The sequence below is a fragment of the Lynx canadensis genome, chromosome C1, assembly GCF_007474595.2.
Source record: "Lynx canadensis isolate LIC74 chromosome C1, mLynCan4.pri.v2, whole genome shotgun sequence".
Taxonomy (NCBI): Eukaryota; Metazoa; Chordata; class Mammalia; order Carnivora; family Felidae; genus Lynx; species Lynx canadensis.
Genome location: NC_044310.1, coordinates 14,794,562 through 14,932,421, shown reverse-complemented (window position 1 = coordinate 14,932,421; position 137,860 = coordinate 14,794,562). Strand labels below are relative to the sequence as shown.

Here is a 137,860-nt window from a genome sequence, read left to right as displayed (position 1 = left end):
AGAGGAACCTTAGTCATCTGGTCTCCCCTGCTATCCTTGTCTGCTTTGCCCCCAGTACCAACAGATACTCTTTCCTAAAACCCAGAGAGTTGCTCATCCATTTTACTGTGGAAGAACTTTTGCTCTGATGAAATTCTTCTCACATCAGACCTAAATCCCTTATGCTGCTTGTTTGCAACTTAAGTTTGCTGGGATGATACGGAAATTGCTGGAAATTTTCATCAATTCCAACCTAAGACAGCTTCCTGGTTAGAGTGCATCACTCAGGCCAGTGTCCTAACATCTGTACCTCTGGTCCTTGGAGGCTGCATTACTTGCTAGCTGTGGGACCTTGGCCAAGACTCTTCATCTCCCTGAGCTTTGGTTTGCTCATCTGTCAAATCAAGGTGTTCAAATCCACAGTTCTTGTTTATTTTTAGAATAACCACCCAAGGGTCATGTGAGATCATTGTCAGAGTACTGAACCATGTTCACTACACTGAAGTTACTAAGGCATTTTAGAATTTTAGGAAAGACCTTTTTTTTTTTTTTAAACAAATGAGCAAGAATTCTCTAATTTCACAAGAGTTCAGTTTGGTTGTTTAAATGACCATTCACTGTAGTTTCCTATTGCTAGGTGCTGTAAATCACACTATCTCAGATTCTCACAAATATGTTCTCAAAGATGTGTGAAATGAACCCCGATCTGCAGAAGCAAATAAATTTAGCTAATTTTCTCCAGTTTAAACATGTAGTAAGTGATGGAGTGAGACGTAAATCCAGGCTTGGTAGATGGATGACCAATCACCTTTCCTCCACACCCTCCTTAGCGGTTTTAGACACTGATGGCTCAGGTAGCAAAACCCCTGCCCACAACCCACAAGAGGATCTTGCCTTAAGATTAGCGGGCAATGGTTACCAGATTTTTTTGTTAGGAGATTTTGAAACTAGGTTTTAAACAGCTAGGAGCTTCCATGTTAAAGATGAGCAAGAAAAGGAAAGAGGAGACAGACATAAGTTTGAGTTTCAAACGCCGGGAAGGAGACAAGAGCAGCCAGGTGGTCAAGAGATACGAGTCTGCTCTCAGCTGAGGTCACCAGAGGCCTGCGCAGCCATTAGCTGCCACCTGGGCCAGCCCTCGGGCCATAGCCGGCTGTGGGTGAAGACAGGCTACAAAGAAAGCGGTGCCTGCTGCATGGGCTGCTTTTTTTTTTTTTTTTTTTTTTAAGTTTACTTAAGTAATCTCTACACCCAGCACGGGGCTTGAACTCATGACCCCGCGATCAAGCGTGGCACACGCCTGCTACTGAGCCAGCCAGGTGCCCCCAATTTTCTATTAAGTATCCTCTATTTTGTCTCCGGCAACAAAGTCTCTAACGAGTGTTTATGGAGAGGGGACCTCTTCCGACCTACACCTTTCAGTTGGAAAAGTACTAGGAACCATTCCTCGTTCCCCTGCTTCTCCAATGGGGTAACAGCTAGCAACAAGAGAAAATGCCTGTTTTGAGGGCACCCATTTTATTCCACTGTATTGATGGTGGTGGGGATCATTACGTTAATGGTAATATTGAAACAGAAGGGAGTGCAAAGCCTAGAACAGTAAGAGAGGACCAGATTCCTAGAAATAAAGCAGCAGCAGCACTATGCAGGCTGCTCGGGGTGATGCTTGGCGGGGGGGGGGGGGGGGGGGGGGGGGCGGCAGCGCCCATTCATCCTCCAAAAGCAGAAGCGCTGCCCTAACTGGGAGCCTCTGACAGGCGCCCACGGGCTGGAGATGACGATGCAACCTCAGACAAGTCACTTAACCTTCTGGTTCCCACCTAGAAAACCAGGTGACATGTCCCTGATCCTATAACCTCCACGCTTTGCCAAACCAGAAGACGTGGGAAGAGGAGTCTGGCCATGGAGGGTCGTGGTCCACTTTCTGAATTTAATCACCGTACGAAGTGCGCTTGGGCTGCTCTAACAAAGTAGCACAGACCAGACCAGGTTGCTTAGACAGCAGTTTGTCTCCCAGTTCTGTAGTCTAGAAAGAAGTCCAAGATCGAGGTGTCAACAGGGCTGGTTCTTTCTGAGAGCCAAGGGAAGATCGGTTCCAGTCCTCTCTCTCCTTGGCTTATGGATGGCTGTCTGATGTCTTCACCTTGTCCTTGCTCTGTGTCTGTCTAAATTTCCTCTTCTTTTTTTATGTAAAGTTTCTTTATTTTGAGACAGAAAGAACGCTTAAAAAGGGAGGGGGAAGGGGCACCTGGGTGGCTTAGTTGGTTGAGCATCCAACTTCAGCTCAGGTCAAGATCTCGCAGTTCATGGGTTCAAGCCCCGCACCAGGCTCTGTGCTGACAGGTCACACCCTGGAGCCTGTTTTGGACTGTGTCTCCCCCTCTCTCTCTGCCCCTCCCCCCTCTAAAAAATACATTTATTTATTTATTTTTTTTAAAAATTTTTTTAACATTTTCAATTATTTTTTTTTAACGTTTATTTATTTTTGAGACAGAGAGAGACAGAGCATGAACGGGGAGGGGCAGAGAGAGGGAGACACAGAATCCGAAACAGGCTCCAGGCCCCGAGCTGTCAGCACAGAGCCCGACGCGGGGCTCAAACTCACGGACCGCGAGATCATGACCTGAGCCGAAGTCGGCCGCTTAACCGACTGAGCCACCCAGGCGCCCCTCAAAAATACATTTAAAAGGTGAGATGGGGGGGAGAGGCAGAGAGAGAGGGAGAGAGAGAATCCCAAGCAGGCTCCGCACTGACAGTGCAGAGGCTCAAACTCATGAACAATGAGCTTATGACCTGAGCTGAAATCAAGAGTTGGACGTTTAAACTGACTGAGCCACCAGACACCCCTAAATTTCCTCTTCTTAAAAGGACCCTGCTGGGGCGCCTGGGTGGCGCAGTCGGTTAAGCGTCCGACTTCAGCCAGGTCACGATCTCGCAGTCCGTGAGTTCGAGCCCCGCGTCGGGCTCTGGGCTGATGGCTCAGAGCCTGGAGCCTGTTTCCGATTCTGTGTCTCCCTCTCTCTCTGCCCCTCCCCCGTTCATGCTCTGTCTCTCTCTGTCCCAAAAAAATAAATAAACGTTGAAAAAAAAAAAAAAAAAAAAAAGGACCCTGCTGATACGGGATGAGTGCTCACCCTAATGACCTCATTTTAATTTACCTCTTTACGGACCCTCTCAGTCACAGTCACATTCTGAGGCACTAGGGGTTAGGGCTTCAACAACGGGAGGTTAAGGGAGAAGAAACAGTTCAGCCCCATAACACATCTTTGTGTTTGGTTTTCGTTTGTGTTCTAGGCCAGTCACTTTGGGAGGGTGCAATCTTGGGGGTAGGTTGCAGGGACAGCCGTTAGGACATACCTTAGAGAATGCAATAATGGTGCTCAAGGTTGAAAGTAACCGTCAATGCGGAAGGTGTTAACTGAGGAAACGGATGGGAGCTTGCGCCGTGAAAACCAGATGTGGAGGGGGAGGTGTTCTGAGGGCTGCTGCGAGCCCACCGGCTTGGCGATCAGACTTGAAATGATGTGATGTTACTTCCCGCTCACCTTCATCAGCCGGCAACCCCAGTACCAGATTCTGAAAGTTTAGAGAAAAAAGGGAAGATTGTGATAGCAAGCTCACAGCTGTAGTTTAGTAATTATCATTGACTCATCAGGAAATAACCATGTGTGCCCTAACATGTTCAGGGATCATAAACTCAGCACCCTAGCTTGCCTCTTTTTTTTTTTTTTTTTTTGTCATTTCTTTCTCTGCTTCATAGAAATAGCTCCTTTCGGCTTCCTGCAGAAGTGAGTCACTAACCCAATGGCTGAAGTTCTACCCTGTTGGCTCCTGGGAGCTGTGTTGTGATCGGTGCAGGACGAGATACCTGGGGCGGATGATGATGCGGTGATGACCGTTGTATGCTGTCGTCCTGCACGGAACTAGGTTAGCCTACCCAGGAGATGGCTGACACCCAGAGAAATTTGTTTCCTTTGATGCAAACCGCAGCTTTTACATCTCACGGACCTTTAGTAAGGCGGCATGCATAGCAGAAGCTCAGAGTTTCTGTGCTTTTAGTGGAATTAGATCAACTGAACTTGGTAACGTGGGGGAATAGCTCAGGTGAGCAGTTACATTAACTTTGATACATAAATAGAAATGAAGGAATGAACTTCAAATGGACAAAGGCATTTGGTTTTGAAACATTGTATTCCTGGGGCTTTTGGGTAGCTCAGTGAGTTAAGCATCTGACTTCTGCTCAGGTCATGATCTTGTGCTTCACGGTGAGTGAGTTTGAGCCCCAACTCGGGCTCTGTGCTGACAGCTCAGAGCCTGGAGCCTGCTTGGGATTCTGTGTCTCCCTCTCTCTCTCTCTCTCTCTCTGCCCCTCTCCGGTTCACACACACACTCTGTCTCTCTCAAAAATAAAACATTAAAAATACATATATTAAAAAAGAAAGAAAGAAACGTTGTATTCTTGAGGGTGAAGACCAACAAAAAAGGGATCTTTGGTGGTCAGGAGCCAATGTCACATACATATTTCACACATTATCTTTCCAGATTGTGGTGTTTTGTTGTAAATCTCAGCATCTCTGGGACCTAGCACAGTGCCGGCCACTGAGACCTTGACCCTCTGTCCCCTTATCCCAATAAAGGTTTAGAAAGCAGAATTCTCTTTCTGATTTACTTTTTTCACCATCTGAATTTAATTCCTTGGTCTTTTTTCATTTTGACCTGAAACAAATTCCTGTCACTGTTTTAAAAAAGCGTATGCCCCAGAAGTAATTGTGTGCATCAGAAACTTGTGAGAGCCAGTAGTTAAGGCAACTGTGGCTTGTGTTGTTTTCTCTGAAGAGTCCAAGTAGGACTGCGAATCCAGTAATTGATTGGTAAGTCCTCTATTTAAAATTTACATGCCTTTTTTTTAATTATTATTTAAGAAAGCTAGTAAGAATTAACCCTTTAGCTTTTGTCTAACACCAGCTGGTATTAATTATCGAGCATTTCACTTACTGTGGGTCAGGTACTGTGCCAAGCACTTTGCCCAGGAAACTCACTGGAATCCTCACGTCACTATGCGTCAGGTGTTAGTAACGCTTGCAGATGAGGCACTCAGGATCACAGGGATTAAGGTGTTTGCCCAAGGTCCCACATCTGGTAAGACAACGTGCCCAAAGTTGGGGCCAAGCCTCTAACCAATACGCCCCAAAGCTGCCTCTGGAAGGGCACGCGGATGTTCTGGGGAGACCAAGGGAATGCCCAGAACAGAGGTGGGGCTCAAACCAGCCTCCTCCTGGAATTCACCTGAGGCTCTCAGCCCCAGACCTTGTTTCCCTGCCTCCTCCGCCTCTGTCCCTTCCTGGGGTGCAGCCTCTGCTCTCCCACTGGACCTGAGCCCCGGTGCCCTTTTTCTGAAGAGTAAGCACATAGGCAATGTCTGGTGTCTCCTCTCTGCGGTGAAACTCACGTCTCACTTACACCGAAGGCCGGGTTGCATTGGGTTTGCAATTTATTTTTTGGCACCTACAAGGTGCCTGGCCTGATGGGAACGAAAGTGCTTTCCAGTTCAGAGCTCTAGCTGACACTCTGGCTGGATTTGCTCACCTGAAGGACAGGGTCACGGCCCACGTACAGTGACCAAGGTTCACGCTGAACTGGGCCGACTCAACTGATCCTTCTAGGAAACCGGCCCGGCGGGAAAAGGATGAGGAAGAGGATACGCGATACCCCCTACCATCGGAGGGCGAGGGAGGAAGGGTGCGGCTAGCCGGGTTGCCTCGGCGGAGACCCGGTCCTCGGCGCGTTCACTCACTCACCGAGACGGCAATCACTGAACGGAACAGGCTCTGTCCTGCGCACTGGGGATGGAAGCCCCTTCTCATCAGTGCCGCTTGCACTCTAGTAAGAGGAGTGGGGTGACCAGCAAGAGTTGCGACGGCTCTCCAGGGGTTAGGGGAGTCCCTGGTGGTCTGGGAAGGCTTCCCGGAGGAGGAGCTGCTGGAGCCGCCGCTTGAAGAAGGAGGAGCTAGCTAGGGGGCAGAAAGGGGAGGTCTCTTCAAAGAGGGGACCGCCGGCGAGGCCCTGGGCACTGAGGGTCCCCAGCCGGAGTAGCGACGCCCTCGGTGGGCAGAGATGACCCCTCAGGCCCTTTAAGGCGGAGCGCCGAGGCGCCGGGGCGAGAGCTGGCGGGGGCGGTGCCAGGGCCCCTCGCGGCCGCTGATTGGGCGGCGCGCTCGACCGGAGTCGCTCGGCGGGCGCCGATTGGTGAGTTAGCGCCGGGCGCCGCCGCCAGGTGATTCGGGTGCTGGTTCCCGCGGCCACGTGGGGGGCGCGCGGGCGGGGGGCGCCGCGGGGCGGGAGGCGGAGACGCGCAGGACGCGCGGGGGGTGCGGCGCGGAGCAGCGGCGACGGGGCTCGAGACGCGGAGGCCGCGGTGAGTGAGCGCAGGGGGGCCGGGCAGGGGCTGGGGCTGGGGGGTCGGCGGGAGCGGGGTTCGGTCCCCGGCCGCAGAGGTGGGGAGGAGGTCTCGGCTGGGGAGGAGCATCCCGGCCGCTGCGCCGCATCACCGCCACCTCCGCCGTCACCGTCCGTCACCCCCGCCGTCACCCCCGCCGTTCCTCGGCCGGCGTCCTGCCTCGCTCGCCCCTCGGTCGGTCTGGGGAGTTTCTCTTCCCCGGGCCGGGTACCGTCAGCCCAAAGCCCTGGCCGCAGTCCCCAGGAATGACAATAAGAGCGGGAAGAATGACCCGCGCTGGGCAGCGCTCTGTGCCTCCCGGGCGCTGGCCCCCTGCGTGCCTTCGGCCCCACTTAATCCTGAAAACAGCACTTTCCGCTCAATGTCGTCTGCTTGGAGCGGCCGTCCCCAACCACCCTGTATGAAATAGCACCCCCCGAACACCCACACCACGTATCCTCCCCACCTTACTGTTTTTCTCCAGATCACGTAAGTCCTCTGAAATGTTGCTATCAGTACCTTCCCCCGCCCCCCGCCCCCCCAGGACAGGAACTGTTTTGTTCCTGGCAGGTAGTTGGCGCTTGAAATATTTTCAGGAGGAACAAACAACCCAGGAGACAGCTGCTATTGTTATCCCCACTTTGCAGTTGAGGAAATGGAGGCTGGGAGGTTAAGTGGCTCGCCCAAGGTCATACCAGCCTCCTGGACCTCACAATCTGTGATGTTGATCTTGACCTCTGGCTGCTTGGTCCAGTCCCCTCCCACCCGGAGGCCAAGGGTAGGTGAGGGTGGCACAAGGAGTGTGCTGGGGCAGGGGGGCTCTTTTGTGCGGCCGAGCCAAAGATAGTGGAGGTGAGGCAGGTGACCGGAGGGGCTCTGGCAGCCCCAGACCATCTGGGCAGAGAGGCAGCCAGACAGAGAACGCAGCTGCTTTGCTGATTAAGATCAGCCCCTAGCACCTGAGGTGCTCCGAGCAGCCGGATAGACTGGGACTCACCAAACTCAAATGGGAACACCTTGCTTACTGGGGAGGGGAGTCTGAGGACACTGCCGTGGCCTAGGGGAAGAGCCCTCAGAGACCCAGACTTGCTTCCCAACCCCCCCCCCTTATGCTGTGTGACCTCTGGCAAGTGGCTTCACCCCTCTGAACTACCCTTTGCTAAGCCCAGACTCCAGGCTGAGCGGTCTCCCAGATGCTGTAAAGGTGGGCCCCGCCATGACTCAACTGAGCTGTGATGCGGTGCAGTAGAGGGCTTCTGTCCTTGCCCCTCGACACAGATCAACCCATCCAGTGTCCTGTCTCTAAGCAGGGCCACCTGGAAAACCTCAGAGGAGCAAGAGAAGAGCCCCAGCCTCATTCCAAAGGTGTCCCCCTAGAAAGGTGCTGACCCAGCCAGTCTCCTGTGTAAAACCTTGGAAAAATAGTTGTGTTCCAAAGCGATGAGCGGGTGTTTGTGCCCAGATGAGTAAGCAGGTCTGTTTCCCGGGGTTGGGGTGAGCCTGGTGCCCTCACTGGTCCCTTGGGCAGCCCCCAACTCCAGGCTTGGGGCTGAAATGCACTGAGGGAGGTTTGGGAGGGAGGGAGAGGAAGAGACAAACTTCCAGTTTCCTGGGGAATGGGGGGGGGGCGGGGGAGGATCCAGAGATGGTAGGTGGTGGGGCGCCCCCACCTCCACCATCCGGACAGTGGAGTGTCCCCAAGCAAGCTGCTGCTCTGGATCTGGAGGGAGGAGGCAGCTTGCAGCCCTAGACACAGTTGTCTCGGCATGTGTGAGAGCGAATGTGAGTGTGCCTGCGGACCCATGTGGCTCTTTGCTGTCTTACACCAAAGACTGAGGGGCTGTGTCAGCACAGGAAGGGTGGGAAATGTGCTCCTTATCTCTCCCTGCTCCCATCCCTCTTTTATCTCTTATTTTGTCCTCTCATCTCCATTCGCACTTCCACTGGCTGCCCTTTATCTCCTCTTGTCTCCCTTTTGCCCCATTTGGTTTTTGGCCTTTGCCTCCTCTGTTTCCCACTGCCTACGGGTCCAGGGCATCCCAGGCCATGATGTGATAATGAGGGCAAAAGGCGAGGTCACTGGAAGCCCCAGCTTTATACCTGGCATGGCGGCCACATAGCTTTTGTGCCAGTTACACATCTAATTTTGTTGTATTTAAACATCAAATGGAGGATAGGTGATGGACATGATGTGAAGAACGGTCAGGATCACAAAGTGGGTGTGAGACCAGAAAAGCAGGAGGGGAGAGAGTACAGGAGGGAGGAACCAGGAAGGCATCAAGGGGAGCACGCAGCCTTTATTTCTGGCTCTTCTGGTGCTGGCGACTCACTGAAAGTAAAGTAGTAGGTTGCTCGCAGAATGTACTGGAAGGCTGCTGCTGCCCCCACCCTCGCTGAGCCTGGGGCTGAAGGTCTGGGCAGAGGTAGGGGCGGTTCCTGGGCTCTTGGCCTTGGGAGTGTCAGTTTCTAAGCACCTGCCTGAAGGTGGGTGGAGCCTAAGTGGGACACGCCCATTTCCTGCCGGGGCGGGGCCCTGATGCCACCTGCTTTCTCCTGGAGGAATCTTTGCTCCCAGGCAGGCCTCTCCTTCTGACTTGCTCTCCTAGACTGGGAGGTCTTCTAGTCCTTCAGTGTAAGGAGGGCACTGGAAGTGGTCAGACCTCTCTGTCCTCCCAAGCTCCCTCCCGAACAGCAGACTTTGGGGTCCCCCATCCTCTCTGTACCTGTTCAGTGTCACTCCCCGTCCAGATGGCATCATGCTGGGTGCCTGCTCCTCCATTCAGGTCTTGCCTCCTCACATTATCCCAGGTTTGGGGATGAGGAAATGGAGCCTCAGAGAGGTGGGGCAGCTTGCCCAGACTCACACAGCATCTGGACACAGGTCTCTCTGATCCTAAGTGCAGTGATTAGAAGTAGTCTGGGGAGACAGAGCCAGGCAGGATGGGGGAGGGAGGTGGGAGGGTCTGAGTTGGCCCCAGCAAAAACTAAGGGAGAGAGTCATTGGGGACCCAGGCAGAGGCAGTCAGCCATTCTTTCTCGAGAAGCCTTGACTCCTCATTCACTGTGTACCAGCAATGGTCATGAGCTCTCGGGGGAGTGAGCACTCTCCTGGTCCTTGAGGACAGTCTAAGTAAGGGAGGTTTCCTTCTCTCCGCTGGTGGCTCTGGGAGAGGGGCCCCAGGAAAGACCAAAACCTGGGCTGGATTGGGGGACAGGGCCCCCTGGGGGCTTCAGGCAGCGGCTGGAGTCTGGCTGGCCGAATGGGCCAGGGCCTGTGGAGCACATCCCCGCCTCTGCAGCTCCGGCCATCCAGCTCATGGGTCACTCCCATAGATCACAGAGCTCCTGCCTTGCAACTTGCTATAGCTCCCCACTGCCCGTGGGGCACAGCCTACATTCCTGTGGTGTGACATTCAAGGCTGATGCCCACCTGGCTCTGGCCCACTCTTCTGGTAAGGTCTGCCCATCCTGTGACTCTGCAGACTGTCCTGGCAGCTGTCATACCCCTCCTCTCAGGCGGTGTCTTCCCAGTGTGCCCCACCTGCTCCTGGCACTTTGTACAGGCTGGTTACAGGACCCTGGACAGGGCAGGCCCAGCCCAGAGCACAGAGATGTCTGTGTTTGACCCAGGGTGTGGCCTGCCACACCCCTACCTTTGGCTCTTTTCCCAAAGCTCACTCCTCAGTGAGGCCTTCCTGGCTGCAGCCAACCCCTAACTTGCATATCATAGCCTCCTCTCTGCTTTATCGTGGTCTAGCGTATGGCATATCTTTTTTTTCCTTAACTCTTCTAAAGTTTATTAGAGCGTGGGCACATGCATGAGTGGGTGAGGGGCAGAGAGAGAGGGACAGAGAGAGAGAATCCCATGCAGGCTCCATGAGTCAGTGCGGAGCTCGACTTGGGGCTTGAACCCACAAACTGTGAGATTATGACCTGGGCCGAAACCGAGAGTCAGACGGGCGAGCCACCGAGCCACCCAGGCACCCCTAGCAAATTCCTTCTCCTATTGATTAGTTCGCTTTCTTTCACACGAGAATGTGGGCTCCCCGAGGCAGGAGGGAGTCGGTCATTTTGTTCTGGGCTGTGTGTTCCCTGTGTCCCCAGTGCCCTGGATGCTGCCTGGCACACGGCAAGTGCTCCGGAAGGATTTGTGAGGTGCAGGAGATCCCTGGCCTCTGAGGGGAGCAGCGTGGCTCCGGTACGTGGGAACCGTCCCTTCTCCCCTGCCCTCTGCTGCCTCCTCCCCTGTGGAGCTCGAAGCTGGGCACCCTGGGGGCCATGCAGAAGGCCGGGGCAGGGGGCCGGAGAGCCTCTGACTGCGGCCCAGCCCCTCACCGGCCCAGGTGCATCACCAAGTTCGCCCAGGTGGGTGGGGCCGCCCCCACGGGGTGCGCTCTGGTGCGTGGTGACTGAGTGGCGGGTCATGGGGAGTGGGGAGGAGCCATTTCTGTGTCTTCCCTCCCTGACCCGGGCTCCAGAATGTGTGTGTGCACAGGTGAGGAGACGGGGCCTCAGAGGGGCAAAGCGGCTCGGGCAAAGCCACCTGCTGGGAAGCGGGAGAGCCTACTAGGCCGGAGCACAGTGCTCTGTCACTGTCCACAGCTTACCCCACAGAGCAGAGCGTGTGTTGGTGGGAGGGAGGGATTTGGAGGAGGGGATCAGGAGCCATGGATCTGCCTTGCCTCCCTCCCGCCCTCACCACACCCCCAAGCAGTATGTGGGTTCCTTCCCTGTGGACGACCTGGACCCCCAGGAGAGCGTGTGGCTGGTTCAACGACAGCTGTGGGCACTGAAGGTAGGGAGCTGGGGAGGGCACATCCCGGGCAGGGAATCACAGCCTTGGAATGTCAGGCTGGAATGGCCCCGAGACCATCTGATCCAACCCCCCAATCACAGATGGAGCAAATGAGGCCCTGGGAGGGGTGACACCAAAGCCATTCTGAGAAGCGGGCCCAGCGAGGGCCATCCCCAGGCTCCTATAGCCGCGTCCCTTATGCCCGGGGACCCCTTCCCTTGGGCAGTCGTGACCTGGGTCCCATGGGTGGAAGCCATAGATGGCACATGTGGGGGATGGTCATAACACGGCCAGCTATGGCCCTCCTGGGGGTGGTCTGCCACAAGCCATCCACGCTTCCCCAGCTCTTGAGGCATCCACCGCTCAGTCCCTTGGCAGCTGGGGAGGGGTTGGCTGACCAGCCTGTGGTGACCGATGCTGAGGCTGGGCGGGACAGGGCAGGGCCTGGGAGGTAATACCTGCGCCCATCCAACTCTCTCCTGCCTAGGATTGTCCCAGACGCCGGGCTGTCATCCTGAAATTCAGCCTTCAGGGCCTCAAGATCTACAGCGGGGAGGGTGAGGTAGGAGCCCGTGTGGGTGCAGGTGAGGACTGGACGGGACAAGTGTCCTACTCAGAATGCACCTGGCCCTGTGCCACCCCTGGAGCCTCCCCACCACCCCAGCCTGCTCTGGGCCTTTGAACATTCTCTCTCTGAGGGCCCTGCCCTCTGGCAAGCTCTCCAGAATGTCTGGGGATTAACTCCTGGCCTGAGCGTCAGGACGGTCAGCCCCAGCTTTTTGCAGGTCCCCGGGCCTCTGTGTAAGCCTGTCCAGAGTTGGCCAGTGGGCTGTGGCCAGACTCAGACTGGAGGCCAGTTGGGAGCCCCTGCTTGGTCGCTGACCCTCCTCCCAGTGCAAGGCCAGTGTGTGTTGAACGTTTACCTCGTGCCAGACTGTGTAGCCCACAACCCCCGGGCCACTCTCCTAAGACTGTGGTGCAGATCGTGTCCCAGACGTGTGCATCACAGAGGCCCTGGGGTCAGGTCCTGTGCCATGTGCGTGAGGTCTCACTGACCCCCACCCACAACCCCATCAGAGGGAGGTACTGTCTCCCCTTAACAATTGTCACAAGGGCTCAGAGGGCTGTGCTTACCTGCCCACGGCACACAGAGTGGGGCAGAGCCAGGATTCAAACCTTGGTCACCTGACTCCAGAGACCAGGGGTGCGACCCCAGGGCCTGCTGCCACTGCCTTTCTCCGTGACCCTGCAGACCGTGAATACTTCGGCCCTCAGTTCCACAGCATGGGGGTGACGATCCCAACCAGCAGGTTGGCAGTGGGGAGTAAGGGGCCAAGCCCAGTGGCCATGTGAAGGACGAGGGTTCCCCTTTGAAGCGGGGTTTGGGCAGGCCTGGGAGGAGAGAAGAGCTCCTCCCCCGGGAGCTGGTGGACCCGAAGCTGGAGAGCAGGCCCGGGAGGCCAGCCGGCAGGTGTGTGGGGCCCACGGGCGGTGGGACTGATGGAGGCTGTCCCGCCCCCTCCTTCGCAGGTGCTCCTGATGGCTCATGCTCTGAGGCGCGTGCTCTACTCTACCTGGTGCCCAGCTGACTGCCAGTTTGCCTTCGTGGCCCGAAACCCCCAGAGCCCAGCCAGCAAGCTCTTTTGCCACCTCTTTGTAGGCAACCAGCCCGGAGAGGTACCTGGGGCCTGGGGCAGGGGAACCATCACTGAGGGTGGGGTTGGGGGGTGTGCTGTGCGTCAGCAGGGCCTCCAGGGGACCGAGGCCTCGGAGGGCTTAGTCAAGCTGGCCCGAGCCCCCTCCAGGCAGGCACTCCTTGTCACACCTGCTCCTTCTGTGGCTCTGCCCCACCGGGGACGCCACAAAAGCAAGTTAGCGGCCTCAGCATTCCCGGGGCCTGGAAGTGGGTGTCAGGACATGTGCTTAGAAATTGGATGGTCACACTGCCAGGCCTTTGCTCATGCTGTTCTCTCTGCCTGGAATTCCCTTCCCCTTCTGGCAAATTCCAACTTGCCCTTCGAGGCCAGTCCCTGTATCTGTGAAGCCCACCTGGAGTCCTCTAGACCACTCTTCCCTTCTGAGGTCTTGTGACATGAGCCACGCTGTAGCATTGGTCTGTCCCTGATGACAGACAAGGGAATTCTGTGAGAGCAGAAACTGGGTCCAGGTCAGGAACCGCTCTAGTGCTTGGCCCCTCGGAGCTAGAGGGTGAGCGGACAGATCCTGGAAGTCAAAGCTAGTGTGACGGCCGTGAACCACAGAGCCTTGACAGCCAAGTGTTTGGCAAGCGGAGGTTGGCTTGGCTCCATCCAGCAGTGATTTGCCGTCACCCCTGTGTCTCCAGCTCTGTGCTGGCTGCTGGAATGACAGGTGGCTGAGACACTGCCCTTGATCTTCCGGAGCTCACGGTTCCAATATGTTGGAGCTAGATAATGTGTGTGGTGGGTAGAATGTACTGGCCCCAGAGCAGTGGGCCCATGCTGGGGGCTTTCTGTGCTCCATTTCACTAAAGGAGCACAGGGAAGTGGAGATAAGGAAACTGAGGCACGGAAGTGCCATGCTCTGCCTAGAGTCACAGAGCAGCCCCTACATGACAGAGCCAGGATTGGATCCCAGGTTGTGTGACTGGAGGTCCTGGGCTCTTAGCCACTGCTCTGAGAGGGTACTGACACAGGGTGTACCTAGGGGATAGGAGTGCATTTAGCCTGTGTATTCCCAGCTCCGGGCATGATGTCTGGAACAAAACAGATGCCCAGTATTTGTTAAATGAATAAAGGAGGGTGGTAGGGGGGACTGCATGGTGGTGAAGTTTTGGGGGATAAGTAGGAGTTTTCCCAGGAAGAATGCGGAAGAGGATCCTGAGTCAGGGGGCTACCTGCACTGATGCCTAAGGGGTTCCCCAGGAAACCTGCCCCAACTGAGTCAACCCCTTCCCCCTCCCTAGGTCCAGATCCTGCACCTGCTGCTCTGCCGTTCCTTCCAGCTTGCTTACCTCTTGCAGCACCCTGAGGAGCGGGCACAGCCTGAGCCCTGCCTGGCGTCTGCAGGAGACGTGCCCCTGAAGCCACTGTCCAGCCCGGGGGGCCCCCCTGGCCTTGTACGGGAACCCTTCAGCCGGGATCAGCTTTCACAGAACGTTCATGCATTGGTCTCCTTCCGGCGGCTTCCTGCAGAGGGGCCTGTGGGCAGTGGGGTATGCAGCACCCCAGCCAGGGAGCGGGCAGTGGACAGGGGACCTGGGCGAGGGTTAGGGGGTCATAGGAGGGGAGTGCTGGACTTGAGTGGGAGGGGGCTTTGCCTGACCTGACGTGGCTGGGCCTGAGTCTGCCTGCCCGTTGTGGGCCCCTCTTGGTGCCCTAGAAGGAGCTGCCAGAGTCAGAAGGCCGTGGGGGCACCCGCCATGCCCGCCTGGGGAATCCCTACTGCTCACCCACACTGGTGCGCAAGAAGGCCATTCGCAGCAAGGTGATCCGCTCCGGGGCTTACCGAGGCTGTACCTATGAGACTCAGCTGCAGCTGTCAGCTCGGGAGGCCTGTGAGTTGCAAAGAGCTCGCCTGCCCCAAGGTAGCAGGGGCACAGGCCTGAGTGCGCCCTTGTGAATCAGAGAGGCTGGGCCTGAGTGGCCCTTTCTGCAAGGCTGGGCCTGTGTGTGGTTATGTGCGTGTCCACGTGAGTTTGCATGTCGGTCTGCATGCTTGGGGGGCTTGCATAGGTGATGGTACAGCTGTGGGTGTGCTTCAGCTGGTGAGTGGGTGTGAGTGGGGTGTGCCTTATGCGGATGTGTCTTTGCTGGGGGAGTCTTGGTGAAGAGACCAGCGTGGGGGTGTGGGGTCTGTTGTGGTGGGGTGAGTGGGCTGGGCTCGGGCCTCTTCCTCTGACCCCGGCTGGTCTCCATAGTCCCTGCTGCGTGGGAAGTGTGGCCCCGGGGGCCTGGTGGTCCCTCGTGCCTGGTGGAGAGTGAGGGCAGTCTGACGGAGAACATCTGGGCCTTTGCTGGCATCTCCAGGTAGGAGGGGCCTGGCCTGGCCGGATGCCCAGCCCTGGGGTGGGCAGAGGAATGGATTGTGGGCTCCCTCAGGGCCCTGACATGTGCACATTTCTGTACAAGGGCAGAGCCATCCTGACCTTGGTGGCCTCAGGCCAAGGACTTCACCCTACTGGGCCTCAAGTGTGTCAAATGTAAAAGGGGAATAATAAGAGGACCTTCATCACAGGTCTATGGAGAGGATCAAATGGGATAACTCAGGTCAAGCTGTCAGCACCTGGCCTGTCACAGGGCAGCGGCTTCCTAACCATCAGCTCTTCAAAACTCTCCCGGTTGGGCCTTGAAGCGGTCAGCAGCTAGGGACCCCTCAGAAGCCTCTTAGGATGGGAGTCTAAAAGCTTCCTTCTGTGGAGGGCCCACTACTCTGGGTCAAGCATGGTTTCCAGTTACGCCATTGCCCCGGGGAGCGACCTGAGGCCAGGGCTCCCGTCTTCAGCCTCTCCCTCCTGCCCTCCCAGGCCCAGTGCCCTGGCCCTGCTGCGGAGAGACGTGCTTGGGGCCTTCCTGCTGTGGCCCGAGCCGGGCGCCAGTGGCCAGTGGTGCCTGTCAGTGCGGACACAGTGCGGCGTGGTGCCCCACCAGGTCTTCCGGAACCACCTGGGCCGCTACTGCGTGGAGGTGAGTGTGGGGCAGCCTGCTCGGCCCCGCCCCGGCCCTCAGGCCCCACCCTTTCTAGCCGCGAAGCCCCCTCGCCTCATCACGGTGCCCCATTGGCTCTCTCTGGCCACACCCCTTTTTTAACTCTCCATCTTGACTGCTGGCCCCGCCCTCAGGCCCCGCTTGGCCCCACCTCTCTCTACCGCCCCGCCCTCAGGCCCCTCTCTCCAGAGTGGCCTTTTGGAAGAGACCTCCAGTGTAGAGGCTTGGGCCCGGTCATGTCTCCCATTCCTATAGGGATGCTGGCTTTTAAAAGTGGCTTTCCCACACAACCTAGCCCATTTTTTTTTTTTTTAAGCAGAGCTGGAAACTGATTCAGAGAGGGCAAGGGCTGGTCTAAGCTCACCCAGCCCCTGGGCTTCTAGGTCTGGAGTCTTGACCTGACCACAGGTTTCCAGGGACTGGGTGTATGCCCTTATCACCAGCTGGATGGCTCAGTCCTGTCCAGGCTGGCAAGAAAGAGAGGAGACGGTGTCTGGCTCTGCCGTGAGAGGGACAGTGACCTCTCTGGGCTTGAATTTCCTCCCTTCTGGAGTGGGGCAGGATCCCCTGTGAAGGGGTGGTTGGTGTCCAGAGCGGAGCCATGGGGAGACAGGGAGCTGGAGCTTCGGCCTTTTCCTCCTTAGCACCTGCCTGCTGAGTTCGCCAGCCTGGAGGCCCTGGTGGAGCACCATGCCGGGACAGGGCGAAGCTTCTTCTGCTCCCTCAACATGGGCCGCCTGAACCCTGGCTATGAGGAGCAGGACCGGGGGTCCGAGGGCAGACCCCCCCGGACACTGCGGCCCCTTGGCCATGCCAAGTCCGAGGCGGAGCTGCAGGGCCTGGGCTAGGAGGCTGGGCCCCATGCTCACTGGCCCCGCCTCACCCTGGCTCCTGGGCCTCAGCGGGCCGCCCTGCCCTCTGCCACCCCGCTGGTCACCAGTTCCATCCAGTCACTCTGCCCCTTGGACCAGTCTTCCGTCACTTCACTGCCTGTGGTGGGGGTGGGGAGCCCTGGCACTGGGGATTGCCCATGGCTTCTCGTAGGACGTGACCGCTGAGACTGCAGGAGGGGCGGGTGGAGCTCCAGGCTTCTGTTAACTTGCTAGGTGACTTTGGATGCTTGTCTCTAGGCTTCACCTTACTCCTCGGAGGGGAGCCTTCTGAGGTGGGCAGGAAGGTGTGCTCACCAGGGACATGGCCTCCTAAGGCGGCCAGGCCTTGTGGCCCTGACTGGGAGTCTCCCAAGGGCACCTGACTGAGGTTGCCAGCCATGTAAGGGAGAGGTGTCTGGGGAGGCAGGAGCGAGTCCTCACTGTGGGCAAAGACCTGGGGGCAAGCCACCCTGTCCATGAGAGAAACAGGACTTGAGGAGCTAGTGGGCATGGCGTCTGGGCTGAGCTACACCCAAGCTGACAGAGAGAGCATGCCTGTTTCTCACATCATTTGAGATTAAGGCAGTCTCCCCTTGAGTGTTGAGAAGTGAGGGTTAAGGGGGCATAGGGTGGCAGAATGGACGAAGAGCCTTGCCCCCCAAGCCCAGGCGGACACCTGTGTGCAGAAGGGATGTGAACCAGCAGACAGGGCAAAGAATTTCTGTGTTGCTTAGAAAGGCTGGTTGGTCTCCACTCAAAACCACAGGGTTGTGATTCCTGCCTTCTGTGGAGGGATGCCCCGTCTCACCCCTCCCCAACAACCCCAAGAACCACCAAGACGCGCGCGTGCGCACACACACACACACACACACACACACACACACACACACCGCACACGCTGGCTCGTTTCCTTTGTCCATTTGACTGGCAGGGGCCAGCAGTGAGCCGCAGGAGTACTGGGGTGACCGGGGCTCTATTCAACTTATTCTGGGCCATTCTGGGTCTAGCGGCTGCCTGGGAAGCCACCTGGTTTTGGTCCACTTCCCATAACGTGGCGCTGGCTGGCTCTGGTTGTCAGGGGCTACCTCACCAGCCCAAGCCCCCTGGGGCTGGGTCACAGTACAGCCATCCAAAGGTAGAACTGATGTGGACCCTGCTGGGGGGGGGGGGGCGTTGGCCTCAGCAGGGAGTGGGAGTACAGAGAAATGATTCTGCTCTAAGGCAATAGCCCTGAAGTGACTGACAGATCCAGGCGCCCCCCCCCCGCCCCCCTTTAGAAGCAAGCTTGACGGACAGACATGAATACCAAATTATTTAGGGAGCAAGTTACTTCGTATGAACTTCTCTATTCCTGAGGCAGAGGCTTAGTCACGAACGTGGGGGCTGCCCTCCCCCACCTGGGAGTGGGATGTGACTGTTCAGTGCCTTGAAAATGACAGATTTCTGACTCCTGGAAGGGAGAGGGTGGCCCTGACGGAAGAGAAAAAAGGGAGGACCCTCGGAAAGTCGGGCCTGGTGTTCCCAGCTTACAATCTCCTGCCCAGGAAGTGGTCTTGGCAAAAGGGATAAAAGGGATGGGAGGAAGCTGTCCTTTGGGGGTTCTTTTCACTGGCACCACAGCACTGATTTTATACCGAATGTGAGTGGGACTCATTATACAGCCATTTCCACCAGGGACTGCCACCAGAACCCATGGTCCCCTGGTCTCTAGTGGGAGGCGTGGTCTCACATTTCACCGGCAAGAAAAGGGGTTTGCTGATAGGGTGTTCAGGCTTGCAGCACCAGAGGCACATGTTTAAGAAGACCTGGTGACTGGCCTAGGCTTAGGACCAAGCTTAGCTCTACAAGAGATGGGTTTTGTTGCACAAATCATCCATGTGGACAAGGTATCAGGAATGTTCTCAAAGCACTTTAACATTCCTTTGCACAGCATTCATCACGTGGTATAAACAGCAAGTTTCTTGACCCATGTGCGCAGACGCTTCAGTGTCTTAAATCCTAAGTCAGCTTTCTCTTTGTTCCAACCAGCACCACCTGGGTAGCCAGCTCTCCTTACTGTGTGGACTTGAAACAAATAAAATGCATTTCTTCGGATTGTCTAGTACAGACTTTTCCTTTGAAAGGCAAGGTCTTTGACCAGTTTGCCTGTCTTGGTTTGCCAACCATACCTTCAGCTGGTGCTGAATGGTGAACCAGACAGAGATCTTGCCCTTCCCAGCAGGGGTGGGGTGGGGCGGGGGGAGTCGCTCAGGGTGTCCTGAAGGGATAGGGTAGGTAGCTTTATTCAAACCATGTCTCCGGTTAAAACCTTCAGTGGGTATATCCCACAGAAAAATGACAGCCCGTTATTCTGGCTGGAGGGACTTGTACAGAGCCAGCGGATATGGTCCTGGCACCCTCTCCAGCCAAAAGATTTTGTCTCTCAAAAATGGTTTTGTTTTGTGTGTTTTTAAAAATATTTTTTTATGCTTATTTTTGAGAGAGTGCGAGTGGGTTAGGGGCAGAGAGAGAGGGAGACACAGAATGCGAAGCAGGCTCCAGGCTCTGAGCTGTCAGCACAGAGTCTGACGCGGGGCTGGAATTCACCAACCCTGAGATCATGACCAGAGCCGAAGTCCAGTGCTCAACGGACTGAGACACCCAGGCGCCCCTTTTTTTGTGTGTTTTTAAGCTGGGTCTTAGAAAAAACTAGGGCAGCATCAGAAGGAAGCTTTGCTCTGTCGGAGGCCGTCACAGGCTTTGGGCGGCCCTCTCCTGAGTCAGTAGAGGGATGTGGATAGAAGGCCGCAAGGTCCTTGTCCCCTTTCTCAGTAGGTCTCTAGCCCCCGCATAAGGCCCCGCCTCCTGTATCTCTCTCGAGGCGGAGTCAAGCCTGGCCTCCTTGCCCTAGCTGGGCAACCTCGGACAAGTTGCTTAACCTCTCTGAACTGGGCGGTGGGGATCAGAGGAGAGAGCGGACTTGAAGCCCTGGTAAGAAGCGGGCAGACGCTCCAGCAAAGCGGGCCGCCCGGACCCGCCTGCAGCTAGGAGACGCTCCTGCAACGAGGCGCCGCGAACGCGGGGATGTCTCGGGAGCCCGCGGCTGTGACGCCACGGGTGTTGCCCGGCAACCGCGAACGCCGCGGCAGAGCTCGTGCCAGCGGGCGGCCGGGGCGGCTCCGGGGCTCGGGTCCTGTGGCGGCGCCTGCAGCGCGGATCCCCCACTTCCCTCTCCCCGGGCCGGGCCTCAGGGACGGACGAACCCTGGCGCGGGAGGAGGCGGCGGCCCGGCTCCGGTCCTGCGACCCCCGCACCGCGCCCCTCCTTCTCTCAGGGTGCCCCCCAGGAGTCCCGGCCCCCCGCCGCGGCCCCGCCCCTGCCGCGAGGCCACGCCCCCCGCGACCGGCGCTGGCCCCGCCCCCCGGCCCGGGCCGTCGAGCGTCCCAGCCGTGCGGCTCACGTCGCGCCGCGCCGGGGGGCGCCCAGCCGCGGGGCCATGGCCTCGGAGTCGGTGAAGGTGGTGGTGCGCTGCCGCCCCATGAATCAGCGGGAGCGGGAGCTCAACTGCCAGCCCGTGGTGACGGTGGACTCCGCGCGCGGCCAGTGCTTCATCCAGAACCCGGGCGCTGCCGACGAGCCCCCTAAGCAGTTCACCTTCGACGGCGCCTACCACATGGACCACTTCACCGAGCAGATCTACAATGACATCGCCTACCCGCTGGTGGAGGTGAGGGCGCCCGGGAGGCCGCCTCCGAGGACCGGCCAGGCAGGGCTGGGGGCCGCCCCAGGGGTCCTGAGCGGATGGCACTGTACCCAGAGCTGGGCGGGAACTAGCTTCCGGAGGAGCGTGGGTGGGCACCAACAGGTTGGGCTGAAGTCTTTTGTCTAGGCAGGACATGGCTGGGACCCACCTCCGGCCCCCACGCCCGGGTCTCCACCGTCTGCAACGCCAAAGCTCGTCCTCACCTCCACCCCTTCCAGTCCCCTGCCCACAAGAGCTCCAGTCCCCAAGACCCTCCACCCCCCAACCCTCCACCGTCATCTGAGAACTTGAGGCCTTCTCTCAATGCTCTAGCCGCTGCCCTCAGCCGCCGCCACCTCCTCCTGCTCCCAGGCCATGGCCTCTGCTTCCTCCCCTCAGCATTCAGAATCCCCTGTCATCCTCCCTGAGTCAAGCCTGCGGGGGGGGGGGGGGGGGGCGAGGAGACCGCTGCTTCCCTCCTGCCTTAGTCTTGGAGGAATGGAACCCCATTACCTTTGGTCTAACCTACCATTTTCTCCAGCAACAGTTTGTGACCCTTAATAGGGCTTTTGCTTTCCAGAGCACTCACACTAGGTAGCTGGCACATTTGGGACATGGGGAGACTGAGGCCCAGAGGAGGGAAACTTGCCCCATGGTGGGTTTCTAGCAGAGGAGTGGCTGAAACTCTGCCTCATGCCTTCTGGCCAAGGGCTCTTCCTTTCTACCAACGCCTCCCCACCTGTTCACTGCTCAGCGGATCACTAGTTTAAGTGAGATGTCACAGATTGTCCCACGAAAAATGGAAGTTTGGGAAATGCTGTGTCCGGCCTCCCTGGTGTGAAGCTTCACAAGGCACATTATGACACCTGAGCTCTGGGGAGTCTTGCAGCAAAGGAACTGGTTTGACTTACTGAACCCAGCGTTTCCCAAATGCATTTTAGGACCCTTTTTGCTTTCACTGGCAGGCCAGTCACCATCCTCCAGAGCACCTCCTTTGGTGGCCCCATCTCTTCTGTGAAGGCTCAGGCAAAGCCCTTGGCAGGGTTGAAGAACTCCCCGGTGGTCAGGGCCTGATGGAGGTGATGCCCCGGGGGACGAGGGCAGCTCTCCCCAGGTTACGTTCCCAAACTCTGGGATGGCCAGGCTGTCCTGCTGTCCTGTACTCCCAGGCTAGAAGGGACCTGAGGGGTTGTCTGGTCCACCCCACCTCCCCACTGGGTCTCTGAATGACCAGCCAGTGGCAAGAGGTCACTCTTCCCCAAACAGCCCCTTTCCCCTTTGCCGCTTGGCTCCTAGGAGACCATTCTGCACGGTGAGCCAGAGTCAGCTTCCCTGAAGCTTTCAGCCACCTGCCCTGGCTCCGTTCCTGAGGCCCACGACCACCTCTGCTCCCTTGTCCAAGATTGGCCCCTTAGAGATCTGAGGAGTCCAAGATTGAGTCCTTGTTGGACTTGCTCTTGGGTCCCTGCCTCATCTTGGAAGTAATCCCCTGAGGAAGCCCCCCTTGTCAGGGTCTCCAGGAAGCCCCAGCCTGGAGTGAGGGATGCTAAGGACACAGTGGCTCTATCAGATTTCTCCTGTAGCTCTCCCTACTGTCCTGAGCTCCCCCACTACTTGGGATTCTCTGCCAGGACCTGCCTCTGGACATCACGCAGAGCTTCAGGCTCAACACGACATACATTCATTTTCATTCATCCATCCATTCAGCTGGCAAATAGCATCTCCATGCCAGGCTCATCCTTGGTTTGGGGAGCACAGCCCTAAAGAAGACCTGGGCTCTGCCCTCAGTGAGGCCACGGTCAGGGAAAGGAACAGCTAAGCTAATAGCTACGGTCCAAGGTGATGAGTGGGAGGAGAAGCCTGGGGGACTTTGGCAACATAGAGAACCTGGGCTTGGAGGGCATGGGAAAGGAGGGGGAAGGCTGGGAGGGCTTCCTGGAAGTGGTGAGATCTAAATTGAGACCTGAAGGATGAGAAGAGTAGGTCAGGCAAGAAGGTGGTGGAAAGGGCCTTCCAGGTGGAGCCCAGCATTTGATTCTCACAAGACTCTGGATGCGTGTAGAGCTGGTGTCCTCATTCCTGGTGGGGAAACTGAGGCTGGGAGTATCACAGAATGAGGTTTTTTTTTAAGTTTTTAAAATTTATTTTGAGAGAGAGAACGAGTACGGGGGGAGAGGCAGAGAGAGAGAGAGAGAGAGGGAGGGAGAGAATCCCAAGCAGGCTCCACTCTGTCAACTCGGAGCCTAACTCAGAGCTTGATCTCATGAACTGTGAGATCGTGACCTGAGCCAAGATCAAGAGTCAGATGCTTAACCTACTGGGCCACCCAGGCTCCCCAAGGGGCTGTTTTGATACCCACACAGTACCTGGTCCTCGTGCTGCATTTTGCTGCCTTCCATTAAATGAGCAGTGCGCACAGCAGAGGCAAAGCCCACCTCAGGGGGCTCTGAGCCGGGAGCACTGCACCATTAGGGACTGTGTGCTATGTGCCCCGCGGGGCTCTGACCCAGGTCCCCAGCTCTCCCAGGGCTTCTGTTTCCTCCACGGGGCCTCCTGCCCAGGCCCTGGCCTTTGGGTCCTATCGCACAGCCTTCCTGTTCTCTTCTTTCCTGCTTCTCCTGCACTTAAATCTAGTCCCTATTCCTGATCTTCTCTGTCACTGGGTGACCTCTTTGGCTCTCCTGGGTGCTGTCCACCCCAGACCCACCCCTTCTGCCCATTCACATTCTCGCCGGAGCTACTCCCCTCCACGTGTGTCTGGCCCGCTGCCTGGTCTGTGGGCTGTTTCCCAGCCGGTGGCTTTGCCATCTGCCCCTTCTTCCCACTTAACACCCGTGGCCTTTGAGTCACCTCTAATGAGCCGCCCCCAACCCACCCACAGGCCAGGTACCACGGCTTCTACCACGCCCAGACGTCAATACAGTAAAAGCCATAGCATTCGGTCCCTCGATGGGACATTCAGCAGTGTTTTGGGGAAGGGGTGGAAGGGGAACATGAGGCAACTTAGGACAGATGTTTTTTCTATTTCAATTGCAACAGTTCTGTGTTTAATGTGACGTAGGAAAAATGCTTAGCGCATCCAGCCTGTAATGCAGTTTCATAGGGATTCTTGTTGAGCATGTGAGCAAGTGAGAAGGAGTCAGTTAGCAGTTGGTTTCCTGAGAGTCAACTTGTAAGTAGCAGAACAGGGTGATGTGCAGAAGCCTGGGTGGAAGGACAGAGCGGCCGACATGCAGGACCCATTCTCAGTGCAAGCCCATCCCTTGTGGATCTGGAGGTAACCCTAGATGGGTGAAACCTTTTTGAAATCTTATGTTTTGCCTTAAAAATGTATGTAAAATTGTTTTCTTTTAATTCTTTTATTGTTTATTTTTGAGAGAGACAGAGCGCAAGCCAGGGAGGGGCAGAGAGAGAGGGAGACACGGAATCCGAAGCAGCCTCCAGGCTCTGAGCTGTCAGCATAGGGCCGACACGGGGCTCAAACCCACGAACCGCGAACCGTGAGATCATGACCTGAGCTGAAGTCGGACACTTAACTGACTGAGCCACCCAGGCGCCCCTGAAATTGTTTTCTACTTCGCTCCAGAACAGTGCTGTTCTGTAGACCTCCTGCAGTGGTGGAATTATTGTTTCCAGGCTGTCCAAGTAGGTACCGCTGGCTGTATGTGGCAAGTAAGCACTTGAAATGAGGCTACTGCTACTGAGGAAACTGAATTTTACTTTTGTTTAAAGTCCAGTTAAATTTAACTAACTCAGTGGCTAGTGGCCCCCACATTGGACAGCACTCTTGAGCAATGATTTCCAAAACACACATAATGTGGGCCACATACATCATTTGAGTTTTCCAGTAGCCACATTTTTTTTAACATTTATTTATTTTTGAGACAGAGAGAGACAGAGCATGAACGGGGGAGGGGCAGAGAGAGAGGGAGACACAGAGTCGGAAACAGGCTCCAGGCTCTGAGCCGTCAGCCCAGAGCCTGACGCGGGGCTCGAACTCACGGACTGCGAGATCGTGACTGCGCCACCCAGGCGCCCCTAGTAGCCACATTTTAAAAAGTAAAAGAAGATGCGCCCGGTGGCTCAGTAGGTTGAGGGTCCGACTCTTGATTTCGGCTCAAGTCATGATCCCAGGGTCGCGGGAACGAGCCCTGTGGCAGGCTCTGCGCTGAGTGTGGAGCCTGCTTGGGACTCTCTCTCCCTGTCTCTCTGCCCCTCCTCTGCTCAAGCTTGTGCACTCGCTCTCTCTCTCTCTCAAAATAAAAAAAATAAGTAAAAGTAAAAAAGTGAAAGGAAACAAACGAAGCTAGTTTTAATAAGAGATTTTTATTGAACCCAGTATATCCGGAACATTATTTCAAGAAAACATACTGGTAATGTGTGGTCATTCTTTGATATCAGTGAGAGATAGTTGACATTCTTCCGTCATGCCAAGTCTTTGAAATCAGATGTGTGTCTTACATCGTATCATGTTGCGGATGCCAAAGTGTCAACAGTTCAAACGAAATGGAACAAAAAATAAGGTTCTGTTTAATGGAAAAATATTTTATATTGCTTCTGTGAAATGTAAATTAACTAAAATCAAATCAAATAAATTCAGTTCCTCAGTCGCACTGGGCCCATTGCTAGTGCGGCTGGTGGCCACCCTACCGGACAGCGAAGCGATACATGTTTTTGTGTAGAATATCTTCCCCGGGCTTGGGTGACGCTGATACTCTGGGCCCCGCACCATGTGGACCCTGCATGTGTCCCCAGCTCTGAGGAGCCCAGCGGTGGCTCCTGGCCGGGCGGTGGGTCTGCCATTGTCTCTGCCCCACCACAGGGGGCTGGTCCCTGTGTGCAGCCCCCTGGAGCTCTGCGGAGGTGCAGGAACCCACACAGTGGTCAGGGTTTCCTTGGACAGACGAAAGGGGCTCATCCGGTTCCGCCCAGAAGAATGAGGCCTGGCCGTCAGAGAAGCTGTGAATCATGATTTCTGGTTCCTTCACCAGCAGTCCCTGGGGATCCCGAGCCCCGCGTTGGCCCACAGGATGGGTCTTTGCGGGTCACTGGGTGTGGATGCCAGGTGGGCCCTCGGGGCCTGGGAGCAGCTCTCTGGGCCCACGTTCTGACACAGAATTCCCCTGCCCCGTGCTGAGTTCTAGAATCGGTGACCTCATGAGCTCTGTGAGGGCAGGGACTGGGGTTCCACCTTGATCACCGCCGTGTCCCTAGCCGGAGCGCCGTGGAATGAACAGACGCGTCAGTGAGTGAAGACCGATTTCAGGGTTGCCGCCGCTTTGCTTCCTTTCTTCCGTCCCCCTCGCCCCGGCTCCACCTGCTCTCAGACTCTGACCTCTCCGCACCCCCTCAGCCTGGAATGCCTTCCTCTTCCTCCGCTTGCCTGGTGTGAGGGTCGCTTGTACAGGTCCGTCTCCGCCATGTTTCAGGCAGACATTCAGTGAGCACCCCTGTACGTGAGCCCTCCGTGTGCCAGTGCAGGAAATAGTTCGCGTGTAAACCTCACTACAGGCTTAGAAGGAGGTGCTGTTCTGATCCTGATGGGGGAACTGAGGCTCAGTGTGCCTGGGTAAGACCAGCTCCCCCGGCACAGTCAGGAAAAGGGTGAGGCCAGATTTGAACCCCTGAAAGAGAGGCCAGGCTCCACCGCACAAGCCCTTAACTCCACACACAGACAGTGTCCCCCACCAGGAGGTGGACCCCTAGAGGACAGAACTGTGACTTACTTATCTCTGTATCGCACGGCCAGCCCAGTGCCATCCTGGGAGGGGCCCTGAGTCTGTGAGTTAGGAGACGGCCGAGTCCAGCTGGGCTCGGCCGGCTGAGCACCGGGCTTTGGTTCTCCCACGCAGGGTGTCACTGAGGGCTACAATGGCACCATCTTCGCCTATGGCCAGACGGGCAGCGGGAAGTCCTTCACCATGCAGGGCCTGCCGGACCCGTCCTCGCAGAGAGGCATCATCCCCAGGGCCTTCGAGCACGTTTTTGAGAGCGTCCAGGTATGGGCCCCCTGGAGGGAAGGGGCAGGTCTGGGGGCTCTTGAGACATTACCGTGAATGGACCGGGAGGACTTCAGAGCCTGCCGGGACTCGACACAGGTAGGCGGAGGCAGGCTGTGGTTTCTGGAAAGGGGATGGGAGAAGAACTTCACGCTGAGAAAATTCTACGTGCCAGGGCCGTGGTTTCTTCCTGCCATTTCTGGATCGTAATGTATCATTTGATCCAGAGCATTCATCCGAGAAGCCGTTGTAACCATCAGAGCCTCCCTTTTTATTCGGCAGTTGCTACAGACCAAGCCTTGTGCAAAGCCCTTTGCATAATTATCTCAGGGAGCCCCCACCCTGGCCCAGGAGATCACTATCATCCCATCGTCGAGATAGGGAAGCCCAGACGTGTAGCCCCTATGTGCTGGGCCAAGACCGCTTATCCCAGTGTCCAGGCTGCAGGGGAGAATCGCCCTGGTGGCCTCTCATGGCTGTGAGCAGAGATTCCTGCATCTGGGAAATGGCAGAGCAGGGACTGCACCCCTTGTTGGCTGTAGAGGGATCAGACCGTGGCCAGTGCTTGGTCCTGACCTGTGGCCCTGCCAGGCAGGGTAGGGGGCTCCCCTCCCCTTGACATCGCCTCTCCTGCCACGAGGTGCTTTCGAGACGTCCTGGCTGCAGAGGGCTTAGGTTGCAGGGGCAGGGCTGGCAGCAAGTGCTCAGGCGTCTTTGCTGTCCCTGTCCACTCCCCGCAGTGTGCAGAGAATACCAAGTTCCTGGTCCGGGCCTCCTACCTGGAGATCTACAATGAAGATGTCCGTGACCTGCTGGGGGCCGAGAGCAAGCAGAAACTGGAGGTGGGTGCAGATGCGGCTTGGGCGGGGAGGGGCTGATGGAGGGGGAAGGCTGGCATCAGGCCGTGCTCCCTCAGAAATACAGGGGAGGTGTTCTGAGGGCACAGGTGCCGGTTCGGACTAGAGCAGGGACTTTTGAACTTGAATTTTGGAGGAATCTCTGAATCCATGTTGTAGGGGAGTGGCTAATGGGCCTACCCCCGACCACACATGGCGGGGGCTGCACCTCACCTGGGAGAATCCCACCTGTGTCTGGTGAAATAGATGAAGTCTTTGTGATAGATTTCATTTGGAAAACTGGATTCCACTTCTGAAAAAATTACTGTGAAAATCTGTAAGTGCCCTTCAAGCTAAAAAAAACCCAACATAATGATCATCATTTATTGAGCACTGTTCACTGACTGCTTTGGGCACGTGATCTTATGTAATAGTCACAGTCATCTTGTCAGGTAGCTGTTATTATCCCCAATCTGCCAGTGTGGGAAGGGACGCTTAGCTTAGTTAGCTTGCCCAAGTTTGTGGCCCAAGCCGGATCTGAACCCAGGTCTGTCTGACTTCAAGGTCCTGAATCTCAAACATCCCATTTCACGGCTGTTGGTGGCCTGAGATTCTGGGACTCTGTTCCCTTTCGAGAGGGTTCTGGTGTGGGGGCACCCCAGGACCCAAGACATGACCTTACAAAGTAGTTGTAGGGATTGAAGAGGGTGGTGAGGACAAGCTGCTCACAGGGCGCAGGAGCACGGAAGGCCGTCAACGGGTGAGCGCTTTCATGCCATCGGGATTCCAGGAAACGCGACCCGGGTCTCTGCAAAGGGGAGCCCTCTAAGGAGTCAAGGACCACCCGCAACAGAAGAACCCGGGGCTGGCTCAGTTGGTCACTGAGAATCACACACGTTTTGTGACTTTCCCCCTCTTCTAGAAGGCTGGAGTCAGAAGGAAAGAGCATCATTTCCCAGCAAGGTGCAGCAGCATTAGATGCTTTGAGAGGAGGTCTATAAAGAATGGCAGAACTTGGCTGACCCTTTGGGGAGCTCAGCGAGGTCAGGTGACCTACCAGGACTGAACAGCCAGTTGGTGACAAGGCTGGACCCAGGTCTAGGCCCAGGTCTAGGCCTTGGTCTGAGGCCTTGGTCGTGTGTCCTATCTGGGGCTCTTTAAATGCTGGGTAGGCAGGTCAGGTCCAAGGAGGAGAGGCCCACTGGGGGAGGCTGAGCCAGTTCTGTGGCCAGAATGCTCCTGGCTGCCCCTTATCTGACCAGGCAACCAGTGGACATCCCAGGGGGCCCACGACCTGCATTGGGAGTGAGCTCACCTCCTTCAGGGTCAGAATGCCCCGGCTGAGAGAGCCTAGGTTGCCGGGGAGATTCCATTTATGGGTAAAACCAGTCTGAGGGAGACAAGGTGATTTGCCTGAGGCTAGGAAGCCAGAGTCAGGGTTGGACCTTTTGGGTGACAAAGTGCTGAAGTCTTCCCAGGGCATGCGCCTGGACAGCTACGGGACGGGGGTGGGGGTGGGAGAGGCAGAACCAGGTGCTGCGATGTCTCCCACAGCCCTCCTGCCCCACGTGACCTCTAGATCGGACAGGACGTCAGAATCACCTGGTTCCCCCCACCCCTTCCCCATGTGGGGGCCGGGCTGTTTCCCCATTCAACTTCGGCCTCCTGCTTGCCCCCTGACCGCCCCCCACTTGCCCTGGGCTCATCTGGGGTGGGGGGAGGTCGTGAGTTCTCCTCTGACCAGCGACCACTCTGTGATCCAAGTGAACAAGTCAGACATCAGAGAGTAGCAGTCTTGAAAAATTTGTTTGTCCCAGCCGTATGGTGGAAAAATCCTTAAAAATTTGATCTGGGAAGACCCATAGAGAGCTTCTGGTCAGGCCTTTCCTGGTACAGATGAGGACAGTGCGTCCCAGGGAGGGGAAGGGACTTGACCAAGGCCACACAGCTAATCACTAGTAACGGCGTTGGTACCAGCACTTGTGAGGGGCTTTCCCCGAGTATTTTGAGGGGTCAGCAATCTGGAAAACCTCTAGGGCAGTAAGAAGCCAGTAGTGGAGTTCTAGTCAAGGGAGGCACATCCACCGAGTGATTCATTCATTCAGCGAAGACGGGAAAACCTCCTGGTGCCAGCTGCCAGGCCACATGCTACAGCGGGTCCACAGGGGTGTGACCTCCCTTCCTTCCAGTCCCCATCCTGACTGGGACCTGGCCTGGCCCCTCCTTCTCAGCTCCTGACCAACACAGCGGTGCTTGGCCTTTCTATGCCGGAACCTCCAGCCGCCCACCTGGAGTCTTTCTACTGTCTTCTCTATCCTGGAGCTGGAGCGCCTGAGTCACAGCTCAGCCCCCGACAGGGGAATGGGGAGAGGAGGGAGGCACAGGGCATCGCTCCCATGTGTCAGAGTCAAAAGGCCAACCTGGGGGATCAGGGTCCCCTGCCAACCTGCACTGGGACACCAGGGGGCCCTCCTCCCCTCCTCCAACACTGGAGACGCTACAATGGCCTCGGTTACCCAGTCCCTGAGGGCTGGCAGCCATGCTCTTGCCCCATCTGGGCCCCACGCCTCAGGCTTGGTGAGTCAGGCTGCCCGGGGTGGGGGGCAGGGGCCGCCAGTGACAGCTGCACTCTGAGACGCTCCCCACGGGGGCACTGGGGGGTGTGGAGTCGCCGCCTCCTGGAGAAGGTGCTGAAGGTGCTCCTGTCAACCTCAGAACAGCCTTAGGAGGAGAGCTGTGCTGTTCTGATCCTTTGTTGCAGAGGAGGAAACTGAGGCTCCGCGTACCTAGTAAGACCAGCCCCTGGGCACACAAGTCAGGAAAGGGTGAGACTGCTTTTGATTCCAGGAGGCCAGGCCCCACAGCACAAGCTCTGAGCCCCAGGGCCTGAGAGTTTTGGTAATTAGAGGTTAGATCAGCCAGGGCGAGGAGGGATTTGGGGGAGCAGTTTCGCTCCCTCCGCCCCGACCCCCACTGCCCATACTGGGCAGGGGAGTGAGGCCTCAGCGCCTCTCAGTGCACTGGGGAGCAGTGTCAGGAGCCCCTCCTCCGTGCTGGTGGCATCCCAGCCGTTGCCATGGTGACCAGGCTCAGGGCTGCGTGGCAGGGAGGAGTAGTTCCCCGGGCACTCAGAGCCTCCCTGGAAGAGCAGGGCTGAGGCCCAGGGGAGGCAAGACTGTGGGGGATCTCGAGGTGGGGGAGCAAGCTTTCCAGGGCCTGAAAATAGGGCCGCGGCACCTTGACACGAGGGCTTGCCCCACCCCCTGCACCCATCCCCCATCCCCCCACTCCTCTCACCTGCTCCTGAGAGACCGCCCCCACCCTCCTGGTGCTGTGCTGGCGGGCTCCCCTCCACGGACCCACCTCCATCCTTTTCCGAGTCCTCATAAAGGTCTTGCAGAAGTAGGATTCGGTATCATTTGGCAGATGAGGAAACGGAGGCAGAGAGAGGCAAATTGACTTCTCCAGCCAGCCACTAGCAGGGTCAGGTCTCTACCCCAGGTCTGCCCGACCAAGGAGCAGACTGCTTCTCCCGGGGGCCAGGAGCGGCCGCTCGGCCAGTGGGCCTGCCGTCTGCAGGCAGCTTCGGGGTCCTGGGAGCAGGTGGCCGTCCACGCCCGTGTGTCCTTGCGGTGGTACCGTGAGACGCTGGGGCGGCAGTTCTGGCCGGCTTCAAGCCACCCTCTGCAGGGTCTCCTGCTTCTGTCCTTGGTGCTCCGTCCTCACCCCCAGCCTCTAGGTCAAGGTCATCATTTCAAGCTTCAGTTACCGCAGGACGCTGCAGCCTCTCTCCATAGACTGCCTCTAGAACCTTCTTTTGCCTGTGACCCCACTGCTGCCCTGGTGCTAACAGCTGTGTGATCTTCAACAAATCACTTAACAATTCTGTGCCTCAGTTGTGTTTCCGATCTGTGAAGCCCAGTCCTTCATTCTGGGTCTGGCTGTTTGTCCACACGTAAGCAGATAGGGCAGGCCTGTGCGCCCTCCAAGCCCCCACGCGGCAGGGGCCTGACCGCCCACCCCGGGGACCGTGAAGCTGGAGCCCAGCACCTGAGCCTCCGTGGCTCAGACCAGCAGACAGATGACTCTGCTCTTTGCCAGACTAGTTTTATTTCCTCACACTTGACAAATGTTTCATCTCACAGCTCTGTGTCAGCAACAGAATAACTTGGCTGCCTGGAGAGGAAGCAGGGAGCAATCAGATAAATTAATTTCCTCGCTGCCATCACGCTGAGGGCTGGGGGCCCGCTTGAGCCATGGGCCAGTGGGAGTCCTTGGCAGCGAATGGCCCCTCCCCGGCCATGATCCAAGGTCTGGAAACGTTCCCGTGTCCTCGGAGCCACAGCAGAGAGGCGATCAGAAGACGTGTTGACAGGGCACAAGAGAAGATTTCAGAGCCCTTGGGTGATGACAGGGTCAGCCCCTGGGAGCTGAAGCTCCCAGTCTGGAAACCTCCTTCATAATAATAGCACTAAAGCAGCAGTGAGGCCGGCTGCTGGTATTTACGGAGCACTTGCCATGTGCCGGGCACTGTGCCAAACGTTGTTTGGGCCTTATTTGACTGAAACCTCACCACAACCCTGAAAGATGGGCCTCTCATATGCATTTTACAGATGTGGAAACTGAGGCCTAGAGAGGTTAAGTCACTGGCCCAAGGTCCCACAACAGGTAAGAGGTGGGGTGAGTCTGAGGCTGGTTCCACCTGGAGCAAAGCCCCTGCCCGTTGCAGGGAATTTGAGGCGCCAACCGGCACCGCAGGAGGGCAGAGGTGGCCCGAACTGGGCCCTTCCCTGGATTCCTTGGGGATCCCCGGTCTCGCCCGGCTCTGACCCGTCCCTTTGCCCCACAGCTGAAGGAGCACCCGGAGAAGGGGGTGTACGTGAAGGGGCTCTCCATGCACACGGTGCACAACATGGCCCAGTGTGAGCGCATCATGGAGGCGGGCTGGAAGAACCGCTCGGTGGGCTACACGCTGATGAACAAGGACTCCTCGCGCTCCCACTCCATTTTCACCATCAGCATCGAGATCTACGCTGTGGGTATGCGGGGCCAGGTGGGCACCCAGGGGGTGGGGCCCATCTGAAACTGGGAGAAGACTCTCGAACTGCCTCGAGGCAGACCCAAGTGGCCCCTCCCACGTTCGGGCCCATATTCCCAGGAAAAGACAGCATGGACAACAATAATAGTAATACTAGGAGCTCATTCACAGTGAGCACTTACCATGGGCCGCGGGGTTTATGTGCATTAGCTCATTTACTCCTTACAACCCCAGGAGGTGGATACCAACATCGTCCCCATCTTACAGATGAGGAAGCCGAGACCCCACAACTAGAAAGTGTCAGAGCTGGGCATCGATCCCAGGGCTCTGTCTCCAGAATGTACCACCCGGACCTTTCGGGTTGTCCTCCTTCTAGACAGTGCTCTCCACTCTTCAGTCATCTCCCTCTTCCTTCTTTCTGGAAGGGTCCCTGGGGAAGGGAAGGGGAAGGGAAGAAACTCCTCTTTGTTTCTGGCCTCCCGTAGCTGCTGTGCTAAGCACTTCACACACTTCCTTCTGTGTAAACCCCACAACAGTCCTAGACACGGGCAATTTAATTCCCATTGTACAGATGAGAAAACTGAGGCTCCGAGAGGTGCAGTGGGTTGCTTGTGCAGAGTTCTGCAACCAGTAAGCAGTACAGCTGCGATCTGAACCTCGTTCTCTCTGACATCTGGGTTTTTCCCATTGGCACTGCAGCTGCCTCCATGTCTGAGGTTCATCGTGAATAGAACTCTGGAGAGCACTGCAGCAGGTTGCAGCCTAGGCCCAACTGGGAACACAATTCTGGAGAGATCCCTGACCCAAGGTCAAAGCCAGGGTACCTCCTACCACATCACCCAGACTGTGTGGTGACCTGGCTCCAGGTCAACTTGCTTGTGTTTGCTGGGTCTGAGTCTCCCCGGGGTGCTGATATGGGGAGGGTGGGGTCAGTGAGGTCACAGCCTCATGTGATGAGGGGGACAAGTGGGACTAGGACAGGGGAGGACAGAGTGAGTGCCTCTTGGGCTTTGCAGGAGGTTTTGAAGGATGAGGCAGGCTGCCTGGAAGCAGGCTTTCTCTGCAAACAGGCTTTTGAACGAATTTAAAAGGTGCTTATCATTTCCATTATAAAATAAGTTCAATCAAGATAACTTAGAGATTAGAGAAAGGTGGGGAAAATTACCCAGAAACCCAACTGCCTATTAGATTTGAGCATATTGGGTTTTTTTGATCCTTTTTTCCCCCTATGAACAATATAAACACAATCGAAATCTTATACTGTAAATAGTTTCTCCTCTGCGTTTCATTCCCCGTGCCTCACTGAGCATCATTACCGCTATGTCTTTGTGACCATGGGTCCCTCCTGAGGGACAGTGCATCAGTAATGGTCCTGTCTAACCAAATCCTTACAGGGTGATAAAGTTGTTTCTAGTTTTGTGGTGCTGTAAATAATGCCACAATGAACATCTTTGTGCACAGAGCCTTTTCCGCATTTAGAGTCATTTCCTTGGATTGTATATCCTGGCATAGACCTCCTGGGGCAAAGCGTATAAACCTGTTTAGGGCTTCTGGTTCATTCTGCCAAGAGCTTTCTCTTTCTCTCTTTCTTTCGTTCTTTCTTTCTTTTAAGAGCACAAGCAGGAGAGGGGCAGAGAGGCTGATAGCGTAGAGACTGATGTGGGGCTCGATCTCAGGAACCGAGAGATCATGACCTGAGCCCAGATCAAGAGTCAGATGCTTAACCGACTGAGCCGCCCAGGCGCCCCCAGCCAAGAGCTTTCCAAAAGCATGGTTCCAAGTCCCTCCTTCCTGCTGCTGCTTTAAAAATAAAAAAAAAAAAAAAGCCTCAAACTTCAAGCCCCTCACATATCCAAGCCTCCACTGGGTACCAGCCAGATTTTCTGTTTCTTTACTTCAAGTTGCTGTGCACATGGACAGATCTAGGCCAGTTCTGGTTTCAACCAGCTGGAGACTAAGGAGGAAGCCCCTGCCCCTCCACCTGCCTTCCCCCTCCCATCTCATTGGAAACCGAGTCAAGCGATTTCCCCCAAGTTTCATAGCTGCTAAGAGATAGAATCAAGATTGGACCCCCAGGATCTGTGCGTTCAATACCTGTGCTCTAAGCCCCTGCTACCAGCCAGGGCCCAACTCCAGTCACCCTCAGCACCTGGGTCTGCCTTGCCCTCACGGCCTCAGTCACTGCAGAATTGGGCTTGTTCTCAGGAGGAATGAACCCCTCCCAACAACCAGCCCCAGTGAGGAGTTGCTGTCAGTCTCATTTTGTTGATGTGAAAATTAAGGATCAGAGAGGTGCATGACTCTGCCAAGGTCACACAGCAAGGAGGACGCAGGGGTAGGTTGGGAACCAGGTCCGAGAGCCTCCAAAGCCAATGTCTTTTGCATTGAAAGATACAATCACGTTCCCCCACCTTTGGCCCAGTCATGCCCCCTGCCCCCACCTTTGGCCTCACAGGAAATCTGGAGGAGCTATTAGCACTGAAAGGAGCCTTGCTGCACTCAGAGAATAGTCTGGACCTCCCAGCCCCTGCTCCCGAAGTCAGGCAGCCCTGTATTCTGATCTTGGATCCACCGCTTAGCAGCAGTGTGACCTAGGGCAAGTTAAATGCCCTTTCTGAGCCTCAGTTTCCTCATCTGGAAGATGGGGACAGTAATTGTGCCTCTTTCATGGGACTCCTATGTGCTAACGTGAGACCCTCGGCAGGTGAGAGCGCTCAGTGCCTGGTGGCTAAGTGCCCTCCCCCTCTGCCCGGTCCGTCTGCAGACGAGCGGGGCAAGGACCACCTCCGGGCAGGCAAGCTGAACCTGGTGGACCTGGCGGGCAGCGAGCGGCAGTCCAAGACGGGTGCCACGGGGGAGCGGCTCAAGGAGGCCACCAAGATCAACCTGTCGCTGTCGGCGCTGGGCAACGTCATCTCCGCCTTGGTGGATGGGCGCTGTAAACACATCCCCTACCGGGACTCGAAGCTGACTCGGCTGCTGCAGGACTCGCTGGGGGGCAACACGAAGACGCTGATGGTGGCCTGCCTGTCACCTGCAGACAACAACTACGACGAGACGCTCAGCACGCTGCGCTACGCCAACCGGGCCAAGAACATCAGGAACAAGCCACGCATCAACGAGGACCCCAAGGATGCCCTCCTGCGCGAGTACCAGCAGGAGATCAAGAAGCTCAAGGCGATTCTGGCCCAGCAGATGAGCCCCGACAACCTGTCAGGTGCGCAGCTGGGGGAGGAGGGGCAGGAAGGGCCCGGACTGAGGAGAAAGGCTCCCTCCCTTTGTCTTCTGCCTCCGGCTTCCCATCTGAGAGACGCGGAAGCAGGGCCCCATCTCCTCTCCACTTCCTGCCAGCATACCTTTTTGAAAAAAAAAATTTTTAATGTTTATTTATTTTTGAGGGAGAGAGACAGACAGAGTGTGAGCAGGGGAGGGGCAGAGAGAGAGGGAGACACAGAATCCGAAGCAGGTTCCGGGCTCTGAGCTGTTAGCACAGAGCTCGACGCGGGGCTCGAACCCACGAACCGCGAGATCATGACCTGAGCCAAAGTTGGAAGTTTAAGCGACTGAGCCACCCAGGTGCCCCACATAGCTTTTGAACAGTTAGAGAGAGCCCTGGTGTGACGGCCGGACGGTGTCTGCTCACTGACGGACTCGGGAAGAGGTCCGTCTGGCCTGTTCTGTCAGCTGAAGGCTCTGTTGCCTGCTCCCGCCTCCAGGCTGCACATCACCATCCCACCTGTCTCCCGCCTGTCTCTGTGGCAGCATCGTGATGCTGTGCTGCTTAGCAGCCGGGTGACTCACCTCACTCCCCCATGTCCCACCCCCTCTCCCACTTAGGCACCTTGTGATTGCAGCTCTCACACCCAGGTGTTTGGCTGTCATCTGGCAAGTAGAAATCTGTACCTGCAGCACAGGCCTTGCGGGGTCCTTGCAAACTCCAGGGTTTTGTTTACCCGAGGATCCCTTGGGGAAGGGAGCACGAAAGAGCCTGAGTCCATCTGTTCATTCATCATCTCCCCACCCACCTTCCTTCTGTCCATCCATTCTACATACCCGTTCATCCACTCATCCATCCACTCATCCATCTAACCATGCATCCGTCCATATACCTACCCAGCCAGCCACTCATCCATCCACCCATCTACCCATCCACTCATCTATTCATCCATCCATCCATCCATCCATCCATCCATCCACCCACCCACCCAGCCATCTACCCATCCACTTACCTATCTACCCATTTGTCCATCCATCCATCCATCCATCTACCCATTTACTCATTCATCTACCTACCCTTCCATCTACTTACCCACCCTCCCACCCCACTCCATTATTTATCCATCTACCCACTTAACCATCTACTCAGCAACCATCCGCTTAATCCGCCCATCCATCAACGCATTCTGTCTACCTGTCCCATCCATCCTACCATCCATACACCCACCCGCTGGTTCATTCCATGCTGTCATCCATTCTTTTTATCTGTGCTTCCACTCATCCCCCCACCCATCCATTCAAAGCTCACTGAGCACCCTCCTGTGTGTGGACCTGTGCCTCGGCAGTTCCCATCAGCCGCGGCCCTCAGCCCTGTGGTTCCTGGCCTGTTTCTGTCTTCAGCCAAACTTGAAACACTTGTGTCTTTCCCCAGCCCCGGTTGAGCCCCGACACAATGAGCCTGCCCTCGTCGTCCTCCTGTCCTCCTAGTTGTTCAGTCGGGGGATCCTGCCTCAGGCAGGCCTCCGGTGTCAGCTCACTTAGCCAACCCCCTCCCTCCTCCTTTTTATTTTTAATGTTTGTTTTATTTTTGAGAGAGGAGGAGGGGTGGGGGGGGGGAGAGAAAATCCTAAGCGGGCTGTACGCAGAGAGCAGTGAGCCCAATGTGGGGCTCTAACTCATGAACCACAAGATATGACCTGAGCCGAAGTCAGATGCTTAACCAACTGAGTCACCCAGATGCCCCATCCCCTCCCTCCTCCTTGAAACCCCTGGTTCCTGGATGCCCTGTGACCGGTGCCCCTCCTCCCTCTACTGCTGCTCGTCAGTGCTCCCCTCTCCCTACCCCCCTACAGGCTCACTAGGGTCGGTCCTCCATTGTCACCTCTCTCCATGCTCATTCCCAAGGTGGCTTTAAATGCCACCTCTGCGCCCCTGGCTCACATGTGACCCTTCAACTTGGCCATGGGACTTGTGTTGAGGTCTTAATTCATAAAGGAGACTGAGTGGGAGCTTGGAGAGGTCGGTGTTACTCATGATGCAGAGACGGGGAACACCACACGGGGCCACAGGGGGAAGCACTGGTGTTGGTCAGGAGCCAGGGAGGAGCAAGGGGATCCAGTGCAGAGCTGGATTTGGAGCCGTCAGTGGCGTTTCTGTGGGGAAGGCAGGGCGGGAGCAACCGCGTAGTGGCTGGTTTGAATAGTTCCGGGGCGCCCAGTGGCTCAGTTAAGTGTCCAACTTCAGCTCAGGTCATGGTCTTGCATTCATGAGTTTGAGCCCCGCGTCGGGCTCTGTGCCGACAGCTCAGAGCCCGGAGCCTGCTTCGGATTCTGTGCCTCCCTCTCTCTCTGCCCCTCCGCAGCTCACACTTTGTCTCTCAAAAATAAACATTAAAAAATTATAAAAAATTGAATAATTCCCGTGGGTTGGGGCTCAGGGGCAGTCCCTGCTCATCTAGTCCTGGCCCTCAGGGGTTTAGGGCAGGGGGAGCCCGGCTGGGACTGCGAGATAGAAGGGGGGTGTGGTGTGGACTTGGCGGTGCTTGGCTGGCACGTGAAAGGTGGGCTAATAACGACTGGCAGGTTGTTGACTCTAGGAATTAGCTGGCCCCGCGAGGGGCCGTCTCTCCCTGTCTGGCAAGTCCCCCACGATGTCAAATGTCACAAAGTACAGAATATGTAAAAAAACCAAAACACAACCAATTGCTACACAGTGGCCTCTGAATTCCGGACTTGAATAGCTAGCTGTTTAGTGTCATCGCCTGAGTGATGACAACACTCCCCTTCCGAGTGTTCAAGCCAGAAACCCTGGGGTCGCCCTTGGTTTCTCGTTTTTGCTCCAACCTGCATCCGATCCAGCAGTAGAGCTGGTTTCTACCTTTAAGATATGTCCAGAATCTGTCCACTGGTGTCCCCTGAGTCGCTAACGTCTCTTACCTGAATTGCTGCAAAGCACACCCACACCCCGGCAGGTATCCCGGAGTCTGCCCTTATGCCCCTCCGTGCATCCCCACACAGCAGCCTGGGAGGTCCTGTTCAAACGCGAGTCCTTTTATTGCCCTGCGCAAACCCTCGGCGGCCCGTTTACCCGAGTCAAAGCCAAAGCCCTCAGCGCAGCTTCCAACGACCCCACGATCCACCCCGTTCCCTCTTGACCTCCTCATCACCCATTCTCTCCCTTCCTTGCTCCACTCCAGCCACACTGGCTTCCTGGCCGTTTCTGGAACAGTCCAGGCTCTCGTCCGCCACAGGACCTTTGCACTCACTGCTCCCTTCGGTCTGGAAAGCTCTTCCCCAAGATCTCTGCCTACTTCTCTCTACCACTTCCTTCAGGTCACTGCCTTTGCCTTACCTTGTCTGAGAGGTCCTCCCGAGCACGCTGTTTAAATTGTAACCCTTCCCCTTGGATCTTACTCCTGAGCACCCTCCCTGCTTTCTTTCTCTTTCTAGAGCGCATCCCCTTGTACCGTGCTGGCATTTTGCTTATTTATTTTATGTGCCTTCTGTCTCCAATTGAAAACCCAATGTGGGTGTGGAGTTCTGTTTTGTTCAATGCCGTTTCCCCAGTGCCTAGAACATGCAGGTGCTTAAGAAATATTTGTTGAATGACTGAGTAAATTAGCATTTTGTGTAGAGACGTGCTTCAAATAAAGTCAATACTGTGAAGTCCGTTTTGAATAAGCATTTAGTTGTCTATTTATGGATTTCTGCTTAGTTCCTGCAAACTGTGTGCACCTTGGTCCCAGCCCTCGTTTTCCATCTGTCTCCCAGCCCTGCTGTCCAGTCAGGTACCCCTAAACCCTGTCCAGATCGAGGAGAAGCTGGTGCCCCCATCTGTGATCCAGCCTGACACAGAGGCCGAGAAGCAGCTGATTCGGGAGGTGAGCCACTGGGCAGGTGGGAGAATGGCTGGCAGGTGGGGCCATCTTGGAGCTCAGAAGGCTGAGGCTCAGAGAGGTGCCATGACTTGTCCAAGGTCATGTCGCTAAGGAGAGTCAGGGCTGCGATGTCAGCTCGGGGCCTGACTCCAGAGTGCAGTCCATTCCAGGTCAGGGCCTGTATGGGGAGAGCAGGGAGGGGGGTGGGGGGGTCTGCAGGAGTCTCTCCTCAGTACCCCAGGAGGAGGTGACTCTGGGTTGCTGGGAGTGGAGAAGGCCTTCCAGGTGGTGGCAATGGGCTGTCCCCAGGTGCGCGGTGTGGGGAGGCCAGAGTGGAAGGGAGTTGGGCCCCTCTGCAGGTGCCAATGAGCCAGGGGCTGAGAGCTGGGCAGTCCGGGTGGGCGGTGGGGAGCCCCCAGGCACTCATTTGACCAGTGGATATGTGGGGAGCTGGCCTCTCCAAAAAAGCTGTCACCTAGGGGCACCTGGGTCGTGCTCCCACATGTGCGCCTTCCAGCATCTCTGGGAACCAGCAGGGCAGGTAATAATAATCCACTGACTTACAGGTGTCGAGCTGATCCCTAGAGGGGGACTTACACAGCCAGACTCGGCAAAGCTTCCTAACTTCCTGTTTAGGCTCTGTCCTGACTGTAGGCCCTGCTGGTTTCCGGAGATTCCTGCCAGTTGAGGGCCCCATTCAGAGACCTCAGCGTGGGGATGGGACATTGGCTCTTTCCCGGTGGAGGCCGGGCAGGGACAGCTCTTCAGGGACGGGGGTCTGGACGCCTCTGCCTCTCGGCTGTAACCTCAGGTGGGATCAGCCCTGGGGCCCCTGGGAGCCCCAGCGGGGCTGTGGGGGCCTGGGGCCCAGCCTCTGGGGGGCAGATCGGGTAAGGCCTGGGAGTCTGAGTCCTGTGGGCTAGAGGACTGGGAGAAATCCACCCGAGTCCCCAAGGGCTGCCCATGGCAGGCAGAAGCTTTTACTCCTCGGGGAGAGGCCCGGTTGTGACCCCCGACGGACTTTGTCCTGGCCCCTGTGAAGGTTCTGGTTGCTCAGGGCTCATTGCCCTTCCTCTGCTGGCCTGGAGGCTCCTGGTGGGGATGTCAGGTCATCTCTGGAGTTCCGGGCCCAGCTCCTGGGGTGGTGCGGGTCGCTGGCCTCCTCCTCGTGGTATAACCCAGCGGACGCTACATCAGAGCCCTGTCGCCTGAGGCCACCGCCAAGGTTTTTTTCAGGCTCTGGTGTGTCTTCTGTGAGCCCCGCTTGGAGGAAGGGCTGAGGGTGTCTGTCTTCCCTCTCTCCTTCCTGCCCATTTCACTTATGACTCGTATTTATTGAGCACCTACTGTGTGCCTGCAACTGTGCTTTTCTTTCCATTCCAGAGCTAGTCAGGATGTTCAAGATAAGGGGGGTGGCCCTTGTGTGGGGCGGCGAGGGTACCGGGCCGGGGATGGGCCCAGCCGCGAGCTGGCGATGTGACTCTGTGGGCTCAGTCTCCCGGCTGCACCAGGAAAGCGGGCGGGGGCGGGGCGGGGTTTGGACCAGAAGAGTCCCAGCATCCGACCAGCTTTTACCTTCTGCAGGTGCAGTTCTTGGTGGGCTCTGTGACCTCGGGCAGGTTGTTCCAGCTCTCTGAGCCTGTGTCCTCGTCTCTAGAAACGGTGCAACAGCAGCTTTCCTGCTGCTGTGAGAGGGGGAGCCGAGGGGCGTCTTCTCGCCATTGGGCTGTGGAACAGGCACGAGGCAGGATTTGGGGGGCTGGGTTTGCCCTCCAGCCCCCTACCCAATCATCAGCAGGCATTGAGCCCCTGCCGGTGCCGGGCCCCGTAGCTGGAGGTGCGCGTGGGGCCACGGAAAAACGTACCGAGTCCTGGAGTTCTGAGTGCTGGAGGGAACAGGGCATATGTTCTGTGACTGCAGAGGCCTCACACCGAGAGAGAAGTCTGCGGTGCAGGAGGGAGGTGGGGATTGAAAGAGCAAAGTCACCGAGTGGGCGGCTTGGCTTCGGATGGACGCGCCATCTGGAGATGACAGGAAGCTGTGGGCTGGGAAGCGAGGGCCCGCTTCCGTGTTCTCAAGAGAGGAAGGGGTGGAGGGCTGCCGCGGTCAGAGAGCGGAAGGACCCAGGAGGGGCACCAGGCCACCTCAGCGGTCCTCTGTGGTGCGGGGTCACACATTTACAACTGGGACTAGAAGTTGGTACTGCCGTATGTGTGCCTGTGCGTGCCCGCACGTGCACACGTGTGCTCGTGCATGTAGACGTGTGTGCGTGCGTGTGCGCGCGTGTGTAGGCATGGGTGTGTGGGCGTGTGCACACATACACCTGCATCTCCAGCCAGGGGTTACCGGTGTGTAGGTGTGACCAGGCTGGGGCCTGGGTTTCACTGGGGCCGGGGCCGCGCTGGGAGGGAGCCGTGGAGGGGGCTGGGCGAGGGAGCCAGGGGTGCTTGCCGAGGGCCGAGTCTCGCGTGGGGCCCGGGGGGAAGCTGGGGGCAAGGGCAGGGGACACTGAGAAAGCGGACGGGGTGTAGGAGGTCTCCTCGTGGCCACCCCACCAGAGAGCTGCGTGGTTCTGGGCAGGCCGTGGAACGTCCCTGGGCCTCCAGAACCCTGTGTGCTGCCCTGAGTCTCAAACGCGTCTCAGATGTGGCATAGAACACGCAGTCACGGTTTAATGATCCTCTGTCCCCTTCTGTCCCTCCTCCCCGAGAGCCCACGTCATAGTGTCTGTACTGTTGTAGAATTCTGTGCTTGTTCTGTGATTCTGGAAGGGTCCTGGCCAGGTGGGCACGGCACAGGAGCTCTCTCTCCCCTAGTGGCTCCGTGACACTCAAGGTCATGTACCGTCATTAGCTCATAACCCCCAGCCCCGCCTGTGGGAGACGTGCATCAGCAGCTGAGTAGTCTGGTTACTGGCCAGCAGTCTGCTCCGTGCACTTGCTGGTTCGAGGGTTAGCCACCGAGCCCCTCCTCTGTGCTAGGCACTGAGGAGAGAGTGCTTGCTGTGTGGCAGGGGAGCTGGACGATAAACCTGTACTCGACTAAATGGAGAGAACCACGGGAAGCTCATGACCCATTCCAAGAAGAAATCAGTGAAGTGACAGGGTGGTCAGGGAGGGCCTCTGGGAGGAGGTGTTACTGAGTTGAGGTCTGAAGGAACAGCTTGCTGGGGGTGGGGGAGCAAGGGCAAAGGCCCTGAGGCAGGAAGGATGTGGGGCTGGGGCTGTCTAGGAATGGACAGTGGCCCGTGTGCCCAATGTGGCAAAAATGAGGTCTAGTCAAGGGGCAGATGGCCCAGATCACTGGGGACTGGGGTCAAATGGAGAAGCTTTTGTCCTCCAACATAGGAAGCCGTTGAAACCTGGCCTAACAGACGGGAATGAGGGTGCCATGTGGAGAAAGTTTTGGGGCAGGGGCAAGAGTGGAGGAGGGGGATGGGCTGGGAGGCTCTTTGGACCAGAGCTGACGGTGACAGCAAAGATGGAGGGAGAAGCAGAGAAATAAAAATGTATTTCGTGCTCAACTGCTTGAGAGCTACTTGGCTAAAACGTATTTATTGACCTGCACAGGCCTTCATGATATATTGCTTTGTGGAAAGATAGATTACAGCCAAATCTTAGATAATTAGCCTGTTAAAAATGGAGAATGAAGTTCAGAAGGGTTTTCACCAGCCAGTAATCACCCCAGGGTCGTGTAGGCCATTTTAACTCCGTGCTTGTGGTTTATCGGTATTTCCTGGGCTGTTTGAATGACAGAAACACGGAAGGCTGCGTTTTGACCCCCTGATGTGACGCGGCACCCCCCCCCTCCCATATCGCCCCCCACTCCCAGGAGTACGAGGAGCGCCTGGCCCGGCTGAGGGCCGACTACGAGGCGGAGCAGGAGTCCAGGGCCCGGCTGGAGGAGGACATCACTGCCATGCGCAACTCGTATGACGTGAAGCTGTCCGCGCTGGAGGAAAACCTGCGAAAGGAGACAAGTGGGTGGCCAGCTGGCTCCCCTCCCCATTTTACTAACTGACATTTGTAGAGCACTTTCTACACACTATCCTCGCTTTATAGGTGAGGAAACTGAGGCACAGAGAGGGTAAGTAAATTGTCCGTGGTTACACAGCTGGTAAAGTGGCGTCAGGATTGGAACCCAGGCAGTGTTCTCACCCACGCAGCGTTGCATCTGTGACGCCTTGGCCTCAGGCTGGGTTGACTTATCACCCGTGTTTCACGGGTGAGTTCCTTCCCCCGGTTTCTGTATTTTTCTAGTCTCCTCTCCCTTTTGAGCCTCTCTGTTATCCAAGCAAACACACCCCAAAATAAGGGCTCCGTGACTAGTGAGAACTTGTGCCTTGCTAAAGATTTTTGTTGTCTTTTTGACATTCTAGAATGTTCCACCCTACCACTATCATTCAAATACCTGTGCCACCAGGCAACTCAGACCTCCTAGGACGCCCCCAAATACTGTAAAATCCTTCTTGTATTGATGACAATATTGGCCAATCGTGGGGACCATTTATGGGGCATTACTGGGTGCCAGGTGCCCCCTCAGTGAGTTAGGATGCACTGAATCCTCACGTTGCCAGGGTGCAAACTGAGGCTTGGGGAGCATCAGGACACAGCGACAGAGGAGTGGGTGGGTGTAGTGCCCATGGGCTGGGAGCACTGAGGAGGCCTGTGTGACTGCAGTCTCGTGCAGGCTGGCAGACCCAGAGGAGAGGGGAAGGGCAGGTTCTAGCATTTTCTGTCCTTCAGAGCGCTTCTCCAGTCCGCTTTGAACATTAAGCTTCGGAGTGATTTTATTTGCCCTACCCTTCATCCACAGTGTTCACTGAACTCCCACGGGTCTAGTGTATCCTGTGGACGAGGGCCCTGAGCCGGGTGCCCCTGCAGGGGCCCCTCGGGGTCTCGTGTGTGAAGTCTGCTCGCCGATCAGGAGCTCTCAGCAATAGACCCACAGGGCAGTCACCTTATGTGATAAGAGCGGTTCCAAGGCAGGGTGGTAAGAGCCCAGCACCTAGTGGCTGGGGAGGTCAGAGAATGGACAGCTCATGGTGCCAGTCAGGGAAGACTTCCTGGAAGAGGTGAAGGAAATGGGGTGTGAGTTCTGATAGAGATGGGAGGCCAGGATTTGGGGGCCCGGGAGGCTCTGTTAAGCCTGTCCCTTAGAGATGGTGTGCGTGGGCCGGCTCCCAGGGGGCCCCTCATCCTACTCTGGAAGAAACTAAAGGGAGTCTCCATTTGCAGAGGCTGTCCTGAAGGCGGGGGTCCTCAAGGCCCAGGGCACGTCCAGGGCTGAGTTTGCCAACATGTCTGAGGACTCACCCACGTTCCACTACGAGACGGCCGTGAAACCCGAGGTCTACTCCCTGCCGCGCACTCTGCCCGGCGAGCACGTCTCCAGGACTGAGGTTTCTCCCAGCTTCGAGGAGCTGCCCGAGGCGGAGACCTCCAAGTCTGACGTGTCTCTGGGGTCTGACAAGTCTTTCGCACTCGAGGAAACCTCCGTGTCCGAGGCCTTCCTGGGGCCTCGGGAGCCCTCCGACCTGGAGTTCTTCATGCCCGAGGTGGAGGCCAAGGGCAGATATTCCCCAGACGGGTATCTCAGCCAGGAGGCCGCGGGGCCCCTGCTGCAGGAGGGGTGCGTCCCCGAGGAAGAGGAACCACAGCGGATCGCCCTGGAGCTGTTACCAGGCCTGCACGACCCGTTTGCCGAGGTGGAAGCCAAGCTGGCCAGGCTGTCCTCCGCCGTGGTGGCAGCCGAGGTGCCCCTGGCAGACGTACCCAAGGTCCCCGCACAGGTAGCTGATGTCACCCGGGCTCCCGGGCAGAAACTCAGCGGGCAGAGCTCAGCTGGGGGCACACAGGTCGCTGGGCACGGGCAGATGTCTAACCTCCGGGGCCCTGGCCCCCCGCTGCCACCTCTGCAGTGGCTCTGGCTTGGTGGCGGCTCGTGGGCACCGGTGTTCAGGGGTCCAGGAAGGGAGAAGCTCTGTCTCATGCTCTGTAAGCCGGTAGGGGAGGGGGGAGGGAGGCAGGAGGCTTTGCCAGGTGGGCGCCCGTTCTGCTGAGGGAGGGACACCAATTTGGGGGATTTGCTGAGTTGCCATGGTTACGCTGTTTCCAGGCCCAAAGGAGCTGGAGGAGGCCTTGGCCGCCCTCGTGCTCTGGCAGGCTGGGGTCTGCGGGAAGGCAGCCACCAGTCAGGGACCCCCCCAGGGATCTGGTGGGGCCACTCTTCCATCCTGTCCCCTTTCCACCCGCTGTGATGTTTTAGATTCCTTTCCTCTTCTCCCCCTTTTGGTCTTTTTCCTTTCCTTTGTTCTTTTCCTTTTCCTTTCCTTTCCTTTCCTTGCCTGCATGTGCATGTACATGCGTGTGCACGTGTGCGTGTGTGTGTGTAAAGAGCGCAGGCCTTTGAGTCAGACAGACCCGGGTTAAATCCCGGCCCTACCGCTCACTTAGTTGTGTGGCCTTGGGCAGTCACCTTTCTGGGCCTTGCTTTCCCCTTCTGTAAAATGGGGATGCTGACGCGTGTTTCACCCGAAGTATTGCAAGCAGGGAGCACAGGGGAGCATACTCCCTCCCCGTTTCTCTCTTCCCTGTTCTCTCATCTCCTCGCCCCTGCTCCCCACCCATCCCCTCAGCGGTGACAGGCAGGAGGAGCTGGTGGCTTGATGAGGCCTGGGGCTGGGGGTGTGGGGCACTGAAGGGGAGGTCAGGGAGCTGAGGTTGATTCTGGCCCACTGTCCCTCCGCCCCCCCCCCCCCGCCACTCCCCATCCTCCTGCAAGCACCCCTCCCTGACGGATCTGCTGGGGCCCGGGCATGGTGACATTAGGTCTGAAGCTGAGACAGCTGACTACCTCCTGCTCAAGACTGTGAGTTCCCCGCTGGGCCGACCCTCAGGTGGGGGGAGGAATCCCAGGAGCCTGGGTCTTCCTGTGACACTCTGGGCCTCAGTGTCCTCAACCACAAAACAGAGACAATGACCCCAGCCCTCCCCCAGCTTATCAGGGATGGCCTGTTGCAAAGTGGTGTACAAATGGAGGAACCGTCCTATCTCTTATTATTGATGTGGTTAAGAGGCCACTGCTTAGCAGCTTTCTGACTCCCCTTGGCCTCAGAAGCCCATCTAGAGCACAGAGGCCCAGTGTGTGCTGAGGGCAGGGGCGTGGGTCCCCCAGGCACTGGCAGGGACTGCCTGGGTCCCGTTTCGAACACTGCTGCTCTCAGACCCTGCCCTTTTCTCTTCTGCTTAAGGAAGCACAAAAGGCCACAGGGAGTGAGGGGAAGGATTTAAGTCTGCCCACATGTGTGGAGAGAGAAAACTATCTGCCAGACTCTGGACAGGATCACTGGGTAGGAGCCGGCACACTTCAGGTTCTCAGTAGATGAGACACGGGGTGGCTAGGGGAGCCCTGGTTGTAAGGTGACGTTGAGATGGGACCCGAGCAGGAGGAAGGGGCCAGAGCAGAGCATCAAGCCAGGGGGGATGGCCTGTGCCAAAGTCCTGTGGCTGGGAACATCTCGACTTTCTCAGCAATGGGAAAATGAGGCCAGAGAAGCAGCAGGGTGAGGGGTGGAGAGAGGCGGGGCGGGGGGGGGGGTGAGGCAGGGAGAGGCACTGGGGGCCTGAAGGCTATGGAAGCAGGATTTAACTGCAAACGCACTGCGAATCTGTAAAAGGTTCTCTTCGGGAAAGGGCTGGGATTGGTACATATTTGGAGAAAACTGCCTGGCTGCCGTGGAGAGCCTGGGTCTTCAGGGGCGGAAGAGCAAGACTGTTTTGGGGTGTTGGAAGAAATGGTGGCAGTAGGAACCCAACTGGGCGCATTTTTGTACAACTGGGTGCCTCCAAACCAGAAGCGATCCATCCCAGATCGCGAGGGACCCAGACACCGCCATCTGGGATTGAGGCCGCTGTGAGCCGGCGTCCAGGGGCCGGCTTCTCTGCCTCCACTTTGGTTTCTCTTTGCGCTCAGGAGGTTGACCAGGGTCCAGAAATGGCCGAGGAGGTGGTGTCGGCAGCAGAGCCTGGCGTAGGGGCCGAGGCTGAGGCCTGGGGGGCCTTGGAGGCTCAGCCTCAGCCCTCGCTGGTCATGACGAGCGGGAGAAGGGACAGTGTGGGCACGGAGGTGGCGGTGCTGACCGACGACCTGCTGCCCGCCGTGGGCCAGCAGCAGGTGCTTGCCCGGTAAGTGCTGGTGCTTGGGGCTGGCGGGACCCTGTGGCGAAGCAGGACGGAGCTATGTCCTGGGCATGGGGGCGGGGGTGCCCAGAGAGTCTTCACTGAGCCCCCATCCAGATCCCCTCCTGACGGAGGCCGGACACGCCCCGATCCTCTGTCCAGGAGCAGAGGGGCAGGGATGGTGCTGATCAGCGGGGCGGGCAGGGCTCTGCTCGGGGAGCCGCACGGGCGCCACCAGCCTCCATCAGGCACCTGCTCCAGGAGGAAGGGAGGGGACTGTTGTCTGCCTGGCATCCGCAGGGCCTGGCTATCAGGTTTCAGGAATCCCAGGGCAGGATGATGTAGGCTTTCCTCAGCTCCCAGCCCGCCTCCAGTGCCCTCCCGATGTCACACCTAGGACTGGCCACCCCAAACGCCCTCAGCCGCTGCCGCCTGGGGAGCTGGGCTTGCTTCCCTCCGTGCAAATCCCTTAACATTTCCGAGCCTTGGTTCTCACTTCTGTGAATGTGAATAATGTCAGGCCCACCTCTGTGACAAAGTCAGCACCATGGTCAGGGGCTCAGCCTCCTCCTAGTGGTGGCAAACTCCATCCCACAGGCCACAGTTCAGACGTGAACTGAGCAGCAACTACGTACCGGGCACCAGGCGCAAGGAAGAACCAGCTGCTGACTTGGCTTTCAAGGGGCTCACGGTCCAGGGGGAGGCAGATACCCAGGCCCAGGGAGGGCCAGCTTCTGTAGCAAAGAAAAGCAAGTGGTTGTGCAGTCGCCTGCCTTGGTTCCCGTCCGCCTCCACCACTACCTCCCACTACCTCCTGGGGCCAACTTTAAGCCTCCCTGTGCCTCGGCTTCTTGAGAAGCTCGTCACGAGGGTCCAAGGAGACACTGCCTGCAGAGACCCAGCTTCGGGCACCAAGGGAACACTCAGCACATGTGACGGTGTTCAGGGTGTGGTCTGGAGGATGGTCAGGGAAGGCTTCTTCTGTTTCTTCGAGTAGTTTTGCTCAGCTACACCTGAGTGAGGTTTGCAGGACAGAGGCCTCAGGGTGGCCTTTGGGATACAGGGCACAGCCCCAGGCAGCACGAAAGTGCCGCGCAGGGGACAGTCTGGCTGTTTGGAGGACAAGCAGCGAGTGACGCTGGAGTGAGTGGGTTGGGGGGCCGCAGAGGGAGATGATGAAGCGCCTGCCCGGATGCGCTGAATGTTGTTCCCATCTCAGGGCTACTCTAATCGTGCAGGTCGCCGGGGCGCACGGCTGCGAGCCTGCTGTACTGGGGGAAAACCATGGGCCCTGGGAGGCCCCTGGCGGGTGGCGGGTGGGTTGGCTCTGGATCCGCAGGGAGATTCTCGTCCGTCCTGTCGTGCAGTTGAGCGCACGGGCTTGGACTTGGGCAGATCTGCTTGGACCCCTGGTTCCGACCCTGGCCAGGGGCTTGGCCTCTCTGAACCTGTGTCCATCTGTGCGACGGGTTGTTGCATGGACTCTGAGATGTCCCGCTGGACAGCAAGGGCGCGGCGATGGCCAGATACCGTCACGTGTGCTTTCTTCTCTGTGCCCGGCAGTCTGCAGCTGTTGGAGCAGCAGGTGGTCGGCGGGGAGCAGGCCAAGAACAAGGACCTGAAGGAGAGGCACAAGCGGAGGAAGCGGTATGCGGACGAGCGCAAAAGGCAGCTGGTGGCAGCCTTGCAGAACTCGGATGAGGACGGCAGGGACTGGGTGCTGCTCAACGTCTACGACTCCATCCAGGAGGAGGTGCGCGCCAAGAGCAAGCTGCTGGAGAAGATACAGAGGAAGGTGAGGCCCCAGCCCTGCCCGCCCCACCCTGCCCGCGGGCGTTCATGGTTCCGGGCCTGCCGTGGAAGCAGTCACAGCGACAGACGTGTCTGTGCTGGGAGGGCGTGTATGACACAGAGCACAGCAGAGAAACCAGAGGACGGTGCCAGCCGGTGGGAGTGCCGCGAAGAGAATACTAGGGGAGAGTGGCTTTATTTTTATTTTTTCATTTTTTAAAGGTTTGTATTTATTTAATTTATTTATTTGCTTATTTATTTTTATTTTTTAATTTAATTTTTTTTAAATTTACACCCAAATTAGTTAGCATATACCGCAACAATGATTTCAGGAGTAGATTCCTTAATGCCCCTTCCCCATTTAGCCCATCCCTCCTCCCACAACCCCTCCAGTAACCCTCAGTTTGTTCTCCATATTTATGAGTCTCTTCTGTTTTGTCCCCCTCCTTGTTTTTGTATTATTTTTGCTTCCCTTCCCTTATGCTCATCTGTTTTGTCTCTTAAAGTCCTCATATGAGTGAAGTCATATGATTTATGTCTTTCTCTGACTGACTAATTTCACTTAGCATAATACCCTCCAGTTCCATCCACGTGGTTGCAAATGGCAACTTTTCATTCTTTTTGATTGGCGAGTAATACTCCATTGTGTATATATACCACATTTTCTTTATCCATTCATCCATCGATGGACATTTGGGCTCTTTCCATACTTTGGCTATTGTTGATAGTGTTGCTATAAACACGGGGGGTACATATGTCCCTTCAAAAGAGCACACCTGTATCCCTTGGATAAATGCCTAGTAGTGCAATTGCTGGGTCGTAGGGTAGTTCTATTTTTAGTTTTTTGAGGAACCTCCATGCTGTTTTCCAGCATGGCTGCACCAGCTTGCATTGCCACCAACAATGCAAAAGAGATCCTCTTACTCTGCATCCTCGCCAACATCTGTTGTTGCCTGAGTTATTCATGTTAGCCATTCCGACAGGTGTGAGGTGGTATCTCATTGTGGTTTTGATTTGTATTTCCCTGATGATGAGTGATGTTGAGCATTTTTTCATGTGTCGGTTGGCCATCTGGATGTCTTCCTTGGAGAAGTGTCTATTCATGTCTTTTGCCCATTTCTTCACTGGATTATTTGTTTTTTGGGTGTTGAGTTTGATAAGTTCTTTATAGATTTTGGATACTAACCCTTTATCTGATATGTCATTTGCAAATATCTTCTCCCATTCCGTCGTTTGCCTTTTAGCTTTGCTGATTGTTTCCTTCGCTGTGCAGAAGCTTTTTATTTTGATGAGGTCCTAGTAGTTCATTTTTGCTTTTGTTTTCCTTGCCTCCGGAGACGTGTTGAGTAAGAAGTTGCTGCGGCCAAGATCAAACACGTTTTTGCCTGCTTTCTCCTCGAGGATTTTGATGGCTTCCTGTCTTACGTTTAGGTCTTTCATCCATTTTGAGTTTATTTTTGTGTCTGGTGTAAGAAAGTGGTCCAGGTTCATTCTTCTGCATGTGGCTGTCCAGTTTTCCCAGCACCATTTGCTGAAGAGACTGTCTTTACTCCATTGGATATTCTTTCCTGCTTTGTCAAAGATTAGTTGGCTATACATTTGTGGGTCCATTTCTGGGTTCTCTATTCTGTTCCATTGATCTGAGTGTTTGTTCTTGTGCCAGTATCATACTGTCTTGATTATTACAGCTTTGTAGTATAGCTTGAAGTCCGGGATTGTGATGCCTCCTGCTTTGGTTTTCTTTTTCAAGATTGCTTTGGCTATTTGGGGCTTTTTCTGGTTCCATGCAAATTTTTGGATTATTTGTTCCAGCTCTGTGAAGAATGCTGGTGTTATTTTGATAGGGATTGCATTGAATATGTAGATTGCTTTGGGTAGTATCAACATTTAAAAAAAAATTTTTTTTTTAACGTTTATTCATCTTTGAGACAGAGAGAGAGGGAGCGTGAGTGGGGGAGGAGCAGAAAGAGAGGGAGACACAGAATCTGAAGCAGGCTCCAGGCTCTGAGCTGTCAGCACAGAATTCAGTGCGGGACCCGAACTCACTGGCTGTGAGATCATGACCTGAGCCGAAGTCGGAAGCTGGATGCTTAACTGACTGAGCCACCCAGGCGCCTCCCCACCTTCTTTTTTTTAAGGGTAGTATAGACATTTTAACAATATTTGTTCTTCCTATCCAGGAGCATGGAATCTTTTTCCATTTTTTGCGTCTTCTTCAATTTCTTCCATAAGCTTTCTATAGTTTTCAGTGTATTGATTTTTCACCTCTTTGGTTAGATTTATTCCTAGGTATTTTATGGTTTTTGGTGCAATTGTAAACGGGATCGATTACTTGATTTCTCTTTTTGTCACTTCATTGTTGGTGTATAGGAATGCAGCCGATTTCTGTGCATTGATTTTATATCCTGCAACTTTGCTGAATTCATGAATCAATTCAAGCAGTTTTTTGGTGGAATCTTTAGGGTTTTCCATATAGAGTATCATGTCATCTGCGAAGAGTGAAAGTTTGACCTCCTCCTGGCCAATTTGGATGCCTTTTATTTCTTTGTGTTGTCTGATTGCAGAGGCTAAGACTTCCAATACTATGTTGGATAACAGTGGCGAGAGTGGACATCTCTGTCTTCTTCCTGACCTTAGGGGGAAAGCTCTCAGTTTTTCCCCATTGAGGATGATATTAGCGTTGGGTCGTTCATCTACAGCTTTTATGATCACAAGGTATGATCCTTCTATCCCTACTTTCTTGAGGATTTTTATCAAGAAAGGATGCTATATCTTGTCAAATGCTTTCTCTGCATCTATCGAGAGGATCATATGGTTCTTGTCCTTTCTTTTATTGATGTGATGAATCACATTAATTGTTTTGCGGATATTGAACCAGCCCTGTGTCCCAGGTGTAAACCCCACTTGGTCATGGTGAATAATTTTTTTTAATGTATTGTTGGATCCGGTTGGCTAATATCTTGTTGAGGATTTTTGCATCCATGTTCATCAGGGAAATTGGTCTATAGTTCTTTTTCGTGGAGTCTCTGTCTGGTTTTGGAATCAAGGTAATGCTGGCTTCATAGAACTAGTTTGGAAGTTTCCCTTCCTTTTCTATTTTTTGGAACAGCTTCAAGAAAATAGGTGTTAACTCTTCCTTGAATGTTTGGTAGAATTCCCCTGGAAAGCCATCTGGCCCTGGACTCTTGTTTTTTGGAAGATTTTTGATTACGAATTCGATTTCCTTACTGGTTATGGGTCTGTTCAAATTTTCTATTTCTTCCTGTTTCAGTTTTGGTAGTGTATATGTTTCTAGGAATTTGTCCATTTTTTCCAGATTGCCCATTTTATTGGCATATAATTGCTCATAATATTCTCTTATTATTGTTTTTATTTGTGCTGTGTTGGTTTTGATCTCTCCTGTTTCATTCTTGATTTTATTTATTTGGGTCCTTTCCTTTTTCTTTTTGATCAGACTGGGTAGTGGTTTATCAATTTTGTTAATTCTTTCAAAGAGCCAACTTCTCGTTTCATTGATCTGTTCTATTGTTTTTTTGGTTTTGATAGCATTAATTTCTGCTGTAATCTTTATTATTTCATGTCTTCTGCTGTTTTTGGGTTTTATTTGCTGTTCTTTTTCCAGCTCGTTAAGGCGTAAGGTTAGGTTGTGTATCTGAGATCTTTCTTCCTTCTTTAGGAAGGCCTGGATTGCTATATACTTTCCTCTTATGACCGCCTTTGCTGCGTCCCAGAGGTTTTGGGTTGTGGTGTTATCATTTTCATTGGCTTCCATATACTTTTTAATTTCCTCTTTAACTTCATTCATTAGTAGGATGTTCTTCAGTCTCCAAGTATTTGTTACCTTTTCAATTTTTTTGTTGTGGTTGATTTCCAGTTTCATAGCATTGTGGTCTGAAAATATGCACGGTATGATCTCGACCTTTTTGTGCTTGCTGAGGGCTGATTTGTATCCCAGTATGTGGTCTATTCTGGAGAACATTCCATGTGCACTGGAGAAGAATGTATATTCTGCTGCTTTAGGATGAAATGTTCTGAATATATCTGTTAAGTCCATCTGGCCCAGTGTGTCATTCAAAGCCATTGTTTCCTTGTTGATTTTCTGCTTAGATGATCTATCCATTGCTGTGAGTGGGGTGTTGAAGTGCCCTACTATTATGGTATTACTATTGATGAGTTTCTTTATGTTTGTGATTAACTGATTTATATGTTTGGGTGCTTTCACATTTGGCGCATAAATGTTTACAGTTGGTAGGTCTTCTTGGTCTATAGACCCCTTGATTATGATATAATGCCCTTCTGCATCTCTTGACACAGTCTTTATTTTAAAGTCTAGATTGTCTGATATAAGTATGGCTACTCCGGCTTTCTTTTGTTGACCATTAGCATGATAGATGGTTCTCCATCCCCTGACTTTCAATCTGAAGGTGTCTTTAGGTCTAAAGTGGGTCTCTTGTAAACAGCATATAGATGGATCTTGTTTTCTTATCCATTCTGTTACCCTATATCTTTTGTTGGGAGCATTGAGTCCATTGACGTTTAGAGTGACTACTGAAAGATATGAATTTATTGCCATTGTGATGCTTGTAGAGTTGGAGTTTCTGGTGGTGTTCTCTGGTCCTTTCTAATCTTTGTTGCTTTTGGTATTTATTTATTTATTTACTTATTTATTTATTTATATTTTCATCTTTTCTCCCCTCAGAGAGTCCCCCTTAAAATTTCTTGCAGGGCTGGTTTAGTGGTCACAAACTCCTTTAATTTTTGTTTGCCTGGGAAACTTTTTATCTCTCCTTCTATTTTGAGTGACAGCCTTGCTGGATAAAGAATTCTTGGCTGGGGCGCCTGGGTGGCTCAGTCGGTTAAGCGTCCGACTTCAGCTCAGGTCATGATCTCGCGGTCCATGAGTTCGAGCCCCGCATCGGGCTCTGTGCTGACAGCTCAGAGCCTGGAGCCTGTTTCGGATTCTGTGTCTCCCTCTCTCTCTGATACTCCCCCATTCATGCTCTGTCTCTCTCTGTCTCAAAAATAAATAAACGTTAAAAAAAAATTAAAAAAAAAAAAAAAGAATTCTTGGCTGCATATTTTTCTGATTCAGCACATTGAATATATCCTGCCCCTCCTTTCTGGCCGGCCAAGTTTCTGTGGAGGTCTGCTGCAAAAAGGTTTTTTTTTTTTTTTTTTTAATGTTTTTATTTATTTTCGAAGAAGAGAGAGAGAGACACAGCATGAGCAGGGGAGGAGCAGAGAGAGGGAGACACAGAATCAGAAGCAGGCTCCAGGCTCTGAGCTGTCAGCACAGAGCCCTACGCGGGGCTCGAACTCACAAACTGTGAGATAATGACCTCAGCTGAAGTCGGACGCTTAACCGACTGAGCCACCCAGGCGCCCCAAAAAGGTTTTTTATTTATTTTAAGACACAGAGAGAGAGCAAGGGAGGGAGGGGCAGAGAGAGAGGCAGAGAGAGAATCCCAAGCAGGCTCCGGATTTTCAGCACAGAGCCCAATGCAGGGCTCGAACTCACAAACCGTGAGATCATGACCTGAGCCGAAACCAGGAGTCGGACGCTTAACTAACCGAGCCACCCACCCACTCCTTTTTCTTTTCATTTTGATTGAAGTATAAACATACAAATCACAAATGTGCAACATAATTCATTTCCGCAAAGTGAATGCGCCCATGAACCCAGCACCCTCGTCAAGGAACTGAGCATTAAGAGAACCCCAGAAGTTCCTGGGGCCACCTTGGGTGGGGGGCAGGGAGGTTCTCACGGAGGCGGTGACTTCTGAGGTGGGACCTGAGCATTAAGAAAGGCCGGGCCCTGCCGTATGTCGTGACCTGAAGGAAGAGGCTTCCAGGCCGAGAGAGGGGCCAGTGCCGAGAATGTCAGTGGCTCCAGGAGCAGAAAGGACGTGAATGGACTGAGCGCAGGGAGTGAGGACAAGACAGAGGAGGACGAGTTGGCACCTGCTTCCCTCGGAGCGCCCTCGGGCGCCCTGGGCCCCATCACGTCCCCCTCGGCTAACCCTCATCCCCACCCACACCACCAACCAAACGATCTCGATCTCGCCAAAGTGGAAGCTGATGCTTTTCTCTTTGAACCTCTGTAGTTTTTAAATTTTCTTGGCTATTTTCATGCTTTTTCTTTTTCTTTTAAGTTTACTTATTTATTTTGAGAGAGAGAGAGAGAGAGAGAGAGAGAGAGAGAGAGAGAGAATCCCAAGCAGGCTCCACACTGTCAGCGCAGAACCCCATGAGGGGCTTGAACTCATGAACCGTGAGATCGTCAGCTGAGCTGAAATCGGACCCTTAACTGACTGAGCCACCCAGGCGCCCCTCATGGTTTTTCTCAATACCCTTTTTATGTTTTCAGCCAAATCTGTTCTTCCCAGGATATCTTGTAATTTTTCTTTAATTTTTAAACTTTTTAAATTCTTTCTGGAGTTTGGTTAATGTCTCATTTTACATCTTCTTCACTTTTTTCATCCATTTCCACTTTAAGTGTTTGGATTGCTGACTTGAAATTTCCCTATGTGAATTTAAGGAGATTTTGTGCACGTTGGGATGCTGGGTAACATTTTGGTTCTGCGTGCTTGTGCTCTGGGGGGGAATTTTCTTCTTCTGAAATGCTTTGATTTTCATTTTCTGTTTCTCATAGTAACTTTGATTAGCTGCCTCTGCTCTTTTCTGTTTATTTCGCAATGTCTTGTGTTTTCTGCACTTTCGGTACCAGCTGGAAGCAGGAGGTGAAGGTTTGGGCTGCTGGCTAGGTTTGCTCAGTCGATAGCACACTCTTCTGTTCGTATGGTGAAGTGCAGGGTTAAATACACGCCGTCCCCTATCGCTGCGGTGGCTGGCATATCCCCACAAAGAGAGTTGCTTAAAAGAACACAAATTTATTATCTCGCAGTTCTGTGGGTCAGGATCCAGCTCCCGCATGGCTGGTTCTTCTGCCTAGAATTCCACAAGGCTGAAGCCCAGGTGTTGGCAGGGTCAGTTTCCTTCTGGAGGTGCTAGGAAAGAATCTGTTTCTAGGACACCTGTTGACAGGATTCTAGCCTATGTGGTTGTAGGACTGAGGTTCCCATTTCCTCACTGGCTGGCCGCTGGGGGTCATTCTGTTTCTAGAAGCTGCCTGCCTTTCCCAGCTCGTGGCCCCCCTGAAAGACAGCCACGGCCAGCTCCTCCCAGACTTCAGCTCTCTCACTCTACTCTTGTCTCCTTTGTCTAAAGCATCTCTTCTAAGGCCAGTCCTCTGCCTGGCTCTCTGCTCCCCTCCTGCAAGGCCCGTGTGGTTACACTGGACTCACCAGATGACCCGGGGTGATCTCCCTGGTTTAAAGTCAACAGCTTAGGGGGCGCCTGGGTGGCTCAGTCGGTTAAGCGTCCAACTTTGACTCAGGTCATGATCTCGCGGTTTGTGAGTTTGAGCCCCGCGTCGGGCTCTGTGCTGACAGCTCAGAGGCTGGAGCCTGCTTCCGATTCTGTGTCTCCTCCTCTCTGTGCCCCTCCCATGCTCGTGCCGTGTCTCTCTCTGTCTCTCAATAATAAATGTTACCAAAAAGAATTTTTAATTAAAAAAAAATAAAGTCAACAGATGAATAACCTTACTTCCATTTGCAAAGTGCTTTCTACCGCATAAGATAACATATTCACAGGGGCGCCTGGGTGGCTCAGTCAGTTAAGTGTCCCAACCTCAGCTCAGGTCATGATCTCGTGGTTCCTGAGTTCAAGCCCTGCATTGGGCTCGCTACTGTCAGGGCAGAGCCCACTTCAGACCCTCTCTCTCCCTCGCTCTCTGCCCCTCCCCCACTCATTCTCACTCCCTCCCTCCCTCTCGGTGGGAGGGGTCATTGTGTCTTTTGGCATTTTCTCTTGTTTCTGCAGGACTTCTAATTTCCACCTCCAGGGGCCTCCCGTCTCTAAGCACCCTCCAGAAGCCATGCCTTGCAGAGACTAACCCCTCAGTCTCTACAGAGACTTGCAGAGACTCAGTCTTGCAGAGACCAGCCCACATTCCAGTCTCTTCCATCAGTTTCGCCGTATCAGATCCATTATTGGTATTTTCCCACTCAGAGTGGGGCTTTCTCTCTTGGGGGGTGATTTTATCTGCCTTTCATCACCCTGCCTTCCCCCTTGCACACTTTCCTGGGTGCTTTCTGCTCCTCCCTGCTGTGGGGCGGGCCCACGAGCTCTCTGCTGGACTTCTGGTTATTTCGAAGCGGCTGGTGTTCTGTCTTTGGGTCATGAGGCTGGGCTCAGGGTGGTTTTATTTTCTCTCCTTGCTCAGTGTGTCGTTTTGGAGGGCCTGTCTGGAGAGAATCAGATCTATCCCCTGTCATTATCCCCAGGTATCCAGAACTTTTTTTTAACTTTTTAAAAAATTTATTCTTGAGAGAGAGAGAGAGAGAGAGAGCACATAAGCGGGAGAGGGGCAGAGAGAGAGGGGGCAGGTGGAGAGAGAGAAAATCCCAAGCAGGCTCCGTGCTGTCAGTGCAGAGCCTGATGAGGGGCTCGAACCCACAAACTGCAAGATCATGACCTGAGCCGAAATCAAGAGTCGGATGCTTAATGGAATGAGTCATCCAGGCGCCCCACTTTTGTTTTTTAATATAAGCAAATACGTGTGTGTGTGTACAAATCTGCTGTGCATACATGTACATGCCGTCCCTCTTCTTAGAAAAAGTAGGTACAAACACACTTTCCTCCGCCTCGTCTTTTTCACATGATGATCCATCCTGGAGGTCCCTCGGCAGCGGCATCTAGAAATATGCCATTCCTTTTTACTTCTGGGTGCTGCTCCGCTGTGAGGGTCCAGCAGCCCTCTCTCTCTCTCTCTCTTTTTTTACGATGTTTATGTATTTTTGACACACACACACACACACACAGAATCTGAAACAGGCTCCAGACTCTGAGCTGTCAGCACAGAGCCCAGCGTGGGGCTCGAACCCACGAACTGTGAGATCACGACCCGAGCTGAAGCCGGATACTTAACCGACTGAGCCACCCAGGCGCCCCTCCAGCAGCCCTCTCTTGATGGACATTTGGATTGGTTTCTATCTTTTGCCAGGGAAAAGTGCTGTGTAGTGAATAACTTGTGCACACTGCTTTTGTATTTAGGGTAGGTATACATTGGAATCGATTCCTCCAGCTGGACGGAGAGGAAAGCATATGGGACTTTGGTAGCTTCTGCCAACTTCTCCTCCCTGAGGGTGAATCTCTTTGCGTTTCCACTAGTCCGTACCAGTGCGCTTTCTCACAGCCTCAGCAATGTGCCTTTTGCTTACTGTTGAGCAAGGCTGAGCCATTCCTTGCTATGTTTTAGGGAGGGCTGCAGTTCTCCCCCTCTGAACTGGGCTCGCTGTATGTATGTATGTATGTATGTATTTGATATGATGTATTGTCAAATTGGCTTCCATACAACACCCAGTGCTCATCCCAAGTCTTTTGACCCCTTTTCCGTAAGGATCCTGCTTCCTTTCCTTCTCCGCTTGTAGAAGCTCTTTACAGCAGGAGTATTGTAATTTATATTATGGATATTCATATTCCTTGGTCAGTCGCCAATTTCTTCCTCTGTGATGTAAGGTAGAAAGATTTCTGTTCCAATTTCATTTGTCTTTTTACTATGCTTTATGGTATTTTTGCCACGCAAAAGTTTTTTTTTTTTTTTTAAGTTTTACTTTGTCAAATTAATTGACTTTTTATGGGGCGCCTGGGTGGCTTAGTCGGTGAAGCGTCCAACTTTGACTCAGGTCATGATCTCGTGCTTTGGGAGTTAGGGCCCCGCGTCAGGCTCTGTGCTGACAGCTCCGAGCCTGGAGCCTGCTTCAGATTCTGTGTCTCCCTCTCTCTCTGCCCCTTCTCTGCTCATGCTCTGTCTCTCTCTGTCTCAAAAATAAATGAAAACATTAAAAAAAAATGAAGAGAAACAAAGAAAAAAATTGGTGGAACTTTTGGCAGAATCATGTTATATTTATAAATTAGCTTGAGAGTATTGGTATGTTTATGAGTTTGGATTTTCACATCCAGGAACACGGTATATCTTCTGTTAGTTCAGATCAATTTTTATGTCACTCAGGAGTGTTTTATAAATTTCCTCACGTAGGTTTTGAACATAATCTTGTTAATTTCACACCTAGATGTTTTCTTGTATTTGCTTTCCTCTGTGGGGTATCCTCTCCCATTACATCTTCTCACTGGATTTTATTTGTAAAGTGAAGACTAGGGCTTTAAAAAGTATCTTTAGGGGCGCCTGGGTGGCGCAGTCGGTTAAGCGTCCGACTTCAGCCAGGTCACGATCTCGCGGTCCGGGAGTTCGAGCCCCGCGTCGGGCTCTGGGCTGATGGCTCAGAGCCTGGAGCCTGTTTCCGATTCTGTGTCTCCCTCTCTCTCTGCCCCTCCCCCGTTCATGCTCTGTCTCTCTCTGTCCCCAAAATGAATAAACGTTGAAAAAAAAAATTAAAAAAAAAAAAGTATCTTTAAAAAGTCATGTGAACTAGAAGGGAACACCTCTTAATTCATTCTATAGGTCCAGTATCACCTGATAACAAAACCATAGAAAGACATAACAAGAAAACTACAGACTAATATTTCTTATAAATATAGAGACAAAATGCTCCACAAAATTCTAGCAAACCAAATCCAACAACATGTAAAAAGACTGTACATCATGCCAAAGTAGGATTTATCCTAGGAATGCAAGGTTAGTTTGGTATCCAAAAATCAATTAATGCAATATACCATGTCAATAGAATAAAAGACAAAACCCATATGATCATCTTAGTAGATGCAGAAAAAGCATTTGAAAAAACCAACATCTGTTATGATAAAAACACTCAGGAAACTAGAACTAGAAGGAAACTTCTTTATTCTGATAAAGGGCACCTATGAAAAATCCACAGAAAACATCATACTCAATGGTGAAAGACTTAATGCTTTCCTCCTAAGATGACAAAGAAGACAAGGGTGTCTGTTGTCAGCACTTCTATTTCACAGTAGGTTGAAGGTTCTAGCTAGGTCATTTAGGCAAGAAAGTGATTTAAAAGGCATTGAGTTTGGAAGGGAATAGGTACAAGGATTTCTATGTGCAGATGACATCACCTTATGTAGAAAATCCTAAGGAATCCACTAAAAAAAAAAAAAAAAACTACTTCAGCAAGGTTGCAGGATACAAGATTAATAAGCAAAAAGCAATTATATTTCTACATACTCTCAATGAACAACCTGCAAATAAAATTAACAAAACAATTCCATTTATAACACATCAAAAAGAATAAACTACTTAGGAATAAATGTAACAAAAGAAGGGTAAAACTATATGCCAAAAATTGGAAAACACTGCTGAAGGAAATTAAGAATACCTAAATAAATGGAAAGACATCCCATGTTCATGGATTGGAACACGGATTTAATATATTTTTGAAGTTTATTTATTTATTTTGAGAGGGAGAGAGAGAGAGCACATGTGAGTGGGGAGCAGGGGAGGGGCAGAGAGAGAGAGAGAAGGGGAGAGAGAGAATCCCAAGCAGGTTCTGCACTGCCAGTGCAGAGCCTGACGCAGGGTTCGAACCCATGAACTGTGAGATCATGGCCAGAGCAGAAGTCAAGAATCAGATGCTTAACCAACTGAGCCACCCAGGTGCCTCAAGAAATGGAGCATTAATTGCCCACCTGTGTCCTGCCAGCTATCCTCTGCTTTCAACTGGTTACATGTGATGACCATTCCCATGAATTTGAAACATCCTCCTTCACTAATCGAACTGTACCTGCTCTTTAAGGAAACAGACTGTGCACCCAGGAATCTTGGGGCTCAGGGAGAGCGTGGTTACAGTTGCAGCTGGGAGTCACCTGTGACCAGGGCAGATCACAAAAGTCTAGAATCCATGGTCAAATCAGGATGGGTCTGACTCTTAAGCCAATGTCTGTCACGTCGTAACTTGACTGTGAGCACTGAGTCTGAGAGTTTACGGCTCTGCTCCCCTTAGGAAAAGGATTTATACAAGTCTCTGAGACTTTTTAAGAAGTGGTGACTCTGCAGTGTTATGTGTGGAGCCTTCTAAGAGGCTCCTAGATAAAATGTGTTTGTGTGGGGTCGTCTCCGAGGGCTGGCATGGGGGGGCGGGGCTCAGGAGCAAGTTCTTTTCCTGTTTTCTTTAGGGCTGTGGACACAGTAGGTGCTCGTTTAGTGCTGGTGGACAGACGGGAGGCGGGCGCGGGTGGATGAGCGGATCGGCGAACAGATGACGGGTGGCCGGCTGAAGGCTCGGGCAGTGGGTGCCGAGGGTGGATAAAAGGGCTTGCTGTCTTCCCTCCTCGAGATCATCACCCCCTGCTTTCAGCTTCGGGCGGCGGAGGTGGAAATCAAGGACCTGCAGTCGGAGTTCGAGCTGGAAAAGATCGATTACCTGGCCACCATCCGCCGGCAGGAGCGGGACTCCATGCTCCTCCAGCAGCTCCTGGAGCAGGTGCAGCCTCTCATCCGCCGCGACTGCAACTACAGCAACCTGGAGAAGATCCGGCGCGAGTCCTGCTGGGATGAGGACAACGGCTTCTGGAAGATCCCTGAGCCCATCATCGTAAAAACCAGCCTCCCAGTAGGTCAGGCGCTTGGCCGTCCCCTCGCTCCTCCCCACGGTTTGCCCTCCTGCAGGCTGACCCGGAGCCCGGGCTCCCGCCCTGCTGGCTGTGGGCGCAGCAGGCCCGGGGCTCCGGGCTCCAAAGCGATGGGGGGCCTGAGGGAGAAGTCGTGTGGGTTGGAATTCGGGTTCCACCACGCCCCGTGTGACCCCTTTGGGACTCAGTGTCCTCGTCTGTGAAATGGGGATTAGTGACCGCACCTTCCGTAGACATTGCTGGGTGGCTTAACACATGTTAATGCCCGTAAAACGCTTAGCGCCATGCGCGGCATGTGCCAAGTGCACCGTACATTTTTTAAAAATGTTTATTTATTTTTGAGAGAGAGAGAAAGGATGTGAGCAGGGGAGGGGCAGAGAGAGGGAGAGACACAGAGCTGGAAGTGGGCTCCAGGCTCCGCACTGTCAGCACAGAGCCCGACACGGGGCTTGAACTCACGGACTGTGAGATCATGACCTGAGCTGGAGTCGGAGGCTTAACCGACTGAGCCACCCAGGCGCCCCCGTGGTACATTCTACCACTGTCATGATTGTCCCCCAGCATTATCCCCCAGCAACCCCATGGAGGACAAAGATTTTACATTTCGGGAGATGGAATCTCAGAGTGAGTGACTTAGCCAGAGTCCAGGCAGAGCAGGGAGTTGTGGGACCGGGCCGTTCAGAGTTCCAGGCCTGGCTCACCTTGTGCTTTTGCCACTGACTTCCTGTGGGACTTTATGAAGGTCACTGTTTGTCTCTGGGCCTTGGTCCCTGATCTTCACAAAGGAGGGGCTGGTGGTCTGGAAGGCCCCTCCACCTCCGATGAGTCTGGGAGCACTTAGGGAGCAGTAGCGTCTTATGTCCCCTGGGGACCCCAGCGGGCCTCCTCCGCCGTCAAGAGAATGTTCGTTTAGGTCCCGCATCCCTGATGTTTATGGATGGCACTGACGCTACCCCTGCCCGAAGGCCAGCCAGCTCCACTTCCCGGGGTTCCCCCTGCCCCCACCAGCCTGCTGTGCTGTTAGAAGCAGGGGAGTGGCTGCTTTGACATCTGAGCCCTCCCATTGTCTGTTTCCCAAAGTCATCCCTTGGTTTGGGCTGGGAATGGTACTCCCCTGGTCCCGGGCCTGAGCCAGGCCTGACCTGCCAGCTCGGGGACCTGTTGCCACCCACCCTGTCCCTCTGGCACTCAGACCAGGCAGCAGTGACTTGGGCTTTTGTTTCTCATAGCAGTTCCAACAGGGCCACAGAACAAGGTTGTCCGCAAAACCTCTGCCGCAGACAACGGTGAAGCAGGCATGGTAAGGCCTCTGTGAGAGGGGGCGAGGCGTGGGGAGCGGGCGGGGCTTCGTCCCCACCGTGCAGTGGGTGAGCGTTACTATAGGGCACTGGGCTGCTTCTTTGGTCCTTGGATCTGGTATCATCACTGGATTGTAGAACTTGTTGCTGATCTTGACCTTGTGTCCAGGTTAACTGTTCCATTGGTATATGTTCAGTACCACGTACATATCTTTGATTTAAACCCTTGGTACATGCATCTCAGTCACTTTGTGGCCGAGGTGGAGAAACTGCTTATGGAAGAGAAATCCATTGGTTTGAGAATCGGCGAGTCCATGAATTTCTTTTTCCTTTTTTTTTAAATGTTTATTTATTTTTGAGAGAGAGAGAGAGAGAGAGAGAGAGAGAGAAAGACAGAGCATGAGCAGGGGAGGGGCAGAGAGAAACGGAGACACAAAATCTGAAACAGGCTCCAGGCTCTGAGCAGTCAGCACAGAGCCTGACGCGGGGCTCGAACTCGCGAGCTGTGAGATCATGACCTGAGCCGAAGTCGGACGCTCAACCGACTGAACCACCCAGGTGCCCCTAGACCATGAGGTTCTTTTTTCTCTTTTAATTTTTTTTCAAAGTTTATTTAATTTTGAGAGAGAGGGAGACACAGAATCCAAAGCAGCTCCAGGCTCCAAACTGTCAGCACAGATCCTGACAAGGGACTCGAACGGTGAGATCATGACCTGAGCCGAAGTCGGACACTCAACCAACTTAGCCACCCGGGCACCCCTACCATGAAGTTCTTGATCCGTGCAGGGTATTAATGTGTTGAGAGCTGCCTGTCCCAGGATTTTGCTAGAGGCTGGCAGGAGTCCTGGACCAGTGGTCATTTCTGTCTTGCTGGTCTGACAGGGTTTGGGAAGGTCTGAGCCTTAGGACCCACTTTCCTTTCTTACCTGATGTTTTCCTGGCAGAACACCAAGGGTTGTTAATTGCCTTGCGTTGGAAAATGGTTTGCATTCACAACTGTAGATTTATTCATGCTTTTAATTTATGTTTTTGTACACAATTCTCAATTCTTTAAGAGATGACAACAAATTTTACTTTTCTCCTGTCACGTGGAGAACATTAGGCCCCAGCAACATGTCACTGTGTGGGGAAAAAGTGCTGCAGTGTTAAAAAAAAAAAAAAAAAAAAAGGACCTACGCAGGAGTCTGAGCCTGGATCCTTTCTATGTAATTCTGGCGCCCAGACCCTGCACCGCCTCTGGCCCTCATTCAAAGGCCCTTATGGCCAAAGGGAAAGTAGGAGGCAGCCCCTCCTGCCGGTGAAGGACAGAAGCTTTGTCTTCAATCCCAGAGGCCAGGCAGTACATTCTGGTTCCCTGGACCCTTGCTGGTGTCTTTGGACCAAAGGGCCCTCAGGGATTTATGAAACAGTAATTGGGATTCTAAAGTCACTTTATTCTCATATCTCCCACGTTTTGTAGGACAACAGAAATGTACCTCCTCAAAGCAGAGGTCAGAAGACTTCTCTGTGAAGCACCACACTTTTCTGTGTGTTTCTCCACCTCTTGGTTCTGCTTCCCTTGTTATGTTAGCTTCAGACTCAGGCAGGCTTTGGCTACGTGGCAGGAAAGGTGGCCCCTGGCGATTGGTGATCCAAGAGGAAGAGACCCAGTCTCTTACCACATCTTAACCAACACTTGTGGGAAGATTCTGATCAGTCGGCCTGGGTGAGGGGCCTGCTCTTAGACCAATGACTATGTCCAGGAAAAAAAAAAATTATTAAAAAAAAATTTTTTTTCATCTTTATTTATTTTTGAGAGAGAGAGAGAGACAGCATGTGAGCAGGGGAGGGGCAGAAAGAGAGGGAGATGCAGAATCTGAAGCAGGCTCCAGGCTCTGAGCTGTCAGCACAGAGCCCGATGTGGGGCTCGAACCCACGAACCGTGAGACCATGACCTGAGCCGAAGTCGGAAGCTTGACTGAATGAGCCACCCAGGTGCCCCTGGAAGATGTATTTCTGTGACTGGTTCAGTCTGGGTCACATGCCCAGTTGTGCAGCAAGGGGGTGGACGAGAGGGAGCGGTGGTATTAGGGCGCTATGAATGATCGCCTCAGCAGGTCCATGCCAAAGGGGAGAAGGGTAGTCCCTGAAGGAAGAGATTCAGGCTGAGGAAAACAAGTCCACTATAGTGGTGACAAATCACAGTCCTTGATGATAAGAGGTTGGGACGATGGGCTGAGTACTGTATTACCTGTTCTGTGAATGTGCCGAGACGGGTTGGGGCTATGGCACTGCCCTTGCCCCTGACGGAGAACAAGGCACTTCCCATACCAAGGAAGGGGGGTCGGGTAGCTCTGGCTGGAGCTGTGGCTCTCCTGGCCTGAGCTGCCTGGACCCCACCCCAGGAGTGTGGGCAGTGAGGCTCAGGGCAGCCCCCAGCCCCCCGGGCCTGCAGAGGTAAGAACTATACAAACAAGGGATCTTGACCCACGAGGATCTGGAATCTCGGCAGGAGGAAGACCGCTACAAGCTGATGCTCAGTCGCAGCGACAGTGAAAACATTGCCAGTAACTACTTCCGGTCCAAGCGAGCCAGCCAGATCCTCAGCACGGATCTCATGAAGAGCCTCGGTGAGTGCCCTGCCCACCTCCTGTCCTCCAGCCGCTCCCCGAGAGAGCCCTTCCTGGTCCTCTGCCGACTGGGAGTCGCGTGATGGGTGGAGTGGCGTCAGGCCCGGGTTAAAAACCCCTTCCCATCTCTGAGCCTCAGTTTCCTGAGCTGTGCACTGAGTTGGGTATACCTACTTCTCGGGGCTTAGGTGAAATGAGGTGGGCAAGCAGCCCAGCCCCGGGCCTGGCACGTAGTACGTGCTCAACGCACAGCCTCCCTCTTCCTGTCCCCCTTCATCTCTCGGCGGACTGCTGCCGTGTTTGGTGCCTCCCCCGATGCCCAGCAGGCCTGTGACACGCGGCTCGGTGCCCTGGCACGTGTCGCACGGGTCTGGCTCAGCTGCTTACTGGCTTCTGCAGGTGCCGGTGTGGTGGCTTTCTCCCATTGAGCCAAAGGGGGCAGGCAGGGCCACCGAGGTGAAACACTTTTAAAAGCAAGAATCGCAAATCACTTCGTTCTTTCATTTCTAAAACCAAAATCAAAGACCACAGAGTTTCTGATAAAATATCAATGAAAAGCAAATCTCAGTCCTACGCTGAGACTACTGAAGAGGTGGAGTCCAGCAGAGTTGAGGAACAGGAGGGGAAAATGGCACAGGAGACAAATGAACATCAGTTGAGGACCCGGCATTGTGTCCATGTTGCAGATGAGGAAACCGAGGCTCTGGGAGAAGTCGCTCCTCAAAGTTGGGCTCTGAACACAGGCTTGTCTGGCTCGAGTCCCAGGCTGCCTCGGTCTGAGCCTTTAAAACTCTACACTCCTGGTCCAGAGCCTTTCGGGGGCCCAGCTGTGGGACCAGGCCTCCGGCTGGGTGGAGCGGGCAGGGCTCCCCCTCTCCGTACCCCTGGCTTACCTGCTCCTCTGCCCCCTTCTCCACAGCGCATCACAGCTCTCCCCCCGGCCTCAGCTCCCCACTCAACACCACCGCGGCCATCATGCCCACCCAGGCCCCCGAAATGCCCCAGCCCCGGCCCTTCCGCCTCGAGTCCCTCGACATCCCCTTCACCAAGGTCAAGCGTAAGAAAAGCAAAAGCAGCTTCGGCAGTGAGCCTCTGTGAACCTGGCCTCCTGCTGCTGCCCTGCCTTTGAGCTTCCTGGAGACTGCCAGGCCCTCCCAGGGCAGCCCCAGCCAGGCCTCCTCCCACCTGCCCCCACGGTGTCCGGGAGCCCAGGGGGCCCCTTGCCCTGGGAAGAGCTTTCCCTTCCCTGTTACCCAGAGAGCCTCCTCTGCCCAGACCATGAGCACTTGGGAGGCTGGGCCACCCCCGCAGAGGTGCGCTCGGGCTGTCCACGCCTCGCCAGTGTTCCACCTGCCACAGCCTGCCAGTGTTCCTCCGTGCCTCGATGGGCTCAGAAACCTCAAGGCTTTCACCAGCAGCCCCGACAGAGTGGGGAGCCACTTCCGCATGGATCAAGGACAGCGTGTTGGAGATGGACGATGGTGCCTCCTCCCCTTGCCTTCCTGGGGGGAAGCTGGGCAGCATGGGCACGGGAGTCCTGGGACAGCTGTGCCACGCTGCCCTCTTCCGGCCGGTCTGTGGCCTAGAGGACGCTGCCCCGCATGAAGCTGCCCCAATAAACTGCCTTTTACCGATGAGCTCCCCTTCCCCGACCCTCTGACAGTGTCACCGGGGCCCCTCCTGCCACTGCGGCCTGGCCTTCACCGGGAAGCTCTTTCTGGAGCAGGGTTTCTTTCTTTCTTTTTAAAAAATATTTTTTTTAAGTTTATTTATTTATTTTAAATTTTTTTCAACTTTTTAAATTTATCTTTGGGACAGAGAGAGACAGAGCATGAACGGGGGGGGGGGGCAGAGAGAGAGGGAGACACAGAATCGGAAACAGGCTCCAGGCTCTGAGCCATCAGCCCAGAGCCTGACGCGAGGCTCGAACTCACGGACCGCGAGATCGTGACCTGGCTGAAGTCGGACGCTTAACCGACTGCGCCACCCAGGCGCCCCTATTTATTTATTTATTTTTGAGAGAGAGAGTGAGCAGGGGAGAGGCAGAGAGAATCCCAAGCAGGCTCCACACTGTCAGTGCAGAGCCTGACGTGGGGCTCAAACTCACTGGGAGCTGCGAGATCACGACCTGAGCCGAAATCAGGGGTCAGACGCTTAACCAACTGAGCCACCCAGGTGCCCCTGGAGCAGGGTTTCTTAACTACCTGATGCCTTTAAAACAAACGGGCTCCAGGGCTTCTGCAACTCCCCGCACTCATGAGTACAAGCACATTTTTCTGGGGAGAGCATCCGAACTGTCATTAGAGTCTCAGAGGATCCGTGGCTCGGGAGAGCAGAGACCTTGTTTCGGAAACCAGAGGTGGTGTCTTGCCGAAACCCAGAAGAAGGCCACGTTCTGACAGTCCTCAGGGGCTGTGCTGGAACCGGATGCCCTGACATGGCCAGAAATGAACCCAGGCCGCCCCAGTGGCTGAGGATACATCCCTCCCTTTGCTCATTGTATCCCAGGCCTGCCCTGCGGGAGGGCCCCACAATCTCAGGGAAGAGTCTTGGCTTTGGGTTGAAGATGGGCCTCACTGCACTCTGGGCCCCATCTGTGAGAGGGGGAACACCTGCCTCCCAGGGGTATCGTGAAGGTTAAATGAGATCACGTGTGATGTTCCCGGTACATAGCAGGTGCTCTGCGTTCGTTCTCCTCCATATTTTGCATTAATTAGTGTGGTGGGTCCCATAAGCCACGTGCCTGGGCGAAGGAGCTCATGCCCTGGAGAAGCTGGGGTGGAAGGTGCTCTGGTAACCGTAGATGAGTTTAACCAGAGGCAGGCTGCAGTACACCATCGAGAGGAGGAAAGGTCAGGGCTTTATGGGGGAAAAAGCGTCCTTTGTGAAGGGTGGAGCTACCATAAAAGACGCAGAAGATCCTGGGAGGCTTAAGAAGGGAAAGGCCGGGGTGGGAGTGGTTGCCATGTGCGCAAAGGCGAGTGGGGAAGCTGAGTGTGTTAAAGGCTGGAGACTTACCGCATGGATGGTCCTGAGCAGAGCCGGAGAAGGAGGTTGCTGAGTTCGGTTTCAGTGGAGACCTGAGCGTGTGAGGAGCCCTGGGTGACCCTGAGCAGTGGGACTCCTAAGCCACCTACAGGCATCATCAGGTCTGAGTTCCAGGTAAACGGATGCGGCATTGTATGCAGAAGGGTAGGAGGGCTGGGCTGGGACGCCCAGGGTGGGGGTGAGGCTTAACTCTCAGTGGAACCAGCAGAGATGGAGAGGAGGTAGATTCAGTTAAGGAGATGGAGGGAGGGAGGTTCTGACTTTTGCCCCCACATTCTTTTGGGTGGGCAAGTGTGAAAGGTCAGAAAAGAACAGCTGCCTTCTGTCTCCACCATCGCTATTTGCCCCAGGATTGTGGTTGGGACCCAGCCTTGGAGCTGCTTTTACTTAGACCCGTGGTGGGGCTGAGGTGAGCCAGGTGCCCCCCATCAATTTAGAAGCTAGCATTACTGAGGGGAGGCTGAGCCACACTCGGCACGAAGTGCTTCAAAACCTGCCCCTGAGCTCCCACGAGCTCAGCTTTTCCAAAGGCACGCAGGTAAGTGGGAGGGCTGAGCCTCGCTATTATTTCTATTTCCAGCCTAGGAAAGTAGCCCGAAGAGAAGTGAAATGCCCCAGCAGCAGGGGTAGTGAGAGGCGGAGCTGAGAAATGAACCCAGCTACAGCGTTTTCATCGGGAAGCCAGTTCGCCGCCTATCCAGCTGCCTCCAGCATGGGCCACCAGGCCTGGTAGGTCAGGCCCGTACCCAGGCCGCTGGGTCCATTAGTGACAGGAGATTCAAAGTATCCTAGCCCTGATCTTAGTTTTCCAACCCTTTCCTCCCTGGAGATAGAGATGGGGCCTGGTTTCTAGTCCCGAGTCTGTCCTGGGCCAGTGAGGACACAGCCAGGGAGCACCAAGGAGGTGGTTCCAAGTGGCCACCACCTCTCCAGGTCGCATAAGGGACAAGCCCGCCTGATGAGGAGGCGGGATCTGGGCTGCCGGCGGGAGTCCGGCCTGGGCGGAGCCTAAGGGCGCTCGGCCTTGTTGATTGGCTGCGGTCGCAGAGCTGTCTTTCTAGGATTGAGCCTTTTCCTTTGGGGGGGTGGAACCTCACGCCCCTTCCGCCAATAGGATTCAGAGAGTCCGCCTCCAACCGGGGCACTTCCGGTGGTGCTAACCCGCTCTTCTCCCGCGCAGCAGCGTCTCGGAACCCCCGGCCACAGCCTACCCGGATCGTTTCCAGATGTTACTCTAAGTCCACGAACTGCGATTGGGCAGCGTAGACGGGGCACTTCCGGTGCCCGGGTGCCTGGGTTCTCGGCAGGAAGCGCAAAATGGAGCCCGGAGCCGCGGCCCGCGCTTGGTCTCTCCTGTGGCTGCTGCTGCCCTTGCTTGGCCCGGTCTGCGCTAGCGGTCCCCGCACCTTAGTGCTGCTGGACAACCTCAACCTGCGGGAGACGCACTCGCTTTTCTTCCGAAGCCTGAAGGGTGAGACCGGGACCCGAGGGGGCGGTGGGGGACAGTCGGGTTGGAAAGGCTCCCGAGCCCGAGGGCAGCGACCACCCTCCCTCCTACTGGTTTTCCACGAGGGAGCTGCGAGCTCTGGCCTCTCGCTTGCGGGGGCGGTCGTGACCCTTGCAGTGGTGGTTTCCCCTGGCGTGCCGTCTTCCTCAGCGCCCTGTTTTCTTCTCGTCCAGACAGGGCTTTTGAACTCACGTTCAAGACCGCAGATGACCCCAGCCTGTCCCTCATTAAGTACGGGGAGTTCCTCTATGACAATCTCATCATCTTCTCCCCTTCGGTGGAAGGTAAGTGCTGCGCGTCGCTCCCAGAACTGGACTTCAAGGCCCACGATCGATCGCTTTCTTCTGGGTCTTGTGCATTTTCTGGGTCATGGCATGGGTCACCAGCCCTGGCACTGCTGCTGCCAGGGAGGAGGAAAACGTTCACTTCTAACCTGGGCCCGGGAGGGAACATCCTTTCTTAAAGACACAGCTGAGGGTTGTGGGGTCAAGTGTTGCACAGACCATGGAACAGCAGGCCCTGCTACTCTGGGAAGGGGTTTCCCTATAAAGGGCCTGATAGAAAGATGGAGAGCCCCCCCCCCCCCCAGCCTGGGTTGGCTTGTGTGGATAGGGGAAGTGGCATGCTATTAATATAGTTTGCCTACAGAAGCCTCCTGATGGTTGATTCTGTGAATTCAGAAGGATTCAGTTTCAGAGTTGGAAAAGAACATGAGCCATAATCTAGCCCAACCCCCTATTTGAGGCTGGCTGGGTATGTGCAGGGCCTAGTGGAGGGCTGGTTGTGGAACAGAATGCATATCTTCACTGGATTATCCAACTGATACTTCGGTATTCCTGTGACAGCCTACAAGTTGTGCTCAGATGGATGGGGATGTCAGGAGAAGGAAGGAAGCTGTGGGTCAGACAGGTGGGGGAGAGGCTGAGCTAGGCTTTCGCTTTGGGAAGGTCAGAGAGCCTAAACAGTGTTTCTCAAATCTTAGTCATTTCCGTACCGCCTTCCTGATTTTTACTGTATTCCATATCACCTGTTAATAATTACCTAACGCTTTCTTTAGATTGACCCCTTGAAAAAAGAAAAAAACAACAAACTGTAACATCATTTAAAAAGGAAGCTAGTAGTGAACTCAATGTCACTACTAAAAATGGAAAGCCAGGATCCTTACCTTTCAGTGGAAGGAACTATAAAGGCAATTAGCAAATGTTAAAGAAGTGTTAAGATCAGTATCAAACTAAGATATTCTCTTTGATGGAGCAAGCTTAGAAAATCGTTGGAAAGGCAAGAAGTCTCTCTGAGATTTAGTGTTGTTTAAAGCCCTGCCCCACACCACTGCCCTACCCTTTCTGCCCCTATCAGGGTAAGCCCCACAGGCTTACGTGTGCTGGTGGAGGCAGGGGGGTTCGGTGTAAGAGTTTGGCCCTGGCTCTGAGGGCCCTTCTGTGGGACTGTGATCTCTGTTAGCCCTCTCGGGTGTGAGAACTCTGGCGTCCTTCTCTGTGTATCCCTGGGTTCCTCGCCAGCTTGGGGATCAGGAGGCTCTCAAGTCACATGCAGTGATGGTCACAGAAGAATGATCCTGAAAACACAGGGTTCTATTTTATAGATGGGCACATGAGCTCAGGAAGGCAGAATTGCCTAGATTCGAGCCCAGGTATCTCTTACAGTCTGGGTTCTTTCCTCTTTAGAAGGATTTCTCAACAGTGGCACTTCTTGACATTTTGGACTGGATAATTCTTTGTAGTAGGGGGCTGTCTTGTGCACTGTCAGATGCTTAGCAGCATCTCCAGACATGGCCCTTCAGGGCGAAATTGCCCCTGGTTGGGAACCACTGTCTACCGTATTCCACCAGGAGCTGCTTTTGAAATTGTCTAAGACTCTGCCTGGCCTCTCTGTAGGCCTCTCTGTGGGTGGGTGGATAGATGGCTTTCTGGATGTAGGTAAAGTCCCCAGATACAAGATGTTCTGTCTGTGCCTGAAGGCGAGGGAAGTTGCTTTTTTGTCTTTCTCTCAAAATTGCCTCTCAGAAAAGAGGGCCGTTCTCACAGTTGCATCTTCACAAAGTCCTATTATAGACTCATTTCCGACTGCCTAATGGGTGTGTAATGGACAGACTTCCGCATCCAGTCTCCGCACATGGCACTTCCATCCTTCCAGTTGCTTGGGCCAGAGATCTTGGGGTTGTCCTTAGCACCCCTCTCTCTCTCACCCCATATCCGGCCTGTCACAGGCCCTGCTGACTGTGCCTTCAGGAGTGTAAGCCCACCCCGTCTCCCACCTCCCTCGCCCCTCCTTCCCCCCTCCCTTTCTCTTCCCTCCCCCCCCCCCCGATTATCACGGTGGCCTTCTGATCCACCGCTGTGCTTCCACCCTAGTCCCCTGTACCCGATTCTCCACCCAGCTGCCAGAATTGTTCTTTAAAACTGTAAATCAGGGCCTGTTGGGGTCGTGCTCAAAACCTCCAGCGGCTCCTCTTTATGGCCAGCCTCACGGGGCCTGTAAAGCCCCGTGAGCTGCCCCTCCTGCTTCAGCCTGGCCACGTGTGCTTTTGCTCCCCTCTCCCTACTCCGGCTCGGCCACACTGGGCTCCTTGCTGGGACAGGCTCACCTGCCTTGGGGAACTCGTACCTGTCATCCTTAACGCCCCCCGTGCTGCCTGGGTCACTCTCACACCTCAAATGCTACTTGCCCAGGTCTTCCCTGACCGACCTTTATATAATAGCTCCCCCCTCCCGCCTTTGTCCCTTTTTTGCCTTCTCTGCATGCACTACATGAATTCCTGAGCATTTCCTCCATTACTTTATGTTGAACCTCAGGGTGTACTTTGGGGAAGACTCTGGGTCCAGTTCTGGATGCTTGTGATAGTCACCTGACCGGACTGACTGACAAAGCAAAGATCATCTCATAAGTACAAACATTGGAAGTTGAGCCTTTTTGGTGATCGCTTTAATAAAAGCAGTCTACAAACTGGTTCTGTCTCTCATGGATCTAAATCTGTAGGGTTAACGGGAAAAAACCGTGCGTGTTGGCAAATGAGTACTTGTGACCGTGTCATCCTCAGACCCAGGGGCGCTCTGTCTCAGACAGTTGAGACGGAAGTGAGATTGATGGGCTCTGGAAAACTGTGTTAGCCCAAAGTGACTCTGGCGAAGACAGAGATACTCATGTGAAAGGTGCAGGTGAGGAGTTTGAATGAAGTTGTATCATGAAATGTAGCTGAGAAAACGCAGCACTCCTAAACATATATTTTGAACGTGACTCGAAATGTATGTAAGTAACTTGACATCTATAATTGGTAGGTGTTTGACTATATCGTCCATACTTCTGTAAGTTAAAAGTTTATGAATTCAAGTTGTTACTGTTGGATCTTCACTTTGGGAAGACGGGCATCTGTGGTAAATGTCCCTCTCGTTCTGGGCCTCCAGAGGGCTGTTCTGGGATGGACTGTGGCTGGTCTGTGGGCCACTCTCCCCCGCCCAAATGTCAGAGGAGCCGTCTGGGTCACCGAGTCTGGTGCTTCTTTCAGATTTCGGAGGCAACATCAACGTGGAGACCATCAGTACCTTTATTGACGGTGGAGGCAGTGTCCTGGTAGCTGCCAGCTCAGACATTGGTAAGTCTGACCTGCGAAGGTCTGGTGCTTTCCAGCGTTTCTCCAGGAAGCTTGGCAAGCTTTACAAATGGAAGTTGCCAGATTGGTGTTCACTGGGTGGGCCTGGTCAGGGAGCGAGGGAAGTACAGAGCCATTCACCTCCTCCTGTCACCAGGATCAGGGAGATGTGGGGCCTTTTATGGGCTGGGAACCCTGTTTTTTCCCAGTTTGGTTTTTTCCCTTTGTTTTTGTTTGTGTTGGTGGGCCTTCCCTTACAGAAAGAAAAGATGGGGCTGGCTACTTGGGCAGAACCCAGAGTAATTTGACAGATTGTTTTTTTGTTGTTGTTCCCTATTTTGGAAATTTTCAAACATACGTGGAAGTAGGGAGAGAGCAGTATTCTGGAGCCTGCACGCGTATCCCGCAGCTTTGGTTGGTGTCAGCACCTGGCCAGTCTCATTTTGTTTTTCCCAGTGTTGACAGACTGGGGTGATGAGGAGGAGAAGTCCCGTGAAGCCAGGCTCATTCAGGTCAAGTCTGCCTGAGGTTATGACTTTGCCTCAATGGGGGGTTTTGTGTATTTGTGGGCAGAGGACCAGGTGGTTCTCCGTGTTACTGATTCAGGTTCTGACCCCTGGAGGCAGAAAACCGTGCTGTTTGTCCAGCTGTCCAGTTGGGGCTGAGCACGGCCTGGGGAAGTGGCAGGGCCTAAGGGTGACTGGGAGAGGGTGAGTCACCAGGAGGCCAGGGAAGCGACACTGCTTGGCCCAGGGCCCACCTGTAAGGGTTAAACCAGGCATTTCTTGGGTCTTTGCAGGTGACCCTCTTCGAGAGCTGGGCAGTGAGTGTGGGATCGAGTTCGATGAGGAGAAAACAGCCGTCATTGACCATCACAACTATGACATCTCAGACCTGGGCCAGGTAATCGGGCCCATTACCTTCCAGGTTTGGGGCCCTTCCACCAGGGCTCAGCCTGGAAACCGAGAGGGGGTAGGAAGGGAGTCCCTGGCGCGGAGGCGCCTTTTCCTGACCCCATCTCCCTCTGTTGCCGCAGCACACGCTCATTGTGGCCGACCCCGAGAACCTGCTGAAGGCCCCAACCATTGTTGGGAGATCATCTCTGAACCCCATCCTCTTTCGAGGTGTTGGGTGAGTGAGCAGGCCCAGGGCGCTAGAAACCTGGGGAGGATGGGAAACTAACCCACCCTTGATGGTTTAGGGGGTTCTATCCCTGGAGGAGAGGGGAGAGATTAATTTAGGACACTCAGAGTCAGACTTCGTTGTTGCAGCAAGAGGAAAGCTAGTGGCGTAGCAGGCGTGCGACTGCTGAGAAAGCAGGACTCGTCCCTGTGAAGACGTGACCCTTCGGGACCCAGGTCCTTGAGCTCAGTTCTCAGGGTCCCTGTGGGGTGTTCTCCTTTCCTTCTGTAGGATGGTGGCCGATCCTGACAATCCTTTGGTGTTGGACATCCTGACGGGCTCCTCCACGTCTTACTCCTTCTTCCCGGATAAACCTATCACCCAGGTGAGGGGCCGTTGCAGCCTTGAGGCCTCCGGGCCCCGGGCCCCGGGCCCAGCGGCGAGGCCCTTTATGTGAAGACAAGCAGGAGTAAGAGAGCACACGGGGCGGAGGCTGGTGAAGGAGAGGTTGCTGGGAGCAGGAAGGGGCACAGGCGCCGGGGCCTCCGGTGCCGCCCTCAGGTTGACGTCCGGCCTGCTGTCCTCTTGCCCCAGAGGCCCAGCTGCCTGTCCTTTCCCCGGGCTCTCCTGGATGACAGCCCTCTGTTGTTCCCAGTACCCCCACGCGGTGGGGAAGAACACCCTGCTCATTGCTGGGCTCCAGGCCAGGAACAACGCCCGGGTCGTCTTCAGCGGCTCCCTGGACTTCTTCAGCGATGCCTTCTTCAACTCGGCGGTGCAGAAGGCTGCGCCCGGCTCCCAGAGGTGGGTGCTGGCGGGCTCGGGGGCGTGTGGTCTGGTGCTGGGGAGGAAGGAGCCTTCCAGCTGGAAGCGTCGGAGGCCAGGTGTCTTTGGGTTGAAGACTTCGTTGCTGTGTTGGTACCCTAGACTTTTCAAGGTGGCAGCGGCTTACCCGGAGATGTTTCAGCGAGTGTGTTTGTTGTGAAGGTGACCCCACAGCAACACCACCTGACCTCTTTTCCCCGTTCCCTTGAAGCAGGATACCTAGATATGTATGGTCACCAGGCAGAAGCTAGTTTCAGGCAGTTTGTCTCCATGGATCGTGACTGTCAGGCATCGCTGCAAAGAAGTCGGTTCTGGGCCCCTAGCCTCCCGTTTGCCCCTTCTGCAGGTATTCCCAGACGGGTAACTACGAGCTAGCTGTGGCCCTCTCCCGCTGGGTGTTCAAGGAGGAGGGTGTCCTCCGTGTGGGGCCCGTGTCCCACCATCGGGTGGGTGAGACCGCCCCACCCAACGCCTACACCGTCACCGACCTAGTGGTAAGAGCGTCTTGGAGCAGGAGGGACCCCTGTGGTTTGGGCCAGGTTGCTTTAGCTCAGAAGCGTTTATTGAATATTTAGTGGCCTAAATAAGGATGAATAAATTAATCTCTACTCCTGAGAAAGTGTAGGTGCAGAGGGCCCGGTGCACAAGCCAGTGTCTAAAGAGGCGTGAAGAGGTGTGGGTTTGTCGTGGAGGTGTAAAAGCGGGAGGGCTCTGCTGGTGCGTTCTGCTGGTTGGGGGGAGAGGGGTGGAGACTGCAGCGAAGGTGGCGGCAGGGCTCCCTGACGGTGCCCGGCCCATCCGCGAGGGGGGCAGTCTGGGTGCAGACGTTGGTGGTCCAGGGCCGAGGTGGAGAGGGGCGTTAGCGGGCTGGGGAGCGGGGGGCTCGCCCGGGGGTTCCTGCCGGGTCCACGAGGGACTCGGTGCTGCTCCGAGGGTGGTGACTCCCCCGGCCGACCGGCCTGTCGTCTCAGGAGTACAGCATCGTGATTGAGCAGCTCTCAAATGGCAGATGGGTCCCCTTTGATGGTGATGACATCCAGCTAGAGTTTGTCCGCATCGATCCTTTTGTGAGGACCTTCTTGAAGAAGAAAGGCAAGTAGTGCTCTCACGGGGGACAGCGGCAGGACGACAGTCCCGCGGTGCTCGCTCTTGTGAGGCTGACGGAGACACCCCTCCCGGTGGTCTTGGCTCCCCCCACAGGTGGCAAATACAGCGTCCAGTTCAAGTTGCCCGATGTGTATGGAGTGTTCCAGTTTAAAGTGGATTACAACCGGCTAGGCTACACGCACTTGCACTCTTCCACTCAGGTGAGCCAAAGTCACGGTCCCCTTTTCGGCCGGAGTGGGCCTCGCCTGGGCTGCTGAGTGGCCGGGGCCTGTCCCCTCTGTCGTGTTGCAGGTGTCAGTGAGGCCGCTCCAACACACGCAGTACGAGCGCTTCATCCCCTCGGCCTACCCGTACTACGCCAGCGCCTTCTCCATGATGCTGGGGCTCTTTATCTTCAGCACGGTCTTCTTGCACATGAAGGAGAAGGAGAAGTCCGACTGAGGCGGCCAAGCCTTGGGACTCCTCAAAACATGCAGATGGGGGTTACATAGGGTTGGGTTGTCTTTATGGTGGTGTGTGTGTTTCACTTGTTTGTTTGTTTTTTTAAGCTGTGGGACAGTGGCAGAGTCTCACCTCAGTGGGAGACGCGGCACTGAGTACCAAAGGGGTGGGGGTGGGGGGATGATTTTTATGTTTTTTCCACCTAATGCTAAGTGGTATTTTCCATGTGTGGTCACTCTCATTTCTAAGATAAAAAGAAACCTTGCCCTCCAACGTGATGTGGCTCCCGTGTGCTTTGCTGTGGTGGGGATGCTGTTCAGCCACGAGACACAAAATAGTAAGTGGCCTCTAAGTGTCGCCAACCGTATTTTCCTTAAGTGTGAAATCACGACACTTCCTCACTTCTCGGGGGAGAAGAGAAGGTTAATAACGCACTGAGGCCGGTGGGGAAATTGGGGTAACAGTGCTTGACTTAATAGAATTACAGAATTGCTTCTTTGAAAGGAACTAAAATATACGTTCACCTTGCTTTAGGCAGTAGCTGTAGTCCTAAAAAGCAGGTGTAAAATCACGTGAAATCCCTTCCTCATTGTCCTCTTTATTGTGTAAAGATCACTCTTAAAGCCACGTATTCAATTCAAAGCAAATAACCTCACGTCTTCTGCAGTTGAAAATGTGCATTTAATTCTTCACGATTTCTATAAGAAATGCTGGTCAAAAGGCAGATTAGCAATAAAACACTACACGGTTAACTTCCATTTCTTCATTACTTCTAGCTCCACTAGACTCGATTTAGTAGCTGGAGGAACTCAGTGGAAATGCTTCCGCAGACACACCCCAGAGCTTTCCAGAATGCTTGACTGAAGTGCGGAGGCTTCCTACTTCTCAGGCCTCACTGGATGTTTTCATTCTAACACCCGAATATACCGACCCGGGCAGATGTCTGCCTTAGCTCAGGAAGCACGCAGGCTGATTCATGGCTGCCACTTTCAAACAAGCCGCAGTCCCTTCCTGGAGTCATGCTCTGCTACCAACAGGCAGGGCCTTGCTGGGCCCTCTGGAAGGTGAGGGGGGAGGCACACGTCTGGGCCTCACTCAGCCTCACCTCCAGACCAGCTCAGCCACCGGCTTCACAGAGGTCCGTGAGGGCTTTTGGTCAGCAGGTAACACCTCACTCCTCCTCATTTGCTGCAGAGAATGCATGCCTCTGGCTGTGTGCTCCGGTCTTCTCACCTTCTATTAGCATTTACACACAAGGGGCCTTGTGATTAATCAGGGTGTCTTTTTAGAATTAGGCCTTTTGAATTCATCTAGACCAGGGGTTGGCAAACTCTGACTTGTGGGCCAGTCTGGCCTGCTGCCTGTTTTTCGGGTTTTCAAATAGTTGGAAAAAATTAAAATATTAGTTACCCGTGAAATTCAAATTTAGGTGTATTTACATATTTAAGACTGCTTCTGCGCTACGAGACAGTCCGTTTGCCAGCTCCTCGACGCTGCCCGTGAGAACGTCAGACCACACAGGTTACGTGAGGCACCTAGGATGGCACGGCTAGGGTGAGTTAGTAGCTACGGACTGAACTAGCTGTTCCTTCCATTTGCCAAACCAGAGGCCTTCTGGGGCTGACCAGCCCTCCCTACGCCATCTGTTCTGCTCCCGCCCTCACTCCTGGGAGCTCTGCCCATTCACAGACCATCACCACACGGATGCTGCTAAGTTCTTTTAGTAATTCAGCTACAGCAGGGCCCTTATAGGGCTGCTCTCCAGGAGCAGAGGAGCAGGGCTGCCTGGCACAGCGTTTCATACTCCAGGTTGGCCAGAAATAACATCTTCATCTTTGTCTCCACGCAGCTCTTCTCCGTGAGCCTGTTGGCCAGTAAAGTGGCAGCGGACTGTTGGAGGAGCCAGCCGACCATCTTGTCTAGTTTCAGATCCTTCAGGGCCAGGGTGTGTTCCCCCCAGAGGCTTAAATGAAGCACATTAGCAGCCACTCGGGCAGACGGTCTCTGCAACAGGCAGGGAAGCGGAAGCTGAGAACACGTGGCTGGCAAAGCATGTGGCCCCAGACCCGATCCGTTAACGAATCCTCATTTCAGGGTCTTCCCTTCTCTGGCCCCAAATTCTTGTCCACCCCATGTCTCTCCTTCCTACAACGCCCTTCGCTCTCCTGACACACGCTGGCTGCTCGCCCTCCAGGCTGCAGGCTTTTCCAGGTGCACAAAGGTGCCGCAGGCCACGTGTGTTGTGGAAATAGTCTCCCCGTCAAGGAAGGGCCACGAGCCACCTTAGACCTCTCCTCACTTAGTAACTGGTGGCACTGAGCACATGCTGTGCGGTGGCAGGGAGGCGGGAGGACAGGGGTTTGAACCGTGTCTGCCTTTGTGCTCTTCCCTAGGCATGCCGCCTGGCCTGGGCCTGGGCAGGTCCAGATCTGCTCTCGGGCGAGGCCTCACCTCTGTTTCACTAGATGTCGGCTGTTCCTAGAAGCTACAACTCTGTTAAACACTTCTTAAAAATGCATCTTCTTCCCTCTAAGTAACTGAAGCCACTGAAGCCAAGACAAGTTGCGTTGCTGGAACTGTAAGCTGGTGGCTACCTCCCCTACTCCTATTTATACTAAAGTTTGTTCTCCTGTACAAACTTGGTTAGGACAGAGGAGCTATCGGTGACTCTAGTCTTGCCCAAACCTGGTCTTTACTCTGGAACATAAACTTTCACACAACTCCTGCAAGACCTGGGGACAGCCTCACCTTGCTGGCCTCTCGCTGGAGCAGTGACCTCACCAACTGTCTTGCTTCTAGAGGCACCGACTTGGGCAGTGCGGGCAGCTGAGCCTCCTGGTAACTGCGGCTTTCAAGGTGAGCCCTGCCCTGGCCGTAAAAGGGATTAGAGAGCCCGAAGATTTCGTAGGCGAGTGCACCCACTGCCCAGGCATCGGCTTTGCTGTAGTCAATCACTGCTCTGGGGCCCGGGCAGGCTGTGGACACCTGTTAGGAAGCAATGAGTGAGCTTCACGCTGCTGGCACCTAGAACGCGTTCACGTTCCGGCACAGCATCTGAACCCAGAATTTGAGCTGTGGCTAGGACCCACGAGAATCTACTCAGGTTGCAGGGGACTTGTGCCAAATTAAGGGTCAGAAAAGATGGAGGTGTTGAGTAAATAATGAGGAAGTCAGTCTTGTCCTCTCAGTGGAAGCACGGTGGAGAAGTATGTTTGCTGATGGCACAAGACCTGCTCAGCGGGACTCACCTCAGGAGCCATCAGGCAGCCGTTTCCGCCCCGGTCCACATACCAGCTGGTGAAAGGCAGCTGCAGGCCAATGCGCTCATCAGCCAGGCAGCAACCAAAATCTGTGATCACCAACCAGGGGCAGCCATCTGGGGAAGGGACAGGCAGCGGTAAGTGACTGGCCCCTCCGAGAGGCCTTCCTATGATCCCTACCATGGCCACCGTCAAGACATGGGTGAGAGAGGTTTACAAGGATTCCATGTTGGTCCAGGAGCGCAGGCTGGCCAGGCCTGGATGGCTACCCTGTCCCCAGAGAGCTCAACGGGAGGGCCAGCTAAGTGGGCACGGAAATGCCTCCAGGAAATCAAAGCCCCCAAAGAACTGGATAAAAGCTTGGCTCAATCTAAGCAAGTAATCGGAGCTAGCCCAGGACTGAAGGAGCTGCTCATGGTTTACTCAGCAGATGGTGCTGGGCTCAGATGATCTCTAAGAGCTCTTACCACCCCAAGAATCTGATCTGAACTTGAAACCCCAAATCCAAACCCAAGAAACCGTTCCATTAGGATTTAGTTGTCTGTAAAAGTATTCACGCAGACTTTCTTTAAAAACCTAGTTCCTCTAGCAATTTAACTGCCTATTATTTTCAATCTAGTTCAAAACTTAGCAGACATACAAATCTCCTTTAAAACAGCCCAGGTAAGGGGCCATCTAGCCTCTACTTCAGTGCCTCCAGCGTGGGGAACTCAGGATCCCCACCCCAGGGGCAGCTGGGCTTATCTTTGGACAGCTCTCACTGTCTGAAAATGCTTTTTTCTACTGAGCTACAGTCTACCTCTCTTTTACTTTAAGAGAACTTCTGCCACCGAGTCTTGGGTTCTGTAAGTGGGCCACAGAAAGGAATCATTCCACAAGCCCTACAAAGAGAAAAAGGCCTCCATTTTGAAGGAGAGATTGCTCCCCTCTTGTGCATGGAGTGAAATTAAGACAACGTGTAACAGAACATACAAAGTCAAAAAGGACCTGAAGCGTCCTTAAATGTTTGCAGACATGAGTCTGGTGCGCCCCGGATGGCTGTGAGGTAGGGCAGGGACCCACCTGCGTCCAGCTCCACGAGAATGTTGTCAGATTTCAAGTCTCTGTGCGCGACGCCCTGTTGAACCAGATGATCCACCCCCTCCAGGAGCTGCAGGACCATCACGGTGGCGAGGCGGGGGCTCGGGGTGTTCATACGAAGGTACTGGCGCAGGGTGCAGGGGTAGCTGGTGGAGAGGGTGACAGGGCCTCTGGCTATCACACATCATTGGTCCCCAGCATCTTACTTACGATTAGGATGACGATCCTTCCTCATTGTGGAGTTTCTTAATCTTTTCTCCCTCAAGTATCCTTTCTGTTCCCACCCATTACCCTGAATTAGGAAGTGAGAGCTCGGGCCCCACGTGATGAAAGTAATGGAGCAGACACTCTTTCCTTAAAATGCCCATTACAGCAATGCCAGTAGGTACAGAGAGCAAGGAGAGAGAACTTTCTGTGTTAAACAAGACACACACAACTGGTAAGGCAAGCCGTAGAGAAGGAGCAAGAATCAAATGTACTAAAAACACTAGGTGAAAACTATGTTCTAAGTGAAGACGAAGTTCTATTTTCATGAAAAATCATCCTAAAGGGACGCTGCTCTCTAGGGCAGTCTGCCCTCACCGTGGCCTTGCCTTACAGAAGGACGAGGTGCCTCCTCCCTGCCACCCCGGGGGCTGCAGGTGCACAGGGCCAGGGGCCGCCTCCTACTTACTTCTTCATAACGAGGAAGAGTGTCCGCCCGTGGCCCAGGCCTTCGGGGTGAAGACGTGGCGGCAGCACATCAGGGTAGTCGACCAGGGCCCCTGGCAGCAGTGGTACAGAAGAGGTGAAGGCACGGAAGACCCGGATGATGTTGGGGTGAGGGGCCAGTTGCTTGGGACTTCCCTTGGACTTTCTAGTTCAGCCAAATGAGACCAACGGAAAGATAATTATACCAGGATAAATACTGACATTTAATCACCCATTTTAATCACTTAGTACAGATCTGCTTTGTGTCAGGTGCAGAGCCTGGTGTTAGAGTGAAAAAACAAACCCATAAAGATGACTAATCACATTTGAGGACTCCGCTGGCCCATCCATCTGTCCATCCATCCATCCCATGCTGCAGAATACAGTGGTCAAGAGACTCTGGAATCTGACTCTGGTTTGAGTTCCAGGTCGGCCACTGTAAGCCCTTGGTCAGGTTACTTCTCTGCGCTCAGTCTCAACTGCCAAAGGGAATAGGGTAGTAACACACCTTGTAAGGACCCAGAATCTCTATGATCGCAAGGTGTTGTGTTTTTTTTTTTTTTTTTTTTCAATGTTTATTTCAGAGAGAGAAGGAGACACAGAATCCAAAGCAGGCTCCAGGCTCCGAGCTGTCAGCACACAGCCCGATGCAGGCCTCCAACTCGTGAACTGTGAGATCATGACCTGAGCCAAAGTCAGATGCTCAACTGACTGAGCCACCCAGACGCCCCTATGATTGCCAAGTTCTAACCCTTAACATGGAGTATGAGCTCAATAAACCTTGGTTGAATAAATGAATCGGCACAGATGCAGGTTGTAGTACAGCCATCACTTGCCTGCCCAGACCTCCTCCTCAGGGATCCCCACACCCACAGGCCTGCTGGCACACAGTGGCCATGTTCTGGGTGGTGTGAGTCGGCCTGCTATGTATCAGCCCCACCCCTCAGGCACTACTGACTGGGTGGGCACCTGACCTAAGGGCAAGGAGCCTGCAGTCACATCGGAGACCCAAACGGTTGGTGGGAAAAGGGAAGGGGGCTGGTTAGATTCTCTCTTGGAGGAACATTAATGAAAAAACATGGCGGTAATCTAGCAGTCAGCAATGGAACTGACGGTGGAAGGTGCCGGCCAAAAGTCACCCATGTGATCAAAGGCACACAGGAACAGAAGAGCTATGGGGGAAGAAAGAAGGACACCGGGTGAGAGAGTTCAGAGTGGAGGAGAAACCCAAAAACACGAAGACAACACTGAGGGAGCAAGATGGCCACTCCCATCCGAAGATCCGCCTCAGTTCCCGAGCTTTGTAGAGCCAGTCCACAGGTGGCCTCCTACTGCTCTCGCTCTCCAGTCCATCTGAGTGCACCCCTGCGTGAAAGTGTTCCTAGCCTTGGGGCACCAGAGCTAGTAATAGAATCAGGAGGATCACAGTTCAGGGTCGTCTGTGCCACAGTGGGAAAGCTCGGCTCGGTTGCCATGGGAGCCTGGGGATGAGCGTGTCCGTGTAAGGTATGTGTGTGTGGAGACCTGGAGTGGGACAGGAGGCTGTGGGGAGGGCAGCCCAAGTACAGCTAACTGCAACGCAGGAAGACAGGCAAGGAGGAGTGCGGTGCATTTGGAGGAGGGCCTTATGGATTCAATACGGTGGAGCACAGAGTGTAAGTGTTGGGGGGAGAAGTGGGAGGAGCAGATCACAAAGGTCTGAGCCTGAGGTCCCTAGATGAGCAGAGGCTAGGTAGAAACAGAAGTGCTCTCAGGGACTGAGACCGTTTCTCCTGAGTCACTGATGCCATATTCATGGAATCATCCAATGGACATTTACTGAGCCGCAAGGGTACACAGCAAACAAAACAGAAAAGCCCTGCCCTCAAGAGCTTCTAGGACAGCGGGAGAGAGAACAGACAGACATCTGTGATTTAAGGTCAAATGGGGATAAATGCCGTGAAGACAAATTAAAGCAGGGTAAGGGACTGGTGAGAGACAAGGACCACTTCAGATGGGAGGTCTGGGCGGCCCCTCCACCACAGAGGCATTGGTGCTCACATGAGCTACCCGACAGCACGTCAGCAGGCTGAGGTGAACACAGAAAGCCGCCTGAAGACAGCTGTACCCCTCAGAAAGCAGCAGACATGCAGACACCCACTTTTCCCTACGAAGGACTAAGGAGAGGAGGACGATACTAAGAACCCCCAGTCACAGGGAGCCTTCCAAACCATAGAAGGGGCTTTCCATGCGTCTTCTCAAGTCCCTGTGTCTACCTTCCCGTTTCTGACAGCACTGGGTCTAGAAACTAACCCTCCAGTAAGTTGCCAAATGCAGCCCCTGCTGGCGGTCCACAATCGTGAAGTGACCACACGTGTCTCTGTCACCCGCTCAGCGTCGATCCTCACCACCGCACACCTGGCGCTTACAAAGCACGAGGAGCATGAGCTGCCGTCCACCCCTTCTTCTCTCTGTGGAGAAGGCCTCTCTGCCTTCCCTCCTGCCCAGGTGGTGCCTCCTCATCCTTCCAAAGGCAGCACTGATGGTCGCTTCAAGAGGCCCATCCGTTCGCGCTCCCCCAGCGCCTGAGCACACACGGCCGTAGGTAGCGCTTACCTCCCCGGCCTCTGCTCCCACCTTGTCCGGCTCCTCTGTCACACACAGAACTCTTGGGGACCAAGCCCCCCACCTTTTAATCTCTTGACATTGCCGCTGTTAGTGGAATGAGTGCTACCTCTGCTGGGGATGGAGTTCAGCGACAGGGAGGAGGCATTCCACCTGGGCATTGCTTAAGAGCAATCAGATCAACTTTCCAACATTCTGAATTGGGCGTTTTTGGATGGCCTTCTCTGGGAGATCTTCAGTTGGGGTCAGATGATCTGCAATCCTCTCCAAGTGAAATTATCCAGCAACTACAAATCCATCATTCGCCGCATCATTCAGTGAGCATTTATGATCGACATGACGCCACACCGAGGACACAGGGGAGGATTCTGCTCTCGCGGAACTCACAACCAGTCCGGTGCGCAGAGGGGTGCGTACCTGTAAGTGACTGCTCCGTACTCCCCGGCCAAGGCCACTCGACTAGCTGGGACTAGCTCCTGGCTCATTGTGTTCAAGATGGCTTCACTGGAAGAGCCTGCCTGGAACACAATCATGAATTCAGGGTTACGTGGACTAGAGCAAGTCCGAGTCTTCCTTGTAATCTGGACCAGACAGCTACTGCCTAGAATTTTTTAAAAAAAATCTTAAAGTAATCTCTATACCCAACGTGGGGCTTGAACACACAACTCCAAGATCAAGAGTCACATGCTCCACAACCGAGCCAGCCAGGTGCCTCTAGAATTGGTTTTGCCATTCAAGATAGGGGCAAGCCAAGCCTAGTCTCTCCTGGGAGGGAAGAGATACTGTCCCCCACCACCTCCCAGGGGGCTGCCACACCCCACCTCAGTCTCCGGGCAGCTCAGGTGCCCAGGGCAGGAAGGGATGGCAAGATGGTCACGGTCAGGGATCTTTCTCACTGCCATCAATGCCTCCAGTCCCCACCAGGCTCAAAACTGGCCACTGGAACACGAAGACTCCCCCTGGCAGGCTGCCTTCAGCAGACAGGCAGAGATGGACAAACTCGCCCTGGATAAAGTGGTGCTGAATCACAGGACAGCCCTCCCCACCCCTCCAGTAGAAAGAGCCAAACTCGAGGAAAAACACCCAATTTCCTCGTTTCATTATGAATGGCACTCACGCCCTGTGGAACCTGTTAGGAACCCTACAGGAATTAAGTCTTTTAGCTTTTGTGAGCACAGTAGGTGCCATGCCCATCAGTGGAGGTTTGATGCCAACACTGGATGTTTCCCAGGCCAAGCACTTGGCTACTTGTTAGCTATTAGCCAGCTGGAAGGGCAATAGTCTAATAACCTTCATCCCCCAGATCAAAACAAGAAACTGCGTTCGTGGGGCACCCGGCTGGCTCAGTCAGTGGAGCGTGCAACTCTGGATCTCGGGGTTGTTGAGTTCAAGCCCCACGTTGGATGTGAAGATTACTTGAAAATAAAATCTTTAAAAAAGAAAGAGAGAAACTGCATTCTTTAATGTCCAGCATGAGCTGTGTCCCATTCTTAGGCTTGGACGGATGCTCTGGGAAGGAGAAAGAACATTAGGTCTTAATTAATTTTCTAAACCCATCTATATAGTGAAAAGGGAAAGAAATTAGACAGAAATCTGTTTTTGTGGAGGGAAAAAACTCAATTTCCCAAAGCTTTGCGTCCTTCCAGAGTTGAGGGCAGGGAGGTGACAAGCAAGCCTGTGATCTGGAGGTGAGGCTAAAGGGGGAGTCTGGAGGACAGGCGTGTGGCCTCTCCTCTCGAGTGAGGCAGGTCAGGGGAAAGAGGGAGGGTGGCGGTAAACTGCGCACCTGAATCCAGCTAATGGACCAGCACTGACAAATGAGAACTCAGGTGCTCAGGCCCTTGCCGCCCGTGTGTGGTGCACAGACCAGAAGCACGGGCATCACCAGGGACCTTGTGAGAAAGGCAGCATCTCAGCCCCGACCCCAGACCAGCTGACCAGAATCTGCCTTTTAACCCGATCCCCAGGCGATTCGCCGACTGTCACAATTTGAGGCGCCCAGACTGTGGAGACTCCGCCCGTCTACTTCCCGGTAAAGGGCACTATCGGGTCCACCAAGACTGGCGTTTTGAGAAACGCCCAACCCAAAGGCGAAAGGCCCCCTCCTCACCGAGATGTTCCACATCATCTTGATGGCTAAGGGAAAGCCAGGGGCCTGGGAAGCCGGCTCCTCTTCCTGGGGAGCGGTATCTGGGCCTCTGCCAGGAAGCCCGATGCTCCTTGCCACCTCCAGGCTCTGGGGCAGCACAGGCATGGTGGCTTCGTACACAGCTGCGCTGCAACCCTTGCCAATGGGCTGTCCTATCACATACTCCTCCAGCCGGAAGCCCTGCCAGCATCGGGTGTCCAGTGGGTCCGGGAGCAGCTTGTTTTTCTGGGTGAAAATTGCCTGTGAGGAACAAAACAGGCGCGATGAGCCAAGGTGCCTAATAAAGCTCAAGTAAAGGGAAGTCGGGGGAGTGGGGGAGAGGCAGAGCCAGGCAAGGTCTTCACCAACAGGATCAAGAGCTAATAAAAGCACAACCAAACTGGGTTTTACTGCTCACCCTGGGGTCAGGCCACCTACCTTTCTCTCCCGTTATTCGGAAGAATGTTTTCTCAAACTCTGTACCTTCGCTGCAAACAGAGACGGCCCAACACAGAACACTTGTTAGTTAAGAGGCCAAAACTTCTAAATTCTGCAGCTGGCACACCTTGCCTGTTGAGCTCCCGGCACAATCTCAGAGGCTTCTGATCTCAGAGACCACTCTCTGTCGTGCAAGGACCCTGGCAGGCAGCTGCCATTGGGTGGTTCTCGGGAGCTGTGGACGGGCAGCTCTCCTTTGGTCTTCAGAGGAATCCGAGGGTGGTGTTTGGGCAAGTCTGTGTCTGCTACTAATGCCATCGCAAAGGGTTTTGGAGGCTTTGTACGGGCTGCCAGCCCGGCGGCCGGATCTGCCCGATTGTTCCCCCTGGGCAATCAAACAGTCTGATTTCTGGTGTCCTGGGCCATGGGCACCGGCTACCTCCTTGGGTTCCAACATGGCTCTAATAATCCTAAACTGCCTGAAGTCTACCTCAAGTGTGCAGTTTGCAGGGCTTCAGGAGAAAGGGCAGTGTTAGGGAATGGGAATAGGAGAAAATTGGAAACCTTAGTTTGGAGAATCATAACCAGACACTGGAGGAAATCAGAATTCACAATCCAGCCCAGTTTAAGAGGCAAACAACAAACATCCAAACACAGTTAATCTAACGTCCACAAAGGTCTGATTTTTTTTCCTAAAATCACCCCCACTTCCACCAAAGATAACCAAATTAAGACTCCAGCTTTAACAACGTTGGCCTAATTATTTCCATGAGCGCTGCAAGAGTGACTAGCCATATAGAGTTTGCCTTTTTTTTTTTTTTAAATCTGCTTTGCTGGAACTTCTCAAAGAATTTCAGACTGAACTTTCAATAGCCTCTCAGGGCTAAGAAGCCAAGCCAAGTACTTGCCATCAGACGCTGTCTGCAATACCTATAGATTCGGGTAAGTTCCTCTCTTCTTGAGGTCCCTAAAATATCCTGAGGTTCCTGCACCTGCCAGAAAATGAAAGCTGATTTTTCCAAGGCACTTCATTGGCTCCAAAACGTCAGCCTTAGTTCCTTAAAGCTGTCTGCTCATATCTGAGTCAATGCACGTCTCCCTCAAATGTGATAGTCCAGTCAAAGCCCTGATAATATAACCAATGTTTCCAAATGTGTCCTGTCCTAAGAACAGATTCTTACTGAACGTATACAAATACATACATTGCCATGAAAATATAAGAATACTCACTGAGAGTTTCCGAATCTGGAGGGATCAGGTGGGGAGAAAAAGATAAATGTATCATGTTTGTTTACAAAGGGATTATTCTACCAAATTTCTGCAAGTCATAATAGCTTAAGAGGAAAACACTTTCCTTAAATCTGGAAGAGCAAACATTAGAGAACCAGCAGCGTTTCAATCAAGAGTAATTATCTTCCTCAATTCATTCAGTCCCATGTTACTAATTCTTGCTCTGTTTGAATGGTTTTCCTGTTAGTTCCAGAAGTTCTTACTCAGTTTGGCTTTATCATCTTACTGGTATGAGAGACCCGTATTTGTCAAAAGTCCTTCCCATGAATCTCCTTAAGCTGAAACCCATCTGTAATAGCATCAGAGTAAAACAATAACTATAAATGACAGAAAACTAAAAAAATGGCCATGGTTTTTCTGTGACCAATAATTCAATAATTGGTCAATAATTGGAATTACAAATGATGACATTACCCCAGGACATATCAAAACCTTAGGAATTTTATACAGTTTCTGGAAGAGTTATAGCATCCACTCATACAATCTAAGGTTTATCCTCACTTATTTGACAGTGCTTCCCATGTAATTTGACATACCAAATAAACAAGCCTAATTAGTAAAAAAAAAAAAAAAAAAAAAGATTTCATTTAGAAGTTGAATCTTGGGAAGTTGGTCAGAAATGTCAGAAGGCTTTACTTACTATTATTTTTTTAAGTGTATTTATTTGATAGAGCGTGAGCACGAGCGGGGGAAGGACAGAGAGAGGGGGGGACAGAGAATCCCAAACAGGCTCCCAATGTGGGGCTTGAACTCTCCAACTGTGAGATCATGACTGAGCTAAAATCCAGAGTCAGACGTGTAACTGTAACCACCTGAGCCACCCAGGCACCCCAGTATTTATGTTTGAGAGAGAGGGAGAGAGTGCATGAACTCTCGAGTGGGGGAGGGGCAGAGAGAGAGGGGGACCTGAGACTCTGAAGCAGGTGCTGATCTGTCAGTGCAAAGCCTGACGTGGGGCTCAAACCATGAGATCATGACCTGAGCCCACGTTGGATGCCCAACCAACTGAGCCACCCAGACGCCCCAGAAAACTGTCGTTTGTAACAGGAAAACCAAATTCTAATCTTATATTGATGTACTTCTGATAGCAAAACTCATTCATTCCAACAAGGCGAATTTTTGAAAAATGGTATGTAGTCCCTCCTTTGTCCCTCCCTGTCACTGCCCATGTTGACATACACTTACTGAGACGGGGCCATCCAGGGTGCTGCACGGAGCTGAGTCCTTGTGCTGGGATGTGCTGACCAGAACCCCCATCGGGAATGAAGGACCCTCAGCTGGTGGGCATGCTGCTAATGGTTCTTAGCTCTCAGGGCTCACGAGCGAGGGCGTTGACTGAAGACACCTGCCTTGTCCAGGCCATGCCCTCTTCCCAGGCGGTCTCATCTAATGGCCATGCAGTACAAGTGTATGAAAGTCCAGCCCTCTGCCCCGGTTTAGGCTGGTTCTAAAGAGGAACCCAACTTTTGGAAACTCCTCAGAGAGTCAGCTGAGGCTTCTGTTGAGGTTGTGTCACTGCTCAACCTCTGCCTGATCCTGTTCTCTCAACCAGCCTTCTCTTCCCCAGGTGTCGACCACTCCCTAAAAAACTTCTTTATGCACTCATCTCCATAATCTTAGTCCCGACCGTGCACAAAATTCCTTTCCAAAGATTTCCTTCTCACAAATCTTCTACAACTTCTTAAAATCAGGTTTTGTCCTAAGTTTTCCTTCTTTAAATAACCAGTCTCAATTCCCTTGCATACAGAGTTGTTTCCCTTAATAGAAGCCAAAAAGAAACCCATGTTAGTTCTCAGTGATTATGTTTAGATTACCAAAACACTTTATAACATGAACCTATTGACTTGCAGTAAACACAGGCAGAATAAACAACAGTTGTACCTCCTACGTCTACTACTGGAAACTTTAAAAACACGTCCATTTTAATTAAACCAACAACCCTGAATTAGCTTTAATATTGAATATTTTCCCAACTCACATGAACTTAAAAAGTGTTTTTCTCAGTTTTGGAATGCCTAATTCTTACAAGCACTTGCCTTTAAACCATCTACATTGACCTCTTTGTCAAATTAATTTTAGTAGCACCATCCACAGGTAGAGAAAAAAATCTCACATTTACAACACACATGGACACACATACAGATACACAAGCAGGATGCAAACAAAATCTGGGCCACCTGGGTGGCTCAGTCAGTTGAGTGTCCGACTCTTGATTTTGGCTCAGGTCATGATCTCACGGTCGAGCTCTGAGCTGAGCATGGAGCCTGCTTGGGATATTCTGTCTGTCTGTCTGTCTGTCTGTCTCTTTCTCTCTCTCTCCTCCCACCCCCTTAAAATAAATAAGTAAACATTAAAAAAAAGATGCAAACAAAATCTTAAAGGCCCAGTTTCCAAATATATCATAATTTATGGATCCACTGATTGGTCATTTTTCTCCAGTCTAATGAATACTGTGGGAAAGCAGTGTTGCAAAGCAAGAACTGCCCAATTTTGGAGAATACAGACCAAAGGGCTGCATTCGGGGATCAAATTCACTTTCCATTTTCCAATCAGAATACGGCTGGTTTTGTCCAAAGATACCAAAAGCTGCAGCAACAAACAAACCAAATGAAGCACTGAGTGCCTCTGGGAGCACTGGTTCCTGCCCCAGGCTTCGTTGTCTGACCCAAACAGCTTCCTAGTCAACTTTCAGACAAGGGGGCGCAGAGATCCACACCAAAGCCCCCTGTTTGGAGGCACCCAATGGGAAGAGGAAATGCGCTCACCTGCCCTTGCATGTCAAGTACTCATCAAGAGGCGTGTCCACCCGAAGCCAAAAACCATTTCCTCGCTGCAAAAGTTAAATTGGGTCCCCAAGGCTGGCAGTGCCCAGTTGGGGTTGGGCTCTGGGGACAGTCCCTAGGACAAAGAGCCTAGGCAGTCGCTTGGACTGGTCACCACACTCCCAGAACCGGCTGGGGCTGAGAAACCACAGGCAGAGAGCTCCTGTTGGCTCACAGCAAAATCAGTCACTGAGACAGTGAATGTGCAGCAAGGAAAGGGTTTTTTCAAGAGGCCACCTGAGTCTGAGACGAGAACCCAAGCCTCAAATCCAGCTATCCAGAGGAAGAGAGTCAGGGATATTTAAAGACCAGAGGAGGGGTGCCTGGGTGGCTCAGTCGGGTGAGCATCCAACTCTTGATTTTGGCTCAGGTCATGATCTCACAGTTCGTGGGATCGAGCCCCATGTCAGGCTCTGTGGTGACAGCACAGAGCCTGCTTGGGATTCTCTCTCTCCCTCTGTCCCTCCCCTGTAAGCGTGCTCTCACTCAAAGCAAATAAACATTTAAAAATAATAAAGGCAAGTGGAAAAGGTCTGGGTAAAAGGTTGCTGTTGTGTTTATTAGTCCCATTAACCCTCTGGTTACCAGTTTCACATTCACACATCACTCTTCCGTTCAAACACCTAACAGCTTACTCAGCACCTTGGCTGGGTGCTTCCTATTTGTGAAGACTTTCACAGGACTCATCTGCCCACAAGCGCCTTTCATATGCCTCTCTCTGGACCCGATTCCATTGTGTTGTTCCACCTTATTTAGCCCGACTCATCCATCAAGTCCCAACTGGAGCTCCTCCCTCTTCGATAACCAGCCTGGACATCTAGCCTGCAGCAACCTGTCCTTCTGGAGGATTCCTACAACACTTCGTATCTATGAGCTAGTTCATGATAACTTTTAACTTAAGGAAGAAAGGAAGGAAAGAAAGAAGGGAAGAAGAAACATAGAAAAGAAAGACGATCTCACTGTGCCAACTGGTTTCTAAACTCCATAGAGCAGAACCGATGTTCTGTAATCTTTTATCAACCATGGCTTTAAGAATGAGACTCACAAAAGTTACAAAAAACCCCAAAAAACTACAAAGTGTCCCCTGTCCCTTCAGTTGCCTCCCATGGTGACATCTTATAAAGCAGCGATACAATATCAAAACTGGGAACGTGAATTGGTACAGTGCTATCAACTAGACCTCAGACCTTACTCAGTTTTTACCATCTTTTAAAACCTGCATTCATTCGTGAGTGTGCAGCTCTATGCAAGTTTTTGAACAGGTGAAGTTTAATATAAAGAATTATTGACTTGGGGCACCTGGGTGGCTCAGTCGGTTAAGCGTCCAACTTCAGCTCAGGTCATGATCGCGTAGCTGTGGGTTCGAGCCCCGCATCAGGCTCTGTGCTGACAGCTCGGAGCCTGGAGCCTGCTTCCAATTCTGTGTCTCCCTGTGTATCTCTGCCCCTTCCCCACTCACACACTCTCTCTCTCAAAATAAATAAACGTTAAAAAAATTATATAAAAAAAGAATTATTGACTTTAACAGCAAATTGAAATAACAAGGGATTCACTGATAAGGTGCCTTGGTATTTACTGGAAATCCCCTTTCTGTGGTGGAGACTCATTCGCAGGGAGGTGCCTCAGTGGAGGCACTGCTCTCCGAAACTGCCTGGGGGCTGGGGGCGCCAGGCGAAGCAGCTGAGCACCTGACACCTCGGGAGTCACCTGCTGGGGTGGCCCCGCGCGCAATGCAGGTAACGAGAGCCGGCAAAGCAAGCACACCCTCAGGGAACCAGCAAGCCGAAGCCTTTCCTCCCGTCATCCCTCTGGTGCCCTCTACTGACAAGTCATGTCACACACCTAGCAAAGGAAAACAAGTTCAAAGGCCCAGGTCAATTCTCGCAGAGCAACAAGCCGAATTGGAGCTGAGTCAATACATCGATAAGTGGGAACACCATGGAACTTGGGGCGTTACCGGCATTCAGTGAATCGGGCTGCTACAGCGTGCGGTGAGCTGAGCAGTCTCACACAGGAAAGAACCATCCCCGTAATGGTGCCAGTAGCACCCCTGTATCAGCCAGGGTCCCGGCAGGAGACAGTAGCACACTCAAACAAGGATGGATACTCTGAGAAGAGTCTCTTGACATGGTTGTGGACATGTGTGGGGAAACCGGGGGAGAGCACAGATCCCTGGGGCTGCTTACCTCCCCCAGGTCTGGAGAGGCAGGAGGCTCATGAGACCCAGGAGAGAAGCATGGTGGAAAGAGCTGCCTGACAGGATGACCGGGGCTGTGACCTTTCAGCACAGGGTGCAGCCGGCCACAGGCCCTGAGATGGAGAATACCCCAAACCCACGCTCTCCCCTCTGGCCTGCTGGTGCCACAACCCACATCCCACTCCAGCCCCCATGTCGGGTGAGCCCAGATGGAAGCCAGGAGTTTGGAGAGCCATCGGACTCTCCACCGGGCCCCGCTGAGGTCCTGCTTGATGGGGAGGGGGTCGAGGGCTGGGCGGGGATGGGGCTGGCTGTGTCCCGACGCTGCTCCTCCAGCCCCAACCTGAGCCCTGTGCCCAGTCAGCCCCCAGAACCTCATATTTGGACAGCACCTCCTCCAACAAGTTCCGATGAGGGCCGGGTTGGACACAGCAGGGAGGTCTGAGACGTCCAGGCCCTGGTAGCTGATGGCACAGCCACTGGCATGGCAGCCTCTACAGGCAACACCTGAAACTCTAAGACCTCAAGAGAGAAATGGCCACGTTCGTTTGACCATATCCACTCCTTGTCCTGAAACGTGGCAGCGCCCCCTGCGTCAGGACGAAATGGGCACCTTCCAAGTATGCTCCTTGATGCAGGTGAAGGGTCCAGTTTTCTGAGGCACCTTCAACACCTGCTGTCGGGACAGGTGTTCTCGCAGAGCCTCCACGTCATACAAGCGGTCAGCCAGGAACTGGAGCAGCGGCCTTTCCTTCTTCTGATTGCCCTCCAGGGCCACCGCCCTGCTCAGGCCACAGATGCCCCCAGGACTCCCATGACAGACCGGGGCCGCCAGGTGCAGGGACTCTTAAAGCCCCCAAACTCTTCCTTCAGTCTCCCTCCAGTCTTCTCTTAGCCTGCTCTGATTCTGCCCTGGGCGCCGCCACCGCGCCGGGATGAGGTCAGCTCTACGCAGTTTTATTCCACGTACAGATTCGTGTAGTCACCACCACGATCAAGACTCAGAACTGTGCCATCACTGAAGAACCTCTTTGTGCTACCTTTTTGTATCTGCACCTCCCCTCGCCACCCCCGTCCTCTGGCAACCACTGATCTGTTCCCCATCTCTATAGTTTTGTCACTTTAAGAACATTATATAAAGGGGGGCGCCTGGGTGGCTCAGTCGGTTGAGCGTCCGACTTCAGCTCAGGTCATGATCTCATGGTCCGTGAGTTCAAGCCCCATGATGGACTCTGTGCTGACAGCTTGGAGCCTGGAGCCTGCTTCGGATTGTCTCCTTCTCTCTCTGCCCCTCCCCTGCTCATGCTCTGTCTCTGTCTCAAAAATAAATAAAAACACTAAAAAAAAAAAAAAGGAATGTTATATAAATGGAGTCACACAGTATATACCCCTTTGGGACCTTTTTCACTAGGCATAATATCCTTGAGGTTGTTACCTGTATCAATAGTTGATGCCTGGTTATTGCTTAATGTTCACCGTACGGCTGTACCAGAGTTTAGCAATTCACCTGCCGAAGGATGTGCGGGTTGTTTTTAATATTTTGCTACTGTGAATAATGCTGCTATGACTATTTACTATTTAAATCATTTTTAAATGTACAGTTCCATGGCACTAAGCACATTCACCTGGTTGTGCCACCATCACCACCATTCATCACCATGACTCTCTTCATCTGGCAAAACTGAAGCTCTATATACACTCAACATTAACTTCCCATTCCCTCCTCCCTCCAGTCCCTGGTAGCCACCATTCCACTTTCTGTCTCTGTGAATTGACTAAGTATTTCATATGAGTGGAATCATACAATATCTGTCCTGTTGTTGTGTGTGTTTTTTAAAGTAGGCTTCATACCCAACCAGGGGCTTGAACTCACGACCCTGAGATCAAGACCTGACATCAAGAGTTGGATCTTGTTGGGGGGTGGGGGGGGGAGGGGCGCCTGGGTGGAAGTCGGTTGAGCATGTGACTCTTGATTTCGGCTTACGTCATGATCCGAGGGTCGTGGGATGGAGCCCCACGTCGGGCTCCGTGCTGAGTATGGAGACTGCTTAAGATTCTTTTTCTTTTCTTTCTTTCCCTTTCTTTCCTTCCTTTCTCTTTTCTTTTGTTTTCTTTCTTTCCTTCTTTTTCTTTCCTTCCTTCCCCTCTCTCTCTCTGCTCCTCTCCCCCACAAGCACTCTCTCTCTCTAAGAGAAAAACAAAGGTCGGACTCTCGGGGTATCTGGCTGGCTCCGTCGGTAGAGCATGTGACTCCTGATATCAGGGGTTGTAGGACTGAGCCCCACATTGGGTGTAGAGATTACTTAAAAAAAAATCTGAAAACGAAGAGTCCAACACCGCAGCGACAGAGACTCCTAGGCATCCCAACACCTACCCTTTTGTAATTGGCTTATTTCACTTAGCATAATGTTCTCAAGTTTCATGCATGTTCTACCACGGGTCAGAATTTCTTTTCAAGGCTGAGTAATACTCCATTGTATTTAGATACCACACTTTGTTTACCCATTCATCCATCCATGGATATGTGGGCTGCTTCCGTCTTCCGACTATTGTGAACAACGCTGCTGTGAACATGGGGGTACAAACATCTGCTCAAGTCTCTGCTTTCAGTTCTTCTGGGCACATACCCAGAAGTGGACTTGCTGTATCAAATGAGAAATCTATTTGTAATTGTTTGGGAACTGCCATACTGTTTTCCACATCTACATCTCCTGCTGACAAGGACAGCAGCTGGGGACTAGGCCAGACATCACCTGTCACCCAAACTGGCCAGAGCTCAAACATGAGACACTCTGGTGATGGATGAGTCAGGAGAACTGGAACAAGGGCTGGAAACCAGAAAACACGGCAGACATTGCCCAGTCCTTGACCAGCTGTGTCCCTGGGCAAGTCACACTACCTTCCCTGACCTCCACCCTAAGCTGTACAATGCAGGCACTGTAGTAACGCAGTGAGTGGTTTCAAATCCCAGGAAGAAGACTGAACCCCCCTGGAAGAAATGGGAATTCGGCCAGTGGATGGCCTTCAGACTTGAACCACAACAATGGCTCTTCCTGGGTCTCCCGCCTACCTAACTACCCCACAGATTCTGGATTTGCCAGCCTCCGGAATTGCAGAGACAACTCCTTAAAACAAATCTGTTTAGGGGCGCCTGGGTGGCGCAGTCGGTTAAGCGTCCGACTTCAGCCAGGTCACGATCTCACGGTCCGTGGGTTTGAGCCCCGCGTCGGGCTCTGGGCTGATGGCTCAGAGCCTGGAGCCTGTTTCCGATTCTGTGTCTCCCTCTGTCTCTGCCCCTCCCCCGTTCATGCTCTGTCTCTCTCTGTCCCAAAAATAAATAAAAAAACGTTGAAAAAAAATTAAAAAAAACAAAAAAAACCAAAAAAAACCCACAAATCTGTTTATAAACACATGCTATTGGTTCTGTCTCTCTGCAGATGCCTAATACAGATTTTGGTTGAACAGAAACACAGATCTCTGAGCTATTTTAAGCACTTGAAAAGCTCAACTCCCACCCCCACCCCCACCCCATATTCAGTGGCTCCTGATAAATTTACACAGGTTAACTAAAAACTGTTAGGTCCTGTTTTCTACCGCTGTTCATAGTTTTTACTTTGGCTTCAGCTATGTCACTAACTTGGCTAAACTGTGGAGGCTTAGGTTAAAGGCACAGGCCTTGGAGAGTCAGACTTTGGGTACTGGCCTCTATTAGCTGTGTGCCTTTGAGCAAATTACTCCACCTCTCTGAGTACTTTTCCCCATCCATAAACTGAGGATGACAGCTACCTCAGGAACAGAAGTGCTATGATTTAACTGTCATTACATTTTAGAAAATTAAACACAGAGCCATTAGCCCTGGTGCAGCGGGAGCTATAATTAGCAGCATAACGACGGAAAGGTGCTGTTTGAGGAAGGGAAAATGTGAGGTGCTGGCTCCATATCAGGAGATCAGTATCACCGCAAATGAACCTTCACTGGTCATTTCCAACGAATTTCCAGCTCTGACAGAGGTAGAGCTTGACCCACCGCGGCCCCAGGCAGCAGGTGATCCCAGCCCCGCCCCTCGCCCCGCCCCCACATTAGCCCCGCCCCCGGCTGGCGCCCACCTGGATCTCCTGACAGGCCGACGCCGCCCGCCGGCCCTCCGCCTGCTTCTCCTCGATGAGGCCCAGGCCCAGACCGAAGGCCAGAAACACGGCCCGGCCGCAAGGGCCCGCGCCACCCCGGGCCCGCACAGCGAACTGCCGCTGGAGCCGCGCCGCCAGCCCGACCACCGACTGGCGGAAGAAGCGGTAGCGGTCGGGCAGCCCGAGCCCGAGCCTGCGCGGCTCCGCGCCGGGTCCCGCGGTCTGACCCCGGCGTTCTCCGCGGCCCCATCCCGCCGCCGGGCCCGGCCGCTCGGGCCGTCCCCAGCCATAGGCCGGGCCAGGCTTGGCCGTGAAACGCAGCAGTAGCGCTCGACCCAGCTGTAGGCCCCGGCCCAGCGCCTGTCGCACCGCCATGGCGGCACCGCGACCCGGTCCCCCAGCCGCAGGCCTCCGGGACGCCGCGCACCACAACAAACTTCAGGGACGGCGCCTCTACGCAGGCGCAGGCGCCGAGGGGCGGGGCGGGGCGGGGCGGGGCGGGGCCGCCGCTCTAGCGGTTCCCCGGCTGGGCGCGAGAGGGCGCCGTGTGCGCACCTGCGCGACGGGTAGTTTCTCGCTCTTGCGCACTTTGAACCCGGCGTGGAGGGATTAAGCGTTAGGGAAATTCTGAGTGTGAACATCGCTGGTCCTGGGCCAAATCGAGAAACTGATAAAGGAAACTAATATTTATTGACTATCACCCGCTGCGCCAGACTCTTTACATCTGTTAATTTATTTAATTTTCGCACAAAGATAGGAATGTCATTTTTACAGATAAGGAAACATGCATTGAAAGGGCAGTGACTGGGACACCTGGGTGGCTCAGTCGTTGAGTGTCCGACGTCAGTTTAGGTCATGATCTCACAGTTTGTGAGTTGGAGCTGGCGTCAGGCTCTGTGCTGGGCGCCTGGAGCCTGCTTCGGATACTGTGCCTCCCTCTCTCTCTCTCTCTGTTCCTCTTCCACTCGTGTTCTGTCTCTCTCTCTCAAAAGTAAATAAAACATTAAAAAAAAAATAAGAAAGAAAGGGCAGTGACTGAGGTCCCATTCGTTGTCAGAGCTGAGATTAAAGTTCATGTTGCCCTGATTCTTGGGTCCTTGCCCACCCCACCACTCATGCCCTTAGGCTCCTCTCTACAAGCCCACAGTCCTGGTAGCTTCCTAGGACTCTCCAAGAGAATTCCCACCCAAAGGCTACATTTTTCAGATGAGTAAACTGAGGCCCCAAGACATGGAACAACTTGCCCAAAGTCACAGTGGCAGAGTCCTGTTCCCCAAACCCACTGTTAGGAATGGCTGATAAAGGGATTTGTTCTGAGTGACTTTTTTTCTTTCCTTTTCTTGGCTTTTTTTAATGGGAAATTTCAAGCATACACAAAAAATAGAATAATATGGTGAACCCCATATCACCAATTACGAACAAATAGCCATTTTTAAAATCCATTACACCTTCCTACTAACCCTCCTGCCCATTACTTGAAAGTAAATCCCAAACGTTACATTATTTCACTTATAAATACTTTAGTATCTGTCTCTAAGAGATAAGAATTCTTTTCAGGGGCGTCTGGGTGGCTCAGTCGGTTGAGCGTCCGACTTCGGCTCAGGTCGTGATCTCACAGCTCGTGATTTTGAGCCCCGCGTCGGGCTCTGTGCTGACAGCTCAGAGCCTGGAGCCTGCTTTGGCTTCTGTCTCTGTCTCTCTCTGCCCCTCCCCTGCTCATGTTCTGTCTGTCTCAAAAATAAATAAACATTAAAAAAAAAAAAAGAGGTCCTGGAAGGTATGTAAAATGTTTGGGGGACTGTGGCCATGTATCTCTGTGTGAGGGGGTGAGCTTCCAGGCAGAGACATTTGTCTAGCTTGAGATTCACCTTAACATTGCCCGAGTAAATAGGCACAGCCTAATCCATTTATTTCAGGGCTCCCTTGGGTCCTTCGGGACAGCCCTGGTTCCACGCTGTGGAGTAAGTAGGAATAGCAGGCTAGCGTGTAAAAATAAGGCAACTGCAAAATGCTTCATTTTGAAGCATTTTGAATTGGTGAATTTAAACATGTTGAAACTAATACATACATTGAATGGAGACCCAGTACTTTCACTCCTGGGTATAGACCCACAGGAATGCATATGTATTTCCCCAAGAATGTTTGTAGTGGCGCCATTCCATGACGATGGAAACAACTCAAATGGCCGTCTATAGTAAGTGGGCTGGATAAGTTGTATATTCACCCAATGGACTACTAAACAGCCATAAAACTATGTACAGCTAAATGCAAACGGCAGGGATGTATTTTATAAATATACTGATCAGTAAGGAAAGCGAACATAAAAAGGAGTAAATATTTTGTAATTCCATCTGCACAAAGTTCAAGGGCAGATGAAACTAATCTACGGTGTTAGAGGTCAGGATAGCAGTTGTCCTTGGGAGGTTGTTACTAGAAGCAGATTCAAGAAGGATTTTGGGGGCTAGTGACATTCTTCTTCTTGCTCTAGGTATGTTCATTTGATGAAAATTCATCAAGGGGCAGCTGGGTGGCTCAGTAGGTTAAGCATCCGACTTCGGCTCAGGTCATGATCTTGCAGTTTGTGAGTTTGAGCCCCGCGTCAGGCTCTGTGCTGATAGGTCAGAGCCTGGAGCCTGCTTCAGATTCTGTGTTTCCCTCTCTCTCTGCCCCTCTTCCACTCATACTCTGTCTCTCTCTCTCTCTCAAAAATAAATAAAACATTAAAAAAATTAAAAAAAAGAAAATTCATCAAGATGTACACTTTGGTTTGTGCAATTTTCTGGGTGTAATATTTCAGTAAATGTTTTACATAATCTTCTTGACATAATGAAAACTTTTTTGAAAAGTTTGGTCTAACTCATTCATGGTCTCAAAGTTTTAAGAAAATGAACTTATTTTGAATAGTGCATTAAAGTTCACAAAGTTTACTCAACTGTCTTTGAACTTAGTGGTTTCAAACAACAATTCTATTTTAATAATGAACTTTGTTGTATCATAAACCTAGAGTTGAACTTTGCTCTGCCATAGTAGCTCATCTGAGTCAGCCTATTTCTGAAATAGAGGATAGGACTTACCATTGTTTAGGGCCAGCCAACATTAAAGAGCTGCTGGTTTTGTTTTGTTTTTTTTTTTTATGAGATTTTATTTTATTTATTTATTTACTTATCTATCTATTTATTTATAATCTGTTAAAAAAATTTTATTCGGGGTGCCTGGGTGGCTCAGTCGGTTGAGCGTCTGACTTCAGCTCAGGTCATGATCTCACGGCTCATAGTTCTGTGCTGACAGCTCACAGCTCGGAGCTTGGAGCCTGCTTCAGATTCTTTCTCCATCTCTCTGCCCCTCCCCTGCTCACACTCTGTCTCTCTCTTGCAAGTATAAATAAACATGAAAAAAATTTTTTTAAATAAAATGCTTATTCATTTTTGAGACAGAGAGAGAGAGACTGAGAGAGGGGAACAGAGGATCTAAAGGGGGCTCTGCGCTGACAGCAGAGAGCCCGATGCGGGGCTCAAACTCACAAACCATGAGATCATGACCTGAACTGAAGTCCGACGCTTAATCGACTGAGCCACTCAGGTGCCCCCAAATTTTATTTTTAGGTACTCTCTATACCCAACATGGGGCTTGAACTCACAACCCTGAGATCGAGAGTCTCATGCTCTACCACCTGAGCTAGCCAGGCGCCCCGGGAGCATCTTCACTTTGATTCTCCTGATGATGGTAGGGTGGGAAAGGCAGGATACCAAGAGAAAGCAAACAAAAGATTTCACATCCCTTTATTCCACCTTAAATATGAAGTCAAAGGATGTGTAGATGCTAGAGGGAGTCTTCAATCATCTGAAGAGTTCTGGCCACCAGGCTTGCTTGGCCATGGGGTGGGCCCGTGGCTAGGAACAGGTAGTCACCTGTTTCAGCAGTGTGTGTGTGTGTGTGTGTGTGTGTGTGTGTGTGTGCGTGTGTGTGTTCTGATCTCTTTTATTGGGAGAAATTGCAGGATGCTGGCGATATCCCATCATATTTATTCGGGAGACACATACATTGATAAATAGATGAGTTTCTTGCCAATTTATTTATAGGTGCACATAGAAATCAGATAGTGTCTTAAATTTTTTTGACGGATCTCAGATAATTTTAAAGTACAATTTTTTTTTATTTTTTAATTTTTTCAATGTTTGTTTATTTTTGAGAAAGAGATAGAGTACGAGTGGGGGAGGGGCAGAGAGAGAGAAGGAGACACAGAATCTGAAGCAGGCTCCAGGCTCTGAGCTGTCAGCACAGAGCCTGTTGTGGGGCTTGAACCCACTAACCATGAGATCATGACTTGAGCCAAAGTCAGATGTTTAATTGACTAAGCTACCCAGGCACCCATAAATTATAATTTTAAATGCTCCATTGAAGTTGTCCTTTGGAGAAAGCTAAGGAAGAGAAGGTTGGAGAAATTTCACACTCCAGTAATCTCAGGCTCATCCACGGAAACTTAGGTGGGGCAAAGGTCTCATTTAAAGTTCAAATCTAGGAGCACCTGGGTGGGTCAGTCAGGTAAGCATCAGACTTCAGCTCAGGTCATGATCTCACAGTCTGAGAGTTCAAGCCCTGCATCAGACTCTCCACTGACAGTGCAGAGCCTGCTTTGGATTCTGTGTCTCCCTCTCTCTCTGCCCCTCCCCTGCTTGCTTGCTGTCTCTCAAAAATAAATAAACATTAAAAAAAAAAAAAGTTTGGGGCGCCTGGGTGGCGCAGTCGGTTGGGCGTCCGACTTCAGCCAGGTCACGATCTCGCGGTCCGTGGGTTCGAGCCCCGCGTCGGGCTCTGGGCTGATGGCTCAGAGCCTGGAGCCTGTTTCCGATTCTGTGTCTCCCTCTCTCTCTGCCCCTCCCCCGTTCATGCTCTGTCTCTCTCTGTCCCAAAAATAAATAAAAACGTTGAAAAAAGAAAAAAAAAAATTTAAAAAAAAAAAAAAAGTTCAATTCTCAGTTGGTTAAGCATCTGACTCTTGATTTCGGCTCAGGTCATGATCTTATGGTTCAATAGTTTAAGCCCTGCACCAAGCCTGCTTGGGATTCTCTCTCTCCTGTCTCTCTCTGCCACTCCCAGCTTGTACTCTCTCTCTTTCAAAATGAATAAATAAACTTACAAAAATAAAGATTAAATCTAGGAGTGCCTGGGTGGCTCAGTCAGTTAAGCCTCTGACTATTGATTTTGGCTCGGGTCATGATCTGTCAGTTCATGAGATCAAGCCCCCACATTGGGCTCTGCTTGGGATTCTCTCTCCCTCTCTCTACCTCTCCCTCCCAACCCATTTCAAAAATAAATAAATAAACATTAACAAAATAAATTTCAAATCTAGCCATCCGCTGTGTGTCATTATCATGACAGCACTTCTCTGTAATGTTTACAGAGAAGGGATAAGAGGTTCTCTGAGAGATTTAACGTTTTAACCACAAGGGTTTTCTTTACTCTCCTAAGAATGTAACCTTTTACTATAAGGCTTGTGATGATTACACAGCTTGTAAGATGTATTCACTACGAGCCATCGTATTGATGTTTTTGAGTTAAAGAGGGCATTTGTTATCAGCCTTTGGTTTTGTTCCCCTACGCTGCAAATAACCTCACCAACCCTCATGCTTAACCCACCCACCTGCAGACACAAAATCTTCAGGATCATGTTAATTAACCCTCCATTGTAGGCTGTGCAGTTTCATGTTCAACAGAAAATGGTTCACGTCTCCTGTAAAAAACAAAACAAAACGCTAAGTTTCTTCTGACAGGTCTGAACCAAGCACAGCACAAATCTTGATTCTTCAGCAGACCTCTGTATGGCAAGGGCAAGCAAGTGGATTTTTTTGAGACGCTTCTAGCAGAAATCGTAGGAGTTCTGTGTTTTCCATTCTCAGGGCAGAGATACAGCCTCAGGCGGCAGGGACAGCAGCTGCCTTTCTCAGCGTGTGGCCCTGATTCCACTCGTCCCGTCTGTCTTCCTGAGAAGGAAAAGTCTTCCTACAGTGGTACGGAGTCTCAGGTCTCAGGGCATCCTCTGGATGTTCTCCCTTAACATCTTCTGTCTCTCTCTCTCTTTTTTAAATGTTTATTTTTGAGAGGGTGTGAGCAGGGGAGGGGCAGAGAGCGGGACAGAGGATCCAAAGCCCCACAGACGTGGGGCTCGATCCCATGAACCATGAGACCATGGCCTGAGCTGAAGTCGGATGCTCAACTGACTGAGCCACCCAGGCGCCCCAACATCTTCTGTCTCTTTAGTGCTACCCCAAGAAAGTGAAGTCGGGGGTATGGAATGTGGTTTTCTGCCAGGATATCTGTTTATACTGCAGACTTAATGTTCCACACGAGAGTTTCATTCATCCCTAGAACATTTCTTCTTTTATTTATTTTCTAAATTTTTTAACGTTTATTCATTTTTGAGAGATAGAGACAGAGCGTGAGTGGGGGAAGGTCAGAGAGAGAGGGAGACACAGAATCCGAAGCAGGCTCCAGGCTCTGAGCTATCAGCATAGAGCCGGACGTGGGGCTTGAACTCACTGACCGGCGAGATCATGACCGGAGCCAAAGTCGGATGCTTAACTGACTGAGCCAACCAGGCACCCCACTAGAACAGTTATTAAATATCAACTATGTACCAGGCAGGTTTTGCTATGCTCAGCCATGGGAATTCAAGGAAAATGAAGGGAGTCCTTGGAGAGGTCCCAGGACTCTTCTCTGTTACATGCTCTGCTCTGAGGGCATCCCTCTGTCTTCATTGTACCCTTTTCCTCCAGGCGACAAGACTGTGTAGTTTTGGGAAAGTACGTAATATTTCCAAGAAGTATCATTTAACCTTCCCCCAAAGGACTCGGGGGAAAAAGCTGATGCTGATGGAAAAAGACGGAAAAAGACAAGACTTAAAAAAAAGAACTGTTGAGGGATGTTTGACCTTCCCTGGTGGATGGCGTCTTTTGGCAGTATTTCAGTGCTCTTTTTTCTCCTTCTGGCAGGAGACAAATTTTCCCAGAGCAGCAACATCCTTTATCCACAGACCATGTCACAAATGCTATCTCTAAATTGCCAGCAGAGGTGGAGGAGTTTTGGCCGAAACTGTTGACAGAGCAAAGCTGCTATTAGATCAAAATCCGGCCACGCGAAATTCCTGGGCTGCAGTTTGGGGAGGTTCAAGCCAGGCAGCAGTGGGCAGAGAGAGAGAGAGAGAGAGAGAGAGTTTTCACTGGGAAGAAGGGTATCTTTCACCCGGCCGAGATGGAGGAAAGCATAGTGGTGGCCGATTGGGGAGATGTGTTGCTGAGAAATTCAGATCATCTGCGGCTCAGGCTGTCCCATGAATTTGCTGCCCTGCAGTGATTACTCAAAGTAAAAACACGGCCATGTCACTTTCTGTTACCGTCCTTCACGGGCTCTTTGCCCTTGCCCTCTGCCCATCCGCAACCCACCCCCCTGCCCCAAAGCCCAAGCTCCTTAGTCTGGCACAAGAGGTTATTCACTACTTGGCCCTGGCATTTTTCTTGCTGTCCCCCTGCCCTGCCCTTTATGGTTACTTGCCATTGCCCCAAGCATCATGCTGGTTCCTCTGTCTTCATTTACCTCTTTGAAAGAATCCCTATTTATAGTTGAGGTCACCTTGTCCGGGAAGACTTCTTTGACCTTTCCTAGACTGGGCTAGATGCCTCCTCTCTGTCTCCTCTTCTAAATTGTTAGTTCTCTTAGGACAGGGATTGTGATTTTGAAACAGGTCCCTAGCACCCAGCATGGGGCCTGCTGGATCTCTAGCCCTTGCCTGAGAGCCATCGGGGAACACAAGCCCTCTGTGGGCAGCCTCGTACCCAAGGCGGAGGAGAGGGGAAAGGGTTGGGCTAGCCTTTTAAATTCCCAACCACTGGACTCACTCCTGGGAAGGAGGGAGGGGGTGGAGAGGAGCCAGAAGGAAGCCATAGGAGTGACAAATAGCTCCCCCTTCCCCCAACAGGATCGACTGCTGCATCTGCTGTAGCATTTACACTACATGATTGCTGACTGAATTTCTTTTCTGTGGCTTCTTTGTTTACATTCTTTCTGTTTTTTTTTTTTTTTAATATTTATTTTTGAGAGAGAGAGAGAAAGAGAGAAGGAGAATGAGATCATAAGTGGGGGAGGGTCAGAGAGAGAGGGAGATAAAGAATCCCAAGCAGGCTCTGCACTGTCAGCACAGAGCCCAATGTGGGGCTCGATCCCACGAACCGTGAGATCATGACCTGAGCCGAGATCAAGAGTCAGATGCGAAACTGACTGAGCCACCCAGGTGCCCCACCTTTCTATTTTTTTAAAGTAAAGATTCTTTTAAATGAAAGTAATATGAATATATGGGTTAGAAAATACTAATGGCATATGTGGATAGGCTCATCATGAAAAACAACAATCTTCTGTTCCAACTCCCTGTAAGCCCAGAGGCAATGACACTTTACTCTTTTAGTATTTCTCTTATTGTTTTCTTCAGGTCTCTAATGTCGCCTGCTTCGGAAGACTGAGCTATTTAAAGCACAAAGCTGACCATGTCACTGCCTGAAACTGACGGTTACTTTTCACAATAAGGTCAACCCCTTACCAGGGCCAGGTCTGCTCTCTCTGACCCTCAGCCATTCTTACCTGTGTCTTTCTTTTCTTTTCCTTCTCCTTGGGCAGCTTCAGTGTTTACATCTTTTTTTTTTTTTTTTTAATTTTCTTTTTTTCTTTTTTTTCAACGTTTATTTATTTTTGGGACAGAGAGAGACAGAGCATGAACGGGGGAGGGGCAGAGAGAGAGGGAGACACAGAATCGGAAACAGGCTCCAGGCTCTGAGCCATCAGCCCAGAGCCCGACGCGGGGCTCGAACTCCCGGACCGCGAGATCATGACCTGGCTGAAGTCGGACGCTTAACCGACTGCGCCACCCAGGCGCCCCCAGTGTTTACATCTTTAGAGTGACCATGCCTTTGTGTTGTCCCCTCCTCTTGACTGTGGGCTAGACCTTAGCGGCTTGCTCTGAGGGAATAGAATTTGGCAAAAGTGATGAGATGTCCATCTTCATGGTTGGGTTACAAAAAGACTGGCTTCTGTCTTGCTTTCTCTCTGCTGCTCTCCTGCTCGCTTCTGTGGGAAGCCAGCTGCTGTGTCCTAATCTGCCCTGTGGGGAGGCCCACATAGCAAGGAACCAAATAGTAACAGCAATGGCCCACAGGAACTGGATCCTGTCAACAATCTTGCAAGCGAGCTTTGAAGTGCACCATTTCCCAGTTGAGCCTTCAAGTGAGATCGCAGCCCCGGATGACATCTTAACCACAGTCTGGTATGAGACCTTGTGAGCCAGATGACCCAGCTCTGCCCAGATTCCTGGCCTGAAGAAACTGTGAGATAATAAAATTTTGTTGTCCTAAGCTGCGAATTTGTTTGGCATCATTTGTTACACAGCAATAGGTAAGTGATGTAATCGTTATGCCATATTATTTTCTGTTCAGTTATTAAGCTTTTAACCCCCTCCTCTTAATTTTCCCTTATCCTACCCCTCAAAAACAATGTTAACAGACTGGATGTTCCTTCCATGCTTGTTTCTGTGCTCCTGTAATCATGCACAAAATATTAAGCATGTGTGAGAGACTTACTAGGCCATTCCATTATTTATTCTTGAATAGCACTTTGTAGCCTCACTTCTTTAAAAAAATTTTTTTTAAACATTTATTTATTTATTATTTTTTTTTTAATTTTTTTTTTCAACGTTTATTTATTTTTGGGACAGAGAGAGACAGAGCATGAACGGGGGAGGGGCAGAGAGAGAGGGAGACACAGAATCGGAAACAGTCTCCAGGCTCTGAGCCATCAGCCCAGAGCCTGACGCGGGGCTCGAACTCACGGACCGTGAGATTGTGACCTGGCTGAAGTCGGACGCTTAACCGACTGCGCCACCCAGGCGCCCCAATTTATTTATTTTTGAGACAGAGAGAGACAGAGCATGAACGGAGAGGGGCAGAGAGGGAGACCCAGAATCTGAAACAGGCTCCAGGCTCTGAGCTGTCAGCACAGAACCTGACGTGGGGCTTGAACTCACAGACTGCGAGATCATGACCCGAGCCGAAGTCGGACGCTTAACCGACTGAGCCACCCAGGCACCCCCATAGCCTCACTTCTAACATAGGCACCCAAAGTACCCCTGGCGCCCATCAATTATAGTCATGCTCTCCTCCCTACTAAAAGGAAATCCTAAAGAACCTTGTATTTTACATAAGCAATTAGCAACAGCTGGCAAGAGAAGCAGAAATATACATGCTTCTGTTTCTATTTTTTTCCCTGGGAATCTGGGACTCCGCTTCAGAGTCCTAAAAAACACAGACAGCTCCGAATAACAGAGCACGTGCTGCTCTGAAATTGCAGGCGCTCAGAACAGGGGACACAAAATTAAAGCCCTTTGATTTTAAACAAACATCCCAGCTTCTCTCTAGCCAAATAAGTGCTGTTTTTCCAAGCGGACATCGTTCAAATAATTCTGGAATCTTTCTTTGAGGGTTGCCTTCCCCAGTCTGTTTGCACAAAGTATAAGGGTACTGGGCTTTAGTGCCTCAGGTGGTCCTCAGTCTTTGCCCCTCCTCAAGCTCCGCTCCCTAACCAGATGACCCTTCTTGTGATCTGGGTGCAACATCCTTCCTCAGGGCCGCCTTCCCATTCTCAGGCAAGCTCCACTCAGAGCACCACTCTGAGTCTTTCCACCACTCCACTCAGAGTCTTTCCCTCGGTGATATTCATCATAAAGTACTATAACCGAGAGCTCTGTGCGGGCAGGGATTTTTTTTTTTTCTTATTCACTGCTGCATCCCCAGGGTCTCACCCCAGCCCTAGAACACAGGAACGGATTGGCTTGTTGGTACCAATCAAATCCATCTTCAAAGGACCAACATTTGTCACCCTTAATAAAAGTAATGGTGATTTATTAAAAGAACTTCTTGAGGGTCCACCACTGGGCTCATGATTTCATTCCATCTGCACAGTGACTCCATTATCCCCATTTTATAGATGAGGCAATCGAGTCTCACAGTAATGAAATAACTTGCCCAAGGCCACACAGTTTGGAGGCTAACTCCAAAGTTGAAACCCATTGTGCTCTCTGATTTTTTTCTTGTGACATTTTTTTTTTTAATGCTTTGGAAATTTAAAAAATTCAGATATGTACAAAGGAAAAAAATCACAAATCTGGATCCCCATTGACCAGAATTTGAACCGATGTCAACATCTTGGTATATTTTCTTCCAATTTTCTTTTTTTCTTTCTCCATCCCCCTTTGTTGAGAACATTCAGAAGACCGTGCTTAAGACGCCAACAACCATTCCTAAAGAAAGGCAGGGTAGAGTTTTGTGCCACGCAGCAATGCTGGAATTACCTTCCTGCCTCCCAAGATGGCGGCAGGTAGGTCTGGGTGTGTTGTGAAAAAGCCAGACAGCAACACCTGCAGGTGCTCCAGAAATGAGTAGAAAGAACTCATGGGGAAGGGGTGACTTACCTGTCCACTTCCTGTGACCCTGGCAATTTGCTTGCCTAGGAAAGAGGAAATCTATGCTCTATTCTTACCAGCCAGTGAGGCTGGTCCCAAGGCCAACTTCCAGGAAGGATACCCAGAGCCATCAGCCCCCTTTAGAGGGCCAGCCTGGCTCCTTCCCTTATTCAGTCCTCACCTTCCTAATTGTGTGTGTTCACGAGAGAAAGAGAGAGACGAAGTTGATAACCAATAGATCAATAAGAGTCCCCTCCTGACCCTCCTCACACCCCAGAAGGCAGCATGGCACCTCCACCGTGCCCACCTTGCACTCGGTATCCGCCTGGATCACAGTTTATATTTCCGTGCCTTTGACCTGTTTACACCTCTCTTCCTGTCAGACTGGGAGTTAGCTCCTCAAGGGCAGAGACTGCTTCTTATATATCTTTCTCTCTGCAGTATTTGCCATATAAAGGGTATAAATAGAGGCAGCCAAATACCAGCTGTGGGAGAACGGAAAAAACACTTGGACTCAGACAGACCCGATTTCAAATTCCAGCTTTGCCACAAATTAGCTGTGTGACTTTGGGTGAGTGGCTTTACCTCTCTGAGCTCCGATTTGTTCATGGATAAAGTGAGGACATAGACTTTAAGTTCGACGAGTGAAGACTAAATGGGTTCATAGATGTTACAGGACCTGGATTCGGGCCTGAGCTTTGCTACAGCCCTAGGGTAAGTCAGTCAACCTCTCTCAAGTCCAGTGCCCTTGTCTATAAGAAGCGGGGGTAGGGGGTACCCACCTCACTGAGCTGCTGAGCACTTTAAATAAAAAAAAGAATCCATGCGATAGTACCAGACACACAGTAGGTCTTCAGAGATACATTTTTACCCTGTCTAGACAAACTCATGCCTTTCTCTTTATACTTTGGAATCTCTCAGCTACAACCATGCAGGTGGATGGCATCCGATGCCCGGAGAGCCCAAAACAAACTCTAGAAATGGCCACTGGCAGTTTGGCCCAGGCCAGTGGAGCCTGCCATCTGGGGGAGCAAGAGCCTACAAACTCAGCTCTCCACACCAAAGGGTGCATGGTTCCACGGTGCCCATTTCCTCTCCCAGCAGAAAACATCCAGGCGTTTCTATAAAGACAAATCACACTGTCGTCCCAAGAGTTGTGAACAATGATAGAGACAGAGCAAAACATGCACTCCCAAATCGGGATGTTCCGTGATGTCTATAATTAGAAAAGTCACTCAGAACAGGATGGGACCTTGGGAAGGCTGACAGGGAAGAGGTCCAGACTTGGCTGGAATTTTAAAGAGGGACTGCAGGAAAGGAGGAAGGGATGGGTGGTCCTGTCCCGGAGAGGACAAGGTGGGTTGCAAGGAGGGACGTTGGCCCAGAACAGAATGAAACGCTTTATCGGTTCAGGTGAAGACCGTCATGCTTGAGTGTAATTTGGAAAAAGCCTCGTCTGCCCAGCCCCCGGAAGGGCTGGGGCCCATTTGGCCGATGTCCCCAGGCCTGTGAGAACATCTTCATCAAGTTCTCCGGGCGGCTGTCTCCTCAAGCACACGTGAAAACCCAGGCTCTTCCAGGTGGTGGGTGTTTTCCGACCTTCACTGGATCTTCTGCGGGCCCAAGGACCCGAAGGGGGCAGGTAGCAGCTCCAGGACTGTCCTGACAACATATGTGCCATCCGGCTTGGTCATGTAGACAGCCCAGTTGGTGCCAAACTGGAAAAGAGGCAAAGCCAGCGTGAGGGAGGCAGCGTGACTGAGGGGCTGGGACTGACCTGGATTTGAGTCTGGGTCCACCTCTGTCTAACGTTCCTCTCTGTGCCTCAGTTTTCTCATCTGTAAAATGGGGATGGCAATACTCATCCCTGGCCCAGCGAGCCTGAGGAAGGAGCCACCAAGAGAATGTCTGTCGAGCAGTTAGTAGAAGTGCTCGGCACCTTGTTGAAGGGCAACGAATGATCTGTTCTATGATGAGAGACCGACCCAGGGCTTCAGAGGAACAACATCTAACCCCCAGGGCCAGATGTGCACCTGCTGTGACAAACAACAGCTAAGATCTGCTTCCTTAAAGCACCTTCTCTTCACAAACACGAGCAGATGCCTGCCTGCCTCACCACACACCAGATATTGCCCACGTGTGATTTCGCTCTCTGCCCTTGGAGGTAGGTGTTATTATTTTTTTCCTTAAAGTTTATTTATTTTTGAGAGGGAGAGAAAGTGCAAGTGGGGGAGGGACAGAGAGAGAGAGAGAGAGGGAAAGACGCGGGGCTCAAACCCACGAACTGTGAGATCATGATCTGAGCAGAAGTCAGAAGCTTAAATGACCGGGTTACCCAGGCGTCCCTGGGTAGGTGCTATTACGATTCCCATTTTAGGCTTAGCAGGGCAAAACCAGTAAAGCAAAGATTTTAACCCAAATCTGTCCCCCCACCCCTGGTCTCTCCCACTCCCAGGAGCTACCACCTGCTTGCTGTTTGATCTTGGGCAAATGATTAAACTCCCCGGGGCTCCGTGTCTTGATCTGTGAAATGACTTTGAGAACCGAGGAACGTATCAGGCAGGAAGACGGCTGTGTGTGATGCAGAGCCCCGAAGTTGGCCTCAACAAACTGGGGCTCAGCCTGGCTGTCGTGTTACCATGGGTGGAAGGCACCTGTACATGGTGCCCGGCACACAGTAGGTGCTCAGTTAATGGAAGCCGTTCTTACTGGCTACTTGGCTGTTTGTGACCGCTCAGCTCTGCAGCTCTACTGTGCTTCTGTCCGAACCACTACATCCTTTCCAGGCACATCAGTCTTCGGCGTTTTGGTTTTGTATGTTCGTTTATTCATTTTGACGGAGCGAGCGAGCAGGGGAGGGGTGGAGAGAGAGGGAGACAGAGAATCCCAAGCAGGCTCCGCACTGTCAGCACACAGCCTGACGCAGGGCCCAAACCCACAAAATCGCGGGATCACGGGCTGAGTCGAAACCCAGAGTCGGACACTTAACCGACTGAGCCACCCAGGAACCCCTGGATTTTTTTTTTTTTTAATTAATGCTTTCAAGAAGGCGATTTTTCTGCTTGGCAGGTTCTGCCTGAGGATACAGATGAAAGCCGAGCAGTGCGACCCTAAGCGCCAGGTCCCCGGCCCCCGAGCTTCCTCTCTTGTTACTTGCAATTTGGTTTCAGTTTTGCCTCTCCCTCCTTTCGGCTTTTTCATCCGCCTTCTCTCGTTTGCCAACGTCTACTCTGTCTGGAGAAAACAGCAATGAGCAATTGGACCAAGCTGGGGCCTCAGGAGCCAGGGGGCTGGCATCCTGATGTGGTTTCCTTCCATGGCCTTGGACATGACAAGGTGCTGGGCAGCCATTTCTGCCCCTCTATCCAACCCCCCCCCCGCCCCCAATATGGCGATGACGTCCATATTGTGAACTCAGTGGCTTTATGGTGGCATTTTCAGCTGAATTTGGGAAGGGAGTTCTGCTAACCGTGTCTGGTTGGCAGGCCTGGCAAGAAGTAGAAAGAAAATGGAGATGTTTGCATTGTTCGACACATGCTCCGAAAGCCCAAGGCACAAAGGCAAATGAAAGGGGTTGTTACCCCCCCTCTCCCCACCCCCCCCCCCCGGAATTAAACAACTCCAAAGCAGAAGCCCCCGTGAAACAAGCACCATGACACCTCCTCTGTGGCTGAAAAGAATTTGTCTCGTCATAGAACCATAAAGGCAGGGAGGCGGCTGTGAGTGCCAGCTTACCACCATCTGGCTGTGTGTCCTTCAGCAGGTCATTTTACTCCTCTCAGAAGTGGGGGTAACCACCCACACTTCTCCCACCGGCTGGGGTGGAGATTAAGTGAGATGCTGTATTTAGAAGGACCGATGATGTCACATGGAAGCTCACAAGCCTGTGGGATTCTCCAAGACGGTGGCGGCTTTAACCTTTTGGGACTCTGGGGGACACAGACCTTTTTTTTTTTTTTTTTTTTAAGTTTTTTTTTTTTTAACGTTTATTTATTTTTGAGACAGAGAGAGACAGAGCATGAACGGGGGAGGGTCAGAGAGAGGGAGACACAGAATCTGAAGCAGGCTCCAGGCTCTGAGCTGTCAGCACAGAGCCCGATGCGGGGCTCGAACTCACAGACTGTGAGATCATGACCTGAGCCGAAGTCGGCCGCTTAACCGACTGAGCCACCCAGGCGCCCCGACACAGACTTCTTTGAGAGTGTGTGAAAGCTGACAACCCATCCCTCCCCAAAGTGTACACACATAAAAAAACTTCCACTGAGTCAAGAATAAGAACTCATTGAATCCATGTTGTTTTGTTTTGTTTTGTTTTGTTTTGTTTTGTTTTGAGAGGGAAGGAGGGCATGCAGGGGAGGGTCAGAGGGAGAGAGAGACAGAGGATCTTAAAGCAGCCTCCATGCCCAGCTCGGGGCCAGACGTGGGGCTTGATCTCATGAACTGTGAGATCATAACCTGAGCCCAAATCAAGAGTCAGACGCTTAACCAACTGAGCCAGCCTGGCTCTCATTGAATCTACTTTTCAATGAATCTCATTGAATCTACTTTTAACCATTTTTAAGGGTACAATTCAGTTCCATTTGTTCTTGGAATACAATATCCCCTCTGTCCCGTGGCCTATAAGGCCCTGCCCCGTCACCCCTACCCTTTACTTGCTGCGTTCTAGCCTCTTTAGCCCTCTTCCAACTTAATCAAACTCACCAAATGTATGAGCATTAAACTTGCTGGTTCCTTTGCCTGGAAATCTCCTCCTGTGGACCTTTGTCTGCCTCGTTCTTTATTATTTATATCTCTGCTCAAATGTCATGATCTCATGGTTTGTGAGTTCAAGCCCTGCACTGGGCTCTCTTCTGTCATTGCAGAGGCTACTTTGGATCCTCTGCCTCCCTCTCTCTCTGCCCCTCCCCTGCTCACACACACACACACACACACACACACACACACACACTCTCTCTCTCTCTCTCTCTCTCTCAAAGATTAATTAAAAACATTAAAAAAAAATAAAGTAGTTGTTGGCAAACTATTTTTCCGTAAAGGGTCAGACAGGAAACATTTTAGGTTCGGCAGCCCACAGGGTTTTGTCAGAACTGTTGAGCTCTGCTGTTGCAGGGCCAAAGCAGCTATAGACAAAATATGAAGAAATGGGCGTGGCTGTGTGCCAATAAAACTTTATTTACAAAAGTAAGGGGTGGGGGGCTGGATTTGTCCTGGGCCAATGTTTGTTGATCTCTGACTTTTTCTGCATTCTCGTCTCCACAGCCCTCATCATTCTCAGAAACTCTGTTTATTTTGCTCCTTATTTGTTGTCTGTCTGCCTCCTGCACTAGACTGTGAACTATGACGGCAAGGTCTGGCTTGTATTTTCACTGCTGTCTCCCCAGAGCTCGGTCAGGCCTAGCACACAGTAGATACTGACTCAAGTAGCTACTGGATGAAAGAATAATTTCCAGTGATTCACGCAGGCTTGGGACAGCTTAGATGTCAGCCAACAGGGCAAACAGGACAGCAGCTGTGTGACCTGGCTGGCAGCCTGGCTTTGCTCCCACGGCCTAGAAAGGCAGGGAGGCACCTAGTTTATATTTCCCAGAAAAGAAAGGTGTTTACCTCTCTCATGACTTGCCTACAGGCTCCACATGGTGAGATAAAATCATCCTGGAGGTCACTGCGGGAAAAAGAGAATCAAACATGGGTCAATCTCTCCTGAGGCATGAGGACAATTACTGAAATGCAGGCCCTGAGTTCTGGCCTGATGAAGTCAAATCCCGCCAAGCAGTTTCTGATTCACAGACGCATGGTGTCGCAGAGGCTCAGAAGAAACACCAGGTGGCTTTCCACACCTCCAAGGGGGCAAGGCCACGGGCAGGCCCGTTGTTTTCATTAGCGCGTTTGGAAAATGTTTAGTGAGCACTTGCTGTCGCCCACACTCCAGAAACACAAGGGTGAAGAAGAATTGGTCTCTGGCCTTCAGGAGATCGCTCAGCCCAGTGGACAAATAGATAACTAAATCAGTTACCGTTTTAAACAAAATGCAATAAGAATGCACAGTGAGAGGAGACAATCCCTGCCTGAGGAACAACAGAGAATATTGTGGAGGAGATGGCGTTCGGTGCGGTCCTTGGAGGAAATGCAGAGTTCATAAATCACCGTTAGTGAGCACCTACTGTGTGCCAAGATCTGTGCCAGGCACTCGATATCCATTTCTTTGAATTCCCAGGACAACCTGAGTGTCAGAAGGACCATTTTACCTGCAAGAAAACAGGTTCAGTGAAACTAAGTAACTAACAGAGGTGGTACTCTGAAGGCCTGCGTTTTTCTGTGCTGCAGGCAAAGGAAATAGTATATGCAAAGGCCCTGTGGCATGAAAAAAATGGTGTGAGTCAAAAGAGAAAAATGGGTTCCTTCGCCTCTCAGAATCGAGGCACCTACAGGCAGTCCTCCAGCTCTGAGCAGGACGAAGGGTGAACTGAACAGTAGGAACCGCCAAGCCTGCCGGAGGACCAGAGGTTACGCCAGCAGCCACCATCGTCCCTGCTCTCCAGACGCACAGCTCTGTGAGATCTCTGCAAGAACACTGGGCTTCAATTTTAGTTTTTGGTCAGCTCCTCCTTTCGCTAACCGTGTGTGACTTGAACCAAGTCGTTTTTACCCATCCAACGTGCATCTCTTGGCTTGTAAAACAAGGGGAATCATGTCACCTACTTCCCAGGAATGCTAGAAGATAAAATGAAATAAAGGGCAGAAAGCACTCTGTAAACTTTAGAGTGTTCTACACATATTGTTATTGCTTGTACTACTAGGCGCTTATTCCTTTACACATATAAGCTCTGTCTGAATTTCAGTGCCTTATGATATACAGATTTATTATATATAACTTATATACCATAACTTAAAATTACATATATTAACAATGATTATCCTTTTACTTGATATGTGCCTAGAATGTCCCAGGCATCCAGCGAAACACTGAAATGCAGGATCTCATTTTATTTTTTTTAAGTTATTATTATTACTTAGTAACTTATTTTGGGACAAACCAAGACAGCATGAGTGGGGGAGGGTCAGAGAGGGAGAAGAGAGAGAAGACAGAGAATCCCAAGCAGGCTCTGCATCACCAGGGCAGCACCCGATGTGGGGCTTGAACTCATGAAATCACGAGATCGTGACCCGAGCCCAAACCAAGAGTCGGGCGCTTAACCCCCTGACCCGCCCAGACGCCCCTATTACCTCGTTTTAATCGACAAATATTTATTGGCGCTTCGTACCAGGCACTATCAGGGCTGGGGATACAGCAATGAACAAAATAGACGAAACTCGTTGCACTCAGGAGATTTTCACTAGTGAGAGGAGCCAGACCACCAACCAACCAACCATGTGTCAAGTGGATATGGCCATAGCTGGCATGAACTGCATAAAGCAGCTGAGGGAGGAGAGAGTGATGGCTTGTTATTTTATCCTCATGATAACTCGCTGTCGTATGTGGGATTCCAGTCAAAGAAAGGTTCTGCTCCATGGAAAGGTGGGTCCTCTCTGAGCATGCTCCCAGCTTCAGAACAAAAGCCCACGGGGACGTGAGAGGGTGGGGACCCTAGCCCAGGATGCACACGCAGCCAAAGTAACCCTTGTGATTGCCAGGCTCCGGCTCGGGTTTCCATAGGATCTTTGGAGGCTAGACTCTGTGTTATTTTTTTTTACTTCTTTCCACACAGACTGACCATGCCAGACAGGCACGGGAAAGGAAACAAAGACCAATCAGAGAATCTCTGCCTTCAGGGGTCTAGTACTGTCTGGGAGGGGAGATAAAGTCTGCATGTTAGTACTATGACACAGGCAGGCTGTGGTTACGACCGTGGGAGAGGTGCTCTGAGTGAAATTCAACCTCCCTTCCGTGGCTGCTAAGGCCCTATATAATCTGGCCCCTGCCAAGCTCACCACTTCCTTTCTCAATCTTGTGACATGCGTGGCCAGCTTCCCAAAGAACACTTCCCAGGAAAAAGTGACCTGTATTAGGGTCTTCAAGGGGGTGGGGTGAACATGCATTCCAGTGGGAAGTTGGATTTGGCTTAGGCTTCAACCACCAAAAGTCACAAGATATGGCTTCCAGGCAGCGTAGCTCTGAGAGCTGAGAGAGAGCCTGACCATGACACTGGCTTACCCTTACCTCACACTGCACTTCTCTGTGCCGGGCACTGTGCTGAGGACCTTAGGTCCATCAACTCATTTAATCCCCTAACAACCCCATAAGGTAGGGACTGTGTAGATACTTTTATTGTCCTCACGTTATAGATGGTGAAAGACGACATGACCTGCCCAAGGTCACAGAGCTACTAAGTGGCAGAACCAGGATTTGAACCCAGGATCTGTGGACCCTGCCTTTGGTAGTCTTCAGCTTGCAAAAGTAGTTAAGGATAAGGTTAAAACAATAGTTTTATTTTATTTATTTATTTTTTGAGAGAGAGAGAGAGAGAGAGAGAGCGCGTGCGAGCCAGAGCATGAGCGGGGGAGGGGCAGAGAGAGGGAGGCATAGAATTGGAAGCAGGCTCCAGGCTCTGAGCTGTCAGCACAGAGCCGGATGCGGGGCTCGAACCCACAAATGGTGAGATCATGACCTGAGCCGAAGTCAGGCGCTTAACCACCTGAGCCGCCCAGGCGTCCCTAAAACAATAGTTTTAATCTGTTGCCTACTCTGGGCCAAGACCTTTACAGAAATCACTTCCCGCATCCTCACAATAGCCCAGTAGGTCAGCATTCCTCTCCTCCTTTCTACAGATGAACAGCTGAGCTCAGATCCTCAGCAGAGGACAACAGCGGGCAACAGCGGAGCAGGATGTGAAACCAGGTCTTACTAACCTTGGAGCCAGGGTTTTTAATCATTACTCAACATTCCCTCCTAGAGTAAGAATCAAAAGGCTGAAGGAAGACGCATCCCAGAACGTACTGGGTGCAGCAGGACGCCTACCACCTCTCCTGCCCTGTGCTGTGCTGGGCTTGACAGTTTCCCTGCTTTGTGCTGATTCTGGTCACGCGCTGAGGCCATCCTTATCAGACGCGATGGGCTGGAAACCTCTCGGCTTTGATGGCTATGCTGGGGCCCCCGTGGGACAAGCTTAACTCCCCATTAGCAGAAGCCCAGCCTGGGCCCCACACTCTGCATTCCGGAGATCTCGAAGGGGCTCTCTGAAACCGTTCACACCCGTCAGTGTTAACGAGGGAGCTGGCACTTTCCACTCATCTTGTAAACCCCACGCTCTCAATTTAACAAGTCATTAGTGCAATAATGACTACATTTCTGGCTCAGGGATGCTGGTGCAGGCTGAATCCCTGGAGCAGAGCAGTTGGGTGGCTAGAAAAATGCAGGTTTTATGTAAATAAGGAGATTTGCTAATCATCGCTAGCGATACCCAGGCCTTTTAAAAGTAGATAATGACCAGGAGAAGGAGCGTTTCATTTAGAACATTCTAAACAGAGCAAGGCCACTGTGCCATTATCCTTTTGTTGACTTTGGCCTCTTTTTCACCCAGAATATCATTATTTTCTTGGATCAGGTTTGGAATTGAGTTACTCTCCCCTCCCCCCTTTTAAATAAAGCGCAGTCCACATCCTGAGCTCTGCTCATCTGCACAAAATGTTCCCAGCATGGCCTCATTTATTCCTCCCAAAGCCGAAGGGAAGCCAGGACAGACCTTGGTGACAGGGAGGGCTCTGGGAAGCCGGGACCGACCTTCTCCCTAAGTGCACCTTGCCTTCAGTTACTCAGGAAAATCACCTTCAATAACCTGGTCCGCCTCGGGACCAGACTGAGACAAAGCTATAGAGAAACGGGAGCTTGTTTCGGTCACACGGCCCCTGCTGGCCTCGCGCTGGGTCCCTGCATTTCTGGAGGCTTGCGTTTCCGCCAGCAAGGCCCTCTAGCGCCACCACAGTGAAGAGGTGCTTCACTCCTAGTACGTAACCCATGCACCTGGATGTCCTGAAAACCAATACTTGGTCAGTCATGCACCCACTTTCTGGGTGGATGAAACATTTCCCGTGGCATTTTCCCTGCACCGTTAATTTGCTAAGAAAACTCTCTCACAGTGCAAAGGTACACGCAAGAGCAAGTCACTATTAAATCGGAAGCGTAACAGGGTCCACGTTAGTAAAAGAGCCCACTCACATGCTCAAATCCTGAAGCCACTGAGTCTGGGTCCGGGGCCAACAAGAACTCAACGAGCACCCTGTGATGTTTAGGTTTGGGGCATGTAGAGAGAGTAGGCTAATGCCATTATTGTTCAGCCAGGACCTGGGCTGGACTCTGATTAGTGTGTGAACTGTAACCCGGGTTTACCTGGCTGTCACCCCACCAGCTTGCGTTGGCAGCCTGGTTCTTGGCACTTAGAGGTGGGCAATGCCAAGGGCAGTAGTCAGCTCTCACAGCGAAGGATCCCGGGGCAGCTCAAAGAGAGCAGGGAAGAGTGTTTGATTTCCTGGCACAGCATGGTGCCGTGGAATGAGCCCAGAGTGAGACTCCAGAGATGTAGTTTGGTCTCAGCTTTGCCACGAATTCCCAGGAAAGTTGCTCAACCTCTCTGGGCCTCAGTTTCTTCATCTGTAAAATGGGGGTAGTGGCCAGGGGGTCTATACCAGGTGATTTTCAGGTCCCTCTGGCTTTAGGCTTCTATGCTGCCATTCTGTTGTATCTTGTCGGCGTTCTGTTGTCTGTACTGTCACTAGAGCAAAAACCCCACCTGCCCTTGAGTTAGAGGTGTCTCGGTTGTTTACCTGCTCTGTAGGCTCACTGAGGGCAGAGTCCACTTTTTGACTTAACTCTTTATCCTCGACACTCTGTCAAGCCCGACAGTGCCCGGCACATAGGAAGTACAGAACAAATGTGTTGGATGAATGAACGGATGAATGACACACGCGTGGTGAGTGATGGCCAAATAGATGGATGAATACAGCGGCAGCCTGCCTTTCCCACCACTTACCTAGAGATAGCAATTGCCCTGAACTCCCTGTGCCCTTCTGAGATAGCCTTCTGGATGGCGGTTCGCTCCGCACAGACGCCCATTGGGTAGCAGACGTTTTCAATGTTGCACCCTGAGAAGAGAGGAGGGAACCAATGACACTTCCAGAAGAACTACTTCCCATGGCAGGTGTTGAGTAAGAGGCTTACCCCATTCCAACGCAGGGAGGGACCTGTTACTCAGAGTGGGCAGTCTGACAGGAAGTGCTGGGACACTGGTGCCATGGCCCTTCCCAGAACACCCACCCTTGTCACTCACCCAATGCCTCCATCTTGAAGCACAGCCCGGGAGCAGGGACAGCAGAGCAAAGCAGATGAACCTAGCCCCATCGCCCCAGCAAACGTCAAGGCCAAGGGAGATACTGAGCCTTAAGATGAACAGAGCCCCCAGCCCCAGATCTAAGAGACAGAAGGTTCAACGATTGGGCCTGCGCAAAATTTTCGGTGCTGTTGACCAGCTATCAGAGTTCAACCGAGTTCCCCATGAATTGTGTTGCAAAACGAACTGTCAAAACCAACAAACTAACAAACAAGGAACTCCCAAGCTTTGCAAAAGGTGTCTGTGATTGCACAAGCCTTAGGGCAATCCCAGCCCTCCAATGGGAGGCATGCTGCTAAGGTAGCAGAGTTCACAGCAAGGGATTTCTCCCCAGTGTCCCTTTCAGGAGCGTTCCTGGGGGACAAGGGGCAAAGCCTATTCCCAATGACATAAAACATTGGCATACTCAGATTGGCTGACTAACAAACTCCCCATTTTCAGGGAGGTAAGGCCGTGAACAAATGCCCACAGAAGCTGGGCTTCCCCCTGACTATTGAGATGTGCTCTTTATAGCTTGTCTTTCTCTCTGAGGCAGAGATACTGTTCCCCAGGATGTATTTTCTTCTTCCTTTAAGTAATACGAGTGACCTCCTATTCCAATATGGCTGCTCACATGGCCACTCAGCTACAGACCGTATTTCCTAGACTCCTCTGCAGCATGGTATGGCTACATGACTAAGTTTTGGTCAATGGCATGTGGCCCACAGTGAGGTGGGAAACTTCTGGATCACATTTTTTGTAAAGAGGTTGATTGATTGCCCTTTACTTCCTTTCTTTTACCCTCTACAGGCTGGGATGAGGTGGGACAGCTCTGACCATGTGGTTTATGATCATAGGGATGGAGAAGCCACAAGAGAGAAGGCACTAGGGACCCTGGTCCAACTCATGGATAGAGCAGAATTGAGATGCCTATTTGCCCTAGCACAACTGCCTACTCTGAGTTGTTATGTGAGAGAAGAGAATTCCGCCATGTTGGACTCACTGTATTTGGGGATTTTTGTTATAGCAGCTTTACCTAGATCTAACTGATAGACAAATTTGGACTCAGAGTGAGATGCGGCTTTAATAAAAAACATCTAAAACACATGGACTTGGGCAATACAGATGTGGCAAGGTGGAGAGCTGTTGGCTTTGTTACTCTGTGGCAGATGATTTGGTAAAGCCCCACCCTGCAATAACCTGGAGGGCAGATTATGTTACTCATTGCCTACCAATGGGATCTTTCTACCTGACAATGGGAACAGCCCTGTGGCAAAGAGCTGATGAAGGGTGTCACCTTCTCAGTCTATTGTTTCAAGGTTTAAGGCAGTCACCATCAAAAGGACTGAGGGATGGGCCAGGCAGGGAAGCCAGTCAGTAAAAAAAAGGGGAGTTGGCAGGTTTAAGAACTATGCCGAGAAAGGATCTTTGGGTGTGGTACTCCAGTTCAGAAATGACTGGAAGCAAATAGACCAGAAGGTTTCTAAGTTTTAGATAGAATTGGCTAGCCAGAGAAGCCAAAAGTCTGCCCTGTTAAACCCTGTGATCGTTCAGTCCCTAAAGAAACTCCTGGGTCCCCCAAACCCTACCATCAGAAGTGAGCTGACAGAGCTGTGTGCCCCCAAGGAGGTCACTCTCTCCAAAACCCACTTCAGATGTGTGGCCAATGACAGGATGATCAGGGAAGAAGCTCCCAGAGGGCAGAGCCTGGGTCCCCAGTGGACAGGGACAAGGGGTTGCCGCCAGGGCAGAAAGGGAAGGCAGAGTGCATGCCAGGGTGGGGAGTCTTCTCACAAGAACTGCCTGGCAAGTTTGATAACTACACAGACTGGTGGCCACCGTGTGTGCCCTGTTCTTCTCCTTTTCCCGTTGGGAAAGTTGGTGACTATTACTCTGTCCTACTCTTTCCTGTTCCCACTCCACGCTGAATATTGTGGGAGTGTGAAGTGAGGTGTGGGTGATTACCTTTTAGTTTTGGGGCCAGTAGGCCAGGGGGGCCACATCTACACCTGAGGAAGGAGACCACTCCGCCTCGAGATCCTGCTCTTAGAGCTGAATGCAGTGACTGAGTGGGACTTTGGGCTGCCTCCCTTAGGAAGGTGGTAAGTGGGTCCTACGTGTGAAAGGATGTACACAGATACTTACAGGCCACAGCCAGTTCTGTGGCAAAGACTAACTGTTCCCAAGGTTCGCTCTCCCACTAGAAGCCACTGGAGTTGACTGGGGCACATGACTACCCAGTCGGCGACCACATTTCCCGGCCTCCCTGGAAACTTCGTGTAGCCTTGTAGTTTTAGCCAACAAGATATGAATGGCAGTAACGGGTACAACTTCCAGATGATATTTTTGTGGGGACAATGCTTGCTCCCCCGCTTCATCTTTCCCTTTCCCAGGCTCTGGAACATGCATGTGCCAGTTTTGAACACGTGGATGTGGACACCACTCTAACGATGGCAGGACATCAAGACAGAAGGAATTTGACCTCCTGAACAACTGTGTGGAACACAGCAGAGCAGAACAGTCCGTATGCCCAGCACTGCAGCCCACCCCCTGGTCTGTTAGATGAAAGAAGTAGGCAGCCATCGTGTTCCAGTCACTGTGTATATTTTGTTTCATCACCTGCGACTGTTCCTTACCTATGGCACTCCCTTTTTCTAAGTGATTATGCAGGATTTTGTTTCTCCTGAATTCACCAAATTTGGAAATTGTTTGGTCCTTATCTCCTCATATATTTTGCCCACAGAATTTTCTGTCCTTGCAATATTTACATGGATGTTCTTTGGAGGGGTTCGATTAATCATTTGCTCCATTAAACATCATCATGGTTCTCAGGATCGCAGGTATTCATGTCCAACTGATGGCGAGGAATGGATGTCACTAGAGGGCCTGCCCCACCCTGCCATCCCCTGGGCTGGGTACCTCTGCTGCAAGTGTCTTGCTAGGACAGGATAAATGTGTTCACTAACAGTGGCACATGGACTGGCTGTGGGGTGTTAGGTGGGAACAGGTTTGGAATTCCACTTTTGGGAAGAAGGACGGGTGTCCCTACTGGGCACCAGAGGGTAGATGACAGCGAGCATCTATTGTTTCCGCAATGTAGCACCTTTCTCCTTCCCCGCCCCAGGGGAACGACCCTCACCTATGTTCTCAACGCGTCTTACAGATGGGAGCGGCCATCTTTTTCTCGCGTGACTTTTTTTTTTATTGGTCTAAGGTTGCGTGCCTGACCCGCGCTGGGCCAATCAGAGTTGAGCACCAAACTCACTGGGCCAATCAGAGCCGGGCACCTTACCCACACTGAGCCAGTCAGAATTCTCTGTGCCGGAACTTCTGTTTCTTTCGCAGACTGCGAGAGTGGGCTTGAGACCTGCTGGTGGCCTGGTTTCCATTCATTACGGAGGAGACCATTAGGAGACAATGAAATGGACACACTAAAGAATGGATGAAAGATGAGATGAGAGAGACTGGAAGAGGGTCTGGCTTGGCGCAGTTGCCCCCGAGGCCCGGCTACGCGCCAGCTCTTCCCCAACTTTTAGGAGCCAATACTCCCTCCTTTTGTCCAAACTAGTTAGCGGGCGGGTCTGTTGTTTACAACCACACAGATGTCAGTTAATACAGTTGGGAGACAGGACCAAGAGCGATCAGGGAGTTGCAACCCTGAAAGTAATGATTGAGACATTTATTGAACGCCACATGTTTTTGACTTCGAGCAAGCTTTGTTCACATTCCTATGTGAGTATAGCCGGGATAACCGGCCCTCTCTCAGGGTCAACGGAAGTTAAATGAATAAATGAATACGCCTCTTTTGGTCCCCACCTAGTCTCCCCGGCCAGGTTCCTTGATGCCTGCCTGAAATGACTTCTTTAAACATGCCCTTGCCTGCCCTGGCCCACTGTTGCTGATTTTGGCCTGGCTGCATTTGACTTCTGCCTCTCTCAGAGTAAGATCCTTGCTAACTTTGTCCCGCCACTTCATTCCCTGTCTTGGCAACCATCCCAGCCCTGCCTTGTCCCTCAGGGCCACTTTCCCTGTTAAGCGGGATTCACATAAATCTTGGGTTTCATAGAAGGCTAGTCCCTCAGGACAATTGCCTGTGGCTGCATTTGAAATTCAGAGTGGCCTCATCAAGAGAAATTTCCCTTAACTGTGTCTAAAAATTTCAAAGGGCCAGAGCCCACTCACCCACCCCACTGCCCAAACAGAGCTTTGCAGAAAGAGCCCCTGGCTTCTCTTCCGCCCCTGGGACCCTTTGCCCCACTGGCCCTGAGAATTTGGGCAAGAGACTAAAACCTCCTCAAGACTCAGTATCCTCATTTGTAAAATGAAAGCGATGGCGCCTTCCTCGGAGAACTCGCGCGAGGATGAGTTGAGACCACGCACGTAAAGCAATTAGCACAAAGCGTGACGCAGACTAAGTGCTCGGCAGTGGCCCAGCTGCTGCTATTAATGGCACAAAAGTCCAGCTTTTTGGACTTTTTAGGCCTGTGTGGCTGAGCTTCTACTCCTGCTGGATAAGGTGTGACAGCGGCCCTGCCTCTGTCCTTCAGGCACTTTGAAATCCTTTCCACGAAGACAAGGTCCTACCTAATCTGGTGCCAACCTGCCTACCTCCTAGACTTCATCTCCTTTTGCCCTTGAGGCCTGCCGGCCTTCCAGCTGTTCTCCAAGGATGCCAAGTGCCCTCCTGGCACATGGCATTTGCTCCGGCTGTTCCCACTGCCCGGAACTCTTTTCCCCTACGTGCCTATGGTTCACCCTACTCCTGTCTCTGCTCAAATGTACCCTCTTCAGAGAGGCCTGCCATGGTCATCCTGTCTCAGAGTGCCTCCTCCCTTCATGGCCTCCTACCCTCTCGGTCCATTTCTCCTGCTTTAATTTCATCACAGCCCTTGACATTTCCTGAAATAAACGTCTTTATTGTCTAATTCTGAGGTCACAGTGTAAACCTCTTGAGGGCGGGGGCTCCTGGGTGCAGAATGCCCAGGGCCTGGAACAATGAGGCCCGTGAGACTCTCTCCGCACTTCAATGACTGTGATTTCCCACTGGGGTGCTAGACCTCTAAGGTGCAAAGTTATAATTTCACGTGGGGCCTCCAGCAAGTTCAAGTGGAGTTTCCTCCTCTTGTTCAAAAAGAGAAAAAGAAAAAATGGGAAGAAAGGCCTCGGCCGTGTACTCTGATCAAGAAAGGCCAGACAGGTTCGTTTTGCTTCTCTCGCGCAGAAAACAGGCTGTCGTCTAGCCAGGCAAAGCAACGCCATGGCCAGTGTGGCCTTCACTTACTCTGAAACATACGTGCGAGACGGGCTGGTATGATGCCAAGTTAGGAATCCACAATTGTAAGATTGGGCCAAATAACACCAGGATGATAGGGCTGTCATTACTGCTTTCTTTTCTTTTCTTCCATTGTTTTTCTTTCATCTGCCTGGCACTCCGTGGAACACTTCTATCTGTATCGTGTCGTTGACCCTTTTAACAACCCTGTAGGGCAGAGGCTGTTATAACCCCATTTTAGAGAAGGTAAAGGCTGAGGCTGCTGGCAGGGAGCCTGGACTTACATCCTGACCTGTCAGATACAAAGGGCTGTCCTTTTTCTCTATGGCAGTTCAGCGAGGACATGTTTTAGAGTGGGTTTGGCGCTTAAGGCAGGGCGAGGGTCAGATGTGATCAAGCCGTTAGCAAGGAAAGAAGTTCCAAAGAGGGGATTTGGGCCTGGCCACCCAGAGAAAAGAGCAGTGCTTTTGAGCACCGTCTCTCTTGAGGGACCTAAATACAGTTAAAACGGTCCTTGTCACACACAGCGGGCATCAGCGTCTTCTGGACAGCTTCTTAAAAGAGGTTTCTCAGAGGCACGTGGGTGGCTCAATTAGTTAGGCATCTGACTCTTGGTTTCTGTTCATGGGATTGAGCCCTGCATCGGGCTCTGAGCTGACAATATGGATACTACTTGGGATTCTCTCTCTCTCTCTCTCTCTCTCTCTCTCTCTCTCTCTCTCTCTCAAAAGAAAAATTTTTTTTTCAACCTTCCCCTTTCCTCCTGGAGTTTCTGCTTCAGTAGGTCTGGGTCAGATCCCAAGAATTCACATTTCCAGCAAGGTCCCAGGAGGTGCTGAGGCTACAGGTCTGGGACCGTATTTGAGAATCACCAAACCAGAAAAATGTCACGTCCACGGGCTTGAAGCAATACTACACTCTTTCCACATTCCCACCTCCCAGCCCACTGCACAGGCAACACACAGTGTCACATATGAATTACATTCGAGCTCAACTACAGAGCCCAGGGGTTTTGGTGAAGCTCCTCTTCGTAATGAGCTGTTTTTGAGTGACAGTGGAGAGGACCAATGGATGAGCTGGGAAGACAGGTGTGGTGGGTGTGAGGAGGGCTGTAAGGACAGGAAGCCAGTTAGAGACACCTGCTTTGACTTACCAGGAAGTGCTATGAGGGGTCAGCGGTGGGGAGGGTGCTTGGAGAGCAGTCCTGGAGGAGAAGGGGAAGCCAGGGGCTGGCCTAAGGGAAGGCGATGAAGGACCAGATTTAAAGGTTAAAGCCCAGACAAGCTGGATTCAGCGATTGACCAGGACATCTTTAAGAATCTTTTTAGAAATGCAGCTTGTTCCTCTCAGAATTCATGACAGCTGATCCAGTAAAGTGGCTTTTCCCCTAAATGGCGAAGGGGCGTATAGAGTGTGAAGCTCCTCCAGGGAGGAGTGAGGGAGATAGACCAGTGTCCCAAGGACAAACTCACCCATCCCTTGGGGGGTGCCAGGAAAGAGTGGTCTCCATGACTCTCCTCTGCCACCTCCTATCTGGCGTTGTGCAGACACTGGCTGCCCCTGCCAACCCCCTGCTGCCCCATCTCTTCTGTGTCCCCACCCCCCTCTCCCTCTGTAGCTCTGCCTCCCCCCGTGGGCTCCTCCTCTCCCCACAGCTCTCCCACAGCAATCACAGAAGGTAACTGTTGGGATCCATCACCCTCCCGGTGATCCAACCCCGGGAGGGCACAAGGCCCTGGTCAGTCAGCATCGAGGGGAAAGGACCATTATTACAAGATCATGACAACAAGGCTGTCAGATTTGTTTTTGAGGTGGCCTCTGAGGAGGGAAACTCCACACGGGCTGGGCTTTGGTGCAGCTGGAGAAAGTCACGAGCTGGGCAGACCCGTCCCACGATCAACTACAAACTCTAATCCCCGCCCTGTGCCCTGTCAGGTTTCCTCTGACTGTTCTAGGTCCCCTCCTCTCCTAGGTCCCCTCCTCTCCAGGCCCTGCCTTACTACCATCTGCCCTCCCTTTCCATCTACAGAAGGAGATCCAGGGATCCTGGCTAAATGCCCTCCATTTGTCCCCCTCTCTCAGCACACTTTCTGTCCCTGTCTGCACGTGCACCCTGTGGCAATGGGGCGGCAGAAAGAGCACGACCTCAGTTGTCTCATTCGTAGAGGGTGCCTTGGGCTTTTTTTTTTTTTTTTTTTAACATTTATTTATTTTTGAGACAGAGAGAGACACAGGATGAACGGGGGAGGGGCAGAGAGAGAGGGAGACACAGAATCGGAAGCAGGCTCCAGGCTCTGAGCCATCAGCCCAGAGCCTGACGCGGGGCTCGAACTCACGGACCGCGAGATCATGACCTGGCTGAAGTCGGACGCCCAACCGACTGCGCCACCCAGGCGCCCCTGCCTTGGGCTTTTGCACACTCCTTCTTGTGGTAACAGACCCACCCAGCCCCCACTGGGAAGGGATGTGCTGCTGGGCCAATCACACTACTCTATCATGACAACAGTGATTGGCCCAGGGATGTGCATGTGGTTGGAGATGGACCCATCAGAGCTCTTCCCTGGAGTTTTTCCATCTCCAGCTAGTGAAGGGGAGTCCGTCCTTCCTTCCTTCTTTCCTTCCTTCTTTCCTTCCTTTCCTTTCCTTTCCTTTCCTTTCCTTTCCTTTCCTTCCTTCCTTCCTTTCTTTCTTTCTTTCTTTCTTTCTTTCTTCTTTCTTTCTTTCTTTCTTTCTTTCTTTCTTTCTTTCTTTCTTTCTTTCTTTCTTTCTTTCTTTCCTTTCTTTCTTTCTTTCCTTTCTTTCTCTCTCTCTCTCTCTCTCTCTCTCTCTTTCTTTCTTTTTTTAAATAGGGAATTTGATTTTTTTAAAAAAATTTAATGTTTGGGGCGCCTGGGTGGCTTGGTCGGTTAAGCATCCAACTTCAGCTCAGGTCATGATCTCACAGTCCGTGAGTTCGAGCCCCGCGTCGGGCTCTGTGCTGACAGCTCAGAGCCTGGAGCCTGTTTCAGATTCTGTGTCTCCCTCTGTCTCTGCCCCTCCCCTGTTCATGCTCTGTCCCTCTCTGTCTCAAAAATAAATAAATGTTAAAAAAAAAAATTAAAAAAAATTTAATTTTTATTTTTGAGAGAGAGAGAGAGAGAGACAAAGTGAGGGAGGGGCAGAGAGAGAGACACACACACACAGAATCCAAAGAAGGCTCCAGGCTCTGAGCTGTCAGCACAGAGCCCAATGCAGGGCTCGAACTCATGAACTGTGAGATCATGACCTGAGCCACAGTTGGATGCTTAACTGACTGAGCCACCCAGGCACCCTGAGGAGAGTTCTTTCCTCTCTGCTTTTGAGGCTGTAAAAGAATATGGACCAGAGGCTGCCTGCACTCATGTCCCCTGATGCCTGGAGAAAGCCCACCTACAGGATAAGAGAAAGAAGCAAGCACCCAGGAGGATAAAGAAGGACATGGTGACATCGGAGTTCCTGGATCCAACTGTCCTGGAGATACCATCTACTCTTGCCCATAATGGTTCTGCTTGGTTTCTGTCACTTACAACACATGACACTCATCGTCTCCCTTCATGTGGTGGCTGTGAGATTACAAGAGATCTTCCATACCAAGTGCTTAGTGAAGGATCAGTGCCTTGTGGCTATTACTACTCCAGCTCCCACCTTGGTCAGTGCCTCCTCATGCCCCTGGTCTACCTGGCTGAAACTCTAGAACCATATTCCTTTCCTTCATTCTACACTGCTCATCCCAAGCCCAGTCCATTCGTCCCAGATGGTTTTCCTCAGGTCTTTCCTTCCTCCTTGTTCCAATGGCCACCGCCCCAGTCTGAGTCATTCATTCGCACACTCAACAAACCTCAACGGAGGACATATTACAGGCTGGGCAATGCACTGGTCCTGTGGACGATCAGCAAATAAGACAGACATCCTCCCCCTGACACTCTCTCCTCTGTCTTGGCCCTCCTTGAGTACCTGTCAGACCAACTGTCCTTGAATTCTACTTTCATGTTACTCTTCTTCTTCTTAACATCCCCGGTTCCCTACTTCCTACCTCATCAAATCTCAGTGGCAATGCTTGGCCTTCACAAGTCATCCAGAAGCTGCCTCCAAATCGTAATGATAGAACAATACCTTTAACAGAAGGAGAAGCAGCCACTGTGGCAGAAACTGGGCTAGTCACTTTACAGGCATCGACTTGCTTAAAGCCTCACAACCTGAGGTTCCAGGGCTGATGATAACAGGCACCAGCCATCAGGGAGGACCCTGGTGCCGTGCTGGGCTAGGCAAAGCAGCTCTGTTCAGAGCCATCCAGAAAGGTGGGCACACCGTGTTCGGCTCAACAAATGCGTAAGGCACATTTGGGTGAAGGGTGTTGCCCGGCATCCCACAGCCGATAAAGAGCAGCACCAGGATTCAAACCCAGCAGCCCCTAATCCAGGGCCTTCGCCCCATCCCAGGGGGCATCCCTAAATCCCCACGGCACAACCAGGTTCCTTCCCGCAACTTAAATAGGCCACACTCCTGCTCACCTCATTCAACCACTCCTGCAGTCATCGGTCGAGGCCTCCCTTTTGAACCATGACCTGTGTAAGAGGAGGGACCTCCATAGGGGGAGAGACGATGTCATTTCTGCTCATGGCGCTATCCCCGGGGCTTGGCCCACACATTACCTAGCACGTCACGGTACACAGCAAATATTTGCTGAATGAACGAATCCATGCAAAGAGGCACTGGAAAGAACCAACGGCTGATTCGATGTTTAAGACCCTGGAGCCACGGGGCAGTGTGGGCTGCAGTGTTGTTTGTGGTGGTGGTTAATGTTTAATACTCATCTGAGCCACCGGGCCAGGCTGGATTCCCTACAGAGTAGCCACCTTGGGGTCAGGGGAACTCCGGATTAGAATCCCAGCTCTGTGATCTCGGGCGTTTAGCTTCTGTGAGCCTCAGTTCCGTTCTCTAGGATTGCCGGGTTGTGTCAATGGAGAGCATTCCTCACCACCCTTTCACGTAGGGACTCAAGGTTACTTCTCCTGCTCAAAGATGTTTGAGATTCAGGTAACTCGTGAAACCGGAAAGAACCTCAAAGGTGAGAGATAACTGGAACAGCAAGGAGAGCCCAGAGGGGGGGACTGTACAAGGGGAGGCGGGGGCTCGCAGCTAGGCTCACAGCTGAGTGGCGGTGGGGGGGAGTGGCCCACAACTGGCCTCAGGCTGCTGGAGGTTACCCATTAGAGGCACACATGTGAGCTTCTTTTCCTTTAAATAGCTGCCGCTGCCAGGCAGAGGCAGATTCTGGGCAGCAGGGCTGGGTGTCCCCATCTGCCCACTGTGCCAATTCTCATCTGCCCCCAGAGTGGCGGGGAGGGGCATGGCTTCCCTGCCACTTCCTCACCACGGTGCCCCGCTCTTTTGAATGAAAATGCCTCCCAGCTTAGTGAAAACAAGTCTGAACTTTTGTTCGAGTGAGCTTTCTCTATAAAACCAACAAACCAAAGAAAAGGAGCTTAGGAACAGATTAGTGCTGACTCCAATTCCCACCCTCCCCAGGCCAGCACTCATTGCTGGTCACCCAAACTTCGCCTGGCCTCCTTGCTTCCTCCAAGGCCCTCTGCAAGCCCTGAAGTCCACTAACAAGTCACCGGCTGTTGGCCTCGGTTCCTCATTTTCCTTCCTAGCACAGCAGGTGACGTGAAGAAAGCAGGGTCTGGGGGATCTCAGCCCTGGGTTCCACCCCCAGTGCCCCGTGCGACCTTGACCAAGTCGTGTCACCTCTCTGGTCCTCAGTTTCTTCATTGAAAAGTGGGCATAACACGGAGGTCAGTGGGTGCGAGGGGAAGCCTTGCTGATAAAACCTGTGGAAGCCTTAGGAGGGCGCCACAAGGACGGCGGGGGGGGGGTGTCAGAAAGTATCAATTCTCTCCCCCCTCCCCCCAGCACTGAGTTATGGCCTCCCCTTCCAACTTCCCTCCCCGTCCCACCTCTGGCTTCCCAGTCCTCTAAGAATTGGACGTCGCTGCATCCGAGCAGCACCTGCGTTCCCCACGGCCCGGGACAGCAGGCAGGGCAGGGGCGAGTGGCAGCGTCACTGAGAGCGGCCAGTGCTGCCCTCTGCTCTGCGGGCGCCCGCCCGTCCTCTTGCGACCACCTGCCCGGGCTGCGGCCGAGGGGGGACCGGGGCGCCGTCCTTACCGGAGAAGATCCTCCCGTCCCGAGTGAGGAGCGCGGCGCCCACGGGGAAGTGACTGTAGGGACAGTAAGCGGACTTCTTGGCCTCCCGGCAGGAGAGCAGCAGCCGCTGGACGAGCTCGGGCTCCAGGGCGCAGGCGGGACGCTCCTGGGCCATGTCTGTGCCCCAGGGCGGCGGAGGCGTAGAAGTCAGTCCCCTGCCAGCCGGCCAGGCCCGCGCGACGCTGGCTCCTCCCCCCGCGGCGCGCGTCCCTGCGGGGCGCTGGGCGGGGCCTGGAGAGGGACCTCCCGCCCCACCCCCAGCTCCCACCCCCCTTCCCGCCCCGCAGGTCCGGGTCCCAGAGTGTGGTGGGCGGCCCAGCGTGAAGAATGCGACCGTGCCCCCGCGGGCTCCCCCTCTCCCCTGGGGACCACTCTCACTGCTGACACACTGAGGGGCCAGTGGGACGGGACATGGGTGCCCCTGTGGAGGGGGCGACTGTGGACACACGCTCCTCAGGAAAGAGGCTGCTGGGGGTCAAGGTCAGGGTGAGTCCTGGGGAGTCCAAGCTCCAAAGGTTGAAATGCCCCTGTTTGTTGAATGACCCTCTTCTTCACTGGGGTATGTGATGAGGTTGAAAGGGCAGAGCTGGAGCAGCCACTCTGGCTTCCTGAGGCAGAGCGTGAGCTAAAGCAGTAAGACCAAGTTGCTTCTCCATTTTCTCCCATTTTCCTTCCAACTCCGGTCTTAACCCAGAAGTTAAAAGTATCCCCGCCGGAGGGAACCTCTGAGGTCATCGACTCACGCCTCCTCATTTGTTTTGCTGGCAAGATGAACATTGGGTTGGTGGCCAAAGCAACGGGTTTTGCATGCTGACACCACCACTTTCCACGTGTGCAACCACCGGCCGGTTCTTTGACCTCTCTGAGCCAGTTTCGTCATTGCTACAGCGAGGATAGTGATCATCTCTGTTCTACCTCCTCGGATTATAGAAGAGCTTGAGCTTTGGAGTTTAGTGGACCTAAATTTGAAGTCCAGTTCTTCCATTTATTAGCCATACAACCTTAGGAAATTAATAACCACCTCTCTCTGGGTCTCAGTTTCTTCATCTGTGCAGTGGGTGCACTCACAGTGTCTTGCAGAGTTGTCGTGAGGATCAAATGAGATAATGTGCATACGGTGAGGTGAGCGTGGTTAGAGGGTCCTGGGACATCATGACAGTAGCACGCTTTGTGACTCCATGCAGATGGGGTGATTGACATTAAGTGACTTGGCCAAGATCACATAGGAAAGGCAGAGAACACCAGATAGAGTGTCCAGAGGCGTCCAAATGTCCACAGACCCCCAGCAAGCAGGAGTGAGTCAGCAGCTTCTCTGAGGGCTTGGATAGAGGGTGGGGAAGAGGAAGGGGGGAAGGTAGAAGGTGGGGAGAAAATGAGGCCGGGTGTCCTTGTCCTGCATGCTGACATCTCTGGGCTGTGCAGCCCAGCATCTTCGTGTCCTATAGCCTGGAGCTCTCACCATGTAGAGATACAGGCAAACTGGGCAAAGTTGGCCTCATTTTCCTCTCCCCTCATCTCTCCTCTTCCCGCCAGGTTTCCCCCACCCCCTTTCTACACATCCAGCCTTTAGAGAAGCAGCTGGTTCCTTCCTGCCTGCTGTTGGAATTTTCTTCTGGTTCTACACGTTTGGCATCTAGTGCAGTTTCTTGGATCTGAAGCAGGGCTGGCAGAGAAACCAACCGTGTCCCCCTGGCTTCTCTATCCCTGCACTACCCAGCTACCCCAAGGGGCCCTCTCCTAGGGTTCCAGGAAAGAAAGCAAAGGGTGTCTGGGGACCATGTGTACCCATTCCACATGGAAATAATTCTAAGGCTTTTGGGGGCCAAGTATAATTGCAACCGGACAAGGGATAGAGGCCCTGCTGGCCTGCCAGGCCTGTCGGGAACCTCCGTGGGTGGTGCTGTTCCTGTCCCCTGCCCTGTCTTGACTCACACCAGCTAAGCCCAGACCTACCCAGGACTGGGGCTGGGCTCCTTGGTTCCATAGAATCAAGAGAACTTGGATGGCCTCCAGGCAAGTTATGGCCTTGGCCTCTGCAAAGCTCTTTACCTGCACTTGGTCACAAGTAGGGACAGCACCCATGGCAAACCCAGCTGTATGGGTTTTGGGAGCCAGTAGTAGTTCTAGAATTCCTTACAGAAGGGGCTTGGAGTGGCCATCTGAAAGGGGAGAGTGGGCCTGGAAACAGGTATAGAGCTAAGTTTTAGGTCAATCATATTAACATTTTCTAACCATGCTTTCATTTCCACTCCACATAAAATTAGGAGAAGTTAATTGCCCAGCTCAAAGAATAGGAGTATCTAAGAAGGGTGGTTTTTTTTTTTTTTTTTAACATTTTATTTATTATTGAGAGACAGACAAAGCAGGAGAGGGCAGGAGGAGAGGGAGACACAGAATCTGAAGCAGGCTCCAGGTTCTGAGCTGTCAGCACAGAGCCCAACACAGGGCTCGAACTCACAAACCGAGATCGTGACCTCAGCCGAAGTCGGAGGCTTAACTGACTGAGCCATTCAGGCGCCCCTCTGAGAGAGGTGTTTTGAGTGGTGGTGGAGATTGTCAAGGGCCAAAGCCCTCCCCCCACCCCAAGCCTTTCCTCTGTGAGGGGAGCCACCCACAGTCCCTCCGTTAGAGCTCAGATGCCATCAACTCACTTCTTCACTCAGCGAATAGTTACTTGTAGTAACAGCTAACTCTTATTAAGCTCTTTGCACGTGCCAGACCCTGTGCTAAATGCATGGTTTGAATTATTTCATGCAATCCTCACCACAAGGTAGGTTTTTACTGCCCATATTTTACTGATGAGGACACCTGAGCTCACGGAGATCAGAAGGGGATCTCAAACCCGAGTCTGTTTGCCTCCATCTGAATGAATCGTGCGCTCTGGTCTGTGCCAGAACTCACGGAGAACCGGCATAATGGACCAGTGTTGGGGTGGGGGGCAGTTCTTGGCATCAGACCAGACAGTTTGAATCCTTCTTCTGCCTCTTATTACCAGTTGTGCATCTAGGCAGGATGGCTCATCACTCGGGGCCCCTCTATCCTCCTTATACAAGGGGCGGGAGTGGATCCCCCTTGTATAAGTACCCACCATGGTGGATCATGGTGCCTGGAATCCCATTCTGCTCAAGAAGGTTTCCCGTTTCTTTCACTGTGGCTCCTGTGGGGGAGACCATCTGGTGGGCTGTTAGTCACTGTGTTCCACTGCCTGGTAGGTGTAGGCAGTTGGCACAGGGTAGCCAGTCAGACCTCGCTTTCCAGCTGAGCAGTGGGAGCTGATGGTTTCTCCCGCCATGGTTCCTCAACTAGGAGGATCTGATTCTTGCTGACAGCTAGACTGCCCCCTGGGTAGAGAAAGCTTACTTGTAAAGTGAAGCCATGTGGAAAAAAAGCAGAGCTGAGAGATGGGGGGGGGGGAACACCCTGATTTTTCTCTGGGTGTCTGGATTTGGCCATGAACACGCTTCCAGACTTCCTTTCAACTGAACCAATAAATTCACTTCTTGCGTAAGCTTGGTTGAGTTTTGTTTCTGGCAATCCCATGGCCTCTAGACTAACATACTACTTCCTAGGGTTGTTGTAAAAAGTCAATGTAAATCAATGGTAATCAATGTAAAGCAAGGTAATCAATGTAAAACTCCTAGTACATTGACTGGCACATAGTAAGTGCTCAACTAGTGTTAGTTCATATTATCACGAGGACCGTGTGCCGGGCCCTGTGCAGGGCGCTAGGGAATGGGAGGTGAGCGAGGCTTGGAAACTGCCTTGGAGGACTTTGCGGTCCAGGGAGGGAGACAGACAAGTCAGTGGACAGGTGTAAAACACCCTAACACATGAGTAGATACTGGGGCCCGTGGCCATACTGAATACCTGTTGTCTGGAGGGAGTGGTGGGTAGGTGGGTTGGAGAAAGCTTCCCAAATGACAGGAGACGAAGAGGAATACTTTCTTTTTTTTTTTTTTTTTACACACAAGTGGATCAGTCTATTAAGTAGGAAGTGGAGAAAGTGAACAGAAGTATGCACAAACAGAAGTATGCAACACCCAAACTGAACCGAATCCGAGATTCCTGAAAAAACATGTGTCAGTTACACAATTGGCCACCTCTTCCCGGACTGACGCAGGGACTTACTTGTCAGGGAGGATGAGGGAATAAGTCAGGTGGCAGGACTGGTGGTTGCTCCTGGGGCTGGGAATGATCTCTGGGGAGCTTTCAAGGAGGCCAGGTCTCGGGCTCAGGATCCTGACCTCATAGCAGATGCAGCCAGACGCAGCAAAATGGTTGCGACCGTGGGCCATGATCTGGGTGTGCGTCATGAGCTGAGAGCTGAGAGCTGAGAGCCGGGACTCTGGCCCCATAGGTTAGGGCAGCCACCGCGCCCAGGCAGCCTATGGCTACCACTGGGTTCTCGTGTCTTGTGAAGGAACTTTCCCTCGAAGCTTTCTGGAGTGCTGTAGACAGTGGGGTTTAAGCCCTCAATGACTGGGGGCTGTGATGGTTCAAAGGGCACCTCGGGAGTCACAGGGCCGGGAGCCGTCATGTCCCTGGCAACAGCTTTAGGAGAAAAAAAAAATCGAGACTCAGAGGAGTATTAAGTGATGGGTGATGTTCACAGTGGACAAAGTAGGTGTGATGGGTTGAATTGTGTTGCCCCAAATGGAGGCGTTAAAATCCTAACCTCCAGTATCTCAGAATGTGACTGTCCTTGGAAATAACGTCACTGGAGATGTAGTTAGTTAAGATAAGGCCACAGGGAAGTAGGGTGGGCCCCTAATCCCAGATGACTGGTTTCCTTATAAGAAGATGATCATGTGAACACACAGAGGCTTGAGAGAACACCCTGTACAGATGGAGGGAGAGTTGGAATGGTGCAGTGACAAGCCAAGGACTGCCAAGGACCGCTGGTCATCACCGGAAAGCAGGGGAACAGAGTCTCTCTCACAGGCCTGCAAAGGAACCAAACCTCTCAACCCCTTGATTTTGTACCCTTAGCCTCTAGAGCTGTGAGAGAATAAAGTTTTGTTGTTCAAGCAGCCCCATTTGTGGTCCTTTGTTGGGGCGACCCTAGGAAACCTAATATAGTGAGCACAGCAGGTGCTGTCAGTGCTAAACCCCCTTTGCCACCTCAGCTGTTGCCTCCAGCTTTAGTGGGCGGTTCCTGGACATGCCCATGGCTTCCTGCCTTAAGCGTACCCTGGGCACAGGAGTGGGCTCAGTCCATGCATAGGGTAGACCAGAAACGTAGGGCAACTAACACCCTCCTCCAGAGGCATTAGGTATCCATAATACATCACGATTTCCTAAAATCAGTAGAAAATGGCAAGCATCCTGTAA

The 137,860-nt window shown here is 52.6% G+C and overlaps 5 protein-coding genes and 1 non-coding gene across 11 annotated transcripts; 3 read left to right on the top strand and 3 right to left on the bottom strand.

Annotated features, from left to right (window-relative positions):
• The first annotated feature begins 6,355 nt into the window (after positions 1 to 6,355).
• SH2D5 (SH2 domain containing 5) lies at positions 6,356 to 18,861 on the top strand. Its single transcript, XM_030327805.2, has 10 exons — positions 6,356 to 6,394; positions 10,520 to 10,780; positions 11,130 to 11,210; positions 11,698 to 11,772; positions 12,741 to 12,887; positions 14,155 to 14,403; positions 14,571 to 14,745; positions 15,109 to 15,217; positions 15,715 to 15,874; positions 16,540 to 18,861. Exons 2-10 carry the CDS (start codon positions 10,694 to 10,696, stop codon positions 16,741 to 16,743), a joined length of 1,287 nt encoding a protein of 428 aa, XP_030183665.1. The 5' UTR covers positions 6,356 to 6,394; positions 10,520 to 10,693; the 3' UTR covers positions 16,744 to 18,861.
• Positions 18,862 to 20,242: 1,381 nt separating this feature from the next.
• KIF17 (kinesin family member 17) lies at positions 20,243 to 67,661 on the top strand. Of its 4 annotated transcripts, XM_030327137.1 has the most exons (16): positions 20,243 to 20,473; positions 26,341 to 26,487; positions 27,228 to 27,329; positions 32,173 to 32,362; positions 35,126 to 35,578; positions 39,348 to 39,457; positions 43,287 to 43,434; positions 44,693 to 45,246; positions 46,239 to 46,325; positions 46,708 to 46,806; positions 47,430 to 47,641; positions 49,199 to 49,430; positions 61,759 to 62,017; positions 63,262 to 63,332; positions 65,822 to 65,939; positions 66,859 to 67,661. In XM_030327137.1, exons 1-16 carry the CDS (start codon positions 20,243 to 20,245, stop codon positions 67,035 to 67,037), a joined length of 3,192 nt encoding a protein of 1,063 aa, XP_030182997.1. In that variant the 3' UTR covers positions 67,038 to 67,661. The 4 variants fall into 4 exon arrangements, with proteins under 4 accessions (XP_030182997.1, XP_030183002.1, XP_030183001.1 ...); XM_030327142.1 differs by lacking the exon at positions 46,708 to 46,806 and having other exon boundaries at positions 63,265 to 63,332; XM_030327141.1 differs by lacking the exon at positions 46,708 to 46,806.
• A 2,567-nt stretch (positions 67,662 to 70,228) lies between these two features.
• On the top strand, positions 70,229 to 77,869 carry DDOST (dolichyl-diphosphooligosaccharide--protein glycosyltransferase non-catalytic subunit). The gene is made up of 11 exons (XM_030324040.2): positions 70,229 to 70,458; positions 70,668 to 70,778; positions 74,018 to 74,104; positions 74,901 to 75,004; positions 75,138 to 75,232; positions 75,515 to 75,608; positions 75,879 to 76,027; positions 76,395 to 76,542; positions 77,020 to 77,140; positions 77,249 to 77,355; positions 77,447 to 77,869. The coding sequence occupies exons 1-11, from the start codon at positions 70,305 to 70,307 to the stop codon at positions 77,594 to 77,596; spliced, it is 1,320 nt and encodes a 439-aa protein (XP_030179900.1). The 5' UTR covers positions 70,229 to 70,304; the 3' UTR covers positions 77,597 to 77,869.
• Positions 77,870 to 78,258: 389 nt separating this feature from the next.
• PINK1 (PTEN induced kinase 1) lies at positions 78,259 to 98,648 on the bottom strand. Its single transcript, XM_030324038.1, has 8 exons — positions 98,212 to 98,648; positions 87,341 to 87,619; positions 85,648 to 85,748; positions 82,610 to 82,792; positions 81,919 to 82,082; positions 80,845 to 80,972; positions 80,345 to 80,581; positions 78,259 to 79,600 (listed from the first exon to the last, which is right to left on the bottom strand). The coding sequence occupies exons 1-8, from the start codon at positions 98,605 to 98,607 to the stop codon at positions 79,343 to 79,345; spliced, it is 1,746 nt and encodes a 581-aa protein (XP_030179898.1). The 5' UTR covers positions 98,608 to 98,648; the 3' UTR covers positions 78,259 to 79,342.
• Positions 98,649 to 101,844: 3,196 nt separating this feature from the next.
• On the bottom strand, positions 101,845 to 101,917 carry TRNAE-CUC. Its single transcript has one exon. It is a non-coding gene; the product is annotated as a tRNA-Glu (tRNA).
• A 5,240-nt stretch (positions 101,918 to 107,157) lies between these two features.
• On the bottom strand, positions 107,158 to 132,696 carry CDA (cytidine deaminase). 3 transcript variants are annotated; one of them, XM_032594208.1, is made up of 4 exons: positions 132,491 to 132,694; positions 120,694 to 120,805; positions 115,334 to 115,391; positions 107,158 to 107,235 (listed from the first exon to the last, which is right to left on the bottom strand). In XM_032594208.1, the coding sequence occupies exons 1-4, from the start codon at positions 132,642 to 132,644 to the stop codon at positions 107,170 to 107,172; spliced, it is 390 nt and encodes a 129-aa protein (XP_032450099.1). In that variant the 5' UTR covers positions 132,645 to 132,694; the 3' UTR covers positions 107,158 to 107,169. The 3 variants fall into 3 exon arrangements, with proteins under 3 accessions (XP_032450099.1, XP_030180911.1, XP_030180910.1); XM_030325051.1 differs by lacking the exon at positions 107,158 to 107,235 and adding an exon at positions 110,910 to 111,447 and having other exon boundaries at positions 132,491 to 132,688; XM_030325050.1 differs by lacking the exon at positions 107,158 to 107,235 and adding an exon at positions 112,970 to 113,216 and having other exon boundaries at positions 132,491 to 132,696.
• Positions 132,697 to 137,860: the final 5,164 nt, after the last annotated feature.

What these genes read in the sequence shown, in the direction of transcription:
- SH2D5 (XM_030327805.2), top strand. Translation starts at nt 10,694, where the DNA reads ATGCAGAAGGCCGGGGCAGGGGGCCGGAGAGCCTCTGACTGCGGCCCA. An exon ending in TCTACAGCGGGGAGGGTGAG is followed by an intron (nt 11,773 to 12,740) that starts GTAGGAGCCCGT and finishes CCTCCTTCGCAG; the next exon opens with GTGCTCCTGATGGCTCATGC. An exon ending in AGGGGCCTGTGGGCAGTGGG is followed by an intron (nt 14,404 to 14,570) that starts GTATGCAGCACC and finishes TTGGTGCCCTAG; the next exon opens with AAGGAGCTGCCAGAGTCAGA.
- KIF17 (XM_030327137.1), top strand. Translation starts at nt 20,243, where the DNA reads ATGGCCTCGGAGTCGGTGAAGGTGGTGGTGCGCTGCCGCCCCATGAAT. An exon ending in GAGCCCCGACAACCTGTCAG is followed by an intron (nt 35,579 to 39,347) that starts GTGCGCAGCTGG and finishes TCTGTCTCCCAG; the next exon opens with CCCTGCTGTCCAGTCAGGTA. An exon ending in ACTCTGGACAGGATCACTGG is followed by an intron (nt 46,807 to 47,429) that starts GTAGGAGCCGGC and finishes CTTTGCGCTCAG; the next exon opens with GAGGTTGACCAGGGTCCAGA.
- DDOST (XM_030324040.2), top strand. Translation starts at nt 70,305, where the DNA reads ATGGAGCCCGGAGCCGCGGCCCGCGCTTGGTCTCTCCTGTGGCTGCTG. An exon ending in ACATCTCAGACCTGGGCCAG is followed by an intron (nt 75,005 to 75,137) that starts GTAATCGGGCCC and finishes CTGTTGCCGCAG; the next exon opens with CACACGCTCATTGTGGCCGA. An exon ending in ACTTGCACTCTTCCACTCAG is followed by an intron (nt 77,356 to 77,446) that starts GTGAGCCAAAGT and finishes GTCGTGTTGCAG; the next exon opens with GTGTCAGTGAGGCCGCTCCA.
- PINK1 (XM_030324038.1), bottom strand. Translation starts at nt 98,607, where the DNA reads ATGGCGGTGCGACAGGCGCTGGGCCGGGGCCTACAGCTGGGTCGAGCG. An exon ending in AGATGATGTGGAACATCTCG is followed by an intron (nt 85,749 to 87,340) that starts GTGAGGAGGGGG and finishes ATTGTGTTCCAG; the next exon opens with GCAGGCTCTTCCAGTGAAGC. An exon ending in TCCAGCGAGAGGCCAGCAAG is followed by an intron (nt 79,601 to 80,344) that starts GTGAGGCTGTCC and finishes TGCCTGTTGCAG; the next exon opens with AGACCGTCTGCCCGAGTGGC.
- CDA (XM_030325050.1), bottom strand. Translation starts at nt 132,644, where the DNA reads ATGGCCCAGGAGCGTCCCGCCTGCGCCCTGGAGCCCGAGCTCGTCCAG. An exon ending in GGACGGGAGGATCTTCTCCG is followed by an intron (nt 120,806 to 132,490) that starts GTAAGGACGGCG and finishes CTCTCTTCTCAG; the next exon opens with GGTGCAACATTGAAAACGTC. An exon ending in GTAGGCAAGTCATGAGAGAG is followed by an intron (nt 113,217 to 115,333) that starts GTAAACACCTTT and finishes ACTTCTTGCCAG; the next exon opens with GCCTGCCAACCAGACACGGT.